Genomic DNA, 144179 nt, shown 5'->3' on the forward strand with positions numbered 1-144179 from the left:
TATCTTTAAACAAACAATTAAGCAAAAATAAATAAATAAATAAAGATTACATGGACAACTTGATTCAAATAGACATTTAAGTTGTACCTGAATAGACACAATATGGAAACCAAGACATATCACCCAATACTGAAAATCCTTATTGACCTAAGTATAGCATATCAGCTATGATTCGACTTAACAATAAGGCATTTATCAAGCATGATGAAAGCCTTATTGTTTAGCTGAAATGAAGCTGTATGCTACACCGGTATAAGGAAGAAGGTTTTCTATATTGGATGCTGTAAACTTACTCTGTAGTTTGCATTATGGACTAAGACTGGATTGGTGAATCCGAATCCTTCTTAAATTGTGGAAATTAATAAAAAAAAAAGATTAAAATTTTTACTGCTGCCTGTGGGATAAAGCTCAACCATAATGAACAGAAATGTGCTAATTTTGGATGTTGAAACAGTTGTCTCTTTGTGTATTTTATGAGTACTACGGATGTATACCTCAAGCCTTTCAGCTATAACCTTATAAAACAGTATAAAATTTTGTGGGTATCTTGATGCCAAGAAACCATTAAAATTACATAGGGTGTGGTGTGACTGTGAGCTGCAACAAGACAAGAATCTTGGCTCCGGTAGACACTCTTACAATGTCTTTGCCAGAAAGGATAAGATTACCTTGGTTGTGGATTTCCATTCAACTTCAAAATAATGTATTAAACTAAAATATGATATTACTTCAAAGCAATCTATTAAATCTACATACAGAAAATTCCCAGACATAACAATTAACAGCAGGAAATGTTCTCAAAGCAAAAAAATTGGATGAGGATACACCTTCCCTAAATCTAAAATAATAGAAAATTCTAAAGAATCTACAGAAATAATTTTAAGGACAAGTTGTACACTTACATATCTACAATATCTATTATCTATCTATCTATCTATCTATCTATCTATCTATCTATCTATCATTACATATATGCAGTATCTATCTATCTATCATTACATATATACAGTATCTATCTATTAGAGATGAGCGAACAGTGTTCTATCGAACTCATGTTCGATCGGATATTAGGCTGTTCGGCATGTTCGAATCGAATCGAACACCGCGTGGTAAAGTGCGCCACTACTGGATTCCCCTCCCACCTTCCCTGGCGCCTTTTTTGCTCCAATAACAGCGCAGGGTAGGTGGGACAGGAACTACGACACCGGTGACGTTGAAAAAAGTAGGCAAAACCCATTGGCTGCCGAAAACATGTGACCTCTAATTTAAAAGAACAGCGCCGCCCAGGTTCGCGTCATTCTGAGCTTGCAATTCACCGAGGACGGAGGTTTCCGTCCAGCTAGCTAGGGCTTAGATTCTGGGTAGGCAGGGACAGGCTAGGATAGGAAGGAGAAGACAACCAACAGCTCTTATAAGAGCTAAATTCCAGGGAGAAGCTTGTCAGTGTAACGTGGCACTGACGGGCTCAATCGCCGCAACCCAGCTTTCCCAGGATACTGAATGGAACACACTGACAGTTTATTCCCGTATACCCCATATATACACCCCAAATCACCGTTCCAACGGTGTGCCCCCCCACCTTCACCTCAGAAATACCCTGCAAGTCCCCTAGCAATAGAATTGGGGCTATATACACCCACAATTTTTGCTACTGGTATATAGTGCCATTGTCTGACTGGGAATTCAAAGAATATATTGGGGTTACGTGCACCCACAATTTTTACTACTGGTATACAGTGCCAGTTTCTGACTGGGAATTCAAAGAATATATTGGGGTTATAAATACCCTCATTTCTTGCTACTGCCATATAGTGCCAGTTTCTGACTGGTAATTCAAAGAATATATTGGGGTTACGTGCACCCACAATTTTTACTACTGGTATACAGTGCCAGTTTCTGACTGGGAATTCAAAGAATATATTGGGGTTACAAATACCCTCATTTCTTGCTACTGCCATATAGTGCCAGTTTCTGACTGGTAATTCAAAGAATATATTGGGGTTACGTGCACCCACAATTTTTACTACTGGTATACAGTGCCAGTTTCTGACTGGGAATTCAAAGAATATGTTGGGGTTACAAATACCCTCATTTCTTGCTACTGCCATATAGTGCCAGTTTCTGACTGGTAATTCAAAGAATATATTGGGGTTACGTGCACCCACAATTTTTACTACTGGTATACAGTGCCATTGTCTGACTGGGAATTCAAAGAATATATTGGGGTTATAAATACCCTCATTTCTTGCTACTGCCATATAGTGCCAGTTTCTGACTGGTAATTCAAAGAATATATTGGGGTTACGTGCACCCACAATTTTTACTACTGGTATACAGTGCCATTGTCTGACTGGGAATTCAAAGAATATATTGGGAATACAAATACCCTCATTTCTTGCTACTGCCATATAGTGCCAGTTTCTGACTGGGAATTCAAAGAATATATTGGGGTTACGTGCACCCACAATTTTTACTACTGGTATACAGTGCCATTGTCTGACTGGGAATTCAAAGAATATATTGGGGTTATAAATACCCTCATTTCTTGCTACTGGTATATAGTGCCATTGTCTGACTGGGAATTCAAAGAATATATTGGGGTTACGTGCACCCACAATTTTTACTACTGGTATACAGTGCCAGTTTCTGACTGGGAATTCAAAGAATATATTGGGGTTACAAATACCCTCATTTCTTGCTACTGCCATATAGTGCCAGTTTCTGACTGGTAATTCAAAGAATATATTGGAGTTACGTGCACCCACAATTTTTACTACTGGTATACAGTGCCATTGTCTGACTGGGAATTCAAAGAATATATTGGGGTTATAAATACCCTCATTTCTTGCTACTGCCATATAGTGCCAGTTTCTGACTGGGAATTCAAAGAATATATTGGGGTTACGTGCACCCACAATTTTTACTACTGGTATATAGTGCCATTGTCTGACTGGGAATTCAAAGAATATATTGGGGTTATAAATACCCTCATTTCTTGCTACTGCCATATAGTGCCAGTTTCTGACTGGTAATTCAAAGAATATATTGGGGTTACGTGCACCCACAATTTTTACTACTGGTATACAGTGCCATTGTCTGACTGGGAATTCAAAGAATATATTGGGGTTACAAATACCCTCATTTCTTGCTACTGCCATATAGTGCCAGTTTCTGACTGGGAATTCAAAGAATATATTGGGGTTACGTGCACCCACAATTTTTACTACTGGTATACAGTGCCATTGTCTGACTGGGAATTCAAAGAATATATTGGGGTTATAAATACCCTCATTTCTTGCTACTGCCATATAGTGCCAGTTTCTGACTGGGAATTCAAAGAATATATTGGGGTTACGTGCACCCACAATTTTTACTACTGGTATACAGTGCCATTGTCTGACTGGGAATTCAAAGAATATATTGGGGTTACAAATACCCTCATTTCTTGCTACTGCCATATAGTGCCAGTTTCTGACTGGTAATTCAAAGAATATATTGGGGTTACGTGCACCCACAATTTTTACTACTGGTATACAGTGCCAGTTTCTGACTGGGAATTCAAAGAATATATTGGGGTTACAAATACCCTCATTTCTTGCTACTGCCATATAGTGCCAGTTTCTGACTGGTAATTCAAAGAATATATTGGAGTTACGTGCACCCACAATTTTTACTACTGGTATACAGTGCCATTGTCTGACTGGGAATTCAAAGAATATATTGGGGTTATAAATACCCTCATTTCTTGCTACTGCCATATAGTGCCAGTTTCTGACTGGGAATTCAAAGAATATATTGGGGTTACGTGCACCCACAATTTTTACTACTGGTATATAGTGCCATTGTCTGACTGGGAATTCAAAGAATATATTGGGGTTATAAATACCCTCATTTCTTGCTACTGCCATATAGTGCCAGTTTCTGACTGGTAATTCAAAGAATATATTGGGGTTACGTGCACCCACAATTTTTACTACTGGTATACAGTGCCATTGTCTGACTGGGAATTCAAAGAATATATTGGGGTTACAAATACCCTCATTTCTTGCTACTGCCATATAGTGCCAGTTTCTGACTGGGAATTCAAAGAATATATTGGGGTTACGTGCACCCACAATTTTTACTACTGGTATACAGTGCCATTGTCTGACTGGGAATTCAAAGAATATATTGGGGTTATAAATACCCTCATTTCTTGCTACTGCCATATAGTGCCAGTTTCTGACTGGGAATTCAAAGAATATATTGGGGTTACGTGCACCCACAATTTTTACTACTGGTATACAGTGCCATTGTCTGACTGGGAATTCAAAGAATATATTGGGGTTACAAATACCCTCATTTCTTGCTACTGCCATATAGTGCCAGTTTCTGACTGGTAATTCAAAGAATATATTGGGGTTACGTGCACCCACAATTTTTACTACTGGTATACAGTGCCAGTTTCTGACTGGGAATTCAAAGAATATATTGGGGTTACAAATACCCTCATTTCTTGCTACTGCCATATAGTGCCAGTTTCTGACTGGTAATTCAAAGAATATATTGGGGTTACGTGCACCCACAATTTTTACTACTGGTATACAGTGCCATTGTCTGACTGGGAATTCAAAGAATATATTGGGAATACAAATACCCTCATTTCTTGCTACTGCCATATAGTGCCAGTTTCTGACTGGGAATTCAAAGAATATATTGGGGTTACGTGCACCCACAATTTTTACTACTGGTATACAGTGCCATTGTCTGACTGGGAATTCAAAGAATATATTGGGGTTATAAATACCCTCATTTCTTGCTACTGGTATATAGTGCCATTGTCTGACTGGGAATTCAAAGAATATATTGGGGTTACGTGCACCCACAATTTTTACTACTGGTATATAGTGCCATTGTCTGACTGGGAATTCAAAGAATATATTGGGGTTACGTGCACCCACAATTTTTACTACTGGTATACAGTGCCAGTTTCTGACTGGGAATTCAAAGAATATATTGGGGTTACAAATACCCTCATTTCTTGCTACTGCCATATAGTGCCAGTTTCTGACTGGTAATTCAAAGAATATATTGGGGTTACGTGCACCCACAATTTTTACTACTGGTATACAGTGCCATTGTCTGACTGGGAATTCAAAGAATATATTGGGGTTATAAATACCCTCATTTCTTGCTACTGGTATATAGTGCCATTGTCTGACTGGGAATTCAAAGAATATATTGGGGTTACGTGCACCCACAATTTTTACTACTGGTATACAGTGCCATTGTCTGACTGGGAATTCAAAGAATATATTGGGGTTACGTGCACCCACAATTTTTACTACTGGTATATAGTGCCATTGTCTGACTGGGAATTCAAAGAATATATTGGGGTTACGTGCACCCACAATTTTTGCTACTGGTATATAGTGCCAATTTCTAACTGGGAATTCAAAATGCGCAAGGCTCCCGGAAAGGGACGTGGACGAGGCCGTGGGCGAGGTCGGGGGAATGGTTCTGGGGAGCAAGGTAGCAGTGAAGCCACGGGGCGTCCCGTGCCTACTCCTGTGGGGCAGCAAGCATTGCGCCACTCCACAGTGCCAGGGTTGCTTGCCACATTAACTAAACTGCAGGGTACAAACCTTAGTAGGCCCGAGAACCAGGAACAGGTCTTGCAATGGCTGTCAGAGAACGCTTACAGCACATTGTCCAGCAGCCAGTCAGACTCTGCCTCCTCTCCTCCTATTACCCAACAGTCTTGTCCTCCTTCCTCCCAAAATTCCCAAGCTTCACAGAACAATAACCCCAACTGTCCCTGCTCCCCAGAGCTTTTCTCCGCTCCTTTCATTGTCCCTCAACCTGCCTCTCCACGTCACGATTCCACGAACCTAACAGAGGAGCATCTGTGTCCAGATGCTCAAACACTAGAGTCTCCTCCATCTCCGTTCGATTTGGTGGTGGATGACCAGCAACCCACCCTCATCGACGATGATGTGACGCAGTTGCCGTCAGGGCATCCAGTTGACCGGCGCATTGTGCGGGAGGAGGAGATGAGACAGGAGTTGGAAGGCTTGCGTGAGGGATGCCCTCCTCGATGAGACGGCAATATGGTTTGAGCCGCTGCACCTGGGCCCAGGCATGGTCGTTTGTGATAACGGCCGGAACCTGGTAGCAGCTCTGGAGCTTGCCGGACTCCAACATGTTCCATGCCTGGCCCACGTCTTCAACCTAGTGGTGCAACGTTTCCTAAAGAGCTACCCCAATGTTCCAGAGCTACTGGTGAAAGTGCGGCGCATGTGCGCCCACTTTCGCAAGTCGACAGTAGCCGCTGCTAGCTTAAAATCTCTCCAGCAACGCCTGCATGTGCCACAACACCGGCTTTTGTGCGACGTCCCCACACGCTGGAACTCAACGTTTCAGATGTTGAATAGAGTGGTTGAGCAGCAGAGACCTTTGATGGAATACCAGCTACAAAACCCTAGGGTGCCACAAAGTCAGCTGCCTCAGTTTCACATCCATGAGTGGCCATGGATGAGAGACCTTTGTGACATCCTACGGGTCTTTGAGGAGTCCACAAGGAGGGTGAGCTCTGAGGATGCGATGGTGAGCCTTACAATCCCGCTCTTGTGTGTTCTGAGAGAATCCCTGATTGACATCAGGGATAACTCAGATCACACAGAGGAGTTAGGGATAGCATCCGATCCGTCACAGCTGGAGAGTAGGTCCACACATCTGTCCGCTTCACTGCGTTTAATGGAGGAGGAGGAGGAGGAGGAGGAGGAGGAAGAAGAGTTGTCCGATGATGTGATGGTGATACAGGAGGCTTCCGGGCAACTTCGAATCGTCCCATTGTTGCAGCGCGGATGGGTAGACATGGAGGATGAGGAGGAAATGGAGATTGAACTTTCCGGTGGGGCCAGAGGAGTCATGCCAACTAACACTGTGGCAGACATGGCTGAGTTCATGTTGGGGTGCTTTACAACCGACAAGCGTATTGTCAAAATCATGGAGGACAACCAGTACTGGATCTTTGCTATCCTTGACCCCCGGTATAAAAACAACATCTCGTCTTTTATTCCGGTAGAGGGGAGGGCCAATCGCATCAATGCTTGCCACAGGCAATTGGTGCAGAATATGATGGAGATGTTTCCAGCATGTGACGTTGGCGGCAGGGAGGGCAGTTCCTCCAGTAGGCAACCAAGTTCTCACCGGTCCACACAAACGAGGGGCACACTGTCTAAGGTCTGGGACACCTTGATGGCACCCCCTCGCCAAAGTGCCGCCACGGAGGGTCCTAGTGTCACCAGGCGTGAGAAGTATAGGCGCATGTTGCGGGAATACCTTTCCGACCACAGCCCTGTCCTCTCCGACCCCTCTGCGCCCTACACGTATTGGGTGTCGAAGTTGGACCTGTGGCTTGAACTTGCCCTATATGCCTTGGAGGTGCTGTCCTGTCCTGCCGCCAGCGTCCTATCTGAGAGGGTGTTCAGTGCAGCCGGTGGCATCATCACTGACAAGCGCACCCGTCTGTCAGCTGAGAGTGCCGACCGGCTCACTTTGATAAAAATGAACCACCACTGGATAGAGCCTTCATTTTTGGGCCCACCTGTGTAAAGCACCCCAACATGAAACTCCATGTCTGTACTCAACCTCTCCAATTCCTCCGCATCCTCATACTCATCCACCATAAGCGTTGCACAATTCTGCTAATACTAGGCTCCCTCCACCCTGATTTCCCCCAACTCTGCTGGTTAGAGGCTCCCTCCACCCTGCTTTCCCACAACTCTGCTGGTTAGAGGCTCCCTCCACCCTGATTTCCACCAACTCTGCTGGTTAGAGGCTCCCTCCACCATGAATTGGTCCAAACTGGGCTGTTTAGCGGCTCCCTCCACCATGAATTGGTCCAAACTGGGGTTTTTAGAGGCTCCCTCCACCATGAATTGGTCCAAACTGGGCTGTTTAGAGGCTCCCTCCACCATGAATTGGTCCAAACTGGGGTTTTTAGAGGCTCCCTCCACCATGAATTGGTCCAAACTGGGCTGGTTAGAGGCTCCCTCCACCATGAATTTGCCCAAACTGGCCTGTTTAGAGGCTCCCTCCACCATGAATTTGCCCAAACTGGCCTGTTTAGAGGCTCCCTCCACCATGAATTGGTCCAAACTGGGGTTTTTAGAGGCTCTCTCCACCATGAATTGGTCCAAACTGGGCTGTTTAGAGGCTCCCTCCATCATGAATTGGTCCAAACTAGGGTTTTTAGAGGCTCCCTCCACCATGAATTGGTCCAAACTGGGGTTTTTAGAGGCTCCCTCCACCATGAATTGGTCCAAACTGGGGTTTTTAGAGGCTCCCTCCACCATGAATTTGCCCAAACTGGCCTGTTTAGAGGCTCCCTCCACCATGAATTTGCCCAAACTGGGCTGTTTAGAGGCTCCCTCCACCATGAATTGGTCCAAACTGGGGTTTTTAGAGGCTCCCTCCACCATGAATTGGTCCAAACTGGGGGTTTTTAGAGGCTCCCTCCACCATGAATTTGCCCAAACTGGGCTGTTTAGAGGCTCCCTCCACCATGAATTGGTCCAAACTGGGGTTTTTAGAGGCTCCCTCCACCATGAATTGGTTCAAACTGGGGTTTTTAGAGGCTCCCTCCACCATGAATTGGTCCAAACTGGGGTTTTTAGAGGCTCCCTCCACCATGAATTTGCCCAAACTGAGCTGTTTAGAGGCTCCCTCCACCATGAATTGGTCCAAACTGGGGTTTTTAGAGGCTCCCTCCACCATGAATTGGTCCAAACTGGGGGTTTTTAGAGGCTCCCTCCACCATGAATTTGCCCAAACTGGGCTGTTTAGAGGCTCCCTCCACCATGAATTGGTCCAAACTGGGGTTTTTAGAGGCTCCCTCCACCATGAATTTGCCCAAACTGGCCTGTTTAGAGGCTCCCTCCACCATGAATTTGCCCAAACTGGCCTGTTTAGAGGCTCCCTCCACCATGAATTGGTCCAATCTGGGGTTTTTAGAGGCTCTCTCCACCATGAATTGGTCCAAACTGGGCTGTTTAGAGGCTCCCTCCATCATGAATTGGTCCAAACTGGGGTTTTTAGAGGCTCCCTCCACCATGAATTGGTCCAAACTGGGGTTTTTAGAGGCTCCCTCCACCATGAATTTGCCCAAACTGGGCTGTTTAGAGGCTCCCTCCACCATGAATTTGCCCAAACTGGGCTGTTTAGAGGCTCCCTCCACCATGAATTGGTCCAAACTGGGGTTTTTAGAGGCTCCCTCCACCATGAATTGGTCCAAACTGGGGTTTTTAGAGGCTCCCTCCACCATGAATTGGTCCAAACTGGGGTTTTTAGAGGCTCCCTCCACCATGAAGTGGTCCAAACTGGGCTGTTTAGAGGCTCCCACCACCATGAATTGGTCCAAACTGGGGTTTTTAGAGGCTCCCTCCACCATGAATTGGTCCAAACTGGGGTTTTTAGAGGCTTCCTCCACCATGAATTGGTCCAAACTGGGCTGTTTAGAGGCTCCCTCCACCATGAATTGGTCCAAACTGGGGTTTTTAGAGGCTCCCTCCACCATGAATTGGTCCAAACTGGGCTGTTTAGAGGCTCCCTCCACCATGAATTGGTCCAAACTGGGTTTTTTAGAGGCTCCCTCCACCATGAATTGGTCCAAACTGGGGTTTTTAGAGGCTCCCTCCACCATGAATTGGTCCAAACTGGGGTTTTTAGAGGCTCCCTCCACCATGAATTTGCCCAAACTCTGCTGGTTAGAGGCTCAATCCACCCTGATTTTCAAAACAAATGTTGGTGCCAACCTCAACTTACTACAAGGGCCAAATTCACTGCTGGTGACAAGCTCTCCTCACTGCAAGTGCCAAATACACATGTTTCAAGGTGTTTTCCTACTGTCAGAGAGGTGGTATTGAGTGTGTAAAGTGTGTAGTTGTTAGGCTGTGATGTTGGGGTAATAGAGGGTCTTTGGTGTGTTAGATGCCCCCAGACATGCTTCCCCTGCTGTCCCAGTGTCATTCCAGAGGTGTTGGTATCATTTCCTGGGGTGTCATAGTGGACTTGGTGACCCTCCAGACACGGATTTGGGTTTCCCCCTTAACGAGTATCTGTTCCCCATAGACTATAATGGGGTTCGAAACCCGTTCGAACACACGAACATTGAGCGGCTGTTTGAATCGAATTTCGAACCTCGAACATTTTAGTGTTCGCTCATCTCTACTATCTATCTATCTATCTCCTATCTATCTATCTATCTATCTATCTATCTATCTATCTATCTATCTCCTATCTATCTATCTATCTATCTATCTATCTATCTATCTATCTCCTATCTATCTATCTATCTATCTATCTATCTATCTATCTATCTCACAATTTAAAAAACATTAGAGAATAATCTTGACTATGGCTTTGCTCTCATGTGACTTTGAAATTCTGAATATATTTCCTGTGTTGAAATCTGTGTCAAATCTGACACTTGTGAAGAGGCATAAGAAACTTTACATTATAGTTCAGTGATTTATGATCCAATAAAATAAATTTATTTTCATAGTAAGGAAGCTACCAAGATTTTTCTCTCGTAAATGTTCCATGCATGTCTTATACGGTTAGTTGCAAATTAATAACAGGCTTGATGTGCACAAGGCCTAAGGCCCCATGAATGGAAAACGGTCCATGTAGGTAGTATGTCCTGGACCAAATTTGGCCGTGTGCACATAAGTCACCGAATCATAAAACTGTCAGCTTGGTACAATTGGAAATGAGCCGTTCTGGATCTCACAGCATTTTAACAGACTATGATGCAGTAAGTTCTATGCACATGGCCAAATTCAGTCCAGGACTTCCGGCCAACACATGGACAGTTGTCTACAGATGGGATTCACTCATATGCATGGGGCCTTAAGCAACTTAAAGAGGAACCTTCATGTTCTTTAACACCAGCCATGTTACATACCAATGGAAAGCTTACACTGCACTGAATTCAACTTTGCCGGTATCTCCCATGATTGTAGAGATATCCGTGCTCTTAGCTTCGTTGCCAATATCACTGCACTGTCAGAGTGGCCAGCCATACAATTCAGGGTTATTGTTGGGCGGTGAGGAATACTCCTCTGACGGTAGACTTCTATGGTCTTGTACTGTCAGAGGGGCATACCTCACCACCCACCGATTACGCTGGGCAGCACATCTGAAAGTGTAGGGATATCAGTATCAAAACTAACAGTACCAATGTTTCTGAAACTGGGGCAGCTTATAACATGGATGATGTTTGAGGACATGAAAGGTCCTCTTTAAAACACTGACCTCCTGTGGTTCTACTAAAGCAAGCCAGAACCGTACAATGAGCTAAGCTATGATTATTACTATTAATAATTAGTATTACTAATAAGCATTATAAGTAGAAAGAACCTCAGCACTCCATGAGTATAATGTGATTCAGTGATGTAATATTAATAATCCACAGGTAATATAAAACTTTCAAACATTACACAGAGAATACAGACATGACGTTATGCCGTGTTGGGCCCTTATCTGACTATGTGTAATCTAAATAGATAACAGTGATAAGCAAGCATGTGTCACACAAAACAATGATATCACAGGAAAGAGGAAATATATCCATATGTCAAGGTCTCATATTTTCTGGATCCGACCAGGAGGAGATTCATAGAATGTAGCCGAATTTACAGCCCACCAGAGAAACATTCTACCCACCATCCATACAAAACATGGGCATTCATTTATAGTGGCAGCGTCCACTGGAGGATTCTCAGGTCAACAGCAGCTATGTAGATTTATAGTTGTCACAGTGTTTTTTTTTTTTTCTATGCAACATCCCAAGGACATTTCCTTCAGTGTGTCTGCTAAAAGACAATCTAGAAACCTGGCTTGAAACAATTTCCTAGAATAATGGTGTTTAGTAAGTGTTATGCTTCCTGCGGTGAATGAGCCATAATCACAAAAATGTACAAGGCTGGTAAAAGTCAGACAGCCAAAAGGCAACCATGGATTCTGCTGTGGTCATGCACATATATGACACATTAAAAGCTCATGTACACATCACAGAACGTATACAGTGACATATGGGGTACGACTTTATACTACAGGGACATAGAGTACTCTATGTGCAGCCATACTAAGTGGTGGCCTTACAATGACATCCAATGGAACATTCTGCATGTTAAGACTCATTTGCATAAGGAATAAAAAAGAAAATTCTCAGGAATGGCCATGCGGTTCAGCCAAAGAAAGGTAGGAGAAGAATAGCCTTTCTAAAGGCTATTCCATCGTGGTCTTTGTAGAAAAAGGGATCCTATTGATAGAATCCCTTTAAGGAAGTCAGAATATGGCAATGTATATTAGGCCTTATATCCAGAACATCATATAACTAGGAATGAGATCATAACATTCAGCAAGAAAATCTACTTTAGATCTCCATGTTATCTATCACAAGGTAAAACTAGATGACTATTTCATGTGTAACATCTGTTGGCACTCCATCCAAAACAGATTAGAATCTGCTTTCAATGAGTAACTTTATAAATATATTGTATTATCTTGAATTGTAGCCTGAGATCTAGCCCAGAACTGAAATCACAACTTTTCAGACTTCAAAGCAGAATTCATACATTATTTTTTGTTGGCTAAAATGGGTTCTCCAGCCTATTACAAGTGTTGGCCCTTCCGCAGAAGTCATTCAGGCCAACATACGAGGACTGTTCCACGGTTTTCCAAAATATAGTGCTCTTGGTCATTTCTGTTATTGTTTTCTGGCACTTTTCTAGCTAAAAAACCATCAGAAATGTAGGATAGACAAGTTATGATCAGTGTGACCATGAAGCCAACCCACTTTTTAAAACATTTTTCTGTTAGAAAAAGTGAAGAGGAGATCCATAAATTTTGGGGAACAACTATCAACACCGGCTATTTCTTGAAAACTCCTGTATTGGTGGAGGATTCTTTAAATATGTAAGGATTAGAGATGAGCAAGTAGTGAAATATTTGAGATTTGATATTCATTTCGAGTAGAGCCTCAATATTCGACTACAAGAGCTTTAACTGCACAGCGCTTGCACTTGCGCTGATATTCCGTTTGGGGGGTCCTCCTGCGCACTCCTTCTGGACAGGAGGAAAGCTCTAATGTGAACTTACTCGTCCTGCAGAACCAGCATTGATTGGCCGAATGCTGTACAGTGTATAGCACAGTGGATCTGCAGCAGGCTCTTCTTTGCTAGTCGGCAGAGCTGGCAGCTTTCAGTTATGCGGGAGCTGACTTTTTCTCATAGGAACGCATTGACCAGTGTTGATTGGCCGAATGCTATACAGTGTACAGCATTCGGCCAATCAACGCTGATTCTGCCGGAGGCTCGTCTGTGTGGAGGCGGAGTCTAAGATCGGATCACAGCAGTCTGAATTGTTGTCTGATCTTAGACTCCGCCTCATCACAGACAAGCAGAACCAACGTTGATTGGACGAATACTGTACATTGAGCATTCAGCCAATCAACGCTGGTCAATGCATTCCAATGAGAAAAAGTCTGCTCCCGCATACCTGAAAGCTGCCAGCTCTCCCGACTAGCAAAGAAGAGCCTGCTGCAGATCCAGCGTTTATTTGCTGAATGCTATATACTGTACAGCATTCGGCCAATCAATGCTGGTTCTGTATCGAATCTTTACTGCGAATAGGAGTAGTATTTGAATGGGTATGAGTATTTTGAATACCGTAGTATTCTATTGAATACCTACTCGATTGAATACTACTCGCTCATCTCTAACGAGGATGAGTCCTCTGGCAGTCCTTGAGCGTACACTGAAACCTACACCAGATTGTAGCGGCAGTATAGTTCAGTCAAAATTTATGCCAGAAAACTGGCCTGTCATCATTTTCACAAAGAGTCTAGTTAATAGATTATATAGTTACATATTTACGCACTGAATTATATTTTTCTTTCTACATCGTTTTCAATGTTCTATCCAGAAATATTCGGATACTATGAATGAAAAGCTCGGGCGGCCTTTATACACCAGGGGCCACTTTATTAGACTCCTGCCCTTTTACCATTGCACTTCCCCAAAGTTTCCCTTAGATCAGTTAAGTGCGAATCCATTAGAATGGGGAAACTGGGCGAATTCTGAATGGGGCATGGTAACGGATGCTAGACTAGTCATGGTTAGGAAAATCCCACAAGTGATAATCTTATGGGATTTTTCTTGAGCAATGAAGTTGACTATAATGAGAATGCTACTATGTAAGGTGCATTCACACGGAGGAAAATGGTGAGGGATTTGGTGTGGAATTTCAGCGCTGAAAAAAAAAGCCTCCCTTTGACTTCAATGGTTCCTTTTTCTGTCGATGAGAGGCTTTTTTTCAGCGCTGAAATTCCACACCAAATTTAGCGCCATTTTCCTCTGTGTGGATGCACCCTAAGAAAAACATCTTGCAATGTAAGCAAGCCACTGATGACAGGGGTCAGAGAATGATAGGACCCTCCAGGACCTTTACGCTAACCCTTCACATCACATAATGATGGCCGGCATTGTCTGGATGAACAATCCCACATCTAATACACTGTCCAGATCAAGGGGGGCAGTTTAGAAAAACTGACAAACACTCAGGGGAATCTGACTGAACATGCCATACACTTTTATTTTCTGCCGACCGATGGCCAGTAATTTCCAACACTTCAAATATGTGTTGGTTTTTGTCAGACAAGTGTGCAGATGTAACATAGTACTAGCTATACAAAGCCCTGATATCACTAGATAAAAAAATAGAAATTTGAGCTTTATACGCGACAGTTCATACTACATATAAAAAACACATTCCCGACTGAGTTTTTAACTAGCGATATCTCTAGTTGTTTTACAGACATTGTTGTAATCAGCTTTCATAGGATACCAGGAGCATTTTTATAGGTGATATATAACCACAGATACGGCCATTTGATCTTCCACTTTGGCTCTGCATACTACATTGACTATATGTACAGAACTCTATTGGGAGGCTTTTTTTGGAGGTTGATTTTGAGGCAGATTCAGCGGCAATAAACTCTGTGTGCACTGACCCTTAATGACTCATTTTGGATGACTAAAGTGTACATGGCCATCTTCATAGAAAACAGGTGCTGGGCATCATATTGGGGCACACAGCATAAAGTGATGGCAAAGGCTCTCAGCTGAATTTATGGTTACAGGATTGCTGTAGTAAATTTGCAGTTCCAGTGACAAAAGTCACGTGCTCTACAATAGTTTCCATGAGCCATGTTCAGATGGAGCAGTATTGGCGCGGTACAATGGGGTATGTATACTATAGTATATGTATATTAGTAAGCTATGAGGGGAGGGGTACGATGATGCGGTTGTGTCTGAGCTCAGCGGCCCCTCCCTGCGGCATCACCCAGCTCGGAGAGGGTTAATAACCCGCGGTACCGGTAGTTCAGGAGGCGTGCTGGCTCTTACTCATGGAACGCATGCGCCTCCCATCTAAATAAACCGGGAGTGAAGAGGCTGCAGTGTGTGAGGGACCGGAGGCGGCTCCACAGCTCCTCCTCTGTGCACAGCATCACACCGGAACCAGCGCCAGGACAGCCTGCTCCAACTGCGGACACCGGCCGAGCAGGTAAACAGGGCACAGGCGGGATGGGCGGAGAGGCCGCGGGCTACGACAATGTATGGCGGGGAGGCGGAGGAGCGCGGGATCGGCACCATGGCTCATGCCCGGCTCTCATCTCTCTGACCAGAGGGATGCCGCCATGTGTGTGTCGGGAGCCGGGAGCTCACATGGCATGTGCCGGGCTGGGGGCGGTAGTCACTCGGAGGAGGGGGGGAGGGGTGTTGCTGCAGTAGCGCTTCATGTACATGATGGGGAAGGCAATTCCTGCGTTATGTCTGGACGGAACTTTAATGAGGTGCGGGGAGCAGGAAGTTACATGGAGGGTGCAGGGTGGACGTGCCAGCTGCTGCCAGTGCGGGCACATCCATGACCACCACCGGCACAGCACCTATGTAATGTAATTAGTAGAGCGACTAAGCATGGATGGGGCAGCACCTATATAATGCTGCTGTACTAGGCATGGAATGGGCAGCACCTATATAATGCTGCTGTACTAGGCATGGAATGGGCAGCACCTATATAATGCTGCTGTACTAGGCATGGAATGGGCAGCACCTATATAATGCTGCTGTACTAGGCATGGAAGGGGCAGCACCTATATAATGCTGCTGTACTAGGCATGGATGGGGCAGCACCTATATAATGCTGCTGTACTAGGCATGGAAGGGGCAGCACCTATATAATGCTGCTGAACTAGGCATGGAAGGGGTAGCACCTATATAATGCTGCTGTACTAGGCATGGAAGGGGTAGCACCTATATAATGCTGCTGTACTAGGCATGGAATGGGCAGCACCTATATAATGCTGCTGTACTAGGCATGGATGGGGCAGCACCTATATAATACTGCTGTACTAGGCATGGATGGGGCAGCACCTATATAATACTGCTGTACTAGGCATGGATGGGGCAGCACCTATATAATACTGCTGTACTAGGCATGGAAGGGGCAGCACCTATATAATACTGCTGTACTAGGCATGGAAGGGGCAGCACCTATAGAATGCTGCTGTACTAGGCATGGAAGGGGCAGCACCTATATAATGCTGCTGTACTAGGCATGGAAGGGGCAGCACCTATATAATACTGCTGTACTAGGCATGGAAGGGGCAGCACCTATATAATACTGCTGTACTAGGCATGGATGGGGCAGCACCTATATAATACTGCTGTACTAGGCATGGATGGGGCAGCACCTATATAATACTGCTGTACTAGGCATGGATGGGGCAGCACCTATATAATACTGCTGTACTAGGCATGGATGGGGCAGCACCTATATAATACTGCTGTACTAGGCATGGATGGGGCAGCACCTATATAATACTGCTGTACTAGGCATGGAAGGGGCAGCACCTATATAATATTGCTGTACTAGGCATGGAAGGGGCAGCACCTATAGAATGCTGCTGTACTAGGCATGGAATGGGCAGCACTATATGACATGGATAATACTGCCCTAGTGTACAGCACACAATTCTGTTGTATAGTGAAGTATGCAACATTGACAATGCTGCTGTGCAGGGGAAGATTATTTATACAATGCTGCAGTAAACTACTGTATACATTATATACAGTGATGCAGCATGATACAATCTAGTATACAGTGATGCTGTCCAATACAATGTAGTATATATTAACAGTGCTCTACAAAATCCAGCCTGCACTGCTTTGCATTACATGGACAGTGATGGTGACAGAGACAGAGCTTCACATTCCAAGGTCACGGGTCGATGACCCAAGTGCATGTCAGTGATGAAGCCTCTCCCTGCCAATAAACTCCTGGGCTATGAGTCACGTATAGTAAGATGACATCTATGTATGTAGAGCAATATGGTGCATGTGCCTGTAGGATGTAGAGAGGGGGCAGCTTGCTCACACACTGATTCTACTTGTCCCTTCATGGAAATGAGAGGCGTCTTTCCACGCCTGCTCTCCTCCCATGTCCTCACAATAGTCACATTCATCGTTCCTCAGCACAGGAGTGGTGGTCGGGGAGGGCTGGGTGTGTGCTCACACTTTGTTAGGTGTATTTTGGATTATAAGGAGGTGGAACATCAGTGACAAAACATAGCAGCCTGGACTGAGCAGTGCTATCAGAGTGTAGTGGAGCAGGGGAGAGGTGTAGCTAATACACACAGTGCATCATACTGGATGCCTGATTCCTCTTATCTATGTGATTACTTTTTAGGTATTACTCTGGTACTACCAACATCTTCAGTGTAACTGAGCTGCGGAGAAATAACGGCACATGGAAAAGAAGACAAAGTTATCGTCAGCCCTGGCTGAGCCAGAGAAATCCTCACTAACACCTCCGTCTGTTCAGGATGAAGGACTACAAATTGATGATGCCCAGACGGGCAGGCCCCTGGGTCCCACACCAAGTCAGAGCCGCTTCCAGGTAGATCCAGTCAGTGAAGCGGCTGCCAGGGATCAAGAGCCAGCTGCACCACCTGCTGATGCTGTCACCCATAGAGGGAGAGGGGGCTCAGGTGGAGAGGAAGCGAAAGGTCGATTTAGGGTAAACTTTGTGGACCCGGCCGATCCAGATGGAAGCTCTCCTGAAATGCCAAGTGGTGAAGGCGGAGGTGGAGTGAGCTTTCAGAATGGAGATACAGTGTTAAGTGAAGGTAGCCTCCAATCTGGTGGAACTGGTCATCACTACCATTATGATACTCATACCAATACTTATTACCTGCGGACCTTTGGCCATAACACCATTGATGCTGTGCCCAGGATTGATCACTATCGACATACGGCAGCAGACCTCGGGGAGAAGTTGCTGCGACCCAGCTTAGCAGAGCTGCACGATGAGTTTGATAAGGTAAGTCAGCCTTGTCCTCTAAATCACATTGATTCTGATGCTCTGAAACGAAGTGATCCATATAATATATCAGTTTACTCTCTCATGGACCCTCCTTCCAAAGATGATATAGTTTACATTTATTTTTTTTCTTATTTTTTTAAGTCCTGCCTGGGTACAGTTATCTTGTTCTTCAAAAATGGTGGTTGATCAAAACCATTTTTAGCTTTACATTTCCGTGACTAAAATAGTGGTGCTCTGCTTTAATGTTCATGCCATCTGTGCCATCACTTATGACCTAGGAGCCATGGCTACCTTGCTCCAGAGACTTGCCGAGCTGTTAATGAATTCCCACTTGGCCAGGCTGTTCTTAGGAAACCAATTCATGAATCCTTTTCTTGGCCACCGTACGATTATTTTTATACCTTTTAACAAGTAACTTATAATTGAGGTACATGTGTGCTATACACCATCATAATGATAGGGGGCGCAGGAGTTATAGTCACATTTGACTATTATCCCTATGGGGACCTAAATAATAACTATACAGTAAAGTGCCCACACTGGAGGGGGCTCTGCTGAGGAAATTCTACTAGGCCTAAAACTTGTGATGTTATGTGCTAATATTTTTAGGATATAGCGTATGTATGTACATAGGTGTGATGCATTTGTATACTAGCAATAGGTGAATGAGTATATTTTCCTCCAGTATTGAGCACAAGCAGGCTAACATCTGTCGGTGGCGGAGATATTAAGCCAGCTTTGTCGTGCAGATTGCTTGCCGCAGCCTGGATTATTTACACAAATAGGTGGCATACTATCACAGGCTCCAGACCAGCTTCATCCTCTTATCGAGTCAGGACTCAAGATCTTGGGTCTATTACTACAGATAAGATAAAAGCGTAAGGTCATAGAACACTGCAGGCTGGTCATTTCCGAGCAATGCATAATAATGTGTAGAATCACATACGTGTGCTGGAGGACAGGTTCTTTGGATGTAGGGCGCATTACATTTTTGCAGTGTTTTGCTTAGAATTGCAAAATATATAGGATCGTAGTTTGTTTACAAATCCACCCTAAGGACAGGTTCACATTCTGCAGATTGGTGAAATCTGCTGGGGGAATGTAAAGGTATTTATTTTACAGTTTATGGACCTGGACCAATGCTAAAGGCCACCACCGTGCCCTGTACTCCATTTTTATTTTCACTCCATGTGTCTATGTTGAAATGTATGTTTGCACAATAGTTGAATAAAAACCTAATTTTTACCTTTGTATAACACTATAAGTAATAATCTGCGTGTAGTCCCAAACTGGCACTGATCATGGAAGAAGCCCCAATGTCTGGGGTTCAGCATGCGCAGTTATGAAGTCATTACTGTTAGTAAAACGTCATGTATATGTCAAAAGCTATAAGAGAAATACTACGAGGAGGCACTTTGTCCCCCAGGACTCCACAGTATGGAGCGACAGGCCTATTGTCCCATCTCTGTGCCATATGGTGGAGAAAACCTTCATAATACATATTCAGCATGTCACAGTTAATTTCCTGTTGTAATAGTAAAGTCTTAGAGAAGGTATCCCATACCTTTAGGGTGCCCTATCTTTGCTCCATGTTGTCCAGATGTGTATTTGAGGGGTTTGTTGGGGGTTTCTAAAAAAAAAACAAAAAAAAAAAAACATGCAATAGGTTGTGTCTGGGATTGCAGCTCCAACTTCTTAATAAATCTGGTGAACCTTGCGAGGTCCCATGTAAAGGACTAATATAGATTTTTAGGTATGATTCATGCCAGTTAGTGAATTTATCAGGCTGGGGTGTCCCCAGACCATCTTCCATCTTGATCTTGCCACATACTTAAGATCAGTTAGAAAATGGAGGAGAAAGTGGGGCTTTTTTGCCGCAAACGGTTGTGCCAACCATATGCTACTTTTGCACCAGCAAATTGGTGTTTGTGTGGTTTCCCCCCCCCGCCCCCCTCTTAGGGCTAGAGGACATTTCACCTACCTCCAACTTCTCCAGTGGCAATCCACTGATTCCAACACAGTTGGAGGAATATGTTCTCTAGCCCTCACCATTCCTGAGCAATCTTGTTATGTTTGGTCACTGATGTGCTATTTAGGCTTTGTACTGTCTCTGACTGGAGATCAGAATAGTGCCCACTTTACGGCTCCTACCTGGCAATACGGAGCCTAAATAGCATAACTAGCTCCGAAACGAAGCACTTATTGTTCAATAATGGTGGGGGCTGGAGAGAAAAGTCCAACTGTGCTGGAATCAGTATTAACAGATACTAAGAGTTTGAATTGATGAAGTTTCTCTTTAATAGAAGGGGGGAAAAAAAGTGTCTTTTTAGCTGAAATTCACTACATAGGACATTCGCCTAAAGAGGTGTTTCAACCCCATAAATTCTTTACAAACAATGGACAGAGGTCTAAAACGACAAATGGTCTAAAGAGTTTTTCCAAGATTTAAATATTGATGGGGTCAAACGTGTCTTTTAAGCTGTGTTAACATAGCCACAGCTGAAAATGGGGACAATTTGCATGAGAAGTCCTGTAGGAAAAAGATTTACTTCTCTGTCACATGCACCAAAATGATTGACTGTAGGTGAAGCTCAAAGCTGTTGTGTGTGTTGTGTTTTTTTTTTTTGTTTTGTTTTTTGTTTTTTTGATACTGTATATTGGTCTGGTATTTGACACAGAGGCCGCGTCAGATTTCGGACCAAAAAATGGGTAGCTGCGACTAGATGCCGCTGTAGCGCACCGGCATCCAGTCGTGCACTCCGCTCCGGATTAGGCCCAAATGAATGGGCCTAGTAGGGACGGAGTGTCTTCAGGCGGACGTCCGGCTGCAGAATCTGCCTGAAGAAAGAGCATGTTGCTGCTTTTTTCCGGGAGCGGCAACAAACCACTCGCTAATTTCAATGGGAGGTGGTTTTTTTGAGCTGGATTCTGACACTGATTCCGCATTAAAATCTGGCCCAAAAACCCCGTGTGAACTCCGTCTTAGGGATCCAGTATAGGAATGTAGTTTTATAACCTGCAACTCCCAACATGCTGTAGCAGACTGCTGGTGAGCTACTATAAATTGGTATATAAAATAATGTCCTATGACAGGATAATCCTCTATAGATCCATATAGGACTCTCAGGTCTGTACAACGGTGCTGAACCATGGCTGTGTGCTTTAGGCTTTACTTAATAGATATTGTCTTCCATTATGTGTTAGGACAGCTTCAGACTTGCTATTACTCTTCTCCTATCTTTCTATACGTGCCGGCCTGTTGCTCATAGCTCTATAATGTGGCTCCTGAGCTTGTCTGACTGCCTCTTTGATATGCTCTTATTTACTCCTCCCCTGCCTGAGGTTGTATACAGTGAACTTGTCTTATTTGGCATGAAATGGAGCTATATTGCTTTATTTCTTAGGGCAAATACATGAAATCTCTGCGCCAACCCCAATTATTTGCCTCGGCTTTCTTAGTTATAACTTGTTTTGTTTCCAATAGGTGGTTTACTAGGTCTAATAGAAAGTACTTTGTCCTTGTCTCTTTATATTGATGGGATATACATATTCATCTCTATGGCCACACACTGTAACAAATAAGGCAGAAGTGAACTTATTTCCAGAGATATCACTTGTTGGAAACAGTCAGAATTAGGGTATTTATATGCGGCTGAATAATATGTATGATATAAATATCCCCCTCCCAGCTGTTTGTAACCAGTGATATCTCTGGAAGTAATATAGAGATATAACCTTAGTGTCATATGAAGGAAGAGCATTTCCTTTGTCAGTGTTATAATGTCTGAGATAACTGTATAAAGTTGTTCTTCCCCCTCCCATTATTTCCTGAACTATTTACACAGCCCTGTACTCCATACATAATTACCCAGAACAGCAGTCAATGCAGATGCAAAAATTGCAGGATTTCATAGAAAGGATCCAAAATCTGTTACTTAAGTATATTACAAGATGTATTAATGACACAAATACTGCCAGAAAGTCTAAAACTGTCTGAAAGTTTAGTTTGGCTTTAACATTGCTCATGTTGTGTGCTTGTGTAGACTTTTCTCTTCCATGACTTCTTTCCTTTTATTGTGTTTCTCATTACTATACAAATTCATCAGGAAGCCAAATACTACAAATGGGCATTTCCAGAGCCGGTGCCATGACCACTTAGCCTGTGAGCTTGTTGTGTTATTAGCCCTGTGGGCTGGCTGACCTGTCTTACTGACGAGACTTGCTATACTGGCTCTAGGTGTAGATCCCCCTCAGTTCTTTATAAGCCTTCTCCATCGGTACGGTTGCATATCTAACAAAACATGACTGTGCCGAATCTGTTGCAAGGATGATGTGACAGAGCAGATGGTAGATGGTGATGTTGCTGGGAAAGCGGTGGCTTCAGAAGGCCTTGAATTGTTTATGATCCATTCGTGGAAACAATCCTCATATATTATTAAGATGAACTAGAAATATTCTTTATTCTAGATGTAGGAGGCAGCACCTCAATGGCATAAGAGAAGCATCTAGAGGAACTTTGGATAATGATAGAATTAAAGGGACACTCCAGGTCAGGGCTGTGCAGGATTACCTCGTGGCCTGAAGTTCATATGCTGACCTGGAAGCGGTTTATCAGATCAGACTCTCTGAAATAAGAGGAAGATACTAAGTTTCCAGAGTTTGTAGAAATATGTAAATTTTTTATTTGATTGTAGTTATCTATGATAAAAGTGATGTGATCCACATCTCACATCTGTGTGCCATGACAATGCTTCGCCTTGTGTATGAGTATCACACCTTTTATTTGTGGTGATGCTGCAGATCTTATCATGTGTACCATACATGATGCACCAGCTATATGTTGATATACATTTTAGAAAAACATCACTCTGTGGTATAGGACATATACAACACTACATGACCGTGGTATCGCATATAGATGGCGGGCAGACCTTTATTCCGGAGCAAAATATGTTGCGTGCAATAGACAAAGACCGTGTGGCCCCTAACAGTGCCCATGGCACATAAAGATAAGGGTCGAAGGAGACTACAGATTTTGAGAGACTGGCCAACCATGTAACATAGCTATTGGACAGAGAATGGTTACTCCCATCTATTGCGGGGGTCCATTGCTTCCTCTAGTATGTTTGCACACATCCTATTAATATTATAAGTGTGAAAGTTTGTGTGTTTGTATGTTTGTTCCACAATCACACCGGAACGGCTGAATGGATTTCATAGAAATTTGACACACAGCTACATATTGGCCAGGAAGGAAAAATGGGCTACTTTAAAAGTGTCTCACTAACCCCAAAACGCCACCGCGAACCTCAAAAGTTGTCTTCTGCTCCGCTGTCGGCCCGGGCATGACGTTAGCGCAGGTAGTTACACGCCACTCCTATTGGTGCATGGTGATGTGTGGGCAGGATAGGGAGCCAGCACAGCAGCCCATAGGTTGGCACTGAATAGTGGGCGTGGGCAGCGCGCAGGGACCTTTCCTTAACATGGCAGCTGTCCGCATGGTTCTGAACGCCGCCGACATGCTGGCCGGCCGCACATTGCCTCAGGCTGGCGTAGCATGCAGCAGCGCACCTGGCCCAAACAAGCCCAGCCGCACGTACCCGCGAACTGTGCGGCCGGGAACACTCGGCACGGGAAGGACCGCACATGCTCGCTGAAGCTGCAGCCATGAGACACACAGCTCCCCAGCATCTTCATAGTGAGTGCTGTGGGGAACAGGGATCGGCGGGTTGCTTAAGGGTGGGAGGGGGTACAAAAGGTGATTTGGGGGAGGTGGTGGGGGTGAGGGGGGGGGGGTTTGGCACTAGAGGGCAGAAGGTAAGTAGGGGGAGGGGGTCCAGATTGCACATGTGGAAAGGGGGGGTGGTAACTGGGGTCACGGGTAGATGGTGGTGGGGGGAAGGGGTAGATATAGAGGTGACTGTGATCTCTAAAGGGGAGGGGGGTCGGGGGGCACGGGTGGGGGGAAAGGGGAGGGCCGGAGGTGCAGCAGCGGGGCCGTGGGGTCCCGGCCCACAATGCTGTGGGAGGGCCCAGCACCGGCCGCAAGGAAAGGGCCGTGGGGAGCCACGGGCCGCGCTGCAGTTGGTTTGCGCAAGGGTGAGGGGATAGCGGACGAAGTCGGGGGGTTATAGCTAGTAGCCTAATAGCATTATTGTTTACATCAAAATTATTGGACTCTCTTAAAATCAAAGAGGTTTGCTGGCGACTATTAAGTCTGCTCACTTTTATGTGAATAATACCGCTGAATTCTGTAGGAAATGAAGAGATTAGACAATATAGATGTGCAAGGACTATTACAGGGATTATTGGCTTTTTGTCATTGATATTGGGGTGTGAAATGCTGTAAAGCCTGTGCATTATTACTCTGCTGCTATCAGGGTGACCTGACTATTACTTCTACCTCCAATGCTTGTCATTAGTCTTTCAGATTTCCTTGAGATTAGGACAGGAATGTTTTTGAACAGTGTGAATGAGAAGTCTGGTTTCAGTCAAAGTGAGTCACTGGGGTAAGGAGTATTTGCTGTTAACTCTTTCATGTCTGTGGTATGACAGTAGAGTTTGGAGGTATGTCAAGTTGATATGAATCAGTATGGGGTAATGTAGTAGAAAACCATATACTAAGCAATATGGTGTCCACAAACGGAGCCCAATGTTCACATATCTCACAGCTTTCCATCAGAGTTACAGTAATATGAGGAGATCCTCAACATGGCATGCAAATGGATTGTGTACCGTGCCGTAAATCGGTAATATAAAGTGATCGCCTAGTCCTTTGTTCACCAGGACTAGGACTCCGTTCTCCCCAGGAGGAGGGGGATGGATCTGCAGTCACACGTGTATTGCTGCTCAATTTACCTCTGTGTGAGTTTGGTGCTTGGTTACGATGGTCCCATAAAGTTGAATGGAGTGGCAGTGTGCCTGTCCCACAGTTTTTCCACTCGGAGGAATAGGTGACACATAGGACCCCAATCCTGGTGATCATTGGGGTTCCAAATGGTCAAGATCAAGCAGTTATCAAATGTAGCCATATTTGCTTGTAGCTGTTAACGTTTTGTATTTTCTATAGAATTTGTTGCTTCGGCTACTAAAGCACTCACAGAATGCAGCAATATGGGGTAAAAGCAGTCTGTTTTGCTATGTTACCTGTGTAGGGTCAGACATTTCCATATGGGATGGGTGCAAAACTAGCAGAATGATGAGAGCCTTCAGTACAGTACATAAGATACTAGTGTGGCCTGATACACCAGGCAGGAGCCAATCTTGTAACATGCTGTGGTACCTAAGTAATACTACAGTACAGTTCAGTGCTCCATTAGGACTATTATACATATAAGTGATTTAGAGCTGGTCACCTCCTCATAGAGCCACAATATATACAATGATCATGGCACCAGGGGCACCTACTCCGAGGTTACTACTCCTGGCCTGCGCTTGCTTAGTGATACATTCCTAATTTTCTCTCGGCACTAGTGATGACATCTATTTCCTGACCTGCAGGCTCATGCATTTCTTCCTGTATGAGAGCCTGAGGAAGTATTCTGTCTTTCTGACACTTCAGACAAACACTATCGCTCACAGAATAGATCTGTTACCTTGTACAAAACCCGCGCTTTCTTCATGCAAGAAAAAAAGTGTACTAGGACTGTCTTGTATCCATTTGATATAAAGGGGTTCCAGAAATGATCTGCAAATGCATCCACTGTGCTAAATACTCACGGTTTCCTTTACACCCTTTGCTTGGCTTTATTTTACTTGCTGTCACTTGTATCTCTATTTACATGCAGTGAAGTCATTCACTTATAATAAATCACTCCCACCTCTGAGGTCACATGATGCTGTGATGTACTGTTTGTAAGCTCCCCCCCCCTTCCCCGTGAGCAGCAAACAAAGTGAGAGCAGGTAGATGAATCATGGGAAATGTAGTTTGTCCACCGATAAGTGATACAAGGAGCGGCAGGTAAAATAAAGCCAAGCACTGCTGTGGGTGTATTTGCAGATACTTTGTGGAAGCTGGGTAGCCCATTTAAAGACCCTGCCTCTGATGCTATTCAGTGGGGGTCCTGGCAGCCATTCCATATCATTACTGTGTCCAGTCTATAAAGTATTCTATTTTTATATACTGTCGTCTTGAAGCTTATTGGGTTACTTTCTACTGTGCTTGTTTCTGTACAAACCCCCATATTATCTGACCATGCAAATAGGGCAAAGCCACAATTGATGCAAAGTGCTAGATAGAAGATGCAAATCCATTCCTGATCTCTATGGCTCTTGCTGACGGTCATTTGTGATGTTTGACATGGTAGACATGACAACTGGTGCTGCTGTTTTCTCAGTTAACCACTGTAAGCGCACAGGCTCCAAATTCACCCCACATTGTCCTGCAAAGGCATAGTCTGTGCTGTAATGTTTTGCAGTTTTTCTAATGGAATATACAGTGTGTGTGTGTGTGTGTGTGTGTGTGTGTGTGTATATCTCACCCTGCGCCTGCCTAGAGTGTGGCTGCATGTGTTTACAGCTGCTGAAACTAAACTGATCTTTCTCTATCCCGTCCTTTTTTGTTCACTTTTTTCTATTACTATAAGGAATATTAGTATAAGAACTTACCATGGGCTGGAATTTGATGCAGAAACTCTTATAAAGAAATCCTTTTTGAGCCTTTTTGTCTGAAGCATGCCTCCACACAGACAAGGAAGACTGGTTTACACTAAGGAGACACTATTACACCTTAGAAGCATGCTGCAGGACAAGCTGGACAAGCATGCTCTTACCATCCCCCACGAACTAATAAGGAGACTTAGAAAACGCGGAAAATGAGCCGGCATACTGAGACGCGAAGGAAGAAAACGCAAAAAGCATGTGATCCCGTCCATCATTATGGGGAATGTGAGATCAATTGTGAATAAGATGGATGAACTGACAGCACTGACCAGACATCAACAGGAGTTTCGTGAGTGCAGTATGATGCTGTTTACAGAGACTTGGCTTACTGAAATCACTCCGGACATACTTGCCTCCGTGGAGGGCTTCAAACTTCTTTGGGCGGACAGAACACTGGAGAGCGGTAAGCGAATAGGCGGAGGAATTGCAATATTTGTCAATGAGAGATGGTGTAATCCAGGACATATTGTGGTTAAGAAACAATTGTGTGGAAAGGATATTGAACTGCTAGCCGTGGGCATGAGACCTTTTTACCTGCCAAGGGAACTATCACATGTTATCGTACTAGCTGCATATGTCCCCCCCTCTGCTAAAGCTGACGCTGCCTGTGAAGTCCTCCATGCTGTTGTGAGTGAGCTGCAATCATCTCACCCCCATGCTCTGCTCCTAGTGTCTGGAGACTTCAACCATGTCTCAGCATCCACTCTACCAGGCTTCACACAGTATGTAACCTGCCATACAAGAGACAACAAGACGCTGGACTTGCTCTTTGCCAATGTAAGGGATGCATATAACTCATCTGCCCTACCACCCCTAGGCAGATCAGATCACAACCTGGTACATCTGCGACCCACATACATTCCACTGGTGCGCAGAGAACCGGCGGTTACCCGTACCGTGAAGATTTGGTCAGAGGGAAGTGTCGAGTCTCTAAGGGACTGCTTTGATATAACTTTATGGGAAGTGTTTCAAGACTCATTTCCAGAGGACATTGAGGGACTCACACATTGCATAACGGACTACATTAATTTCTGTGTGGACAGCACGGTACCAACTAGGAAGATGAGGTGTTTCTCCAATAACAAACCATGGATTAACTCTGAGATTAAAACTCTCCTCAAGCAAAAAAAGAGAATTTTTAGGTCTGGGGACAAAGATGGCCTGGGGGCGGTTCAGAAACAGCTGAGACAATTGATCAGGGAAGGGAAAGCCAACTACAGACGGAAGATGGAGCTACAGATGGGGGAGGGTAGAATCTCTGAGGTGTGGGACAGCCTTAAGGCAATTTCAGGACACAAGGAAAAGACAAGGCACCGAACAGTAGGGGACAGGAAGTGGCTTAACGAGCTTAATCTATTCTTCAATAGATTCGACTCCAAGCAAATGCTCCCCCCACCAGCATGTCAGCTAACCGCCCTCCCCTCACACACCAAGACCCAACCCCCACCGACCTGCGGTCAACTGCAATCTGACTATCTGATCCTGCAGGAGTCTCAGGTGTGTAAGGAAATGAAGAATATTAGAGCGAACAAAGCGGGGGGACCTGATGGTATAAGCGCAAGAGTTCTTAAAATGTGCAGTGACCAGCTGTGTGGTATTATAACGCACATGTACAATATGAGCCTGAAGCTGGGGGTGGTACCTCAACTGTGGAAAACATCTTGCGTGGTACCAGTCCCAAAGAAACCCAACCCGATGGGCTACAATGACTACCGACCTGTAGCACTGACATCACACGTAATGAAGGTCCTAGAGAGACTGGTCCTGACACACCTACGCCCCCTAGTGAGCTCCGCTCTGGACCCCCTCCAGTTTGCCTACCGGCCAGGCATTGGGGTAGATGACGCCATCATCCACCTTCTTCATAGAGCTCTCTCTCACCTGGAGAAACCCGGGAACACTGTGAGAATAATGTTCTTTGATTTCTCCAGTGCGTTCAACACCATTCAGCCAGGGCTACTGAGGGAGAAGCTGAACTTTGGTGGTGTGGACCATCACCTGTCCAACTGGATCCTAGACTACCTGACAAACCGCCCTCAGTATGTGAGAGCCCAGGACTGTGTGTCTGACACTGTGATCTGTAGTACGGGGGCACCTCAAGGTACAGTTCTTGCCCCATTCCTCTTCACACTGTACACTGCTGACTTCAGGCACAACTCATCCAGCTGTTACTTACAGAAGTACTCCGATGACTCTGCTATAGTCGGCCTTATCACTGATGGCGATGATAGGGAATACAGAGACTTAAACCGGGATTTTGTTGAATGGTGCCAGCAGAACCAGCTCAGGATTAATGCTGGGAAGACCAAGGAGATGGTGGTGGACTTTAGTAAACGGAGAGGTGCTCCGACCCCGGTGGAGATCCAAGGAACATGTATTGAGATAGTCAGGACCTATAAGTACCTGGGCGTGCTCCTCAATAATAAACTAGACTGGGCTGATCACCTGGAGGCGCTGCACAGAAAGGGCCACAGCAGACTCTACCTGCTCAGGAGGCTGAGGGCCTTCGGAGTCCAGGGGACACTTAGGGCCTTCTTCAACTCTGTGGTTGCCTCAGCCATCTTTTTCGGTGTGGCCTGCTGGGGAAGCAGTATATCAACCAGGGACAGAAATAGACTTGACAGGCTGATCAGGAGGGCCAGCTCTGTCCTGGGGAGCCCCTTGGACCCAGTACAGGTGGTGGGTGACAGAAGGATACTGTCTGTGGTGACCTCCATGCGGGGGAACAAATCCCACCCCATGTATGGGACCCTGATGGGACTTGGCAGCACTGTAAGCGACCGTCTGCTTCACCCCAAGTGTGAGAAGGAGCGCTATCGCAGGTCCTTCCTTCCAACCGCGACCAGGCTGTATAATCTACATCAGACCAAACGAAGAGCTCTCCGCACAGAGAACTAATGATTATGAGGATGACCATGAGGTCTTCCTCTTTCTCTTCTGTTTTTCCTTAGCTGCCATGGACTCCTAGTATATCTTCTCTTCTCAGCTTATCTGTGTCTACGTCTGTAACATATTACTCTGTATTATCCTGTATCTGTATTACTATGCTGCTGTAACACGCTGAAATTTCCCCAAGGTGGGACTATTAAAGGATTATCTTATCATATATATATATATATATATATATATATATATATATATATATTTTATTTTAAAGGGTTTGACCCAGTGTACTTTGCCATCTGATCGCCACCCTGTGAGGCGACAGTCTGACACCCAGTGAACGTTGCGCATGGATCAAGCTATTTAGATTAAGACTCGTGCACAATACTTGTGTACCTATGCATGATGCAAAAGGGGGAGAAAAAAAAAACCCTAGCTCTACACTCTATCTTGCCTTTCCCTAATGTTTTTACTTCATGGAAGTTGAACCTCCACTTTAGGCTACTTGCAGACAACAGCCTGCTGCTCGCTTGCATCGGTCGTGCTTCTGCGGCCCCATTCATTCAATGAACAGGAACCGCAGAAGCACAACCACAAATCAGGAATAGGGCCTCTGTGGGCTCTTGCAGCCCGGACTGTCGGCCCGTGCATGGACCAGTGTAATTCACAGTCGTGTGCATGGGCTGACAGAAATGAATGGGTCAGTGTGCTATCTGGGAAAAACCTGGATGGCACTCTGAACTGTGACATGGTCATCTGCAAGGGGCTTTAAGATGTGGGTGATGTGGTAATAAAGTGGCATATTAATACTTGTGTATTAGCTGCAGTATAAGATCAGATTAACACTGATTGCAGTTGGACTTTCTGAGAAGGTTGGCTCTTCTGAAGAATCCTGTTATGTATACCCGGTGGACGCAGACATTTGCCAACTCATCTGGTTTTTGTATTTGAATTATTGATGTGTTTTATCAGCTCGGGAGACAAGGCTTTCAATGCACACTCTGGCTCCAAACTTTGCCTCGAAGGAGGACGAAAAAAAAAAATAGATTTAAAGGGGTGCCTGCCTTAAGCAACCCACTGGCAAATTCTCTGTTAAGACTTGGGTTGGAAGATATACTACATCACATTGAAGAGATCTCCCCAAAGTACTACTAGATGTGTGTTCCCCTAGGAATTCTGGGCTAATAAGTCTCCTTCATGGAAAAAGGATAAACCTTTCAGGTGAATGGACACTTTAAAAAAAAAAAAAAATAAAAAAATTATATATATTTTTTTTAATATGTTTACAGTATCTGTTTTGGATTACGGTATTGCTTTTTGTTCTTTGGTTAAAAATTATTTGAAGGATCTCTGCTTTCTTTTTCTTATAATAACTTTGTTCTTGCAACCTTCAAGTGTATTTCAAGCCCTGCGACTGGATTGTACTATTTACCCTTATTAGTCAGCAGGCCGACTGACCAGAAAAGCTCGGCCTCCTGATCACTTGTGCAGGTTTATTTAAGAGTTCAAGGCCAGTAGAAGACTTGGATTTACCTTAAGGCTAGTTTATTTTTCCACTTCACCTCTTGTAGGATATGATAAGATTGTTAGCGCAGCATTTCCTGTGCTGATATACGGTAAGTTTAAAAAAAAAAAAACCTTAAAAAGCCAAGTGCAGAGTATCAGTAGCAAAGTGAATGAATTGTCTGTAAAGGGGTTGTCCAGTTTTGGCAAATGTTTGTGTAATGAAAACTTGTCCAATTTTCCAATATACTTTCTATATCAAGTCCTCATGGTTTTCTAGATCTCTGCTTGCTGTCACTCATTCTGCTTATTTCCAGTGGATAAAAATCAGACCATGGTTATGTAATATACAGTGCATGGCCGTGGTATATACAGTCCATGGTCATGTGATACATACACAGGTGCACGACTTGTTAGGCAGATGTCTGATTACTGTGCACCTGTGTACTCATCACATGACCATGGCCTGATTTTTATCTATTGAAAGTAAGGCCCGGTTCACATTTGCGTTCGGGTCATTCCATTCCTCTCTCTGCATGAAAAATGCGGAGAGAAGTCCTACAAGCTGCACTTTTCTCTCCGCATTTTTTTAATTCTTTTCTTTTGTGCGGAAACTACATAGATTCCATCATAGTCGATGGGGTTCACGGGTTTCCTTTTATTTGGATTAGGTTTCCGTTCAGGGGTCCCCAAGCAGACTCCAAGAACGGAAACTCATGTGCAGATGTGAACTAGGCCTAAACATAATGAATGATGGCAAACAGAGATCTAGAAAACGGTGAGAAATCCATTTATGATTCTTATAGTTTACTATGAAACGTTAAAGGTGTGATTGTGGCCGGTAGATAGCCGTGGATCATCTGTCATTGTGTGGGGGTTTTTTTGTTTTGTTTTTTCCTCAGACCAAATACATCTGCGTCTGGACATGCCAGGTTTTGCATTAACCTTCATAGGAGCTGAGAATACGGTATATGCCGCTAACACATTTCACTTTCAACGACTTTCAGAACTTCCATCACAAATGGTACAGGTGTTACCTTGCCAAACATTATTTGGTCACAACTTAAAAGATCAACAAGTACTTTGCCCCTTTTTATGGCCGAGACGTTAGCACTGAATTTATCTGTTTGTTTAATGACTTAAATGTCATTACTAAGCACACAGAAGATATGACAGGCTGGGGTTTGATGTTATGACTACTATACGATAACCCAGGAAAGTGCCGAGTAACAAAACATTTCAATTGTGTATTATTTACTCTCTAATAGTTTAGCATTTGGAATATGGTGGCCATAAACTTCTGTTGGCCAAACCCTTACACACGCTGAGTAATAAGGAAAGGCTGCGTTTAGGTGCCAGAAATGGCAATCTTGCGTTTTCACACTTCTCGTACTTTAGTGAACAAAGTGACTTACGACAATCTTCCAGTAAATGACTGCTAAGTACCAGAGCTTTTCTAAAGGAAATTTCTTGTAAGTTCATGAACTCAAGCAGTTGTGTTTGGGTGTTTTAGACAATACAAAGCTTTAATACATGTATTTCATTAGTTAGTTCATTAGTAGTTCAGTAGTGTACTTGGCATTACATAAAGGACTTGTTAGATTTGTTTTTTTTTATGTATAAACATACATCAAATAAAATCCGACACTATCAGAAGCGAGCTGTGTAAGCTGCAAGAACCACAAGAGGAGGAACTCAACTCCTGTATTTTACATTTTTTGGCTGGATTAAGAACCGCTGGTAAGAAATTGAGACACTTGGTAAGTTCATATGGGTTTTTTGGTCCGGAACCTGAGGCGAAGGCTGCCTCAGGTTCCGGACCAAAAACTGGGTAGCCTCAACTGAAAGCCGGTGCACTTCATCGGCATCCAGCCGCGCACTCCACTCCAGGTTAGGCCCAAGGAATGGGCCTAGTCTGGAGGAGGGAGTGTCTTCAGGCCAAATCACGAGGCGAAACAGCCTGAAGAATGAGCATCTCGCTGATTTTTTTTTTTTTTTTTTTTTTTTTCCTTCCCCCGGGAGCTGGAAGAAACTGTTCCCAAAAAAAGACTTGAGCGGCTCCTATTGATTTCAATGGAAGCCGTCTTTTTGGTCAGGATTTTGAGGCAGATACGGCCTCAAAATCCTGACCAAAAACTCTGTGTAAACTTATCCTAAGGGTGAATTCACACTACGTAAACGGCAGCTTATTCTGAACGTAAAACACGTTCAGAATCATCGACGGATAAAGCAGTTCCCATTCATTTCTATTGGAGTCGGCATGCGAGCGCTCCCCATAGAAATGAATGGGCTGCTTTTTTCACTACGAGCACTCCCATTGAAGTGAATTGAAAGTGCCCGCGTGTACGGCTAGCTCTGCTCATGCCGAGCCGTACACGCGAGCACATCCCATTCACTTCAATAGGAGCGCTCGTAGTGAAAAATCAGCCCATTAATTTCTATGGGGAGCGCTCGTATGCCGGCTCCCATAGAAATGAATGGGAACTGCTTTATACGCCGCTGATTCTGAACTTGTTTTACGTTCAGAATAAGCTGCTGTTTACGTAGTGTGAATTTACCCTAAGGCTGAGGCCCCAAATTGTAGAAAGCAGCTTTTTTCTTTGCAGATTTTGCTGCCGTTTTTTTGAGCCAAAGCTGTGTTTCTATAAAAGGAATGGGAAATATATAGGAAGCTCTTATACTTCTCCCTTCTGCTCAATCCACTTCTGATTTTGACTCAAATTGCAACAAGATCTGCAAAAACCTCCCCAAAACCCTGCATTTCTGCAATGGGGGGGCCATAGCCTAAAATAGTGTGTAATTTGCAGTTGCATGCCTGCTTGTGCAAATTTTGCATTAATCTTCTGAAAAAATGGGCTATGGTGCTTCAGCTAGCATGCTGCACATATTGGCTCCTTGTGCTATGGTGTACTTTACTGCACCTCTCGTGACGTATCTGAGGCAGAACATCTGTCATCAACATTACATTTCAGTTCAGGTTTTTGCCAGGTTTCAGTGGAGGGTTACAGGAGGTCAGGATGCTGTGCAGTATTTGTGATGAACAAAGAGCTTTATGTGCAGAGACGTCAGGGGCTGTATGCTATCTTGTATATTACACTAGTGCTCTTGACCCACTTCATGTATTTCTTGTGCCTGCTGATAGGGTTGCTTATAATATTCTTATTAGCGTAGTGTCCACTTTCCCAATATATCAATGTTACGCTATATGTTTATTCACCCATTAAATTTGTTGCAAAAAATCTTACTAAAAGTATGTTTCACAGATAGAGAGATGGATGAATGGTGTTGTTCCTTCTACAAGGACATGGATTTCTGCAAGCCCTGTTGAGATGGATGAGAGTGTCTCAGAAATATGTGCAACAATGCTGCATGCACATCTATCTATTTATCTATCTATCTAATGGTGAATGCCAACAAATTATCAGACCACAAGTAAAACTGCTCAGTGTGGATTAAACTCTATATTCGTACAGATAGCACTGTTGTCCAGGCATGCTAACTGGCCTGGCCAGTCCAGCCAGTTGTCCTAATCCTAAAAATATACTTTATTACACCCATTATGTAGGAATGTACTGTATACACTAGATGTAATGACATCTATGCAGCTCAGAGCAGTAAATTGGATCTGCACCCTTTTTGAGGGGTAAAATGATGGAAGATTAGGTTTTTCAACATACTATAGAAATTGTAACTGTCCTTACCATTGGTGTATTTTATGTTTCAAGTCATGTGGGGGCCATTATATTACATTACTGAAGGACCCATTAAATAACGGTTTACAGACTCCAAACAGCCTTATTTTTTTTTTTTACCATTTATAAGTGATTGCTACTTTTGGGGTATTTGGGACTTATTGACAACAAAATCGCACAAAAATCATCAATGGAAATCAAATTTATTAACCAATGGAGGCCTGGATTTGGAGCCGCCGCCAAAATTAAAGTGGAAAAACACACTACAGGCTGATCACACTTTGATGTAATGTCCTTAATACATGTCACAATGAGGCTCAGTAGTGTGTGTGGCCTCCACGTGCCTGTATGACCTCCCTACAATGCCTGGGCATGCTCCTGATGAGGTTGTGGATGGTCTCCTGAGGGATCTCCTCCCAGACCTGGACTAAAGCATCTGACAACTCCTGGACAGTCTGTGGTGCAATGTGACATTGGTGGATGGAGCAAGACCTGATGTCCCAGATGTGCTCATTCAGATCTGGGGAACGGGGGGCCAGTCCATAGCTTCAATGCCTTCATCTTGCAGGAACTGCTGACACACTCCAGCCACATGAGGTCTGGTATTGTCCTGCATTAGGAGGAACCCAGGGCCAACTGTACCAGCATATGGTCTGAGGATCTCATCTCTGTACCTAATGGCAGTCAGGCTACCTCTGGTGAGCACATGGAGGGCTGTGCGGCCTTCCAAAGAAATGCCACTGGACACCATTACTGACTCACTGCCAAACCGGTCATGCTGAAGGATGTTGCAGGCAGCAGATCGCTCTCCATGGCATCTCCAGACTCTCACGTGTTAAGTGTGACCCTGCATTCATCTGTGAAGAGCACAGGGCACCAGTGGTGAAGTTGCCAATCCTGGTGTTCTGAGGCAAATGCCAAGCATCCTGCACGGTGTTAGGGTGTGAGCACAACCCCCATCTGTGGACGTCGGGCCCTCATACCATCCTCATGGAGTCGGTTTCTAACCGTTTGTGCAGACACATGCACATTTGAGGCCTGCTGGAGGTCATTTTTCAGTGCTCCTCCTGTTCCTCCTTGCACAAAGGTGGAGGTAGCGGTCCTGCTGCTGGGTTGTTGCCCTCCTATGGCCCCCTCCACATCTCCTGGTGTACTGGCCTGTCTCCTGGTAGCGCCTCCGGACACTACGCTGACAGATATGACAAACCTTCTTGCCACAGCTCGCATTGATGTGCCTTCCTGGATGAGCTGCACTACCTGAGCCACTTGTGTGGGTTGTAGAGTTTGTCTCATGCTACCATGACTGTGAAAGTGCAACCAACATTCAAAAGGGACTAAAACATCAGCCAGAAAGCATTGGTACTGAGATGTGGTCTCCACCTGCAGAACTCTCCTTTATTGAGTGTGTCTCGATAATTGCCAGTAATTTCCATCTTTTGTCTATTACATCTTCACAACAGCATGTGAAATTGTCAGTCAGTGTTGGTTGGAGTTACATTGTGTTGCTTAAAGGGGTTGGCCACTTTCAGACCAATATTGACAAACAAATGTACAATAAAAAGATATACAATTTTCCAATATCCTTTCTGTATCAATTCCTCACCGTTTCTAGATCTCTGCTTACTGTCACTCAATCTGTTACTTCTAGAGGATAAAACGTTGACCATGGTCATGTGATATACGGTCCATGGTCATGTGATGAGCACACAGGTGTCGCTCATTATAGTCACAGCACAGTAATCAGACATCTGCCTGGTAATCAGCTGTGCACCCGTGTGCTCATCACATGACCATGGTCAGAGCTTTATCCTCTAGAACAGGGGTAGGGAACCTTGGCTCTCCAGCTGCTGTGAAACTACAACTCCCAGCATGCTCCATTCACGTCAATGGGAGTTCCAAGAACAGCAGAGCAAGTAAGCATGCTGGGAATTGTAGTTTTGCAACAGCTGGAGAGCCGTACATTTCCTACCCCTGCTCTAGAAGTAACAGAATGAATAACGGCAAGCTGAAATCTAGAAAACCGAGAGGAATAGATACAGAAAGTATATTGGAAAATTGGAGAATCTTTTTATTGTACATTTGTTTGTCAATATTGGTCTGAAAGTGGCCAACCCCTTTAAGGCCGGGTTCAGACAGGGGTTTTTTTGGTACAGAATTTGATGCAGAGGCTGCCTCAGACTCCATACCAAAAAACGGCTAGCCGCACCTGGATGCCAGTGCAGTGCATCGGCATCCAGTCGCGACATTCTACTTCGGATTGGGGCCGAATGAATGGGCCTGGGAGGGAGGGAGGTGTCACGAGGCGGACGTCTGCGGCTGAATCGGCCACGGAATCCGCCTGAAGAAAGGGCATGTCACTTCTTTTTTCCGTGAGCGGGAACAGAAGAAGACCAGCTCCCAATGATTTCAGTGGGAGGTGGGGTTTTTTTTACGCGGATTCCATGTCAAAATCCTGACCAAAAAAAAACCTGTCGTTATTTTTTTTCTTTTCTTTCTGTTTTTGTGCAGCACTATCGGCTTACTCTGCGGACCACAGAAATCCCACCGTTTAATTCCAGGTAGATACATGTGCAGAGGTGGTCATGGGAAATTCTATGCTCCAAAAAGGATAAGAACAAGGTGTATGAATTATACAAGTACAGGACAAAAATGAGCAGGAACGTGAAAAGTTCTGTTATTTTAAGGCTTCTAGAAATCATTGGGTAACATACTGGGGGAAATTTGTCATTTAGAGGAATTTTAAAAGTCCAGTGTAGTTTGCGCCAAACTTGCCAAACGTTGCCTGATGTTTGATGCTAGGTTAACACTTGTGCCCGGCTTTCTGTTGCTTGGGTCCATTTTGGGCCCCGAACAATGGAGAACCGGACCGTTACACAAGGAGCCTCGTGGTCACATTGACTATAAAGGGGCCTTTTATTTCCCACCAATGAAACTGACCAACATTGATCAAAAATGCAAAATATAATTTCCATAAAAGGCACACCGTAACGCATGTAATGTTATCCTAAATGTCTGAGGTGTCTGACTAGGAAACACTTGTAATGTTTTCATTCATCTCAAGTAGTGTTTATTTGCTTTTAGGTGAGTAGTATTTTATTTTTTTTAATTTTCCTTCCCTTTCCTTGATATTGATAGGCAATACATAGGGCACTTGTGTACACTTACACCCAGTAGTATTGATGCTGTAGGAAATTAATCTAATACCTATGTAACACTGCCATAAGACTTCAAACCATCCAACTAATGTTCTAAGGCGCCCCCTTGTGCAACCAAAACCAGTGTGATTTCCCCAGGACTTCAGAAGCTTTTTTGTTTTTTGTGGCATTAGAACCATTGAGCTAGCTTGCATTCCCCACACACATCAGTGAGCCACGGTCCTCCCTTCTGGTTGTCCTTCCATGGACCACTTATGGTAAGGACCTGCCGCTTGTAGTTCTTGGAACCCGATACGCTTTAGATGTTCTCTGTCACTGTGATCCTTATTCTTGATCATTTTTCCTGCTTCCACCATGTCATCTTCAAGAACTGGCCACTGTATTGACAGGTACCATTGCAAGATAATTAATATTTCCTTCCCTTGTAGTTTTAGCCACTGTGTGTGTTTGGTAGTATGGTTTGCACACTAATGCTGCTGTTTTTGGAGACTGCTCCTGTCATTGTGTGAGACGCGAGTGAAGAACATGATCCGCCAGGTGTACAATGCTGAATGATCCTCTTTTCACTGTGGTCAGCAGTTGTGACTGGTAACATTGGGCAGGCCATTTTATTTGTAGCTGTGGGGAGTTGAGCTTTGCATTAATGCTGCGGATATTAATAGAGCATTGTTATCCAGGGGCAGATCAGATTCCTGTAAAACAATACTGTCTTCTGAAAGCTTAGTGTGCTATAGAGGGACCTGTAAAGAATCCAGCCATCTACATGGCAAAGATAGGAACTGTATACCTCCCAGTATACATGCTTTCTCCAGTATAATCTCATGTTCACATCAATGTATTAATATTATATTTCAGTGTTTGATTTATAGTTCTGTATCTTAGCCCGACTGCAGGTCTACTGTCCTGAACATAGGGCATCTCGCACCTGCATGAAGTTTTGGTGTTGTGGTGGGACCGGGATGCAGAGCTATAAAATGGATGCTCCAATACAATGCCAATATGCCTGGTTTTGTCACTGCCTCTAGCCTAGCAAGCGGACAGGGAAATGTCCATCAGAGTGGATGGGTTAGGCCTGGAGACCCTGACTTCTGGTATAACTCTCTACCCCTTGACTCCAGAAGTAGATGTTGGTATATTGAATTAAGTTGTGTGTTTTTTGTAAATGACCGTATCATAACGGTGTTATAACTGCAGCTTAGGACTCCCAATACTGCTCCAATTCTTACACTGTTTTGGTTCCCACTGGTCCCTTGCAACACAAAGATAATTCGTTTTCTGGCCAGACAAACCCTTTAAGCAGTATTCAGGATCCTTGTCACATGATTCACAAATTCTACAAAAAGATGCACAGAACTTTTTCACAAGTATGTTCGATCCCGTGCCGTAAAGCTTTTCTAATGGAGATGTGATATATTGGACTTGTAGTACAGTTCACACGCTGCTGTTTGGGTCCATACAGGAAAATATTGTATTTGAGTGTGAACATAGACCACATAAGTTTTCATTTCAGTTGCAAATATATTCTGACATAAGTGCAAATATATATATATATATATATATATATCAGTTATCACGTTATGTATAAAGTCCATGTGCTTTACGGATTCAGTGAGCCATATCCTAATATAGTTATCAGACAGGGAGATGTCTCCATAGTTGTGTACCAGTCCATGAGCAAAAACAAAATGGCTGACGTCCAAGTTTTGTTTCTCCAGACCGATAGGAAATGGCATGTTATCAGAACATGACACTGCAACTTCCCTATTGGATGACCCTTGCTGCCAGCATCCTTTACACTGGATCATGTGCACCTGGATACTCCCTGTGGATTCTCATGAAATCATTGCACTAATGGAAATGCTTTGTGAGAAATTGAGATGAAATCTATATTGTGATGAAACCCATATAGGCGTGTAGGTTAGTGAATAATTCACACATACTGGGTATCCTTCAGATTTTCCATCCAGATTTACGTGTAGGAAATCGGCAGGTTATTACAGAAGCAACAAAGTGGATGAGACCTTAACAAATGTTATATGTATGCTGCTAAAAAAAAACTGTGGAGCAGATATAGATCCTGCTGCGTGTCAGTTTGTACTGTAGATTTTCACCACCGATATGACCCTTTATAATGTGTAGGGGCTGAACTTGTGCTAAATTCACATTTAATACATGCGCACTTTGCTGCTGATGGGTCAATTGCAATATACTGACATTTTCTGATCTGTAGAGATCACTTTTCAACAGGCATCTTGTTATTCCAGGCAAGATTAAAATGAAAGGAAATGCCTGGCTTTAGACAGATAGCACAGGATCTACCACGGACAATAGGTGATGTATACAGCTCACCTATTGTCACAGCCTAGGACAGTCTCCTATAGAAGTCATCTCCAGACTTAGGCTGGTCTTACATGACAGTAAGTTTAGTCCGTAATTGTAGGTTCTCAATTGCGGACACATTGTATTCAGTGCGGCCTCTTACACCACCGGATATTTTATCTGTGGTGTGTTGTGCCGTGACCGGGGTCCGCACTGAATACCGCAGGTCTGAGAAGTCACGGACATCACAGCATGGCACAGACTGTCCCCTAGAACTCTATGGGCACATGCCGATGGACATGGACGTCTGCAGAATGACTTTTTGGAGTGAAATTTAATGTTGCTGATTAGCAAATGGCGAACCGCAAAAACCGCACACACACACACACACACACACACACACACACACACACACACACACACACACACACACACACACACACCATTCATTGTAAATACAGCAGCATTGTGTCCTTGTCATGAGGTTGATTGGAGCACAGTATTCTGCATTGTGTGCAGACACGCAAGCTGAATGTGACATAATAGTTTACAGGTTACAGGCACCAGGTCACCTAAACTAGGTAGTCTACTACTATTTGGGGAAAAATGCATTTTCTCACCTCCCAGGCTTCTAGAACTAATATTTATGTACATTGCTACTGGTTATATAGCGTGTAATGGTAATGAATAGTTTGTGGCTTATACGACTTTAATGTCTGAGAGCAGTGACATAAGTGAAGATGGTTTGTACAAGCCTTATGGAGGTGGCGTATAGCGCTTTTATAAAACTTCACCTTTATTTCTATTTACTAAAATGCCACAAAGGACTTCAAAAATAGTCGACATTAAAAAAATGTGTCAGTGGTCAGACTGTTATTAAGAAGGTAGAAATACTGGGGAACCAAACCTATCGTGTCACAATCTACCTCCCGACAAGAAAAACTGGTAAATTGCTGCTGCTTGGTTGCCCACCAATGTATAGGGTGTAATGCCTCTTTTGGGGTTCGGGGCTTTGGTCCGACTACCCCTAGACTTGGTCAGAACAGAGTGCCACCCTGTACAAGCCACAGGATAGGTGGTAAGTGTCTGACCACTGGGTGCCCCACTACCTCCCACTTTTTCCTGCCCAGTGAATAAAGCATTGGTAGATTAACTGAGATGATCAAAGGCCTGACTGCAGCTCCATTGATGCTAGAGTACATGGGACCCTGGTACCCATTGGCTGGATCCCTAATAGTCAGACACTTATCACCTATGCTGTCTTGAGAACACCTTTGGGCCTAACTGTGCTGTGTAATGTGTGATACGAGCAGGATCTAGTATAACAAAGCACCCTAAATAAACCATTTTCTGGCGTTTAGGAGCTTATAGCATTCTCGTACAATTGGGTTAATAAAGCAAAGCAGAGATCCAAATGTAACCTTCCTGTTTCTGTGGTACCCTCTTGCCATAGCCCTCCTCATGTCTATTGTCATAGGTTCACATTCCTTCTGACACACATAAGCCCGCCAGTGACATCAGTGTTTTATGTTGTTCACTTTTTTTTTTTTTTTTTTCTTTTTTCCACTTCTGAATTTTGGAAGTTTTGATAAATTTCCCTATGAAAAGTTCTGTATGTGTAAAAGTTGTGCCTCGCTGAGCTTTTATTTATTACATATTCTTTTCAATACTGTACCTGTGGTATACCCACAATAGCTGATCCTCTTGTGATTTTTTTTTTTTTTTTCCGAATCCGACTTGGATCATATTGTATTATGCTGATCTAAAAATCAGAACTGCGCTATTCCATCAGAAAATTCTCAATGCCAACAGTGTGTAACAAGTGACATGTCCATTCAATAAAGTAAACCACTTCACCGAGAACATGGAGAGAGAAAAAAAAAATGTTGCTATCTAAAACTTAACTTTTAATTAATATATCATGTGACAGAAATAACAAGTTAGACTATTCCTATCTGTAGTGTGTGTGTGTGTGTTAGGCAATCAAGCAAAAACGGCTGAACGGAGATGGATATAGATAGATTTATTTTCTACTTCTGGAAGCATTCTTACTGTAAATCTTCTGCATGATAAGTAACAAGAGCAGGCATTTATCTGTGGCTTTTAGGGTGTGAGGAAATCCCCCACAGATGCAGGGAGGACATATAGACTTCATGCAGATGAAACGCCCAGGACCCCAGCATTATACTAACCAATGAGCTGCCATACTTCTTTATGGATTCCTATAGCTACCACGAGGTGGCTAGAACACTAGTGAAGTCCAGCGCTGTAAACTGGTTGCCTTATGCTCTCAATCTTAGTGACCAGCACTCGCTTATTGGGAAAGCTGTCTCTTCCTGGAGGGTAATATGGTTATACTAACTATAGCAGGATGTCTGTGATTGTTCGCTGCCTGTTTGCTGTTTTATGTGTTTTTTTTAATATATAAGCTAATTTTGTTTCTACAAACATAGGGGGCTCTGTGTGAATGATCCTTGAGAAGTTTCTGGTCTGGCTGTGATAATTATACAACTGTTTGCGTTGAGGTTTAGGATACACATCGCATGGTTATTATACCTTTCTGCTGGATACAGCTGCTTTTCTCAGCCATGTCACCGTCAATCTCCCAGGCAGGCAAAGTAAATAACGCTAGTTTTGCTGGAGGATATGTATTTCATTTCAGATTTCTTTTCATACAACAGTGTTTTAATGGGAAACTTATTTTCTGTAGCCTGTCTCCATTATTTTCAATGTGAACAACTGACGCTATACTTCCTACATAAAGGGTAATAGAAAGCACACCATAGTAAGATACAGTACATGGTTTTTGAACGCTGAGGCCTCTTCCTTATAGGATTTGTCCACATGCAAATTGAATTTCAAAAAAGCCCTGAAGTGTTGTGCTGTGATACAGACCTTCCTAAATCTTCCCGTTGCCAACCCTTTTACCGCAGGTCAAGGGCCTCTGCTTCCCATAGGTTGGCTGTGTAAACAATAGATGGCAGTAATGATCCCTTCCTTTTGGGTCTGAGATGATGGTTATCGCATGATTCACACATCTGATGGCTTCCCCAGCTACTTGCTCTTCTACATAGTCTCCCAACTTGTTCATCTCTTGCACATATAGTAAAGATTCTGTTGCCTGTATTTGTGCATGTGCTGTCAGCCATTGTTTGCTGGGTAGCCACTGGTGGTGGGCAACTGGGGGACGTGATCACATAGGTAAATTGTATGAGCCTTTAGGATGTTCCAGTAGGACTCGAACCACCTCCCAATTTGATGGCTTGTTTTTTTAAGTTCCAAATGTTAGGTGACAATAGCAAATATGCAAACATATTGGCCATTTGGCTTGTAACCTTCATTGGACCCTTCTGCTGGTAAAATGGGATGCAGGTGGATCTGTAGCATAGAATATGTTCCCACAGTGAATACATAAACACTTTAGGAGGATTGTGTGGGCAGTTCAGGTCCCTACAATGATCTCTGTGGACTAGACGTCTGTTTGCAGATTATTCGTAGAATCGCACGTGTCCGCTCACAAGTGCATGTACTAAGAATATAACACATTCAGGGAACACGAGCAATGACAGCCATGAATACTGAATGGCAGTAGTAATGCCAGAGGAAGAATTAGGAGATATTCTCTAGAATTTAGGTCAAGTTTCTTGCTAATCAGGTTATTTAGGGTCTTACTAGGAATACACCGCAAACTCTTAATTCTTATAGCGTCATGAATTCTGGAAATACTTTATGTACTGACCATCAGCAGACCAAGTTATTAAAGAGGACCCATCACCTGTTCTGACGTATCTATTTTTAGTATATTAAAAAAAATAACATAAAATTGACGAGTAAATTCTGTACCATGTTTCTATAATGTCTCCTAAAAATGATTGAATGTATTGAATACTGTGTATAACCATTGGGGCTCCATGGCCCTGTAATGTGGGAAATGGTAGCACTTTGCCTTGTTTGCAGTTGTGATAATCCGTGTAAGTAACACTGATATTAATAATGGAGGAATTGTACAGTCCAGAGTATGAGGAAACTTCAGGATTGTCATGTCATAGAGCATACAAGGTCTTGTCAGAAGTGGTTACAGAGCAGGAAATATATTGTACAATAGTTAGGGATCTTACATATGTGGTTTTGCAGTATTACTATACCTTAGCTTGGCTCTGCACGATATTGGTTTCCCGACATCTATAAATGTTTGTGCACTCGGAGCTTAAACTGTTCTCATGACAAGGCATGTGCGGTTACTATAATGGAAAGATGAGGTTATAAAGGGAGTCTAACACCACTAATATCTCTTCTGAACCACTTCATTGCAGTTCTGGGGGTGGTGAGAACCATAGTGAACATAGGGTTTTTGTTTTTATTTGTTTGTTTGTTTTTGGCCTACAACAGCATATAAGTGGTTTTGAGGAGATTTTTGTAGTGGTTGGCTGCAGTTACATCTTGCCACAAATTGCTTTGCCGTGACGATGGTAGTCCATATAATGAAGATTGCTATACAGCTGTTGTTGCCAGGACCTGTGATGGGACACATAGATGAACTGAGTCATCCCTTCCTCCAAAGAATGACTGATGAAATCTTTCCAAAGAACCTTTCATTATACAATAAAGAATCCATTTAACCTTTGTCTTGTGTGCTAATAATGTCTGTCACAGATTTCATTGCCTGACTGCTAATAGATGTTTTGGCTCCTGGAGTACTAAGCTGTCTAAGTGTGCGTCCGTGCAGGATCCTAATCTAAGGCTAGGAATTTGAGTTTGTCTTGTGCTTCACGCTCCTCCTACAATTCTGATCCGGTGCATCCCAGGGTAGAAAGACAAGGCTTTGCTCAGAGACTAACCTCAGCCACTTATCAGCCAGAGCTTAGCACCATGGATTCTGTGACTCTGCAGGAAGAATCAGCAGGGTGCTTCTCTACCCCCCCCCCCACCCCCACCCCCCAAAAAAAAATAAATAAAAAAAAAACGTCACTGCCTCCCATTGTAAATAATTAGAGGCAGTTTGAAGCTGAAACTCGAAGTTAGTTTTGAGACTGAATCTCCTCAAAAGCGTCTGTGCCTTCAGTTGTGTGAACCTTACCTTATATACCTGTATTATAGATTTCAGAAGAATTGGTTTTCCTCACCGGTTACTTCACTAGAACATCGATTTGATAGACGATAAAGTTTTCTATTGTTCTGTATATAAAGTACTAATAGGGTTGCATAGCATTGTTCTAGCCAAACATGTAAGATAATCTTTACGGTTAATATGCATTGTGAAACTTGTAATAACATAGGCTGGGATTAATAGTGACGGGAGTGGTTACACGGGGCCGCCAGCTGTTTGACCTCGGCTATTTTTGGCCTGGTGACTGATCAGATAAGTATGATGACACTTGTTTCACACCATTATTGTCTAGGGTGTTGTTGAATAAGCAATATCCCATCAACTACTAATAATACATGTCTGGACATTTCATGCCAACGTATCTCATACCCTTCAGTCTTTGTGCATTTGAATGATGCCATCATTACAAGCATTTAAAGCTATTTGGGCTTTATTACTATTGGTTGGCTCACTCAGCGTCATGCCAAAATTTGCAATTTTGTATGACTTTTTCTGGTGCAATAATTGTATTGCTTCATAGTTTTGCATCAGAACTATATACAAAACCATAAAGGTATTAAAAAATAATTATATATATATTATATAAAACTATATACCACTTATAAACTTTTATGTGGAAGGACTATCTAAAGAGGATCATCTATAGTTACCTTTTGTGCACAAGTTTAGGGAAGGATCTGAAGCATTTCTTTTACTTCTATTTCAATACCATTTTGTTTTATTTTTACAGGAACCTTTTGAAGATGGTTTTGCTAATGGAGAAGAAGGAACACCAACAGGAGATGCTGTCACCAATCATGTCGCTGATAGCAAAGGTGTGGTGAAATTTGGCTGGATAAAAGGAGTATTGGTGAGTATATATCTTGGATCTTTTAAGCCATATTTTGCTTAAGGTGCTGATACAATTTAAAGGGGTATTCCCGCGTTGCATACTCGCCAGTCTTCACTGCTGTAAAATCTTCTTTGTTCCTGGTTTCTTGCGTCATTTGGTGGGCGGAGTTTCACATGCAACCTGCCGTTTAGCTCCACCCCCAAATTAACATGTAGCTCCGCCCAACATATAGCGTGATCCTATGGGGCGGCTGAAGGGCCTGTGAGGTCATCAAAGATTCTCAAGCAGCACTATATGCACAATATTGGACTATGAAGTACAGGCAGGAGCAACTCCATTCTGTGTTACATATAGAGACTGCCTGTCTCTGCCGTAATGGACACAATTGAATTAGCTAGCCTGATAACTGGGAGAACAGAAGACGAGTTCAGAAATTAAAGCAGCTCCTCTCCCCTATCTGATAGCAGGAAGCTAGGTCAGGTGGTGTCAGGATAGTGGACAAACAAAGCAGTTTTGCTGGAGCAATATATTTAGGAAAAGTCTTACATCCACATTAACAAGCAGTATAGATGGGATCCTTGTGATGGGACAACCCCTTTAAGTGGTGGTCTCTTGTCTTGCTCAAAGCAATTCATCCAACCATGCATGCGTTGTCCGTGAGGAGAGGGAGTAAAGCAAAGTGCTCGCTGTTAAAATTCCAAAGAAGGCAGAAAAGCATGAAAGAAAAAAGGTATATAGTAGATAAGGTTAGTTGAAGACTTGGATCTATCAAGTTCAACTTATAACCCTACAGTGGAGCTTTAGAGGAATGCAAAAACCTTATGAGTCTGATACCAACTTTCCCATATGGGGGAAAAAAATCTTTCCAAATCCATCAAGCAGTATAAAACCCCTGAGTCCACCATCACTATATCTTGTGACAGTGAGTTCCATAGGCTCGCTGCTCTTACAATAAAGCATCCCCGTCTGTGATGCTGGTGAAATGTTCTTTCCTCTAGACCTAGAGGATGTCCCCTTGTCACGGTCACCAGTATAGAAATAAAAAATCACGAGTCCTTGTGCTGTCCTTTTTATGTATTTATATATTGTGATCTCCCCGCAGACATCTTTCCTCTATACCCCAAATCTGTGTCTATTCCTCTTTGTCTTGGTCGCCCCCTTCTCTCTAGTTCAGTTATGTACTTCTGGTATACTGGGGCTCTCAATAGTAGCGTGCCACTTTCCTAGAGTTGCTGTCACTTTGCCCAGGATCCAGTTATTAGAATAATCCAACGTTGGTGGCATATCCTATGGATTAAAGTTCATCACCTGTTCACTGGTTAAAATTGCTGAGAGCCCTGCTGATCACGAAATCCCTTCTCCCTCTGCATGAATGTAGCTGCGATCCAGCTGGCATGGTGCGCCATATATTATTGTACTGCCAATGACTCTTATCTCCTATACTGTGGAGCCGCAGTCTGGCTGAGAAATCCAGCCCACGAGAGTTTTATTATATCCCTGGCTGTACTGACTTACAATATACTAGAGAAGAAACAAAGTCTATCCCGTCTGAATCTGATCAAAATGACAAAACTCCTTGTATATTTGAGAGAAACAGAGAGAAAAACTGCTGTGATTATTTGTAGAGAAAAGTGTTAAATATAAATCCTGGCTGCTAAAATTCATTGTTAAAGATAAAAATGAGTATGGCTTCTAATCTTAGCTGGGATTGACTTGATCCTGCAGTTACAACTGGTATTGTGGAGATACAGCTGTTTCCCAGTTGCTGTGACGGGAAATCTTCCCGTAGCCTCTGTGCTCGGGGAACAAAAGCTTACAAGGGAGAGGAGCCGGTCATGAGACATCACTTCTCTGCAGCAAGGCATGCTGGGAAAGTTAAGGCAATAAATAAATGACACTTCCTATGCAATGCAACAAGGAGAGAGAGAATACGGCCCATAATCTTATACCGCAGCGGTTTCTGACATCTAAGTGATATGCTATAGGACACAAACGCTTGTTCTTGTCTCATTCATTATAGAGAAGATCTGCAACAAAGTGGGAAGTTGCAAAACTCCAGAAACCTGTTTTAACATTGTATCATATAATGTGACCATATTCATTTGATATTTCATCCTGAAGAGTCTCTGCCTTTGCAGTTCAGTTTTATGGAATTTTATTATAACTGTCCAGTAAGCCATTGTACAATATTGATGCCAGGAAAAAAAAACATTTAATATACATACCTGCAAAAGCTTGTGACCTATATGTTTAAAGGGCTTTTCTGTTTCATTTGCCAACACGTAGGGAGGCTTAAAATAAACAGTGTTTACTTAACTCTCCATTTGGTCTGGGATCCAGTGAGGAGTCTCCATTTGGGTCTCCGGTTTTTATTTACCTTCACATGTTCACATGCATGTCAGTCAAAGAGTGGCTGAAAGCTATTGCTGTATTTGCCTGGAGGACTTTGGATCTAAATGGAGACTTTCTGCTGGATCCTGAGCTAAACCGACAGGTAGATACTATTTATTTTAATCCCCCTATGTGTTTAAAAAAAAAAAAAAAAAAAAAAATGTGTATGTGACCACCCTTTTAACCCTTTCTGCTTTGCAGTGCACTATTACGTCCCACTAATCTGTAATATTACGGCACTTTCATGTTGCGGGCACAAGAGCAGTGCCTGCAGTGTGACTTTTGGGTATCAGCTGACTAGCTGTCAAATGCGGAAAATACTCCGATTTCGACAGCTAAACTCCTCAGGTGCCATAATCAATAGTGATCACAGCATCTGGGTGGTTTAGGGGCAAAATTGCCACCCCTCGGATTCCCCAAGCAATGGCATCTTGGCTGCCTTTCCTGTTTTTTTTTTTTTTTTTTTTTTTTTTTTTTATGTCCGCTTATGAGACAAGAAAAAGGTTAAAAGAAAAAAAAAATATCTTAGCCTACTTTTACATCAAAATTCCAATTTAAACCATGAACTGCTGAGAAAAACCTGGAAAACATGTTAGAGGATAATTATGGGTTGAGTATATTGTGCGCATATGTTCCTCTGAGGTTTATTCACTCTTGTTTTATGAATGTTTTTCTTACCCAGGTACGATGCATGCTGAATATATGGGGTGTGATGCTGTTCATCCGCTTGTCTTGGATTGTCGGCCATGCTGGAATCGGTAAGTTTTCAGCCTTCTCTTGAACATTTCATTTGTTTCCTATAAAGGAGAGCTTCCTCCTTCAGATGAAACATTTTTTTTGTCTAATAGTAAGACATAAAAGCATGTCACAGCATGAGATTCGCTTTAGTGGAGCAGAAAATACAGAGTCAGATATCAATATGTTGTGAAATTCCAGACAAGAAAGAGAGATGTAAAAGTAATTTTCATTTAAGTGTCAAGGAGGAGGCAGCTTTTGATGTTTTCCTTAGAGCTTGGAGAGCGCCTTCATAATATTACAGATACTTAATTCACATACCGTGAACTATATTTTTGCTTCTTTTCAGCTTGAGGTAGACAGATTTCATAATATGCCTAAAATTTGTCTCTGCTGCCAAGATGAGTGAACACAAATGCTTTTTACATAATAGTATGGTCTGGTTTGGTGGAAGATGATAATCATCTGCCAGAGATATACTGTGGACTTCAGGAGCCAATAAAAAAAAAAAAAAAAAAAAATTATAAAATTTTATTTTAGTGGTCCGAAAAGAAGGAAAAAAAAAACTAAAAAAAACCCCCTAAACTTTGATTTAAAAAATAACCACTTAACGTTAGTGACGGGAACTCTTTAGATGCCTGGTTACCTGGCAGAGAGCCATCATGTAAAAGAGGCTCCTACTGTGGGAGACCAGGCCAAGGTACTGCTCTGCTATGATAGGTTAGTCTTTGGTACAGCAACTTGTTCATCAAAGCAACCCTACAGCCCAAACCTAAAATTTGACTGAGACCTTCTTTCCTCCCATGCTGCCTGCATTTTAGTCCAATGTCCTATTCTTTTCAAGATGTCCACCACATTCTTAGGATATGTTCACATAGAGGAAATTGATCAGATTGAAAATATCTGCTCCCGAAATTAGAAACAGATTTTAGATGTGGTTCTGAAAATATGGAAAAATTGTTATAAAATACCCCCCCCCCCCCAATATGGTTAATCCATTCTACATTTATGTGACTATAATCTTCATCTTCCACCATCCTTTACCTTATAACCTTGCTTCTACGCTCAGTCTAAAGGTTTCTGTTTCCCTTCTATTCCCAGGTTTAAGTGTTTTGGTCATTGCCATGGCTACTGTGGTGACGACTATCACTGGATTGTCTACTTCGGCCATTGCAACGAACGGTTTTGTGAGAGGAGGTAAGGATGTTTATGACCTTGAAGTCGTCTTGTGCTTTGTCTCCAAAGGGCAGGATATTTTTTGTTTGGGGTCATTTGATTGTCAGCAGTGTCATAGTCCTCAACCATATCAGCTTTTAGCATGGTCCTCTGTTACCGATGTGCATCGTCCTGTTATATAACGTTTTAGAGGAGATGGTATTGGATACCAGTTTGAGTAAATGGTATGTCTTGTGGTAAGTGCCAGATTTGGAAATGTCTCACGTCAGTTACTGTATCATCCTTTGGACACTTTGTCCCTTTTAATGCTATCAGTGCTTGTCCTGCTGAAGTCAGGACGGCCTCATACATTATACATGTGCGTCTTCAGAATCGCTAGGCTCAGCAGTAAGACTTCCTGCATTCTGAAAAGCACTTACTCTGAATACAGTAATATAGACCTTACTTTCTCCTAACATCGTGACTGCATTATACATAAACCTGCAAGAAATTAATGTTAAAGACCTGCGTGTCCCCCCCCCCCCCCATCCTTCCTTATTGAAAGATAATGGGACCAATCTACTAATGATGATGCAATAGAAATTCTGGCATAATTTGTGACAAATTGTTGTATATGTCTTACACTACATCAGATAATTGTTTTAGAAACACTTAGTGCTTTACTTGAGAAGAGAGCGTGGATTGGCAGAAAAAGGTTATGGCTTAAAGGGAATCTCTCACCAGAACCCAGCATGTCAATCCGGTCCTGCAGATAGTAGATGATCCAAATCAAAGTTTTCCCCTTGTGATCACCATTTCTGTCAATATACAAATTAAATATTTTCCACAATGAGGACATGGCAACACACGAATGCCAAAGAGCTCATTTGCATATTGAAAAAATGGCAAATAGAGCTTTAAAGGAATTCTATCGTTAGAATCCCTTTCTCTCCAAAGACCACATCGGAGTAACCTTTCTAAAGTCTATTCTTCTCCTACCTTTTTTTTCTGATCCGTGATGCTGTTCCTGAGAGTTTTTTTTTTTCCCCTTTATGCAAATGAGTCTTTAGAAAGCAGAGGGGGCGTCCTCTGTGCTTACCAAAGATGCTCCAGCGATGCCTCTGTCTTCTGCAGACTCCTCTCCGCCACGTCATCATCAGGCAGTGTCGATTGCGTGTGTCAGTTCAATCATTTTCCTGTGGCCCAATGGATGCTCGTGTAAGAGGCCACAGGAAAATGGCTCAACAAAGAAGCGCATTCGGCTCTGCTGGCTGACACAGCGAAGAGGCATCGCTAGAGCGTCTTCGGTTAGCACAGAGGATGTCCCCTGTGCTTTCTGAAGATTCATTTGGAACCAGGAATAAAAAAAGAAAACTCTTAGGAACGTTGGTACAGATTAGGAGAAGGATAGCCTTCATAAGGTGGTCTTTGTAGAAAATGGGCTTTTAATGATAGAATTCCCCTCCCCCCCTTTTTTTTTTATATATATATATATATATATATATATATATATATATATATATATATATATATATATATATATATAATATATTTAAAGTAAATAGCAGGTATTCATCACCATAGACACTGACTTGGATATCATTTTTGAGCTCCTGGATGGACGGTCCTTCTGACACACTTTTATGAGATCGGATCTTGTATTTTTTTGCGTACATATCACATTCATTCATATGCTAAATGTTGTTTCTGTGATACTGTCTGCCACATACCGTAGTTTATTATCCACTCCTATGAAACAATTCATTTCCCCATGTTCCCAGTAATTGTGACATAACCACATGCGATTTTTTTGTGGACACCAAGAGCTGGACTTGACAACCACTACTTCCAGCAATTGAAGTTGGTGCCAGAACAAGCCTTTGTGCAAAGCTGTTTATTTTCTGGAGAGTAAAGTCTGAATCATGTGTAAATCTTGGCTCTATGTGCTCAGAGAGGAGCGTGGCTGACATTAGAAAATGTCACTTCTACTTGGAGATAATTCCACATTTTTGCATTGATGCTTATATGATCCTCTTCTACCACATTATGTATTGTTTACCCTCTGATCACCAATAATTTCTTGTGACTTTTGCAAGTCATTTTAAGCAAGTGTTTCTTCCTTTTTTGGCTTCTCTACTGCCCGAAATGTTTCTTATGAAGAGCTTGTGTGTTAGAAGAGCAAACATTGGAAGATTCCAACCACAAGATTTAATAATAGTTATACATTTAGTACAGTAGTCCACAGTTTTTGGAGACTATAACACTCAGCATGTCTTTACAGCCACAATAATGATCAGTCTAGTCCCTCAAAACTGTATATCAATGTGCCGTATATCAGGCTGCCTCTGTTACACGACAAATAAATGACTAGTTGTGCTGTGAGGTGACATAGTGTACATGTCAGTTTCGGAGGGCCAGTAGTGTAGTCAGTTGTGTTCCTTACAAAGGCCACAGACTGTTGGCGTACTGTTGACCATTCATCTTCTTTCAGCGGCAGTCGGGGTTTACGACTTGGGTCACTGTAGAAAGTCTGTAAACTCTGGATCGCGCCAGCCTATAGTTTTCACTAGGCCATCATGGAATTCAGCAGCACGATTTGCAAATGTTTTGTTGAATCCTTACTTTACATTAGTCTTTCTGGTCAAGAGCCTGAGAATCTATAGCGGGATAATCTAGAAGTAATGTAAATGAACAAACATACACAAAGGTCGCTCTACCTATTGTAGACATAATTGAACTAATATGAGCATGAAAAAGTTTTGGTCTGCCCAGGTGACGCTCTGGACTGTTATTCAGAGCCAGTAACACTCGAAAGGAATAAAAGGATTTTTCACCAGCATGCCGTATCAAAATTAACCCTTACTGAATCATATTAAAGACTGATACAAGCATGGATCCAAAGAATTAGCGGTCAAGCTTACACGTTTCTCATAGCTTTTTTTTTTTTTCTCAAATTTTCTTGAGTACTTTACCAGATGTTTCGCCTTTAAATTTCCCTGCAGTCAGTTATGTAGCTGGGTTTATCTACAGATGGAAACCACAAGAAGCAGATTACACAATTGTAGTACAAACATTCCTCTCCCTAAAAATACTATACTTCACAGCACTGACCTTGCTCATGACTAACCAGTGTGCGCAATGAGATCTATAGCACAAAAATAAAAGTACATCTTCACTCAATACCATGAGAAGGGAAGTTATATGGTGACTTGTACTTTTTTTTTGTGCATGTGTAGCTGACCATACAACTTCCTTGTACACTTGAAGACATACATTACTACCGTTCTCCTAACATTTCGGTGATCAAGCCCTTCTTTTTATATTTCTGTTGAAATTGAATATACGGTATATACCGTAATACGTTGTGTGTGTGGTGATAGTGTGAGATTTAAAATTATTTATATATATATATATATATATATGTATGTATGTGTATATTTATATTATTTACTATAATGGAGTCCATGTGCTGTCCGCTCGAGTCATGCAGACAGGAAAGTAGATCATGAAATACTTTTCTGTCCGCATGTTCCGTGCGGATACCGGTGGAAAGCACACGGACTCTATTATAGTCTAAGGCAGGGGTAGGGAACCTTTGGCTCTCCAGCTGCTGTGAAACTACAACTCCCATCATGCTCCATTCACTTCCATGGGAGTTCCCAGAACAGCAGAGCCAGTATGCATGCTGGGAGTTGTAGTTTTGCAACAGCTGGAGAGCCGTACGTTCCCTACCCCTGGTTTAAGGCATCCATGTGCTTTCATAAGCTCACGACTTGCCAATGCGTTGGGTATTCTGGTTGGGGAAGAGGGGGGGGGGGTCCCGAGGCAGACTTCCCGAACAGATTACCAAATGCAGATGTTAACCAGGTCTGAGGTATTATGTTTATGTAAACCAATCATCCAAATTGGTCACACTGGTTTCTGTGGGGGCAGTCTCTGTCTGTTGTATGTCATGCGGTGTTTCCACCCACTTGGCTATTCTACCATAATTTCCTTAAACCGTAAAATTTCATCTATCTTTGGAAGAGCTGAATAAACAAAAACTCGAAATGCTCAGGGTTGATGTAAATCATTGGGTTTTTCGGATCCTATGTAATATTCATTCTTCTGTATAGGTCTACTGCTTTACTTAACAGCTTCTTTATCATAACAGTCGTCTTTGTTTTTTTAGGAGGGGCGTACTACTTAATCTCCAGAAGTTTGGGACCAGAATTTGGAGGTGCAATTGGCCTAATCTTTGCATTTGCCAATGCTGTAGCAGTTGCCATGTATGTGGTGGGCTTTGCGGAGACTGTTGTGGAGCTATTAACGGTATATAACATATCTTTATCTGTAACCTTTGTGTGGTACTTTCTGACACTCTTGAGGTTTGTCCAATATAATTTATTATGTATCTAATGGTCAGTGCATAGGCAATCCTATTTTTGTCTGGGGGAATTATTTTAGAAATAACGTGATCTAGGAAGCTTGCTTGTGGGTTGTGGTGTTTTTTTGTTTTTTTTTTATACTTTAAGTCTGAGGATAGCAGGTACCCCAGAGATGCCAAGGACGAAAATGATGACATTATGACTAGAGACCTATCGAGGACAGCCAGTGGGTTTTTCTGAGAGATGCTCCTCTCATAATAGGCAGATTATATTAAAGAGGCTATGCTATTAAGCTTATTTATACTCTATCCAGAAATGCCAGAATGGTGGGGATTGACCACTGAGACCTACCTACCTTTCCTGAGATCACGGAGTGGATAACCCTCGCTGTGCACTCGGCCTGATTGCCATCGGGCTGAATCTAGGCGTCTCACTAGGTGACCGGCGCTCCCATTCACTTCAGTGTCAGCGCTGGAGATGACGGAAGTAAAGTACTCTAGCAAGCTATCCCCAGGGCTCGCATTGAAGTGATTGGTTTGTCCAACCACCAAATGACATGACTACATTCAGCCTGGCTATGGCCAAGCTAAATGCACAGGGGGAAAAATGTTTCCTATTCTCAATGTAGAGAGGATAAATACTTTTTGTAGCATAAACCCTCTAAGGTTTTCCCTGGTTATAACACGAATGCTACTGGTAAGTGAACCTGCCAGGTGATTTCTGGTTCCATATCTGAGAGCAGGATATGATGGAGGAGAAGCTGAACTTTGAAATATGTACCGTAGGGTGATATGAACAGAATTTTGGATTGAAAAACAGAATACATTTTGACAGAATTCTAAGGAATGACAGTAAGGGTCCTGCTTACCCTGACAATACAGTAAGTGACAGCTTACTAGTATGTACATAAAAGGCTGTCAACCATCCTGTATAGGCTGGGTAAGCAGGACTCTCATTGCCTTTCCCTGAGTCTTGTCGGGCTTTATTCTGCTATTCATTGCAAAATCTTAATCCAAGAGAGATAAAATTCTATATATCCCAGACCTATACTTATCTTCCTCTATTATATTCTGCTCTCTGACAGTAGGAACTGCCCGTCAGGTTCACGTTAAATGGTACCCTATTTTTCCCTTGATATATTAAAATGAGCAGCAGCATTTGTCTGTCACAGTACCTTATTGTACTAAATCTACTCTCTTGCTTTGCTTATAGTATGCTAAACAATAAGTGGCCAAAATTATGACTTTATTTAGTTTGGCTTCATTGAGTGGCCTTTTCCAAATCCAAGACTTAGTCAGGTTTTCCTGCACCTCTTTCTAGAAACACAACAAGTGCCAGGCATGGGGAAAGTGTGCTAGAAGAAGTTTCTGAGCACAGTGCAATGGTGTTGTCATCGGCTTCAGTCTCTGGCCGCGCTCCAGGAATGTGCCTTAATAGGAATGCTTTACAAATATCTCTTCAGTACACCTAGAAATGCACTGCCGTTTCTTCTCTTAGGAACGCTATAAGGGTGCTTATGGTCAATGCACAGAGACCATTTTCTCTACTCTAAGAAGACTACAGTGTAATCTAGTGGGCTGGTGCAGCAATTGACTTGCTTGAAATGAAGTGCACTTTATGGAAAATTAACATTTTTCCTGTGTATGTATAATGTATTATATAATATTCCTGTTAATAGTATGTTACTCTGTTATGTAGGAAAACGGTGCTCTGATGGTGGATGAAATAAATGACATCCGAATCATAGGTGCAATCACAGTTGTCATACTGCTGGGTATCTCTGTAGCAGGAATGGAATGGGAAGCAAAGGTAAGTTAATGAACGCTAAATCAGACTGCATGACGTATACCTCCAGCATATATAGAATAGTGGCATTAATCTGCCATTAGCCAAACTTATACTGGTCACAATGGATACCATTGACATTCATGCTGGAAGCTTTCCTGGTAAATATTGTAAATGTTCTCGTATACAAATGAAACTCTTAAGCTACCTATGTAAAGTGGTTGTAACTTGATTTAGTTCTAGTACAGTATTCCTATATTTGTTCTGGTGGTCTGTTCTGGTATATATGATTTAGTTTAATTGTTATGTTTTCACAGGCCCAGATCGTGCTGTTGGTGATTTTATTATTGGCGATATGCGACTTCTTTATAGGTTCCGTCATTCCTATGGAGGACAAAAAGTCCAAGGGATTCTTTGGTTATAAAGGTATGTATTAGCTTTCATTTTACTTCAGGTGACTTTTCAGGATAAGCTGCCCTTTGTGTGTACGAGGGGGTGTAGTAGGGGTTCACTATTTTGGGTCATTATATTCCTGTAAATATTCAGTATTTAGCCGTTTTCTCCTCTGTACAAAAGCTGTATCTGTAGTTTCCATTCCTTTCTGAACTGGTGGGCGCAGACCACCTGCCATATACTGTACACAGTGAATAGAGGAGAATCTGCTCTTTAACTGTGTCTTGCTGATTCAGAAGCAGCCCAAGAGTCATGCAGGGCATGTACACAGAAGTACTGACCTATAATGATTTAAAGAACGTGCTTTGGTTGTGATAGGCTTCCTTCTCCTATCTCCTGCGCTTCCTGCTCACTCCTTCCCCTCTCCTATACATAGACGGACATGAGTCATCTGAGTTATGTAACATGCAGTCCGCCTGGAGACTATAGAGCAGTGATTTTCAGAGTGAAAGTCACTTTATCAGAGCGCGGTGTAGTATAGAAACAGCGTGGAAAGAGGCATTTCTCTCTGATCTAATATATTACAAAGTTGCTTATAGCCTGTACTATTAATTCATACAAACTTTGTTGAAACACAAGTTTTCTGATCTACTGGCCTTAAACACTGTACATTTGGTTTTGTGTTTTTCCCATAGAATGCCATCTATGCAGCCAAACATGTAGTGGCTCTTCACCTAATGGACTTTGTAGTTATTAAACCCAAGTAACTGAGCGTGCTTCATGTTGGGGCAGTTCACATCACATTTTCATCATCCTTTGACCAGGTCAGATTTACAAATGCAAAAAACACATACTGAAAAAGGATGCAGTGGATGGCTATTTTACTCACTATTAAGATAATGAAAAGAAAAATTGATCTGCTGACTGTGTATAAACACAGGACTAACTGTTTTCAGTATCTTTTTTTTTTTTTTTGCCTCTGTAAAACTGATCAGTTAAACAGATGAACAAAGTATGGTGTGAATGGCCCCTTAGATGGGAATACATTTTCAGAGGTTAGGTATATTGTGCTCACCATCCGGTGGTGGTGGGTAAATCTGCAAGGCAAGACTCTTAAAGGCTACTTCACATAAACTATTCTTTCACACAGGTGAAATCTTCAGTGAAAACTTTGGGCCAGATTTCAGGGATGGAGAAACCTTCTTTAGTATCTTTGCTATTTTCTTCCCTGCTGCGACTGGTATCTTAGCAGGAGCAAATATCTCAGGTGACCTTGCGGTGAGTATATAGAAGTAGAGGTTAAAGAGGTAGAGCTCTATAGAAGTAGAGGCCAAAGGTTATACGATCTGTTGTACATGGTATACATGTGGTATTAACCTGTGTCTCTGTTTTTGTACTCTCCAGGACCCTCAACTAGCTATACCTAAAGGCACGTTGTTAGCCATTCTTATAACAACTATAGTCTACACCGGCGTTGCTGTGTCTGTGGGTAAGAAGCATAAAATTAGATATTCACAAAGTGAATGAACTATTTTGTTAAGTCTAGTTTAGAAATGATATACAATAGATTTCAGTCACCCAGAATGTTTTCCTGTAGCTAGGTTTATGCACAAGTGATAGCGGTGCCATTGATCTGTACTGTTTGGGCATATTCCACAAGCACATGTATTAATGCTTTGTTTATACTACCCCTAGATATCTGGCGACTGCAGTAAAAAATACAGTTACCAAATTGGCAGTCAAATGCTCTTGTGGCCTTACTCCAGTTTTTCCTTCATACACATGACTTGTTTTTGTTTTCTCCACTAGGCTCATGTGTTGTGCGAGATGCATCCGGGAATATTAATGACACCCTTTCCTATGCTGTGACCAACTGCACAGATGCTGCTTGTAAATTAGATTATAACTTTTCATACTGTAAACCGGATTGTAAATATGGACTTATGAACAGCTTCCAGGTATTACAATGTGTACTTTATCTGTTATTTATTAGGAGTATGTCCCCCCAAACCAAGCTATCTATACTCTTGTCACTTGAGGATATGTGCAAAGCCACTACACAGCAGTTACCCCATATAGCTGGCATAATCCATAGGGGCTCATCTTGACCACAGGCCATCGCGGGTTCGTTACAAAGTTACAGCAAAATGTGATTTGCCATATACACCGCTTTTATTTTTACTCTTTGTATAGGATATAGCAGAAAGTTTTGGTAACCATTTAATAAAAACTTGTGATGGTCCACGTGACAGCTGTCACATATTTAATCTGCAATGGGCTTTTCCTATGTACACAGTTATTGCGTATATAATAGAAGTAAAGACTTGAAGGGTTTTGTTTGTTTTTGTCAGTAGAAAACAGGTTTACCAAAAGTTGCTGAAAATCCCACCTTTCATATGACTTCAGAATCACAGGCTTTAACATGTTCGTTATATCTGTTTGCCCCCACTAACACAGTACACCAGAGAAGAGGGGTACAGATTTCAGCTAGCTGTAGGGAATCATGGAACTAAAGTAGATTTCAGTACAGTATTTCACAGAAACGAGCCAACGTTTGTTAATAAACTGTATGTTATATATATTAAGGTCACAGACGCTACCAGAAAATTAAAAGCCAAAATTTGGGCATTGGCCTGATCCTATATAGATAGTTTCTGAATGTGTTTTGCGCTGAAGCATGTTAACAGTTTCTCCTCCCTTTCCAGGTTATGAGCATGGTGTCTGGATTTGCACCTCTTATTACAGCAGGGATTTTCTCTGCCACCCTTTCATCTGCACTTGCCTCATTAGTGAGTGCACCAAAGGTTTTCCAGGTAAGATCTGTATACTAGCTTGCATACAATTGGGGAAGTGTCATGTGTTCTGTATACAGCCACCTATTTTGCCATGCAATCGTCCATTAATTTCTTTTTTGAAATGCACATTTTCCCTAATAAATGGCACTTCAAATTGTTCCTGCTAGTAGTAAAATCAGACTTACTTCCTTTAAAAAGCGACCTCTAGTCCTAGACCACTAGTCGTCCCCCCCCTACACACACACTCACTCACTCACTCACTCACTCACTCACTCAGGCTCAGACTAAGTTAAAATCAAGCAAGAGGCAGTGCTCACTTATGCTTAGTTGTCTCCCATTGGTCTCTACTACTATTGCTTCTATATCCCATCTGAACACGCAGTGAATGGCTCTCAGCTACTCGCTGGCCATAGCAGTGACCCACCTCAGCCTGTGATTGGAAATGCATCATCTCATCCAATGTGGTGAGAAGGACCAGGAGGTGTAGACCAGAGGAGGATTTGGGGAGCACTGGAATGGGAATGGTGGGAAATCTATGATCACGTCTTGTATTGTTTCTTTTAACCTATTCCCTCTGTTTGTTTTTTTTTTGTTTTTTTTTCTTTCTCTGATCTTAATCAGTCTTTATGTAGCAAGGGTTTGTGCTTTTGCAAGTACTGTGTAATCTCTTCTTGGAAATTGATAAATATGAAAATGTTTCTAAAACTGTTCTGTATATTATAAAATGTCCTTGTTTTGTCAAACTGTATCTTTTACTTTGTACATGCAGATTATGTATCTTCCTAAATAAAATCTTCTTCTTCTTCTCCCAAGGCCCTATGCAAGGACAATATTTATCCTGGTCTTCAGATGTTTGCTAAAGGATATGGCAAAAACAACGAGCCACTTCGAGGATATCTGCTTACTTTCTTAATTGCATTGGGATTCATCTTAATTGGTTGGTGTGTTTTTTGTTCGTTCTTTTAGAGGGGAGGGGGGGTTAGGATTTTATCAGGGATATAACAGTCTGTCATGTATGAATATATGTATAAGCTTCTGGCTCCAGCAACTGTTGAGAACGGCTTATTGTTGGGGTTCAGGGTGTTGCAAAACACCATCACCAATCTGATAGTGATGACCTATCCTAAATAAAGTTCTTCAATATCATCAGGTTGGGGGAAAAAAACAATATTAAATATGTAATGCAAGTGCCAACTTTAGCTTTAATGAGGACACAAATTAAGCCTGTCTGAATGAAGTTTGTTGAGACTGGAACATCAAAGCCTGAATTCATAGGTGGAGGTCTAAGTTAGATTAAAACTTACTATAATTCTACATATTACCAAGATTAGGTCGTGGGGAGACATGGAGCTATGGTTTAGCTGTAGGTCTATATATGCCACTATGTGGCTTCAAAACTACTAGAGCATGTTTTACACATGTAATGTGTACTATATGTACTCTGACTATATTTGCTCAAACACCATCTGAAGTGTTCACTTCTTTCCATTTTCAGCTGAACTGAATGTGATTGCTCCTATCATTTCCAACTTCTTCCTGGCATCGTACGCCTTAATAAACTTCTCAGTGTTTCATGCTTCACTTGCGAAGTCTCCAGGTAAGGCTCACTTATGTTTCTCTTTTTTTTTTATAAATGTTTTACACATCTATGAAAACCAGTTGTGTCCAACAAATCAACTTCATAAATTTAGTGAATCAAGAATGAAACTTGGCTCAGAATGGTGTAAAAACTTTGAACTTTTTTTATTTCCCTTACAATTCCCTGTCGCTGTAGGTCTGAAGGTTTTCGGTGCCCCCACTGTCTCTGTATTTCCTATTGCAGTGATGACATCCCGACCCAGATATGCCCCCCCCCTCCCCTGAAGCCAGTCACAGACCACCGCACAATGCACTGCACCGGCATTGTCGCAGCTACCAGTTTTGTTTTTTTTTGTTTTGTCTTTTTTGGTCCGCCTCAGGTTCCAGACCAAAAGAACCCTGTGTTAACTTACCCTAACTTTAATTTCCATCAGGAAATACCATAAATGTCTTGTAGATGCAGGTCCCACCTCTGGGATCAATACCGATCTGTACTTCAAGAACATGGTTGAAGACCCTGTAGATTAATAGTAGACAGTGGATATGTTAAATGTCTAAGATTGGGAGAACTCTTTCAAGTTGTATTCATGAGCTCTTACATGGCTGTTTTATAAATGTTTGTTTTCTGTCTTCCTGGCAGGTTGGCGTCCAGCCTTCAAGTACTACAATATGTGGGTGTCTCTTCTGGGAGCCCTCCTGTGCTGTGGGGTCATGTTTGTTATTAACTGGCAAGCTGCTCTCTTAACCTATGTCATAGTCATTGGATTGTATATATATGTTACATACAAGAAGCCTGGTAAGTCTAGCTCTATTTTCACAGAATGTACTGAATTGTATATTAGACACTATCTGGTATATTGACACGTTTGTTGAATTGCTGACTAGCGTTAGATAGTCTTACATGTGGGTTATTTGAAATGGGAAGCAATCTAATAACGGCAGCGTTGTCCTAAGGCCTTATTCACACATCCGCTTTATAAACATGTAATTTCTGTGTTAATCACTGACCTCATGCTCTCCCATTCATTTTAGTGGGCACATGCAGGCAGCACTGAACCCAAAAAGAAGCCGGATCACGTGCTGTTAGCATGGGCATTGTACATTACTAAAAACAGACCTGTGAATAAGCCCAAAGTCTGCTGATTTTGACTTTGTCCCTGTCATAGTAGTTTTGGTGCATGGCTGATTTCAAGCCCAACATTGGCTTCTAGCACATTAAAATAAAGCAAATGTGGCCCTTGTATTGGACAATGGTTTTCTTCCTATTTATAAAGATGGTGCGGTGAAAGGCAGTGAATTGGGTTCTCTGAATAGATACGGCTGCATATTGACCATGAGCATTTGGAAGAAGCATTCCTGTGGCTGGATTAGATAGGATCTCATGTATAATGGGCTGAACAATACAGCGGATTTAACTCCAAGGTCGCAGTGGTCCATGTTGAGCTGTGAAATTATTTTCAGAGAATCACACCCATCTGCTATTTTCAATCTATGGAAAATGTGATGATATCAGATGCATCATGGCACGTAGAAAATATTAATGCACTCATTTATAGATGCAATGTGCAGTTAATTTGTGGCCATTTTCTACAATATCCTATTGGGCTATGTGCAGAAAATATGCAGCTGGTGCCTGGTAACAAATGTCTTTGTAATGGGAGGGAGGCGGCAGCACATTCTCTAACTGAACACTTTTGTGGCAAGCGTCCCTCCAGCCCTGTGGAATATCAGAGTGAAGTGCGGTTTACAGGAAGTTCCATTAGTTCCTGTTCTTTTTCGGACTGGATCGTTCCTGCAATGTTTTCTTACTCGCTAGGGAAAAAAATACTAGATATCCTGTCATGGTCTAAAATACTAGAAATAAAAATTGTTAGCATGCACTGGCTTCACACAGTGTTTTAACCAGCTTCTATTTCCATGCCTCATTTCCTGAATGGCCCTCATACTCTGTATGAATGTGATTTGTATTGACATTGGGTCACCACAATCCAGAACAGATGTATAAATCTAATTTACCCGTCGTCACAATATTGGGTGGGTCATTGTTGCATGCCATTCTACACAATTGAGTTCTTACAAATTTGGATACTTCTCTGTTAGAATTACCAAGACTTGCGTGAAACTTTCATGAAGAAGATGGAAAAAAAAAGGAATTTAAAGCCTTAGTGTAGTAACAGAGGAAACCTTTACTTGCATCACAGATACAGTGTGGTGTGTGATGTGATTGCAGCCACTTTCCTGTCTTGTACATAAGAGTACATCACATCCTGACTGTGTGACCAGAGTCTAATAAGTATCCCATACATTCGTATGTCCTGTATATAGAGGTTTGGGTAGGCCAAGTGTTTGTGTGTTCAGTGGAGCCAGTCAATCACACACCAAATGACATGGAGACTTCACCCCTTTATAGCCAAGACCATTATAGGAAGATTACTCATAGTTTTGGGCTAGTTGTGGTAGGGCTTGGAAAAGTAGGGTGTAATGTGAAACAATTTTGTTTTGTTAAATTGCAAAAGCATATTCATTGTATACTGAAGAGTTATAGTGTGCTGTAATTCCTTGTAAAGAATACAAGTCTCTGCTCCGGACATGTCTGTTTTAGTAAATACCTGTAGAAGCGTCAAATTCTTATTGAATTGTTCCTCTATTATTCCTTATTTTATAAATTGACTTGACAACTGGTTGTTGCCATTCTTTGTCAATTGTCTGATACTGTCAGCACTGCTTTAATGGGGTGTAGGGACCCACCGTCCCAAAACTGGTAGCACACAGTTCTGTTATTCCTTCTTAAAATTTAGAAATGAACTGAGGGATAGCACAAGGCCGAGTTCTAAGAAAAGATGCTCCAGACTTCTTTCTTTACGGAATACAGTCATTTACTAAAACATCTTACAAGAGAGAAGCATCTTATTTTAGTCTTAGGATGTGATGCATCAACCTTTACTTCCAGTGAACATAAGGTTTATTATGGAGTCATGGCTGATATGTATATAGCCCTGTCTCCACCTTTCTGGGGTGGTCAGGAGTTAGAGATTTCTAAACACAACTATACTATTTATCACTAGAACGTCTGGTGGTCAGAAGAAGGATATTAATGTTCTCATCTTGGCTGAGTTTCTTTGAGATGGGAATATCCCTTTCCAATTTTTTTTTTTCTTGGGCATGTGATGCTCTTATCTGTGCATGGCTTGTAATTGTAATGCAGCATTTGCCATTACCCACATATTATCCAGTGTTAAATCTTTGCTCCTAGTAATTCTTTAGTGTGGTTCTATATAAAAGCTTGTAACAAATTACTTTCTTTTTCCAGATGTAAACTGGGGGTCTTCAACACAAGCCTTGACTTATCTGAATGCTCTGCAGCACACCATTCGGCTGGCCGGTGTAGAAGACCATGTGAAAAACTTCAGGTACTGTTAGAAGAATAATCTGTTTTCCTACAACTGTTTAAGAAGCAATTTTATTTTCTATGTAACTAGAACAAATAAGTCTCAATGTGCTTGTCACTTTCACCAACCTTCTTCAATGGTCCTCTATATAAGAAATTTTTAAAAACTTATTCCTCCCCCCCCCCCCCCCCCAAAAAAAAAGTCTCTGCCTAGTAAACACTTTTACAAGGTCATAGCATATTGGTCTGCAATTCTGTAGAGGCTCCAACCTGCAGGCTCAGCTACATTTTTCCCACTGATGTAAGAGGGGGCAACATGGACTGTGTAAAGCTACTGTCGTAGACTTATGGGTTTTGTAACTCTGCAAATAACTTAAAGCAGTTTTCTTAGTAAAGCCAATACCATAGAATTGGGAATAACTTACAGATCAGTGAGGGTTTACCTGTTCAGATGAGAACTGGGTATTTTCATCCCCTGTTCTGAATGGAGTGGTGGTTGGGCAGCATGTGCCCTTCATTTATTTCAATGGGAGCGCCGGAGATGGCCAAGCGCTTTACTTCGGCCATGACTGACACTCCCATCGGAATAAGTGGAACAGTGCACATGTCTGATCGGAATGAAATTAAAATTAGTATTTTTCTTCATTACAATATTTTACATAAGAGATTCTGAATAATTATTGTTAATATATATTCTGGCATCTTGTTCTTTTCCTGTAGGCCTCAGTGTCTTGTTCTAATTGGTGCTCCAAATTCACGTCCAGCTCTCCTTCACTTAGTGCACGCCTTTACAAAAAATGTTGGTTTGATGATCTGTGGTCATGTACACATGGTAAGCTTTTTTTTTTTTTTTTTTTATGGGAAGAATTGTTTTAAATGCAGTGCTATTCTACAATTCAAAAACTCTGGCATGGAAGCGTTACTTGACAGACCCCATTAAAAGTCCTTTTAAGACAGAACAGGAACAGGATTATGGTTTAAGTTTAGAATGGGAAGTATAACACAGATGTGAACCGAGCCTAAATTGGTGGTTTTTCAGTTAGCAAATGTAGCAGACCTGCAGGTGCGATTGTAAGTGATATTTGTATGTTACTGCAAAAAGAAGAGAATGTGGATGAGGCAGCAGTGTGACTGCACCTTCTTTTCTTGGTGTGGGTCTCTAGGAGAGCATAGAGGTTGTCTACTTTCAGACCAATATTTAGAGCCCACTGTTATTGTTGTTGGTATAATAATTAAAAAAACAAAAAAAAAAAAAACTACAAATTTCCAATATAATGTTTGTATCACTTCCTCATAGTTTTCTAGATCTGTTTGCTGTTATTCATTCTGCTTGCTCCCAGTGGATAAAAATCAGAACATGGTCACGTGATATACGGTCCATGGTCATGTGATGTACACACAGGTGCACGTCTGGTTACCAGGCAGATGTCTGATTACTGTTCTGTGACTGTAAGCCCCCATTCACACGGGGCAAGAGGGGGTGGATTTTGGTGTGGAATTCATGTCATAATCCGCACCCTCACAATGGTGGTCTATGGAGACCGCTAGAAACAAGCTGCCCTTTCTTCAGGCGGAATCCGTAGCTGATTCAGCCGTGGCGTCTGCTTCGCGGCAGCACGCTCTGGACTAGACCCATTCATTTGGGCCTAATCTGGAGCAGAAAGCCGCGACAGAATATGCACACGCGGAATTGCGTGTGAACTTAGCCTAACGAGCCGTGCACCTGTGTGTGCATCACATGACCATGGACTGATCTCTATACACTGAATGTAAGCAGAATGAATATGAGCAAGCAGAGATCTAGAGACTGAGGAATTGATACACAAAGTATTTTGGAAAATTGGACAACTTTTTAGTCTATAAATAATAACCTTGGTCTCTCAAAGTGGACAGCCCCTTGATTGTTTGTAGGTGCTGGATGGTTTTGGTGATTGAATTATGATACCTCTGCCACATGTCTCTGAATGTGGTGAACATTGACCTTAGTCTGTGTGGTGCTGTCAGAGCTGGTTAGCTTGACCTAACGCTCCATTGTTTGCTGAGATGTTCAATTGAAGCTGTTGGCACCCCAGCGGCTTCACTTATAGATTGCATCTACTGAGAAGGTTTTCATGAATGTATCTGCAGGCATATATCACTCTTTAAATGTATTGTAATACAAATGTAGCAGGTTGATTACTTATAAAGTGCATTTTATATTATAGGGTCCTCGAAGGCAAGCTATGAAAGAGTTACTTACAGACCAGGCTAGATATCAGAGGTGGCTTATTAAAAACAAAACCAAAGCCTTTTATTCACCTGTACATGCTGAAGACTTGCGGGACGGAGCTCAGTATCTTATGCAGGTAATGCCTCCATCTTCATAGATTTATGCTTGTTTAGTGCAAAATTCTGGAAATAAAGTTATTCATTATATAGTAAAGAAGACATTTGCGTTAAAGGGTTGTTCCAGTACTTAGCTATTGAAGACCTATTGTCTTCAAACAGCAGATCGGTGGTAGTGCCAGGTTTCTGACCCCCACCGATCTGATATGGACTGCCTATTCTGGCACAAAACACTTCCAAAACACCAGTACAAACTGAATGGCATATTGCATTTTATTTTTTCTTATAGGCTGCAGGCCTAGGGAGAATGAGACCAAATACTCTTGTGCTTGGCTTCAAGAATAATTGGATTCAGTCAGATATGAAAGATGTTGACACTTACATTAACTTATTACAGTAAGTATGGGAAGCTGACTTTATTTATATGAATATACACACATACAACGTGTATCGGCACTGATATTTTCTTTAACTCCCTCTGCAGTCCTACGGTATGTTTCCTCTGCTCTGTTTTCTGTGTCTTACGATTCTGAAGCTCTGTATCTCTACTCTAAGCATGTCTTTTCTGCACAACTCCCTGTAGTGTATAACACATCTTAGAATTCTGCTCTGATAAAATAAACACAAGCAAACCATTCAGATTAAAACAACAAATAACTATCAATGGCCTCGGCCACATTGAAGACTGTCAGCTACATGATTACAGGGAGCCACTGTGAGAAAATATTTACTTACTTTTGGTTGCATCAGGGTTTCACAACTTCTCTTGATGCCTGATCTATAGCACAGTGCACAGCTTTGTTTCCAACCTGGACATCAGCTTAATGTACATTCTAGATTTTGTTTGTTTATATTGTCCAAATAAATAATTGTTGTGTACTGGGTTTAATGTTTTATCCATAATATTTAGCGCTAACCAATAAAATGTTGACGAGACCGGTGATACTAAAGTGAAAATCATCCTGACCAGCCAGTTTTTCACAGCAGGCTCATATTTTGTGTACTGCACACAGACCTAAAGTTTTCTGCCATTAATCACCTGTAAGCAAAATAAAACGGTGGGCTCATTTGTCAATTTTTGGAATTTTTTTTATTTTTTTTCTTAGAAAGAAGCAGACCAGTGGTCAGCACAATGCACCAAAAATTTTTTCAGCCTGTGCCCCCTATGCCATATTTAGAAGTTAAAAAAGACAGACAAAATAGTGCAGCATGTAGCGCTATTTTATCCAGTAAACTGGTATACGCTTCTTTCAACCATATTTTACACAAGACTGCTACAAAAATCTACCCTATTTTATTAATGAGTAAATTTATTCCTGATTCTTAACCCTGCCCATGTAGTCTCATCTAGTCCCGTTTGTGCCCCCACACAGTAACAGAGCAGATTCTTGTGTAAAACATAGTATAATGCCTCCCACTAAACGTAATGGCTCCCTGAGGCCCTTCCAAACAGTAAAATACCAAAAATTAAATAATCCTCACCTTTCCCCATTTCACCAGAGCATGTCTCTTGCACTCTGGTGTCAGTAGCTTGAAGCAGCATGTATGTTGTCATTACTACATTGCCCTTGTCTGCCTTCAAGCTGCCAATAGCAAGATATTTTCCAACTCTTCTGGAAGTCCAAGAGGTCTCCTCATTTTTCAAGAGCCTCCTGTAAAATTCAGTGGAATTGACAAGTGTATTTTAAAGCAGTTTGATAAAGTTTAAAGGAGTCATGAGTATGTTGTCAGTGCTCGAGGTCTCACCTGTCCTGAATTGCTTCAGTACAGCCTTAGATGAGGGTAATATTAACCTTCATTCCGATCTAGATGGATAAATCTGTTACAACCCCTTCAATTTTCTGTAATAATTGTTACACCTCAATTCTATAACTAGGAGGCAAATATGGTCAAGGTAAGATATCCTAAAATGCCACTGACAAAGGAAACTCGTGCGTTGTACTTCCTCTACACCATGTTAAACTTTTAAACTTTTTCCTTTCTTTATTCTAGTGATGCTTTTGACTTCCAGTATGGCTGTGTAGTGATTCGTCTAAGAGAAGGCCTAGATATTTCACATCTCCAAGGCCAAGGTACGTAAGCTTAATATGTGATACACAAAGGCTACAATTCTGTACAGTGGAAGGTACAATGTTCAATGGCATCAAGACTTACCGTTTGTACAGAAATTATCTTCATGAAATTAGCAGATGGGAAGTTCTTATCTTTTAAAGAGGACCTGGCACCTCTCCTGTCATGTCTGTTTTAAAAAATCATCCACATGAGAGAATTCTGGAGCAACTTTATATGGTTACACATGCAAATGGCATCGAAGGAAAATGTCATTAAAAATAGTTGACTGTCAGCTCTTGACAATAGTTTTGCACCAGTTATGTATCTGTTTTACCTGTCCGTTAGAAAAACTGATTGACCATTGGTGTGTATGTAAGTATGTGTGTTTATTTAAAAAAAAATCCATTGACTTGTAATTGGCCTTACCATCCATGAAGATAAGGAAAAATACGGCTGTAAATAAATAAATAAATAAATAAAAAATGGAGATATGTATATTTTCCCCCTCCCCCCTTCCTCATTGTCTCTCATTGCTCAAAAAATGGATTTGTTATGGATGCTAAGAAAATGTTCGTTTTTCACTTTCGTTTGCATAGGGCCTTTGTGTCAAACTGTGCCACCGTTATGAGACATACATACATACATAGTCGTACATACATACAGTCGTACATAGAGTTATACAGATGTACATACATACAGAGTCATACAGACATACAGTCATACATTTACAACTAGAGAATACCGTATTTCACAAGAACTACAAGTATTGACTAGAATATAAATATAAGATGTTCTCTGTAATAGATCCCTTCAGTGTAACTGATGTGCATGAACATAACATACATGTATTGTCTGAGTGAATATGCAATTTAGTGTTTAATCTCTATAAAATAACTTGTAGTAATGTGTAAAAACACGCAAAGCGCAAAATACAAGGAGAGTAAAGCAGTAAATGTATTGAATGTTATACATTGTTTTAGCTTGTAGTCCTGTATCATTGTGTTTTGCTCACAGCTGAAGCCCACCCTGCCCCTGCTATTTGTGTCTGCTGGAAAGTACTTAATAAACTAATAGGGACAAATAAAACCTTCCATTGACTTGAATGACATGACGTGTAGTGACAAGAATATCCTGAAGGTCATGAGGATGCCAGAGGAAGGTGTGACAGGACATGCTATTATTGCAGGGTTTCACCCCTCCCTTTTGGCAAAGGACCATGTAACTGCTGTTGTATGATAGGAAACTGAGACCAGCAGAGCCGAGAGGTCCTCGTTACATGGGCTGGGTGAAGTTGGTTGACAATAACTTTGCTGACTGATAGCACAAATTGTAAATGTTGCCTTCTGTCTCATGAGCAGTGTGGATTTTTAGACAATGGAAGGAATGTATGACGTAGCACAGATGTTCACCAACCCTTTCACTGCCGCATGTGCTGGCGTGTTTGTTCATAAGTGTTGATATGTTGAAGCTTTGTGCATCTTACTAGTACTTATAAAACTGATAGCGACCTTCAGTTATAAGTATTCTGATACCAAAAATGTTGTGAGTAAAAGCAAGTGTCATAAATCACATGTTCTGAATGTATTGCACGCTCACATTTACTGATGCCCACTAATATAGAGGCAGCATACACTTGGAGGAGACAGAAGATATGCCACGTGCTACAGAATGTAGAACAGCTTTGTGGTACGTTTTAAAGTATACCTCCATGAATGAATAGTACATGTGAATATAAGAATCTTTGCAATTTATCTTAAGGAGATCTGTTTCCTTCCCCCGCTTATTGGGCCACTCTTCTCTTCCTCCTCTTCACTCAGGCCGTGTGATTACATAGTATTTCTCTCCATACTCACCCCAACACACCCAGATGTCTTTCGAGAAGGAATGGGAATGAGAGTGTTAATAATTGATTTGTTACTTAATTCTGTGCAGTGGTAGACCCTTATCTTGTTAGAAGGGTTCCCTCACACAGAGTAGCAGAGTGCAATGTGTCTTTTCTAGCAGCCTTATCCTTCCCTTCCCCTCTACAAAGATTAATATGGCAAAAGCAAGTTGGGAAGGACACCTATTTCTTATAAGATAGATATAGATATAGATATATATATATATATATATATATATATATATATAGATATATATATAGATAGATAGATATATATAATTACATAGTTTCTTCTATTTATATGTACTATTCATTTCCGAAAAAAACCCCTTCTATATTTGGAGGTATGCTTAAAGTCAGGATTCTAGCATAATTTGGATAATAAATCTGCTCCAATATCATAAGGATAGCTGAAGTTTTAGCCTATGAAGTGCCCTGGACAGACCCGTGTCTGAGCCATGATAGAGCAGCTGCCACTCACATTTAGATGGGCCACAACGTACTTCCTCTAGTGACTACTACAGTGGATATGACTAACCGGTCATGACTTCCCCAGAAACCAGTCGCTAGGGGTGTCTGGAACAAGACCTGGAACGATCAGCTGTTTGTCTCAGTGGTGAATCTTGAAAGGGCTTATTTATGATGCGAGAATAACTTGGCAAATTACTCTCCCTTTTTGTGTATATGTGTTCTTAAGAAGCATAAACCCTCAGGGTTAGTTCACAAGGGAAATCTATGGAGTTGAGTCAGAGTAAAAAATTAAATGTCCCTGATCACACGTCACACATAACAGGATATGAGGGATTTGTTTACTTGTAAAGTTGCCGTTTTCTGGGTTTTTTTTTTTTTTTTTTTTGATGAAATGGCATTTCCACTATGGCAGATTCAGAACGCCCAGCATGTTGGTTAGCTTAGTGGGGGGTTTTCACTACCCCACCAACTCCCGGCTTTGGCATCTGTTAATCGGCTATGCTGCACTGACTTTTTCTCTAGCCCCCACTGTTCCTGAGCTATCAATACAACTTGTTTTGGAGCCAGATGTTACTTATGCTCTGAACTGTCAGGTGGGCAGTGTCTGAAAGGGGCCATGATTCAGAGCTCAAAATTACACCCTTCCTAGCCTGCTCCTGCCTGACAGTATAGAGCCTAAATGGCATATGAGGCACCAGAATTAACACAACTTATTGCTTGGGAATGGTGGGGGCTAGGGAAAAAATTCCAACTATGCTATAATCCGTAGGCCAACACCTATTAAATTATGCAAAGTGTTGCCATTGTCAGGGGTGTGAAAGGTCCTCTTTAGGCTATAGATTTTATTGAGAAGCTGCCTCTTTTAATTCTATATCATGGCCTTGTGGCATTTTCCCTTTTATTCCTGGCAAATGGTTCTCTGCTGGGAATTCTTTGCGAGCAGCTGCCTCTGTGACTTATTTATAGATGAATGAAATACCACAGGAAAGACTAGTTTCCGGCAAGAATAGCTATTGTGTTTGTGTTGTGAAAAAAAAACTGCACTGACTGTTTTATGGGTCTAATATAATGTAGAAAACATGTACCGCTAAGTTTTTCCCTATCACTATCATTGTCTGATCTGGACCGTGCCTGTTTTTCCTGGAAGACCTCTATTAATGATTCATTTATTATTCTACAACATATTTGTTTCTAAGACTGGCCCTATTCCACAGGGAACAAATTGTGGGATTACGTGTTCCAGGATTTCTACACTGCTCAAATTATCCATTTTATCGTAAAAACCGCTCTGTAGTTTTGTTAATAGATAATGGACCAGCGGGAAACTAGACGTAACCTAAGTGTTTTTGTACTGAAGCATTGTCAACCAAGGATACATGTTATTGGCAGTAATTCTCCTTTAGTATCAGCACTAGTTTCATATGGTGTTGCTTTATTTACTTATCCCTTCTATGCTATTGTAGGGGAAGTAAAGCTGTGAATTTCTTCAATGGCTGGAAAATCCATTTTCATAACTCTTGTGTGGAACGTTTAAAGAAATTTCTGCGCGAAGTAAATTTATAATGGCTTACAATGTTACCCACTCTGCTAATACTTAATGGTCCCCTACTGGTCTCTGTAGTCGCTTCTTCGACACAGACATCCTGACACGGACATGAGGTCAACCCTTGGGCCAGTGATTGGCTGCAGCAGTCACATGTCTATGTCTGGATGTCATTGCAGGACCAGGAAGTATTTTGGTAGGGGTAATGGAATGGTCCTGCTCAATCTTTGAAAGCTATCGCTATGCACAAGAATTGGAATCTGTGTCTACTGGACTTGTGAATGAGTATTAATATGTCTTGTCTGCTGGTGTGACAGGTTCTTTTTTTTTTTAAGTCCTCAGATAATGGACTGTGTTTTAGGTATTTATGAATACAGACCGATAAATCATTCTCTGATGGTTTACTTGTCCATACAGTAGTAGAATTTCATGCAGGTTTCTAGTGTGTACCTTCCATGGGAAGTAGTTGGTTGATGTTGGCATGAGATCTCTGCAGTGTAATCCCTTCTTGAGAGAGATACAAATATATAGATAGATACAGAATCTCTCTCTAGATAGAGAGATAGAGAATGTACATCTCTCTTTAGCTAGCTCTCTATATTTCTCTATCGCGCTCTCTCTCTCTCTCTCTCTCTCTCTCTCTCTCTTTTCTGTCTCTTCTTCACAAAGTGCCGAACATTGCTTCCTCTTGCAAATCTATGCGAAAGAAGTTTCACTTTATCTGTCAAGACTAGGAACCTATACTTTTCACAATTCATGAAATAACGTAATGGGAGTGGAACTTTCCTCTGGTTCTTTGCTCAGCTTTTTAGGGTAGGTGAGCACGCCGTGCAGACCAGGAACAGTAATGTGCCCATTTTACCTCCAGACGTTTCATGCGGCGGTCTGCTCTGGCCCGGAAGCATTTTTTAATTGAAATCTTAATTATGTAAATCTCTCTTAGCTTGTCTGAGCGGAAATCAAAAGATCAATATTATTTGGTCAATAGCTGCCTAAGTCTATGGATGTCAGAGTGGCTTCAGAACCCAATGGCCCAGATTTTCCAAATTCATTCCAAGTTGGGAATTTGCTGATCTCTTCCTGTATGTGTTGTGGTAGTGGTGTGTCAGTATGTGTGAAGGAACGCTCAAAAGGATATTTACCAGTAAAGTATGTGGAGTCTGTGAAGTAAATGGTGTAGGTTAGTTGTAATATTTAACATCAGTCGGGGTCACTGGACTTTTTTTCTGGTATTGACAAAATCTCTCTTCTGTAAGCTAATGATGTCGTGTTTCATGTTTTTTCCAGAGGAATTGTTGTCATCACAAGAAAAGTCTCCAGGCACCAAAGATGTGGTAGTAAACGTAGACTATAGTAAAAAGGCAGAGGCAGAATCTTCGAAGCCTTTCTCCAGTGACACAAGTCCGATGATGAGAAAAGGTATGGGCAGAATCTAAATGCTGGGACATCTGAAAATTTAGAGAGTACCAAAGTAGTATTGTAAGCTGTAGTGACACACAAAATGGCATGTTTTATGCAAGGTGGAGAAGGTTTTATGATTACACTAGTCCACAGGTGCTATTAAACTGAATTAGAAATGCTTGAGGATATCCAAAGTATTAGGATTCCGTGAGCAGGGCAGTCCTGTATGAAAATTGACCAGTATGACCAGCCGCAAAAGTATTGTATAGGATCGAACATAAAATAGTTTAAAAAAAAAAAAAAAAAAAAAAAAGCTTTAAAAAAAATTAAATCTTCTAAATCCCTCCTTTCCCTAGAATACATATAAAAGTAGGAAATTGCTTTGAAACACATACTCATTGTGTCTGAAATTGCCTGGCCTACTGAATATAGGGTATCTGTAGTGTTCCTGTTCTGTCGGGAAGGGGTTAATAGGAGCACTGCAGATACCCTATATTCAGCCAGGCTGAATTCCAAGTGGGGGGGGGGGGGGGGGACAGTCCTCAAGCTCAGGGAAGGGGCAGACAGACAACCAAAACACCCCCTCCCCTTTCCCAGCACCCAGCAACTACTGCACCCAAAAACTCCGACCATTTTAATTTTTGAAGTTTTCCAGTAGCTGCTGCATTTCCCCCCCTAGGCTTATACTCGAGTCAGTAAGTTTTCCCAGTTTTTTGTGGTAAAATTAGGGGCCTCGGCTTATATTCGGGTCGGCTTATATTCGGGTCGGCTTATATTCGGGTATATACGGTTTTGTCTGTCACTGTTTTGTGTCAGGTTTAGTTTTGTTACTCCAGTACTATGACGTAGGTGTCTTTTATATTTGGTAATTTATTTTCCATCATTTCATGTTGGTAATCTGAGGTTTTTTTTGGCTGTCTTATATCATAATTTTCCATTGGCTCTTGCAATAAATAACATTGCCTTTCATGTTTCTTCCTAAATAATATCCAGATGAGGAAGATGATGGAAAGACACATCCTACACAACCTCTGTTGAAAAAAGGCAGGCATTATCATTTTTTGTTACATCCTTTTATTTTGTCTTTGGTTCCTTTTCGGCTTCCTTCTTTTTTGTTCTGTCTTGTTTCTTTCATCCTTCCTCTCATTTCCTGGCTGTGGAAGTCAGGAAATTTTGTCTAAAATGAAAATTAAAGATTTTTTTTCCATGAATGTGAGGATAGCTTACACAATCTCAAGATTGAAGGTCCAAAGTTCCTTTTTGGGTGTCTCCGTTACCTTGTAGACATGGGCATATTTCTCAATATGCCCACAATTTTCTGTCTACGTGTGCGTCCAGCTCAGTGCCTTGGGATTCGTAGTTTTAGACTGTGTAAAGTTCAATACTACTGCTAAATATGCCCCATTGAAAGGAGCGGCCATGCATGTGCCTATCTACCGATGCTGAAGAAACAAGATTTGAATGTCATTTGTGGAAAAAAAAACTTTTAAAGTAGAGAGAACTAGATCTCTAGAAATTAGTGATAGTCCTTAGCCATAGCGATCTCTTGCCTTTTTAATGTTTCCTTCTTTTTTCAGGTTCTAGTTTTCTTCCTATCTTTACAATTGCTGTGACTTTCAAAATGAGAACACTTCTCCTCAAACTTTCCCATGTTATTGTCTTGCTTGCAGTATAATTGACACAAAGTTGAACTTAATATCTTTTATATATTCGTACTTGTTGGAACTAGATTTTAAATTCTTCACATTTATTTCTTTGTGTAAAGACTGAATATGCATACAGCTATGAAGGCTTTGTAAGTGGTCTTGTATTAGTACCAATCTATTCCACAGCCCTGTATAAAGGCTCACCATTCACATCAACCCCTGACTTTTTTGGGGGCCCCCTTTGGTGCTCACAATCTTAATTCCAAATTAATTTGTAATTTGGAATCCCTAGGGTAGCACATACACTCTATGTTTATGTTCTCATTGGTCGTAGTTGAACTCATGATCCTTGCACCATAAGACAACAATGCTAACTAACCACTGAGCCGCAATACTGCCCATCTGTAATGGAGGTTTATGATCCTGGATATTGTCAGACACAAACATATTTGTATATTGATTTCTCCCAAAAGAGAGGCTGACGCTCTACAGGTTGTGTGCTGTATTTACACAACCTATGGATAGGTGCATAGCTGTATCAGAAAGAAGGCTGCCTTCAGAAGCTGTGTTCACATGGTGTGTTTTTGCAGATAGTGTTTTTTTTTAAAAAAGCCACGTGTTACTTTAAAAAAAAAAAAAAAAAGTTTTTCAAAAAACACTTACTTTTTAAATGAACATGCATACCTTATTTATGGCCAAAACAGTGTGAACACAGTTTAAAGCAGACAAACCTTTCAACCATAAAAGTGTAACTAAAGGGTCAAATATATGTGATTTGTTGAGCAGAAGGTTTATTTGTAAATTATACCCCAACTAACTAGATTTCCCTGTAGTAACTAAATCAGTCTTTCATGTTATCCTAAAAATCTTTCTTATAGATTCCAAAGGTCAAGGCGTTGCTCTGAACTCTGCAGACCAGAGACTTCTGGATGCCAGCCTGCAATTCCAGAAGAAGCAAGGCAAAAGCACAATTGATGTGTGGTGGCTCTTTGATGATGGAGGTAGGGCTACTCATGTAGACTGACCAGATGACCATGCTTTACAGTCTTCCTTATAGCATCCATCTAAACATGGCCTACTTTGCAAGTGAAAACTTATTTTTACTTTAGAGTGGTCCTATAATATTATGGTCAGATTCAACAAAGAGGTTTCCTTTAACATGATTATTTAGAATTATAATATCCTATGTATTAGAATATGGTTCATGCACCTGCCTTAATGTAATTAGATGCATTGTATATACTGGATCCGTATACTGTAACTGTTAATTTCCCCTTGAAACACATTGCTGGCCAGCTGGGTCTTTAATGCTCAGCAGTCTTTGTACATCTTGGCCTTGAAACAAATGTTCAAAGACTGTCCAGCAGGGAAGTTATCTGCTGCTGATCCCTAATGCCTCAAATACAGCTGCTGTGCAGTTTTGACCTTATTCGCAATGTTACTCCCTGAGGATAAATTCAGCTGAGTTTTCAGATCGATTGAAGCTGGAGTCTTTCTGTGCTCCCCAGCATAGGCTATGAGGTCTGTGCATAAAATTGATTTTTGTTTTATGCAACCTCTTCGGTCAGTGCCGGGAATTGAATGAAGTCGAGTCATGTCAGTTTTATAATTCTATTAGGGAAATGTTGTTATACTTTCAGATTACAGTCAGTCAGATTATCATTAGCATTTTGTATACATGCCACAGGTCCATGTAAAAGGCTTGACCTTGATGGCCCATAAATATAGGTCATACAATACCGTATTACTGTATAGGATGACTAGATTTGTTGAAGCGGTAATAAATACTGTCTATACTTTGAGAACAATTCTAGATCTCAATTTTAGACTACTGTAACACCGACCACATTTTACAGAATCACAATACTGTGAAAGCATGGAACCTTAACCAAAAGAGGGCAGTGTGACCGTCATAGTATAAGTGATGTTGATCTCTTAATGTGGTTGCATAGGTCATACACTTCATTTTACGGTTTTAAAATTGGGAACAGATGCCAATAAGAATTGGAAGATAACTTTCCTTTGTTTTTCTCCTTTTTTGGATTTTTGGCATATGCACACCATCACTGATCTGTGTTTTACCTAGTCTATGCCTGCAGTACATTTAGACTTATTACTGCCCTGTAACACAAGGTTATCAGTTTTTAGTAACACTTGCATTATTCTTCTGTTTAGGTTTGACACTGTTAATTCCATACTTGCTGACTACCAAAAAGAAGTGGAATGACTGCAAAATCAGAGTGTTTATTGGTGGAAAAATTAACAGGATAGATCATGACCGCAGAGCGTAAGTTTGATAATTTCGGTAAATGCTGTACATGCTCTTAATGTCTAGTCTAGAAATGAATGCTGAAGTAAACAAGGCTTATAGTTGCCTTGTTAATTCGCTGCATTGCCCTGTTGCAGATAGTCATGTAGAAATCCTGCAGAATCACTGCAGTTAATCTCCTATTGATCTGCTCTATCTGTCTGATGACTGTCAGTATGGAAAGGGGCTTAACAATCATTTGTCCAACTTCGGACCGGACAGGGCGAGTCTGCTACTCCAGACAGTTGTCTTACAGCCAGGACAATGAGGAGGACATAGGAGATGGTGACTTGATTGAACTCCTAAGACAGAGAAGATTTCATTTTATACTGTATTACTTGGTTTCCATTGTATTGTGAGACAATCAAGGGAATGGAGGAGATGAAAGGAAGTGCTGGGATTTTGTATTTATTTTATTTATGTATTTGCATTTGTTTTGTTATATTGCATGGGCCTAACAGGAGGTTGCCTTCTTGGAGCTCCTTGTAATACAGCGTTTCATCTGCTGTGGCTGATATTCTGACTGTGTGCAGTTTCCCCAACAAAATTACACATGGGAGTCAGTAGATACCATGTTTAAGAGGAGCCCCCCTCCTAAATACATTCTGCTTCTGATGCTGTTGATAACGCATTGCGTCCATTTACAATTGGAGACTGTTTATACCCTATTGTATAAACCATAGTGGGATACTTTGTATACCCAGGGTCACATGCTCGGAGGAGATTTTGTAAGGCTTCTGGATAACCTCAGCAACATAATCCAATTTGTCCCTTCCCCAAATATCACTGTTTATGATGATTAGATTGATCCATTACATTATAATTCTTTCTTGAGAAGTGTGGGAAAAGCTTCTGTTCAAAGAGTTGTCCTTCCAGCTTAAAGCATGTATAAATCCATTTATCATCAGAAGATCTGCTGAGGGGGATGACAAAAGAATTAAGTAATAAACCCTAAGCCACCAAAACAACTTGTACCATGACATTATGATCTGTACACATGAACTTATAATACTTTATTTCTGAGAAAACACAGAGGAAATGTCTGTGAAATGTGGGTATTAAGAGCAAAGCAGAGTCCTGGTGTGAAAACCCGCGCTTGTCTAGTGGTGGGTACACAACTTTGTTGTTAGAACTTGCTTTGTTCTTATAAACTGACGGCATTCGCTCCAGGGAACATTACTAAATGTAGCAAATTTGTGGCAGATAAGTTGATGAGATGATTCCATTGTCTTACATCTGTCATGGTGTCTTTTCAGGATGGCAACGTTACTCAGCAAGTTCAGAATTGACTTCTCTGACATCATGGTGCTTGGTGATATCAACACAAAGCCAAAGAAAGAAAAGTATGTTCAGTTTTTGGTTTATGACGTGTGTGTGGGTGCCGGAACGTGTGTGTACTTGTAATGTATCTGTCTGCTTTATAATGTTCTTCTTATTATTGTGAGAACATAAAATCACCTCCTTTGCCCTAAAAGCAATGGGATATTCTTGGAAATACGATTTTGTACACTTTAGGGAAATTGTAATGTGGGTGTTTACTTCTGTACTGCAGGCTGTTACTTGCTAAAAGCTTAGCTGAGCTTGTAAAGCTGTTCAGCAGCTGGAATGCACATTGTGTGTGCTGTAGATTGTTCTTTTTTTTTCTTTTTTTTTTTTTCTGTACTTTATCCCTTCACTCTTATATTTTTCATATTCTTTTAGAATTTATTGTAGGGAACTAGTTTTTAACATTTAACAAAGCATGGACCTGTAGCTTCACCCTTTCATGCCTAGGACTGCAATATTTTCGTCTCTTAATATGGTCCTTCATGCTTCCACTCACTTAGGGGGCGTTCACACTACTGTCGGTGTCCGACATGTTGTGTCCGCTCCTAGTGTCCGCTCAAAATCTGTCATGGACATTAGGAGCGGACACTAGCTGTGACCGTGACACCTGTCATTCATCTCAATGGGCATCGGGTGCGCTCTTTTGCACTCCGTGCCCGTCCTTCCCTGTCTGCAAGTGAAGATGTCCGACTTCTCAAGCGGACAGAAAAACCCAGCATGCAGGGTTCTTCTGTCCGCTTGAGAAGTCGGACATCTTCACTTGCGGACAGGAAAGGACGGGCACGGAGTGCAAAAGAGCGCACCTGATAGCCATTGAGATGAATGACAGGTGTCACGGTCACAGCTAGTGTCCGCTCCTAATGTCCGTGACAGATTTTGAGCGGACACTACATGTCGGACACCGACGGTAGTGTGAACGCTCCCTAAGACTTGTTTACCTAATACATGTGTTTTTCTCTCTGGATAATAGCCCCTCCATGCGTGGCGTTCCTGGTGAGCTTGTGATAGGCTTGTGTAGGTAGATCTGCAGGGAAAGGACAGCAGTGCAAACCAATGAGACAGGAGGCATGTCATAGACTACCTCAGACTCCCTGCAGGATCTGTGACTAAGCTGTACTGACAGACCACAGCTCTGCCTTTAATGGATCTCAGCTAAAAAGTAGTCTCAGAGCAAGGCATGAGGAAACTAAGGTAACAGGTAATCCTCCCCATAGGTGCTGACTTGCATATCATTTTTAGTTCCTGACTAGTCATTTTAAGAAGGACCTGTCACCAGCTTTGAAAAGCCAAATGACACACATCTGATAGACACTGAGCATTTTGGGGTTTTGTTCAAGTTTTTTCAGCTATTCCAAAGATATAAGACCTTTTAGTGTTGAGGCAAATTAGGGTATAGTAGTTAGTGGTTTATATTGGGGTGTTCCCGGTGCTGTATATTACATAGAATTATTACTATGAGTTTGTGAAGGTATGTGCGTATAGTTATACGCAAATAACTAAACATACTGCTCAATTTTTTAACTTGTCTGCGTCGGATTTTGAGCCACAACACACAAACTTTTATGCAAAATATTACATTTGCACAATGGCATTGAGATGGATAACTCCCAGATTGCATTTTTACAATATACAAGATGACTGTTTTCAGTATATTTTTATAGGGTACAATATTCTTTGTAGGTTTTATTTATAGAAGTGAGAAAATTGTGCAGAAGCCCCTGGCAGTTAAAGGGGGTCTGTCCACGTAAATGTGTATCGGACTAATGACTGACCTTGTAGAGCAGACTATACATTGTCCAAAAAGGTCTTTCTTCTGCATTGCAGCTCATTTTTCATGAAAATCAAGGGCGTTTCTTCTACTGGATCGTCACTCCCCGGTCTAGATAATCGCCCCTTACTGTCACCCAGCTCCGTCCACCATGGCTCGAGTGACCTCTTCCACGTTCTCTGCAGTTAGGTACAGAGCAAAACCCTAGAGAAGAAACTCCTCTAAAGCTCTTTTCAGCTAATTTGCATAAGAATAAGAAGCATGAAAGGCTGATTTTCATGAACATGAAGCTGCCACACAGGATAAGAAAGGCGTCTTATGGAAAGTGAATTAGTAGCCGTACAAGGCACTGGCATTAGTTCTCTCTAGAGATGAGCGAGTACTATTATAGCACGCACCCATAGGAATGAATGGAAGCGGCCGGCATTCAGGGGGTTAAGCAGCCGGCCGTCGGCAAAGTCTGTCTCTACGTCCATTCATTCCTATGGGTGCGTGCTATTCGAAATTGGAGTTTCAAATAGTACTCGCTCATCTCTAGTTATCTCCTTTAAAAAGTTTCTATCATATTACAAAAGCTAAAGCACTTAGTAGCAGTGGGATTCTAGCGCCATCATAGTATGTCATAGGCTTTCACGTTATTAAATGGAAAAGATTTAGCTAAACTATCCAAAGTGTGTGTTGTAATGTATTCCATAATCTTGTTAGCTTTAGATGTAAGACGCTTCTAAAGAAGAAGAAAAAACACTTCAAAGCTGAAAGTGGCACCTTTCATTTATTATTGTAAAGAAGTGAGGAGCCTGCCAAGTGTCTTGACTGCTCGGAGTGGTGTTTATGAGCTCCGTTTATTATCTGGCGTTGTTTTGTCATGATCACTTGTGGCAAATCCTAGATTTGGCTCCCATTTCAGCTTATCACACCCCCTCATATTGCTTTTCCATCACCTTTTTAGCTTGAAAAACCTCAATTGGATTTGTCAGTTTGTAGAACAGATCTGTATGGGAAGGATCTCATTCCCATAGATTTCAGCAAATTAAGTGTTCCTTTTCACCTTTTAATTATGGAATCGTGATTTGCACATTTTTATGGAGGTGGTTTTATTGAAGATAAAGCTGTGACGTCCATGTTTGAGTTGTAAGCGACATTGACTGGTGTTTTTCCACTACTGCTGTATAATGAATTTGGATTGCAGTTAGCTGGCATTCCCATTCCCTCAGACTTTGCAGGAAAGTAAGATTAGGCTTTATTTCTCTGTGGGATATAAATGCATATCTGCGAGAACATCGTGGTCTGTATTATGTTTATTTCTTATCGTCTTTTTCCCTCTTCTGCTTATGCATAGGCACCAAGTATTTTCCGTACTGGGCGACTTGTGTTGTGAATGTCCGTCCACTGTGGCATGTTCTAAATGAATTGCGCCGCCTTTTGTATTTTCTGCTTCTTTATTTTTTTTTCTCATAACTTTCTCTTTGAAAACATAATAAAAAAATTCAGTTAACAGTTTATGGTTTTGTTTTTTCTCCTGTTGCTTTCAGTGTGGCCGCTTTTGAGGAAATGATTGAACCGTTTAGGCTGCATGAAGATGAAAAGGAACAGGATGTAGCGGACAAAATGAAAGAGGAAGAACCGTGGAGGATAACTGATAATGAGCTAGAGCTTTATAAGACAAAGGTATCTGTTATTTCTTTAAGGAACTATTAAAGGAGTTCTCTTTATAAAGACCGCCCCTGTCCATATGAGCAAGAACAGAGAGAGTCTCCTCCATGCATTACCTGGCTAATTGGTCTAGTACAGTATATCTAACATGCTCCATTACAAAGTAGATTACTTGAGCTATTACTGATTTTGATGGGCACCCTGGCAACTACAGTGTTAATTCTTGTTTTTTTTTTTTTTTTTTTTTTTTTTTCCCCCTAGATAGTTAAATGTGGCTGTTTATGTGAAAAGGGCCCACACTGTCGATATGGAGTTCTTGGTATCATTGTAACGGTTATGGTGTAACATTGTCCGAAACAGCAAAAAATTTTTTATTGAAAGCACAATTGACATATTTTTAAATAAATTTTTTGCATAAAACAAAATTGTGTTTTTTTTTTTTTTACCCAAATATGTTTTGGACTATTTTCTCTATAATTAGTATCGACGATCTGGGCCCTTTTCACGTAAACAGCCACAAATAATAGTCTCTAGGTGCCAAGATTCCCTCCCAGTCTGGTTCTAGACTGAAACCCCTATTCTAAAAAGGGTTTGGCAAACTTAAGACTGGCTTTCCAAGTGCATATTATATATGCAATATTTAAGGAGTTGTACCACGCTAAACACAGCTCTGACCTGCAAGCTAACAAGGTCCAGCAGACTCCTATTTGTAAATGTTATGATCCATGTGAAGAACATTCTACATGCTGAACAATTGGCAGAAACACAGCACACATGAAGTAGAATGTAAACTCAATGGCCTGGTTTGTCTACCTTTTATATTGACCATTGGGTGCACATCCATCTCATGAAATAATATTTTTGATATCAGACGGAAGGCACTGTTACAGAGAGGACATGTCCCACTGTTCAGTTGCAGGGAATAAACTTGTAACACACTAGGTATAGTCTGTCCATCTATTATAAGCCATCTTCTGGTCTATTAACAAATCTGAGCAATCTCCATGGTTGTATGGTCTTCAGTATAACTATTTCTCATTCTCTGCTTTGCATTAGACTCATCGTCAGATCCGGTTAAACGAATTATTGAAGGAGCACTCAAGCACGGCCAATGTTATTGTCATGTAAGTTCATGTAATAAGTGGACTGGTATGTGTTTACTACATAGAAGTTGTCACCTTGTGCATACCTTGGACTCTTGTTTTTGCATTTTCCTTCATAGACATATATGTGAAATATTTGGCATTTGTGAAATGCAAGACTTGAACTACTTGTACAATGTATAGTATAGCTCTAGAGAAAAAGGAAACTTAAGAAGTGCTAATCTTTGCTGTTTGTGATTTGCTTTTCTCCCTCAAGCACTTTGTTCATGCTATAGATTTCCCATCCCATACATAAAGCTTTACATTGCTAAGCCATATCCACCTCCCTCTGCATTATGTTCTCACCTGCCACAAAAGCGAGATGTGAATCTGACTTAGTTTAGTGAGCAATAGTGTAAAATGATTATATGAGTAGTACGTTTAGAGAATTAAAGGGATTATCTGGTTTCTACATCTGATGACCTATCCTTAGAGTAGGCCATCAATATTAGATCTGTTTAGATCAGCTGTACTGAGACATCTCCTGGGGGATCATTTCAGGGATCAGCACTGCTCACTCTCACTATACAAACTGTAGCCGTGGGTATAGATCCTGCAGTGCTGTCCCATATTAGATCTGCAGGAGTCTGACAACCGAAACCCTCACGACGGCATGGCTCACGGTAATGTTTAAACGCAGGGAGCTGCATTGCTCACTCGCTGTACAAATTATAGCGGCGGCTTTAAGTACTGCAGTCTTGTCCCGTAGAACAGCTGATCTGCGGAGGTTCTAGTTGTCACAATCCTATAGATCTATTTTTGGTAGCCTATTCAAAGAATAGGCCATAAATATTACGGATATTTAAAAGGTAGATAATCCCTGAAGTCTAGGCCATCCATATTAGATCAATGGAAATATGACTCTCGGCTGTGTCTGTTTTTATACCAGACACAGCTGATATTAAATAGAAAATATTCAGACAGCTGATCACCACTGATCTAATATTGCTGACTTATCCTAGGGTCAGTGCATTAGTGTTAGTAACCTATATATATATATTATTCTTAATTTTTTTTCCAATTTTTTTAAATGACAGGAGCCTTCCAGTTGCGAGAAAAGGTGCTGTATCCAGTGCACTCTACATGGCTTGGTTGGAGGCACTCTCTAAAGATCTCCCACCCATCCTGCTTGTCCGTGGAAATCACCAGAGCGTCCTTACTTTCTACTCCTAAACACTGCCAGCTGCAAAGCCCCAAAGAAATGGTACTTGAGTGGCTGGGATGCAGGCATCATCACATTCTCTAACCCCTTCCCCCCAGAACTTCTTTTTCTTGATTCCACAGACTTGAAAGCACACAAAGGAAAGTTACTTTTTCCACACTTGAGAATCGATTGCAGTTTTACTGCTTCTGTTACATTACTGGTGGATCCTGGCTTCATAAGGGAGATTCCTATGTATGGGACTCGAATACATGGAAGTTTATTTCTCTGCTACTTGAACAGCAGCAATAAAAGTGTGTTTGTTTTTATTTTGATCAGTGAAAGGATTCTAGATTTGTAAAAGCCTTTAGCCTTGAGGTGCCTTTTTGAAAATTAACCAAACTTCATCCATACCCCCCTTTTTTATAAACTTGTATAGAATGTACAATCTGCCTTTCAGCTAGGACTTTAGATCAAAACCTTTAGTTTCTAGTTTCTTCCATCTTGACGATAACTTATGCTGCTTCTCCGTCTTCCACCAAGCTATTCATACTTCTATTACGTCATAAATGTTATTATTTTTTTATATTTTTCTTTTGAATGTCTGTTAGAAATAAATGCACAGGGTTTGAACAAGACAGCTATTCCACAAATAAAGATTAAGTGACCATATTGGTGTATTGGAACAAATGAACAGGTTATATGGACCTTATTATACATGTCCTATGGTTGTAGTAGTGTCAAAAGCATTAAAGGTGGGTATTACACATCCTGGTATAACACTACATTATATTAAGCCGAATTTCTTTTACTACAAGTAATACACAGTGTGTCACCTTGGTGATTCTCTGCATAGTGGTTTTGGGGTTTTTTTTGTTTGTTTTTTTTGGGGGGGTTCTCTGGGGAATTTTAGTGCACTTGTTACTGGGTCATCAAGTTAGTTTATCTCTTCATTGGCATTCACTTGGTAAGATGTATTCATTCCTAGCATCCGTACACAAGGGAAGTGGCCATATTATGGCCATACCCACAATGCAGCTTGACCAACAATATTGAGCAGTTGTTACTATCGTCTTACTAGTCCTAATAAAAGAATAGACTGGTTTCCTACATGGAAATAATTCTGCCCCAAGTTGTGTATATATAATTTTCACTGCAACCTCTAAATTGTTTGCTTTTTTTTTTCACCTTTTTCGTATTCGTATTGAATTGGAGGGATGCAAATTTTTCATTTGTTGTATTATTCCTGGTCAGAGGAGGGTGATATACAGCCATTTTTAATGCTTGGTTGACTATTGATTGTGCACTCTATTGCAGGAATACCTAGTACATTTCTTCAGCTGTGTTTCCATGTATATATGTGGATATTACAGGTTATGCCCAGAATCCTTGATGCAAAGGCTCATGTGCAATAACATTACTTGCAGGGGTAAAAAGTAATGGGACTTGTCTAGAAACTGAGCGCTTTTTTGTCGAAAGATGCCTTACTCAATCTGCATTACTACCTTATGGCCCATAGGCTTGTATTACAAGTACTTATAGAAGACTCTTTTATGTCCAATTATGTCTTGGATTGTTTTTTCCTTAATAGAATGTCTCAATATGTTTTAGGCCAACCCTCCTAACTTCACATTAACTTTAGCTTTGCATTCTGCAATATTTTGGACTGTAGTTTGACCCGTTATGTATATTGGACAGTAACTTCTAAGAGGACCTAGTAGGAGGATTGCTAAAACAGTTTATGAAGAGGATTAGTCCATGACTATGAGAACTCTGAAGACGATAACCTATGGAGAGAAGGTTCATCAGAACATGACACTTTAAGTGCATTCCTAGCTTTTCTAGTTATAAAGTATTTTGGTTCTATTTTTGATGTTATACTGCACAAAACTCTGTAGAATTAATATAAAATCAGTGCTGAGCTTAGTACTAGGGTTCTTTTAAGGAACTTCAGCTTAGTACCCTAAAATCCATTGAGCAGAGCACAGGATATGGATATGCTGACTTTATTAATGTATTATCCTGCAATTTGGTGTCCAGGAGCATGAAACTAGGGCGGACAAAATATATGTACGTTAATGTATGCATACACATCCTGTGCTCGGCTCAGTTAACTAGATTTGTACTATGCCTGGAAGTGATGGCGATATCTAAGTGCATGTATCAGTTAACCAGATGTCTGCCAGTTTCATTGGATAACATATGCATCGGATGGATTTGAGCCCTAATTATTGAAATGGAAGTATCCCTGGTGTCAGGTTATTTTAGGAGCTGGGCAAATGGTAAGCATGTTTGTTCTTTTATCTGTAGAAAGCGCCTCAGTCATCACATTTCTCTAACATCAACCCCCACCCCCACAAATGATTGTACTTCATTGGTAGAAAGCCTGTAGGGGATGTTCATGAAGATTTGCTGTATTGGTGTTGCAGGTTTTATGTGTAATATGATTATTTTTGAACACGTATAATACCTTCTGATATGTTTTACCTGGGAAACAAGAATTGTCACGTGTAACTAATGTAGTGAACTATACAGAGTAGTATTGGTGTCTTGTATTCAGAGCATGTACGAGTCCTTACTGTATGTACTGATCCGTTGTATCGCTGCTTGGTTTAACATCCCACAGCTATATTTGTACAGAGCTGGTTTCGAAATAGTACCCTGACATACATGAAACTGTCAGAGAACCTGTTAGAACAATTATGGACTTGACCATTTTGCAGTAACTTGGAATGGGGGTAGGTGAATATATTCCCTTATTACACTTCTCGGAACAGTTGAAATTTATATATGTGGGGAAACCCCTTTAATCATTACTATAAACAGAGAAGTTCCTAAATGTGTCTAAATGCTCGACAGATGATGCCACCCTAGATGAAATGTCCAGCTCTGTAAAGCATCTTTGTGTTGATGCTTACAGAGTTTGCAGTGGGTGAATTTAGTATGTAAATGAGTCCCCCCTCCCTTTCTTGCCCTTACTCACAGCTTCCTTCTTGCCATTCTATTACCGTGTGTAAGATAGAGCTGTTACTTCTCACATTCAAATCTGCTAGTGACACATTATTCTTTGGTTCACCTACTCACTGTACAGAGCACAGATTGCTCCCCAGCATGTGAAACGTGATTTCTAAGCTAGAGGAGGGAATATGGGAGAGCCAGGGGACAGTGGAGATTAGAAACATGTGAAGTCCTGTACTAGGGGAAGGGAGATGTCTAGGGGCATCACAGCAGAGGCATTGTCATGTGACTGCCTGTGAGACTGGCATATAGAGGCTTTCTAGCTGCACACAATACATTATAAAAATGATACATCATACAGTCAAACCTAATCTTTAGAAACCATAAAGCATCCATTTACTCCAAAAGCATAAATGTATTTGAGACCCATTGATGAATATTGTATCAGGGTTAACATCAGGTAACTGAGAGGGTTATTATACTGGCTCTTCTCTCCACAGGCAATCCCTTTAATATCACCCCCTAAATGAATTTGTGCACTATAGACATTTTTCTGGTTTGAGTAAAACTACCTGAAGTAGTAGAACTACTGTATGTGTATGAGTTAGAACTTTAACAGGACCTTCAGTACAGGCCCTGGGCATTTTATTGCATTCATTATGGATTCGTATGTCTTTTTATAGAATTCATAATTATAATCATATATAATTATAGTATTCCCTTAAAGACCCTATGTATATAGATTTCCTAACTGTATATTAAGTGACAGTTGTATTAATGTAAATTTTAACATTCAGAACATGATTGGTGATTTCTTTGTTTAAATGGCCATTATGTCCCAACACTTGCCCATAGTCATGCCACACTTGCCAACTATAGTGCAGATATGGTCTTTTTTTTACTACCTACATTTTCAGATTTCCAGAACTAATAACCTGCTTAAGCATATGTCGGTGGAGAACCGGTAGTACAAGTTTTACATTGCCTGCCAAATCTTACTTCATGGACAAATGATCCATGAGTTGAACATCAAAGCATATTTTGCTTGTAGAAGTACAATGTAGACATTTGTGGAACTTGGATTTCAGAAATGTATGTATTACCTACTAGATTTAGAGTTCCCATTCACCTACCTTCATTCCATGGAGCCCATCTCTGCAGTTAGTCAGTCTGGTATGGGGTGATATTGACTACATCTTTTATGCCAAGAGGTGATGTTAAATGAACTGCTGACTTGTTAGTGCTGCTATCTTGTGTTTGTGACCAGGTACTATTGCCGTATAATTTTAACTGTATTCTGGAAAGGTTGCTGACAGCGGGAGGATTTAATACACGTTTTCTGGCAGTCTAGTAAGTACAATTCACAGATAAGCTCTCGCTGACCCTTTCTGGGACATATTTGTGTGACGCTGCATTGCAGTGCTCTCTATTGATGTTCTTGTGTGTATTCCGGATAAGTGCTGGTATTATTTAAAGAAGAAACCAAATTCAGTTTGTGTGTACATATTGAGATAAGATACTACTTATATATGAGCAGTTGTCTAAAGATGCAAACTTTGGGGCTTGGGTCGGTCAAATATATGCTTATAATTACTCGGTGCACTTTCACAAAGTACAATTTTCTTGGACACCTTAACATTTTAAAATACACCTCTTTGATAACCTTCAGTAGCGTTGCATATGTTCCATAATGTACCTTTGTGTTAACATAATACAATTAACACTGCATCTTTCTAGTACCAAGATTGTTATATATGCATTTTGCCTAATTTAATGACATCTAAATATCCTAGTAAGTGTAACAGCTTATTATTTATGATTTATATTTAACGCTGTGCTCTTTTATGTTTGAGATTTTTAGAACTTTCCTTAATTGCGTTTTTAAAACTTATTTTTATATGCATTCCGGACATTGGACAGTAATAAAAATGTTGAAATAATGAAATTCAACAAAACGGTGTTTTCTGGTTATTCCTACAGAATGTGTTTAGAATGTGCCTAAATGATATGGGTAAACCTGTGGGTACTATGGTCTTCAATGTGATCAGCTAAAAAAAAATAGTCAAGACAGACATACTTTATAGTACATAATATGCCATTTGTAAGGATGATGAAGGAATCCCTGATCACATTGCCATGGTACTAGGGAATAAGTACTTGGTATATATAGTTCTGTCCTTAAATCAAGTCTGGTACCAAGATATGCTATATTATTTTCATTAGAATAGATCGCTATACATAAGGCACCGTGTTATGGACACCTGGGCTGTACTGTATAACCTCCAATGAGCACCAGGTACTCATCATTGTATATACCTCTGGACACCAGATTGAATATATACAATGCTGGGTACCTTATGCAGCATTACAGAAGAGAACAGGTAATGCAGGCCAGACAGCAAAGCAGTTACAAATGGTGTCTGAAGGGCTGGGCAACTTATTGATGCAAATAGTATGTAGTACACCATGTTCAGGTCTTTGTAATCTGTAGACGTCCTATATGGTGCATTGTTAATCTCTGTATTGTGGTCTTGCTCTCCCATAAACGATGCTGCTAAAGGAAAATCATAATCCACATATAATATGGGAGAAATCAAGTAGGGTCCCACAGAACCCAGCTCTGGATTATGTCCATGTACAACTCTGACACACATGTAGGCCATATAATGTGCTTGAAACCTTAGTCATCAACCAACATTATGTAAGATGTTTTCACGGAAACTTATTTTCATCATATAGGAAGAAAAATTGCAGTACAAGTACAGCAGTGGTAAGAGATAAAATCAAATACGTAATACCATGAAAAAGAGAAACTACAGATAAGTGTATTTAGTTTTAAATATCTTGAGTATAGGTCCGTATATATAGCAATATAATACAAGAATAGAAGATGCTTTGTCTCACAATTGTCTGATGGCAAGTCATGAAACTTAGTCACTGAGGACCTGGCTTCAGCAACCACCACTTGTCTTCTAAAAGGGTCGCTATTTACCATTGATGAAAAAGTGAATTAAATCATCAGATGAAATTATTTCAGGGTTTTGTTTTTTGTTTTTTTCCCCTCAGTGCTTCTTTGCAGTTTCACCTCATATAAAAATTTGAAGAAAAGGCTTAACCCCTTCCCAACATCCACTGTACTGGTACAGCAGATGCCAGGTGTTAACATGGCGGCCGCTCGGGAGCTGGGCGGCTGCCATAGACGCCAGGTGTCTTGTGTTTTATACAGTAAGCACCCAGTGCTAATGCCCATTACCGGTGCCCGCACCAATCATGGGCATTAATCCCTTTTGGCGCCTCAGTCAAAGCTGAACAAAGCGCCATTTTCTTGGTGCTGACATTTTGTCTTCGGCTGGGATTGCATTGTCACGACAGGGAGCATTGTGAAAATAATAAAAATTCAAATCTCCCCCCCCCCCCCTCTAGAACACATATAAAACTACTTAATTTCTGTGAAACCCATACATGTTAGATATCCTTGTGTGTGAAAATGCCCGCTCTACAAATCTATAAAAATATTTTTCCCATACGCTAAACGCCATAGCCGGGGAAAAAAGTCAAAGGTGCCAAACTGCCGTCTTTTCACTGTTTTTCCTCTGATAAAAACTTGAATAAAAAGTAATCAAAGCAAAAGCAATTCCCCAAAATGGAATAACTGAAAAGTACACCCCGCCCTGCAAAGAAAGACGCCCTATACATCCCCGTACATGGAAGTATAAAAAAAAAGTTACGGTTGTTAGATTATGGTGACTGTTAGAAAAAAAAATTGGGGGCACAGTTTTGGCTTTTTATTAAGGGGTTAAAATGTAATTTAAAACCATATCAATTTGGTATCCCCGGAATTGTACTGAAACAGAATACAGATGACATGTCACTTTGGCTGCACAGTGAACGCCGTAAAAACGAAGCAAACATTAAAGGGGCTTGATCATTGGGATAAGTAGTTTTTAACTAAACACATCCTTGCATAGGCTTTAGAACTGTTATTCCACACCTTTAGTATGTAGATTGCCTGAGTGGTTTCTGAATAAGTCTGTTTTTATTCATATGCTAATGAGCTTCCAGCCAGAACAGGAATTTCTCATCAGCACTTGTCCTTGCTATTATCTCCTATGTGTGTGTGCAAGCAGGAAGTCATCAGCAGCAGCCTGTGCATAGGAAAAAATAGCAAAGGAGGTGCACAATGCACCGTGCACCAGTCTAATTAGTATATGAATAAAAACTGACTTATTCATAAACCACTGAGGCAATCTACATACTAAAGGTAGGTGTGGAATAGCCTTTCTAAAGCCTATGCAAGGATGTGATTAGTTAGAAATGATTTTTCCCAATGATAGAGCCCCTTTAAGACCTCACGTGGATCTGAGAGTGGAGACATAAAAATGATATGGGGTCTGGGAGGGGGGAGTCTCAAATGAAGAAAAAAAAAAAAAATGACGTCAGTGTGAAGGAGTTAACCCCTTCCCGACATGCGCCGTAATAGTACGGCGCATGTCGGGTCTGTAACTATGGCGACCGCCATAGCCGCCGGGTGTCTACTTTAAGCAGTAGACAACCGGCTCTAATGCCTCCGATCGGTCCCCGGAGGCGCCATTTTCCCGGCGGCGCATGGGCGCCGCCATTTTGGCCGGGATCGCCGGCTCCTGGAGCATGCTCCAGGGCTGACGTCCCGTTGCCATGACAGCCGGGAGCCTTGTACAGGCTCCCAGGCTTGTCTGCAAATCCTCTCTTTTGCAGGCTGGTCTATGCAGCCTGCAAAAGAAAGGATGCTTTTTTGCAATGCATTAGCATTGTAATGCATTGCATTAGTGATCAGACCCCCTGGGGTTCAACACCCCTAGGGGGTCTAATAAATGCAAAAAAAAAAAGTTATAAATATAAAAAGAATTAAAAGTTCAAATCACACCCCTTTCCCTAGAACACATATAAAAGTAGTTAATAACTGTGAAACATATACCGTATTTTTCGGACTATAAGACGCACTTTTTTTCCCCAAAATTTTGGGGGAAAAGAAGGGTGCGTCTTATAGTCTGAATGTGGCGCCTGGCATCCGCTGTAATAGAGAGACGGAAGCCGGCAAGTGATAGACGCCGGGGCCTGAGACATCGCTGCGCTCCTCTGCCCTGCATGAAGCCAGCAGCGGGAGGAGTGATGCTATTCCGCTCCTCCGTCCCCCCGCCGCTGGCTTCATGCAGGGCAGAGGATCGTAGCGATGTCTTAGGCCCCGGCGTCTATCCCTCGCCGGCATCCGCCTCTCTAGTACAGCGGATGCCGGGTCAGTATCCGTGGCCCCTTCTCCCCCGGGGTCGGTCCCCACCGGCCCCGTACCTGTGAAGTTGCAGGCCGGCTCCTGCGCGGCGATATCGCAGGAGCCGACCTGTTCGGGTGACAGCCGGGAGCCTAATGAGGCTCCCAGGCCTGTCACTGCTATATATTAGTATTGCGGCTGGGTCTATGACCAGCCGTAATACTAATATACAGAATGTCCCATAGACGGCAATACAGTTGTATTGCCGTCTATGGGACTTGCGATCAAGTGACCGCAGGTTCAAGCCCCCGGGGGGGGGGAATAAAATAGTGTAAAAAAAAAAAAAAAAAACTTTAAAAATATATAATAAAAATATGAACTAAATAAAAGTTCTAAATCACCTCCTGTTTTTTTTTTTCAATACAAGGTGATCTAAGAAATAGACATTCCCCAAAATGGTATAACTAAAAAGTACATCTGGCCCCGCAAAAAAAAAACACTCTATGCATCCCCGTACAGCTGCAGGGTCACCTGTCAATGTGGCCTTGCAGCTGTTGCAAAACTACAACTCCCATATATTAAATATTTTACCAGTTTTTGCTTCAAAATTTTTTTTCCCTATTTTCCTCCTCTAAAACCTAGTCCGTCTTATAGTCCGAAAAATACGGTACATGTTCGGTATCCCCGCGTCCGAAATCGCCCGCTCTACAAATCTATAAAAATATTTTTCCTGTTTGGTAAACGCCGTAGCGGGAAAAATAGTCGAAAATGCCAAACCGCCATTTTTTCACTGTTTTGATTCTGATAAAAATTTGAATAAAAAGTGATCAAAGCAATAACATTTCCCGAAAATGGTAGAACTAAAAAGAACACCCGGCCCCGCAAAAAAATACGCCCTATGCATCCCCGTACACTTACGTATAAAAAAAAAGTTACGGCCGTCGGAACATGGCGACTTTTAGAAAAAAAAAATTTTAACACAGTTTTGGAATTTTTTTTAGGGGTCAAAATGTAAATAAAACCATATAAATTTGGTATCCCTGGAACCGTACCGAAACACAGAATATAGCCCGTAAGAAAGTCGCAGAAATGCATTTTTTCTTCAAATCCACCCCATTCTGAATTTTTTTTCCTGCTTCCCAGTACATTATATAGAATAATTAATGGTAGCATCATGAAGAAAAATTTGTTCCGCAAAAATTAAGACCTCATATGGCTCTGGGAGCGGAGAAATAAAAAAGTTATGGGGTTTAGAAGGAGGGGAGTCAAAAACGAAAATCAAAAAATGCCATCGGCGGGTAGGGGTTAAAGTAACAGATATTCCCCCCCCCAAATGGTATAATAAAAAAATATACATACCAAGCTTGCAAAAAAAAAAAAAAAAAAAAAAAAGGAGTTGTATGTATCCAAGCACATGGAAATTTTAAAAGAAAAAGTTACAGGTGTCAGAATCTGGTGACTTCGCAAAAAAAAAAAAAAAAATTCTTAAAGTTTTTATGAGGTTAAAAAGTAAATGAAACTATATAAATTTGATATCCCTGAAATTCTACCAACACAGAAATTTTAGAACAATTTCTCCAATTCTACATTTGTTTGTTTATTTATAAACCGCTTCTTAGTACATTGTAACTAGTACCATTAGTACATAATAAGTTGTATCATTATGAAGAACAATTTGTTCCACAAACATGAACCCATCATATGACTATAAACAGAAAAGTAAAGTTATAGGGTTTGGACATCAGCGAGTCGATAATGAAAATCAACAAATGCCACCAAAGGGAAGGGATTAATGTTTGTTTTCGTGTGGACAGACTCTCTTTAAGGCTAAGGCCTCATGTTGAGGAAATAATGCATTTTGTTGCAGTTTTTTCAGCCAACATTGAAATCAAAGTTTTTTCCGGGAGCCGAGTTTCGCCTCGGAATTCAGTCTGAAGACACTCCCTCCTTCCGACTATGCCCATTCATTGGGCCTAATCCAGAGTGGAGTGCATGGCTCGATGCCTCCGCCTCAGGTTCCAGTCCAAAAAAACCCTTCTGAACTTACCCTTAGAGCTTCTCAAGTCCTGCTTATAGGGAGTGGTCCCAAATGAATATATGCTCAAAACCCTAGTCCAACCTATACAAATTATATTAATGGTATGTGTCTTTAATTCTAATACTAATATTATTTTTCTGCCTGAAAAAACCATTAAAAAATTTTTTTTGTTTTGTTTAATGCCTAAAATTACACTTCTATAGGCCAAATAGGCCAATTAGCCTTGTGATCATAAAACATACAGGTAGGTACCAATTACAGGCAGGCATTAACTTTTAACTAATTGCTCACTATCACCGTCTATTCATATTACACTGCCTATACTTGTACTATGTCACAATAAATATTATGCCAAGTGTGATTTTACTTCAATTTCATTCATAGAAATTACAGCAGGTGAACTAGGAAAGGCTAAAACATAAGTTTTAATATGTAAATATGAATAAAAATGCTTTTGGTAATATCGCACCCATTCAAGTATCGATACAAGAGACAGATATATCCACCACTAAACTGAATAAATGCATTTACCATCAGACTCTAAGGGTAGGTTCACATGGGGTTTTTTGGTCCGGAATTTGAGGCATCTCGCTTCTTTTTTCCTGGAGACGGAAGAAATGGCTCCTGGAAAAAAAGACCTGAACGGATCCCATTGATTTCAATGGGAGCTGTCTTTTTGGTCAGGATTTTGAGGCGGATACATGTGACCTTACCCTTAGTCCTGGGCAACTAATATCCCCAAGCGCTGAGGCAAAAACAGTCCTGGGGTGTGCTACGCTCTCTCAACTGGAGCGTATCCAAGCCCTGGAGTTCTTGATGGTGGAGTTGGACTTGGTAAAAGTCCGAGGCCTGGATCCGCAACTGCCCAGACAGCAATGCAAACCCTGCGAACACCAAGTAGAGGAACCCAGAAGGACCCAGACACTAACCTTAGAGTGAAGTCCTAGACAGTGGATAGAGTCACACACTTCACTCCGGATTAGGCACAAAAGAATCGGCCTAGATGGGAGGGGGTATCTTCAGGTGGATGTCGCATGTCACTTCTCTTTTCTGAGAGCCGGAACAAACCACTCCCAGAATAAAGAACTGAACGGCTCTCATTGATTTAAATGGGAGCCGTCTTTTTGGTCAGGATTTTGAGGTGGATACGGCCTCAAAATCCGGAACAAAAAACCCTGTGTGAACCTACCCTAAGGGTGCATTCACACGGAGGAAAATGGTGAGGAATTTGGTGTGGGAAATTCCACTAGTGGGAAAAAAAAGCTAGTAGAACCCATTGAAATCAATGGGAGGCTTTTTTTTTTTCAACATGGAAAATTCCACACCAAATTCCTCACCATTTTCCTACGTGTGAATGCACCCTAACACACTCCTGGACAACAAAACTGCAGCCCAATAACCATCACACCTACTGGTCAATAATTGTGTGAGTTTGAGGTACAACACCGAACGAGGAGGGTATAATGTTTGGATTTCCCTAATGTATACACATATACCACTCCATTCTCTCAATCAGACCTCTGTCAGAAGATAATAGAAGTAGCTCAATAAAATATACTCCAAAATAAAGTGTCAACATCAAAATAGATAATGTGTTATTTCCATCATCAGCATAGGATAGGTATCCCACTATTATCTTGGGATTTGAGTCTAATCTCCTCAGAGATATATTGCTCTAATAAGTGTTAAATGTCTATGACACTGGGGCATATAGCAATCAAAATGTAGTATACAGGTAAACAGTGAGGGTTTAGATATATCACCCCCACGGCTGACTCTTAAGGTACAGCTGGCAAGTTGAACTCTGCCTAACTGGAGTTAAACCAGGCTGCTTGTTGAACTACTCCAAGTTACCTGTCGCACTACTAATAAAAGGCTGCTTGCTGGACCGTTCCAAGCTGCCTGCAAAACTGATCCCCCCCCCCCCCCAATCTATCACTATCAGGGTTCATCGGGAGCAGAGAGGTAAGTATGATGACACTAACATTCCCATGCACAAACATCACATAGCATAGGGTTTACTATTAGTACCAGTGTCCACCACCAGTGCCTGGATATCGCAGTTTTCTTATCTGTACTATGTGAACTGTTTGTGTATGTGGGATGTTAGGGTCATCATATTTATCACTGTGACAAATGTATTTTACTTTCAGCTTTAAAGGGAGTCTGTCATTGCCCCCAGCTACTTTAAACTGCTCCCATAGTACTGTAGATGCTGCTAGCGGTATTAAAAAACCCATACCTTTCTTAAGTTTCAGAGCCCCAGGGATGCGTAGAAAAAGCACTTATTCAAATGAGGATTTTGGAGCAGAGGGAGAGTTTTCTTCAGGCACTGAGCACTGCTGCATCATCCTGCATTCAGCTCTTCCCCCTGCGCAGTGAGAGGATCAATTGACACAGGGAGGATCAATTCCCACTGCCCAGGGGGGATGAGCTGAATCAGGATGGGTTTGTTTAATAATGATGCAGCAGTGTTCAGCTATAGAAGAAAACGCCCCCCTGTGCTCCAACTTCCTCATTTGAATAAAGAATAAAAGTGCTTTTTTCCTATGCATTCCTGGGGCTCTGAAACTTAAGAAAGGTATGGTTTTCATTCTGCTAACAGCCTCTACAGCACTATGGGAGTGGTTTAAAGTATCTGGAGGGCAGTGATGGACTCCCTTTAAGTTGGCCATGCAGACTGCAGATATGGGAGATTATTGTATTTTGGGCATGTGTTTGTAAAGCTAACACACACCCACAAAGTGCCTGTCATTTACTTTTTTCAGCATTTCATTTGCATTGAATTACTTTAGTCTGTTAATTTTCCAAATGTCTGGGCTATTTGAACACTTGCTGGAAGTTTTATGGTTGTGTGCGGGTGGGTCTCATTAATAATGATGCGCGTGCCACTTCATAACTCTGGTGCCCACACCAAGCCCCTACGCAAGAAAGTCATATGGGCAGTGCAAAAACAGTCATAAAGTTTTGTGCACAATCATTTTATTGTATAAATAAAGTGATTCTTTTTTTCTGTATCTACTGTCACCGTAATGCCTCTACCTTGGAGCTTTTGTATTTGTATATCATATTATCCATGTTGCTGTAACACACTGAATTTCCCCATGGTGGGATTATTAAAGGATTATCTCTTATCTTAAATATAGTGCAAATTTTGCACTTTTGATAACTGGTGCACAAGCCATAATTAATCTGCCCATTTGATTCTGCAGAGTGACTTTTATGTACTATACTCCTGCGCTCTGTAACGTTGTATGGTCTGGGACTGGAGGAGTTGCGATTCCTAAACGCTTCTACTTTCCAATAATATCATTCACAGCTGATCATGGAATATCTGAGTGAAGACATTTGACAAAGTGATTTTTTTACAATGGTGACATCCTATTACAGCGCCCTACTGGAGTCCAGTGAGCTACTTAGGAGCCATTTCTTTCACAAATGTTGATCAAGGCAGATTACATGGCTATGTGCTGGATTTCATACACTAAGGACAATGGGACTGAAAAACCCTTAGAATTGTGTCACAGTATTTGTCCATATAAGTAGAGATGAGTGAACAGTAAAATGTTCGATCTTCGATATTCGTTTTGAATAGTCGCTCAATATTCGACTATTCGATCGAATATCGAACCCCATTATAGTCTATGGGAGAAAATGCTTCGCTACAGGGGATCCTACCATTCGACTCAGGAGAGTCACCAAGTCCACTATCACACCCCAGGAAGTGATGCCAACACCCTGGAAAGCAACTGGGACAGCAGGGGAAGCATGTCTGGGGGCATCAAGTACCTTTATTATGTCGGGATCCCCTGTTAGCTCGCGATATGCCAGAGCTGATTTTTTCGCATAGGAATGCATTGACCAGCGTTCATTGGCCAGTCTACGGGATTTGGCCAATCAACGCTGGTTCTGCCTGAGGAGGCGGACTCTAAAATCGGTCCACAGCAGTTTCTATTCTGGTCCGGTTTTAGACTCCGCCTCCTCAGGCAGAACCAGCGTTGATTGGCTGAATCCCGTAGACTGGCCAATCAACGCTGGTCAATGCATTTCTATAGCGAGATATAGCAGAGCTGGCCATGCGGTTAGCCCGGCTACTCCGGACAGACCCAACCATCCCTACAGCTACTCCTCCTGTACTAACACGACTAGCTCAGCTTGGCTATTGCTTAGTACTACTAACACGCTCATCTCGGCTATTCCTTAGTGTAATAGCTCAGCTGAACGTGTTCGTAGTACTAAGGAATAGCCAAGCTGAGCGTGTTAGTACTACAAACCCCAAACCTTCCCGGTGTCCGCTTACCTGCAGCTCCCTGTTCTTGGTCCACTTCGGTTCCTGGTCTGGGTTTCAGAGCGCCCTGCCCCCCTCTCCCCGACTAGTATTATAGAGAATGCGGGGCTTATGAGAGTGTGGGCGGGTACTGGGCGGGGAGTCTAACACACTCAGCTTGGCTATTCCTTAGTACTACTAACACACTCAGCTGATCTATTACACTAAGGAATAGCCGAGCTGAGCGTGTTAGTAGTACTAAGGAATAGCCAGCTGAGTGTGTAGGAGAGCTGGCAGATATGCAGCAGACTAACACACTCAGCTTGGCTATTCCTTAGTACTACTAACACGCTCAGCTGGGTATTACACTAAGGAATAGCCAAGCTGAGCGTTTTAGTAGTACTAAGGAATAGCCAAGCTGAGCTAGTCGTGTTAGTACAGGAGGAGTAGCTGGAGGGATGGTTGGGTGTAGTGTAGCCGGGCTAACCGCACGGGCTCTGCTATATCTCGCTATAGGAATGCATTGACCAGCGTTGATTGGCCAGTGTACGGCCATAGGCCAATCAATGCTGGTCAATGCATTCCTATGGGGAAAAAGTCAGCTTGCGCATATCGCAAGCTGACAGGGATCCCAACAAGATAGAGCCCCAAAGAGCTGGGTGAGTAACATTCCCCCCTAAATAAAGGTTATCCCTAGCTAACCCTGCCTGTAGATCTGTCCCTGTCTCACATTCATATAGTTCACAGTCCCAAATTAGTCGAATGGTAAATCCACCATTCATCTAAATTGGAGGTTATCTGTTTCCGGCCGCCAATTACTTTTTCCGATTTTTTTTTCACTGCCTCCGTTGTCGTAGTTCCTGTCCCACCTCCCCTGCACAGGTATTGGTGCAAAAAACGCACCAGGGAAGGTGGGAGGGGAATCGAATTTTTAGTGAGTTTGCCACCTGGTGTTCGATTGGAATCAAACACCTCGAACGGCCTGTTATTCGATCGAATATCAATTCGATCGAACACCGTTCTCTCATCTCTACATATAAGTAGTGTATATGGATAAATATGTCCTAAAATGTGTTTCAGAATGTATTGTTAAATCTTAAAAAAAACATATAATCTTCATTCACTTAACTGCTGTTCACTCTCCGACATCTAAGAACATTAAATTCTTGAGCGGTATTGTCAGAATTGACAGCATCAGAAGAAATATACATAAGAGAATGACAAATGAAAGTGCTATGGAGGGAGATTGAGCTCCGTATGTATGTTACATAACCATGCAGTCTTTAATAATACAGGTGTCCTCAAATGCCTGCTATGGGAGACTGCAGCAAAGATATACAAGCAAAAAGCAAAACTAAAATAACTCTTAGACTGACCTCGCTAAAGGTTCATTTATTCTACCATTACTGCACATTATTTATTAAAGGGATCTTTATTACCTATTTTATGTTTTCTAATTAATTAACCCCTAGAAGACACAGACATTTTTAATATTTGTGCTTTTGTTTTTTACTCCTTACATTACAGTAACCATAACTTTCAAATTTTTCTGTCTACATGTTGTACTTCCAAATTTATGATTTTGTACAATGTACTGGGAAGCAGGAAAAAAAATTCAGACTGAGGTGGAATTGATAAAAAACCTGCCGTTTTGTTTTTACGGCTTACACTCTGTGGTAAAAATGCTATGTTAGCTTAATTCTACAAGTCACTACGATCACGGCAATACCAAATTTATACAGTTTTTTTAAAAAAATGATTTAATAATTTTACAAAGTCTAAATTTTTACGAAAAAAATTCTGTGAATCATCATATTCTGACCCTGGTAACTTTTTTAATATTTCAGTGAAAGGTGTCTTTTTTTGCAGGACAATATGTAGTTTTTATTGGTACCACGGTGGGGAATGAATGTTGTTCTGATCACTTTTTATTCCATTTTTTTTTAGGGAGGTAATTTGGCGGGAAAAAAACCACACCAAATCAGCCAATTTGATTCTTTTTTCTGCTACGTTAAGTATTGCACAAATATTTTTATATTTTAATAGTTTTGGTGTTTTCGGACTTGGGGATGCCTAATGTGTTTGTTTACGTTTACTTAATTATATTTACATGTGATCTAGGGAAAGGGGTGGGTGATTAAATTTTTTTTAAAAACCTTTTTTTTCTTTTTTTTAGTCCTCTTCCCCTAGGGGGCTTCAATATCAACTGTGCCATAGAGTGCAAAAATATTGTATTGCAGTCTATGGCAGATCTCCTATGTAACTATTGAAGCCTGCTGCAGGCAGTTACAGTCCTATGAAAAAGTTTGGGCACCCCTATTAATCTTAATCATTTTTAGTTCTAAATATTTTGGTGTTTGCAACAGCCATTTCAGTTTGATATATCTAATACCTGAAGGACACAGTAATATTTCAGGATTGAAATGAGGTTTATTGTACTAACACAAAATGTGCAATATGCATAAAACCAAAATTTGATGGGAGTTACGGGGATATTGAGGGTCATTGCGAGACTGTTTTATAGGGAGTTATCCTGAATTAACCCTTTATCCACAGCACTCCTGCCTGCGGCTAGACCTGGTAAGACCGTTTCTGTTTATAACATCTAATAGACGGTTGGGCTCTGCCACATGGGTGAGAAAGAATAATACTCATGTATTGAGTCCGTATGCTTGACTATCTGTTTGTCTTTAAAATGAGGACAAAAATATTTTTTAAGGGATCAATCTATGTTTTTATATAGAAAGAAATAAATGTTATGTTTTAATATTGGGCATCAGTGCTTTTGCTTATATATAACAATATCTGGTGCAATTGTGTGTCCTTCAACTACCTGGATAGGCACAACATAGCTCCATGACATGATGTGATTAGGAAGACAGAGTCTCAGTCAAACACACCTATAGAGGCGCTCCCTTTAACATCATGCCGACCTTCTCAGAGGCCTTTGTTTGCAATGATGTTGGGATTATACCAGATACAGTCTTCTCAGCCACGGACAGCTGTTTCGATGTATTTGCATCTCATCACCTTGGCGCAGAGAGGACTGATGTTGAGGGGATATCGTCACTCCATAAGGAGAGAATCACCATTAAGGTGTGTGGAGTCTCATTAAGCCATCAGCGCCCTCTATTGGTGTGCATACTTGAGGCACTGACATCCTACTTACATCATGGAAGTCAGATTTGCATATTCTTCCCATGTTCCTTTGCACAGTGGAGCGCTCATGGCTTAATAAGACTCCACACACCTTAATGGTGGTTCTCTCCTTATGGAGTGACGATATCCCCTCATCTCAATATGTAATATATGTACTACTTGTAATGCAAATGAAAAAGTAATATCAAAATGTTAAAAAAAAAAATCTTCCTAACAACAATATGTTAAAAATCATAATATTTCCCTATAAAATCAATGAGATAGTTGTTTTTTAGGTACTAAAACTGATGCTGGACACGCGCAGCGTGAAGCCGGGCAGCCCACTGTAACAAATGTTTTACAGAACTGCAGGACACAGCAGACCTTTGACAAATGCCAGACTTGCAAATGTGCCAGTCCAGGCCTGCTGACTCCACAACAAGTTAAGAGGACCTTAAAAAAAAAAATATTTTAGAACTGTAATGTTTTTTGTTTTCACAGAGTCGCACTGAAGAATTGCTGCGTAACACTATGTACTATTAAACATTTTCATACACACCAGGAACTAACCAAGTTGTTTGCCCATTTTGACACTATACAAATATAGAGATGACTTTCTTCTCACACCTGTGAAAACAATAACTGCTTGTAAGGATTCATCTTGTTAGATTTCAGCTTTCTTGGCCACAGAACTGTAACCTATAGTATACTGGAGCAACTGTATACATGCTATAACCAGTAATAGCAGGGAAGTATCTAGCATTTCTCTGAGTTAAAGGGAGAGTGAAAACACAGATGGCACAGACTGGCATGAGTTGGGCCCATCATTGTTTGTCTTTGCCTTGAATATGTTACCAATATTCCCAATTTTACCTCCTTTCAGGTAGTGGTAGAGTCCGTAGAGTTCAGGAAATTTTGTACAGAAACTCCAATGAAATAAAATTGGAACTTTTATACACAAGAGGGGATGTCCTGTAGGCACTCCAGACTAATAGTTCAGAAATGCCCAAATTTCCATGGAGTCAATGGTACTAGTATCATATTGTTTGGTAGAGGAATCATTGGTACACTTTTGTGACCAGTTTTGTAGATATGCAAAGAAAAAATGTCACCTTATAGAAATGATAAAGACATACTGCAATATAGAGGTAATACCATGTAATATTTCTGCACATGGATAATAAAACCATGATGTTGGCCAAGGGGTAATGACAAAAGTAAGGTAACACTTTCACTGAGTTTCTGCTGATCTAGTTATAGACTTAAAGTTTTAAAATGGGGATGCTGCCTGAATTCATTGTCTTCTTCTGTTAACCATAGCTGCATTCAAGGAAATGTGCAGCCATCACTTCTTTATATCAAAAGGACTTTATAGGCAAGGACATTGCTGCTTGTAAGAGTATCCCTTAATCAACCATTTCTTGGATCATCAAGAACTTCAAGAAGAGCTTCAAAGACTTCAATTTCAGTGAAGAAGACTTCATGGCACCTGAAGAAAGTCTAGCAAGTGCTTGGACTGTCTTCTAAAGAGGATTCAGCTACGGGATCAGTTCAACATCAATACAGAGCTTGCTGTGGAATGGCAGCAGACAGATGTCAGTGCATCTGCACGCACAGTGAGGCGAAGGCTTTTGAAGGCTAGCCTGGTGTTAGGAAAGGCAGCTAAGATGCCACTCTCCAAGAAATACGTCAAGGACAGATTAACATTCTGCAGGTAGTACAGGGATTGGCCTGCAGAGGACTGGAGTAATTTCTCTGATGAAGCTCCCTTCATACTGTTTGGGACATCTGGAAGAAGGATTATCTGGAAAAGAAAAGGTGAAGCATAACTCCTGTGACATGCCAATAGTACAGTATCCCGAGACCATTTCACTTACTCACAATTTTATCTAAAAGCATGGCCATGAATAAAGAATGACACGTAAAAACCTTCAAGAAAACCTTCAAAAGTAGTTTAACAATTAACAATGCTTTTTCCATCATGATGGAGCACCATATCACAAGGCAAAAGTCATAACTAACTGGCTCAGTGAGCAAAACTGAAATTTGAAATTTGGTTCATGACCAGGAAATTCCCCAGTTTTCAATCTGAGAATCAGTAGTTAATCCTCAAAAAGTGGATGGAGAAACAAAAATACAGAAACTGTAATATTTTTCAAGCAGTGATTAGTATAGAATGGGTCATCAGTCAGGATTTGGTCCAGAAATGGATAGCCAGCGTGCCAAGGCAGAAGTCTTGATAAATAAGAATCAACATGAACATGATGTTACTTGTATGAGATTATCCACACTTGGTGATAAGAACATAGGTAATGATGCAGATTAAATGGCAAAGTTTTGGTCTAAATAGGACCTTCTTCCAGCCTGATCTTTGTAGATAAACCATAAAAATTACATAAGGAAAGATTATTACAACATAAGATGTGTGGGTAAATACAATGCTCAGTGTGCTGAGATTTTAATCTCACTAGTTATTGGGTTGGAGAACCCTATCACCGGCACCACTAATATAGCAGAGTGTGATACCATTGACATTCACATTGACAGGTTTTTTTTTTGTCACAATTGTGTGCAGACTTTACTGTAACAATGATAAAGCTTAATGTAATGCATACAATTATGTCACAGTAAATATAACCAGTGATGTCATCAAAAATGATGGCAAATGCAACCTCCAAGCTGCCCCTGCATAAGTCTTAACAAGCAGAATCTCCATGTGATGCAGAGAGTTACTCTCCCCAATCATTCAATCTGGGGCAAACAGTATCTGTGGAAGACCACTATATTACTTATCATATCATGAGTGTTACCTAATATCACTTTTGCAACAGTAAGAGCTTAGTCTTGTGAAATATTACTCTATGTGTGAATGTCATTTTATTTAAGTGGATTTTTTTTTAGCTAAAATGCTTAAATCTATATTCTGTGTTTTAACTAGTTTCAGTGACTTTTGTATTTAAAATATTCTATATTTAAGAGTTTAAAGGGCTTTCCCAAAGGATAAGTATTAGGGAATTGCCAGTTAAGCAATTCCCCAGTGCTGCTGCTGAAATCTGGGAAGAAGGGAAAGACAGACAGTAAGTCCTAAACTCAACCCAGCCCCTGTCCCTACCTACTTGCCTCACTGTCCTAATGACAGGGACAACTGGGCGACAGTCCCTTTTCTAGGTAAGTGTACACAGAACAGGACAAGACAAGACAACACAGAAGAGGAGTCAGCAAGACGAGGTCAAACCAGAGAGACAAACAGTACAAAATCACAATCCAAAAGAGAAGTCACAAGAAAAGCCAAAGGTCAGAAGTCGGTAAATACAATACAATACAATACAATAAAATAGCAAGAGAAGCACTTAGCAAGGACACAATAGCCAGCAAACATGACCTGTTTATAGGAAGTCCAGAACCCGCCCCAGGCTTTATTGGTAGATAGGCTGTCAATCACAAAACACACAATAGTTAACCCTAATAGTGACCACAAAATGGCCATACTCCAGGAGCAGGTAATCATGAGCGGATTGCCTCCTGCACCAAAGAATACGGTCTGAGGATGGCGCAGATGTTTAAACAGGTACGGATGTAACAATAGGGATAAGTGTGTAATCGCTATGGGTCTAACCACTGGGACAACTAGCTATCATGAAACCATATGTGAATAGAGTGGTAGTGTGTATATGCCACAACTGCTCCTATCACTTCTATGGGTATGATGGAGCACTGTACTGTGCTATTTTTGTCAGTCCTATACAGTGAATAGAGCAGTGGAAGATTTGCGGCCCCTCCATTCTTGATATCACTGGTGGTCCCAGCAGTCGGACACTCGGCAATCATTAGTCTTGTGGATAGGGAATAAGTGTTGTTACTGAGAACGCCCTTTATTTCAAATCATTAAGTGGTGATGGAAAATATAAATCAAATGACTTAAGTGTACTAAATGCTAAAGATGAAGAATTCTGAAGCACATGAAGAATATGTTAGAAGTGGGCATGTGGAGCCAGTTCAGGGTACAGCTCATAATACTTGCTTTGTCTTCTAGTGGCAACCAATGACATTTATCTGATTTCCACATCTGCTGGTTTGTAGGATGAAGTAATGTTATATCTGACACTACAGTGAACCAGCCACAAGCTATTTAAATAGCAAAACAACTAAGAAGTGGGTAAATGTCCCATTAATGTGCATGTATGCATGCCTGATCATCAGTAATGACTGTGTTCTTTTTAAGCAGCACATGGGGGAGGAAGAGATGGCAGAATCTGGGTCAGAGTCTGAACTATTAAAGCATGCAGAAAACAAGACCTACATGAGCAAATATCTATCTATCTATCTATCTATCTATCTATCTATCTATCTATCTACAACAGCAGCATCCCAGTATACAAATCACTAGTGAAAAAATGCATCGTGAAGGACTGGAGAAAAGTAGTATCCTATTCACCCATGCAACACCAGTCCAGCTCAATGCTGCCTTTACTTATCTATTTATATTCACTGTATTGTTGTTGTTATTATCACTATTATTATTATTATTATTATTATTATTATTATTTATATAGCACTATTAATTCCATGGTGCTTTACATTTGAGGGTTTGCATACACTATACAAACAAATATAATACTAACAATGACTGACTGGCACAGTGGGGTAGAGGACCCTGCTCACGAGGGCTTACAATCTATGAGGGAAGAGGGATAGAGGCAGAAGGTGAGGGGAGAGGCTGTTCAGGTGAGTCTTCAGGGCCTTCTTGAAGCCTGTAATTGTGGGGGTCAGTCTTATGTGTCTTGATAGGGAGTTCCAGAGTATGGGGGATGCATGGGAGAAATCTTGGAGACAGTTGTGTGAGGAGCGGATGTGAGTAGAGCGGAGTAGGAAGTCTTTGGAGGATCTGAGGTTACGTGTGGGCAGGTAACGCCCATGCTTGGAGGTGACAAAGCACACATCTCTGACAGTCTTTACTAGCCTGTCTATTGTAAAGTTTGGTGGAGGAAGGATAATGCTATGGGGTTGTTTTTTTAAGGGTTGGTGTAAGCTCCTTAGTTCCAGTGAAGGGAAATGTTCATGCTTCAGCATACCAAGACATTTTGTGTCAATTGTTTGCTCCCAATTTTGTGGGAATTGTTTGGGTAAGGTCCTTTTCTGTTCCTTCATGACATGTTCACACAGAGCCCTGACCTCCCCACCATTAAACACCTTTGGGGTGAACTAAAATGGAGACTGAGAGCCCGACTACACATTCAACACCAGTGCCTGATCTTACAAATGTTCTTCAGTGTGAAATGGCAAAAAATTGCCACAGATAATCTTAAAAATCTTGAAGGAAACCTGTTTTAGTGCAAAGAGGGAACCAACTCCATATTAATGCCTATGGATTTAAAAATGGATGGATGTCATAAAAACTCCTGCAGGGGTCTCAGTGCATTTGCCCATTTTGGGTATATCTATCTATCTATCTATCTATCTATCTATCTATCTATCTATCTATCTAGTATATTTAGAATCACTCCTAAGTAAAGTTGATAACACCCATTTATGACTTGTTGTGTGTTGCCACTGTAAGCTTTAGAAATTATTTATAGTTGCCAATTCTCTTAGGAAAGCTCCCAAATAGATAGATGGAGGCAAATCTCCCAGGCCACTGTGTAGCAGTCACTTTATATCTGACTTGCTGACTTTATATGCTGGTCACGTCCCAAAAGGGGGGCACATTAAGAAAGGGTCATAGCCTTGCATAAGGAGTGAGGTTTCCCTCATAAATTTCCGCAATGTACAGTATGCGCTGTTCTCCCTTGCAACCCCAGCCAAATGTTCTTATGTATGAAATTATTACAAGCACTGCTGTCATACAGTCAGATAACATCTCGCAGTTAAAGCAGAAATGCACTGAACAAAGCCTTTGAGCTGTTTTACTAGTTTGTTATGACCTTTAGATTTGTATTTTTTTCCCTCTATCAAAGAAATGAAGAAAAGACGGAGTGGTCTGAAAAACATTAACTGCATACATAATACCACTATATAGTGCTCTAAAAAAAGGCCATGCTCTTTCCTAGAGTAGTATTATTATTACCCTAGTGCATCAGGGCCAAACGTATGCCTAAAGGAGATAAAGTCAGTGGGTAACTAGGAATACATGTGTGGCTTATATGTTGAATGTGCATCACAGATCTGTTCAGTAGTCTGAAATAGTCATCATGGGACCGCAGTGGTCACAGTGGCATGTTCTTAGTACCCTCAGAAAACTGCTGATGACTAGTTAGATGTAGTTTAGAACTGAACTGGATTGAAATGTTACAGAGGACTGTTTCTGGTGATCCTGTCCAGCATACATATTACTTTACTGTAACCCAGCCCCCATTCGTGAGATAGGGACGTCAAACACTCAACAACCTGGTATAAATGGCCAATGTAATAGGTCATCAATATTTTACCATAGTAAACCCCTTAACAAATCCATGATACTGCCTTTTTCTGTCCTCACATCATTGTAGGAGCCTTAGCAACTCTATTGTATAAAATTTACGCAGTGCAACAGTGGTGTAACTCCTTGACCCCGATACAAAATCTGTAATAATCTCCTACCTTGTATCATTTAGAATACCAATAATTTTAATGTTGCAGACAGACCTTTGGGACCTGCTCAGGGCTACCGCTGCACCTCCTATAGCTGTGATCCTGGGTCAGAACTTGTAGAGACTTTCTAAAATTGGAGGTTCACTTTAAGCATCTAAGGAATGTGAGTAGGTGAGGATTCTGTTAGACCTTGGGCATTCAGTGATGAACTTTACTATGGAAGAAAACATAGTTCTTGTTGGTACAGGGAGAGCCTTGCGTACTTTCAGCAAGTGATAATAATGAGGGAGGAAGGTTACCGCAATGGAAAATGAGACTTCCCGTGATATGCCTGATTTGTACTTGGTGGATAAGAAGTTTGTACTTGGTGGAATGTGTGATAAGAACTTTCTTCCTACAACAGACAAGCTTTAGTCTAGACTTACAAATGAATGCCAGTCACTAGAAACAGCGCGACGTCTGCTACATAGCAGCCCAAAGAAAAGTAAAGATGCAAGTAAAGTGCCAAGATTAACCCCTTGCTTTATAACGTCTTATCTAAAATGTAAAGTATTTCTTCTGCTGATTGAACCTACAATCACATTCCCACAGGGAAAACTCAGGTACAAAGTTTAAGGAATTCCCTGATTTCCACTCATTTCTTATAGGAAGGCATATCCCGTGCTGCAGAAGGATCCTCATGCTCATACAACTTTATAAGCTGTTGGTCAACAGCTTTTCCTCTTACAGCCCTATACACATGCATGCTCAGCTGTGTCCCCTTTGTGGGGAGAGGAGAAAAATGTTGGCAAACACTTCTGACTTTGGCTTATTTCCCATGAGAACAATCACGCATGTTGAAATTAAAGGGATCCTGTCATTGGATACCCTTTTTCATCGCTAACATGTAGGAACAGCCTTAAGAAAGGCTATTCTTCTGCTACCTTTAGATGTCTTCTCCGCGCCGCCGTTCAGTAGAAATCCTGGTTTTCTTCGGTGTGCAAATGAGTTCTCTCACAGCACTAGGGGCGTCCCCAATGCTGCGAGAGAACTCTCCAGCGACGCCTCTATCTTCTTTTTGAACGCCCTCTCCTTGTGTCTTCTTCCGATCTGGGTTTCAATCTTTTAGGCCTCAGGCACAGCCAACTGCACATGCCCGGGCCGCAAGAAAATGGCCGCTTACACAGTAAGTTGGCTCTGCCCAAGACCTAGAAGATTGAAACCCAGGACAGACAAAGACAACAGGGAGAGAGCGTTCCAGAAGAAGACAGACGTGTCGCTGGAAAGTTCTCTCGCAGCATTGGGGACACCCCCATTGCTGTTTGAGCACTGTGGACCGCCCCAGTGTTGTGAGACAACTCATTTGCATACCAAAGAAAACCGGGATTTCTACCGAACGGCGGAGCAGAGAAGAATAGCCTTTCTTAAGGCTATTCCTACGTGTTAGGGAGAAAAAAAGGGTATCCAATGATAGGATCCCCTTAAACATGTCCAATCTTTCCTCCCCCAACATCATACATTGGGGCAGAATTGGGAGACCTACATGAACATAACATGTCTTATGTATCTGGGTGGCCCACAAGATGTCATATGATGTACCATGGGGGGAACTCATCATTTGGCATAGAGAGGTGATATTCAGGTGCACAAGCTCCGGTTCCCTGATAGAGATAGGTCATTTTTTTTTAAAAAAAAACAAAACTTTAATTTATTTTTTAAAAGATTCTATTTAAAAAAATAACAATACAAACAAACACTGTACAACAAATGGAGCAAGGCTAACCTCCTCATCTCCAAGTAATAAGATAGACAGTAAGGCATAAGTTGTAAACAATATGCAATAACAGTCAGAAAACAAGGAAAGGGGGAATCCTTGGTCAGAAGCCGTGTAAAATACATTATGTATCCCTGGGGGTTAAGATGAACTACAATGTGTCCGCAGTGTTATCAAGGCTTGCAGTCAGAAATTCAAGACTATGAGCATCCTTCTTTCTAGGGAGAAGTTCAGGACTCAAGTTGGGGGTTAGAGTCCTACAATGTTTAGCAATATGTGTCTTTGCTGCCGTAAAAATTAAAAAAAAGCAGGGGTAGACGCCTTCTTACCTATGTGTCTGGAGGAGAGAGGTATATAAGTGGGTCCTGAGGGACTCCCTGAATAAAGAGAGCATCTGTCAGCGTCTTAACCTCCCTCCAGATGCTCAAGAAATACAGTATAGAGAGCCTGTTGCAGAGCGACATCACCAGCACTCTGAAGGTATTGATGGGTTTGTGAACCGAGAGCAAGACAGGTGGTTTAGGCTCCGCAACCAGAAATGAACGCACACGTGGTGGTCAAGTTCAAGAATAATGTATTTACTACAAGTTATTAAAGGCAAGTTAGAGTTAAAATAACAGGAAGAAGGACAAGAAAAATACACAGTATACAACAATTCAAGGTAGATTTTGCAATGGTTTTGACTTTTACTATGTCCATTTGTACTATGTCCGCAGTATGGACACTGAATGAACAATATGCCCCAAACAATCCCTAACAGACCCTGACTTCACATTTGGGTGCGCCCCACTTTATCCCAGTGGTCTAGGTGGACCGCTTACAGTCCGTAGAAACGCCCAGTGGTGCCCAAAGTCATTCCTTTCTTTTAGAGCAAAGCGTCCTCTCCTCACGGTTATCATGATATCTGAAGTACTGAAGTCCTCCTCAGCAGGCCGGGAAACCAAATGGATGCAATGGAATCCAACAGCAGATATCACTCAGTACACTGACAGTCCTTCAGACTCCATACACTGAGTGGGGATGGAAGCCGGGGGTTTGCAGTTACTGTCCGGTACTTTAACAGCAATGCGAGTCTCTAGTTGTGGTAGCAATATACTCAGTCACAATGGCGATGTACTCAGCCACAATGGTTCATGGATTAACCACTGACCACAGTTCTGGTAATGTGGTAATGCTCGGTCTCTATCTTCAGCTTAGCTGCCCAGGAAAGTCCTCTGAGATCTCCACACTCTCTCAATACAACACATACACCTGTATTTTCCTCCTGCCAAGATGGCTGCTGCTCCCTGTTTCGTCACTGGGACATCATATGGGGCACGTCACTCCAGCATTATATCACAATTACAATGGCTGCTGTTTTAAAGGACCAGAAACACATTCAACTTCAAGAGTTTTAACACACAAATGAAGCCTGGGACATCATTGGGCTGTATCTTACAGATTTAAGGAGTGGAGAAGAGCAGGGGTTTGATATCAATAGGTCAGTAGCTTGTATTGGTTTTCCTTAAAGATTACACACATAGTATGGGACCATACTATCTGCCACTTCCATTCAGATATGGGTCTACCTGTTGCCTCCTTGGACATGTATCAGTCATTGGGGGGTGTACTGCCCTCAGGGGAGGATAGAATCTGATAAATGGACGAAATGAGACCCCTAGTGGAGGTGCCAGCCCGGCAGGTCTTATAAAATGTAGTAGGGAAGGAAACCTTTAGGAATCCATACAGTGAATGGACAGAATGAACTACCTGCTAATAGTGAAGCCATTCTGATGTAGGGAGACTCAAGGCAGTTGGGTCATTTATAAGACTGGCATGCACCATACCAGTCTCAATAAATTTGCCTCAATATGCTCAAAGCTGAGGGCTACATATCGCTGAAGTTTAAATTGAAAAATGTCATTAAATGGAAAAATGAAACTAATTCATGTGGAGAAATTGCATGTACAAACTGTAAAATATTTGCTATAAATCTTGTCTATTTCCTCCTGTTCCTTCAGGCTAAGACAACCATATCAGTGATCTTAGAGTTTACATTTAACTCTTTTCTTTTTTTTGCTATACTAGTCAGTTAATGCTACTAATGGCTACAAATCTTCCAAACAACCACTTACACCAGTCATCCAGTAATACTGGTCATTCCAGTATGGCCACTGCACAGATAAGGGGCCCAGGGACATGCAATAATAAACGTAAACTTTAAGCTACAAGTAAAGGTGATGTTCTCATCCAGGTTGTCAGCACTAAGTAAAAGGTATATTTCCAAAGAAAACACTTCACAAAAGCAAACATTTATCTGTGAGATTAGAGTCAGTTGACAACTATGACATCTATAAAACATCTACTACTTGCAGGCACGAAATAAGGATTACAGCGACATCTAGTGGCCAATATTTATATCTGCACTCTTTAATTTGGGGCTGCATTTCAACCAAAGGAGTTAGGGATCTGGTCAGGAATAATGGTGTCCTTGAGTCTGAGAAATACAGGCAGATACTCATTTGTCATACAATACCATCAGGAAGGCATCTGACTGGCTCCGTATAACTTCTGCAGCAGGAAAATAACCCCAAACATACAGTCATTGTTATTTTTATCTTTAATGAATAGCATACCTCCCAACTTTCAAATGACAGAAAGAGGGACACAATATGAAAATTTAGCTCCACCCACTTCTAAATTGACCCCACCCCTTCTGATCCATTTCTCTTTGTGCTCCCTACACAGTAATCCTAATATTATTTGCCCCCACATTATAATGTTCTCCTCAAATTGACCCTACAGTATAAAGTCTCTCTCCTGGTACACCTACAGTTTAATGTCCCCCTCCACAGCCTCCATAGTTTAATGTCCCTCTCCAGCTGCCCCAGTTTAGTGTCCCTCTTTAGTTGCCCCCTGTTTAATGTCCCTGTCCAGCTGCCCTCACGGTTTAATGTCCCCCTCCATCTGCTCCATAGTTTTAATGTCCCCCTTCAGCTGCCCAGCTTAAACTGAGTAGAAGGAAAAGCAGCAATGACGGTGCTTCACAGGTCAAAAGTGAAGTAGCTGAAGTTTATTCAAAGAACTGAGGGCAACTGGAGGGGGACATTAAACTGTGTCAGCTGGAGGGAAACATTAAACCGTGGGGGCAGCTGGAGGGGGACATCGAACTGGCGACAACTAAATGGGGAAATTAAGTTGTGGGGATGACTGGTGGTGGATATTAAACTGGGGCAACTGGAGGGGGACATTAAACTGTGGGAGAAACTGTAGGGGGGCATTAAACTGTGGGGGCATTAATGTCCTTCATCAGTTGCCCCCAGTTAAATGTCCTCCTCCAGATTCCCCCAGTTTAATGCGCCCTCCATCTTCCCCCTGTTAAATGCCCCTCCATCTGCCCCCACAGTTTAATACACCCTTTATCTGTCCCCAAAGTTTAATGTTACCCTCATATGCCCTTCAGTTTAATGTCCCTCTTCATATGCCCCCTAGTTTAATGTCCCCCTCATATGCCCCCCAAGTTTATTGTCCCCATCTATCTGCCCCCACACTTTAATGCCCCCACATATGCACCCCAGTTTAATGTCCCCAAAGTTTAATGTCCTCCTCTATCTGCCCCCAAAAGTTTAATGTCCTCATATGCCCCCAGTTTAATTTCCCTCATTATATGCATTCCCAGTTTAATTCCCCCCTCATATACCTCCCCAAAATATTGTTCCCCCCTCTATATGCCCCCAAATAAACACTGATCCTTACTAGAGATGAGCGAACAGTGTTCTATCGAACTCATGTTCGATCGGATATTAGGCTGTTCGGCATGTTCGAATCGAATCGAACACCGCGTGGTAAAGTGCGCCATTACTCGATTCCCCTCCCACCTTCCCTGGCGCCTTTTTTGCTCCAATAACAGCGCAGGGTAGGTGGGACAGGAACTACAACACCGGTGACGTTGAGAAAAGTAGGCAAAACCCATTGGCTGCCGAAAACATGTGACCTCTAATTTAAAAGAACAGCGCCGCCCAGGTTCGCGTCATTCTGAGCTTGCAATTCATCGAGGACGGAGGTTTCCGTCCAGCTAGCTAGGGCTTAGATTCTGGGTAGGCAGGGACAGGCTAGGATAGGAAGGAGAAGACAACCACAACAGCTCTTGTAAGAGCTAAATTCCAGGGAGAAGCTTGTCAGTGTAACGTGGCACTGACGGGCTCAATCGCCGCAACCCAGCTTTCCCAGGATCCTGAATGGAATACACTGTCAGTGTATTCCCGTATACCCGATATATACCCCCGATACCCGTTCCAACGGTGTGCCCCCCCACCTTCACCCCAGAAATACCCTGCAAGTCCCCTAGCAATAGAATTGGGGCTATATACACCCACTATTTTTGCTACTGCCATATAGTGCCATTGTCTGACTGGGAATTCAAAGAATATATTGGGGTTACGTGCACCCACAATTTTTACTACTGGTATACAGTGCCAGTTTCTGACTGGGAATTCAAAGAATATATTGGGGTTATAAATACCCTCATTTCTTGCTACTGCCATATAGTGCCAGTTTCTGACTGGTAATTCAAAGAATATATTGGGGTTATAAATACCCTCATTTCTTGCTACTGGTATATAGTGCCATTGTCTGACTGGGAATTCAAAGAATATATTGGGGTTACGTGCACCCACAATTTTTATTACTGGTATACAGTGCCAGTTTCTGACTGGGAATTCAAAGAATATATTGGGGTTACAAATACCCTCATTTCTTGCTACTGCCATATAGTGCCAGTTTCTGACTGGTAATTCAAAGAATATATTGGGGTTACGTGCACCCACAATTTTTACTACTAGTATACAGTGCCATTGTCTGACTGGGAATTCAAAGAATATATTGGGGTTATAAATACCCTCATTTCTTGCTACTGCCATATAGTGCCAGTTTCTGACTGGGAATTCAAAGAATATATTGGGGTTACGTGCACCCACAATTTTTACTACTGGTATACAGTGCCATTGTCTGACTGGGAATTCAAAGAATATATTGGGGTTATAAATACCCTCATTTCTTGCTACTGGTATATAGTGCCATTGTCTGACTGGGAATTCAAAGAATATATTGGGGTTACGTGCACCCACAATTTTTACTACTGGTATACAGTGCCAGTTTCTGACTGGGAATTCAAAGAATATATTGGGGTTACAAATACCCTCATTTCTTGCTACTGCCATATAGTGCCAGTTTCTGACTGGTAATTCAAAGAATATATTGGGGTTACGTGCACCCACAATTTTTACTACTGGTATACAGTGCCAGTTTCTGACTGGGAATTCAAAGAATATATTGGGGTTACAAATACCCTCATTTCTTGCTACTGCCATATAGTGCCAGTTTCTGACTGGTAATTCAAAGAATATATTGGGGTTACGTGCACCCACAATTTTTACTACTGGTATACAGTGCCATTGTCTGACTGGGAATTCAAAGAATATATTGGGGTTATAAATACCCTCATTTCTTGCTACTGGTATATAGTGCCATTGTCTGACTGGGAATTCAAAGAATATATTGGGGTTACGTGCACCCACAATTTTTACTACTGGTATACAGTGCCAGTTTCTGACTGGGAATTCAAAGAATATATTGGGGTTATAAATACCCTCATTTCTTGCTACTGGTATATAGTGCCATTGTCTGACTGGGAATTCAAAGAATATATTGGGGTTACGTGCACCCACAATTTTTACTACTGGTATACAGTGCCAGTTTCTGACTGGGAATTCAAAGAATATATTGGGGTTACAAATACCCTCATTTCTTGCTACTGCCATATAGTGCCAGTTTCTGACTGGTAATTCAAAGAATATATTGGGGTTATAAATACCCTCATTTCTTGCTACTGGTATATAGTGCCATTGTCTGACTGGGAATTCAAAGAATATATTGGGGTTACGTGCACCCACAAATTTTACTACTGGTATACAGTGCCAGTTTCTGACTGGGAATTCAAAGAATATATTGGGGTTACAAATACCCTCATTTCTTGCTACTGCCATATAGTGCCAGTTTCTGACTGGTAATTCAAAGAATATATTGGGGTTACATGCACCCACAATTTTTACTACTGGTATACAGTGCCAGTTTCTGACTGGGAATTCAAAGAATATATTGGGGTTACAAATACCCTCATTTCTTGCTACTGCCATATAGTGCCAGTTTCTGACTGGTAATTCAAAGAATATATTGGGGTTATAAATACCCTCATTTCTTGCTACTGCCATATAGTGCCAGTTTCTGACTGGGAATTCAAAGAATATATTGGGGTTACAAATACCCTCATTTCTTGCTACTGCCATATAGTGCCAGTTTCTGACTGGTAATTCAAAGAATATATTGGGGTTACGTGCACCCACAATTTTTACTACTGGTATACAGTGCCATTGTCTGACTGGGAATTCAAAGAATATATTGGGGTTATAAATACCCTCATTTCTTGCTACTGCCATATAGTGCCAGTTTCTGACTGGGAATTCAAAGAATATATTGGGGTTATAAATACCCTCATTTCTTGCTACTGGTATATAGTGCCATTGTCTGACTGGGGATTCAAAGAATATATTGGGGTTACGTGCACCCACAATTTTTACTACTGGTATACAGTGCCAGTTTCTGACTGGGAATTCAAAGAATATATTGGGGTTACAAATACCCTCATTTCTTGCTACTGCCATATAGTGCCAGTTTCTGACTGGTAATTCAAAGAATATATTGGGGTTACGTGCACCCACAATTTTTACTACTGGTATACAGTGCCATTGTCTGACTGGGAATTCAAAGAATATATTGGGGTTATAAATACCCTCATTTCTTGCTACTGCCATATAGTGCCAGTTTCTGACTGGTAATTCAAAGAATATATTGGGGTTACGTGCACCCACAATTTTTACTACTGGTATACAGTGCCAGTTTCTGACTGGGAATTCAAAGAATATATTGGGGTTATAAATACCCTCATTTCTTGCTACTGGTATATAGTGCCATTGTCTGACTGGGAATTCAAAGAATATATTGGGGTTACGTGCACCCACAATTTTTATTACTGGTATACAGTGCCAGTTTCTGACTGGGAATTCAAAGAATATATTGGGGTTACAAATACCCTCATTTCTTGCTACTGCCATATAGTGCCAGTTTCTGACTGGTAATTCAAAGAATATATTGGGGTTACGTGCACCCACAATTTTTACTACTAGTATACAGTGCCATTGTCTGACTGGGAATTCAAAGAATATATTGGGGTTATAAATACCCTCATTTCTTGCTACTGCCATATAGTGCCAGTTTCTGACTGGGAATTCAAAGAATATATTGGGGTTACGTGCACCCACAATTTTTACTACTGGTATACAGTGCCATTGTCTGACTGGGAATTCAAAGAATATATTGGGGTTATAAATACCCTCATTTCTTGCTACTGGTATATAGTGCCATTGTCTGACTGGGAATTCAAAGAATATATTGGGGTTACGTGCACCCACAATTTTTACTACTGGTATACAGTGCCAGTTTCTGACTGGGAATTCAAAGAATATATTGGGGTTACAAATACCCTCATTTCTTGCTACTGCCATATAGTGCCAGTTTCTGACTGGTAATTCAAAGAATATATTGGGGTTACGTGCACCCACAATTTTTACTACTGGTATACAGTGCCAGTTTCTGACTGGGAATTCAAAGAATATATTGGGGTTACAAATACCCTCATTTCTTGCTACTGCCATATAGTGCCAGTTTCTGACTGGTAATTCAAAGAATATATTGGGGTTACGTGCACCCACAATTTTTACTACTGGTATAAAGTGCCATTGTCTGACTGGGAATTCAAAGAATATATTGGGGTTATAAATACCCTCATTTCTTGCTACTGGTATATAGTGCCATTGTCTGACTGGGAATTCAAAGAATATATTGGGGTTACGTGCACCCACAATTTTTACTACTGGTATACAGTGCCAGTTTCTGACTGGGAATTCAAAGAATATATTGGGGTTATAAATACCCTCATTTCTTGCTACTGGTATATAGTGCCATTGTCTGACTGGGAATTCAAAGAATATATTGGGGTTACGTGCACCCACAATTTTTACTACTGGTATACAGTGCCAGTTTCTGACTGGGAATTCAAAGAATATATTGGGGTTACAAATACCCTCATTTCTTGCTACTGCCATATAGTGCCAGTTTCTGACTGGTAATTCAAAGAATATATTGGGGTTATAAATACCCTCATTTCTTGCTACTGGTATATAGTGCCATTGTCTGACTGGGAATTCAAAGAATATATTGGGGTTACGTGCACCCACAAATTTTACTACTGGTATACAGTGCCAGTTTCTGACTGGGAATTCAAAGAATATATTGGGGTTACAAATACCCTCATTTCTTGCTACTGCCATATAGTGCCAGTTTCTGACTGGTAATTCAAAGAATATATTGGGGTTACATGCACCCACAATTTTTACTACTGGTATACAGTGCCAGTTTCTGACTGGGAATTCAAAGAATATATTGGGGTTACAAATACCCTCATTTCTTGCTACTGCCATATAGTGCCAGTTTCTGACTGGTAATTCAAAGAATATATTGGGGTTATAAATACCCTCATTTCTTGCTACTGCCATATAGTGCCAGTTTCTGACTGGGAATTCAAAGAATATATTGGGGTTACAAATACCCTCATTTCTTGCTACTGCCATATAGTGCCAGTTTCTGACTGGTAATTCAAAGAATATATTGGGGTTACGTGCACCCACAATTTTTACTACTGGTATACAGTGCCATTGTCTGACTGGGAATTCAAAGAATATATTGGGGTTATAAATACCCTCATTTCTTGCTACTGCCATATAGTGCCAGTTTCTGACTGGGAATTCAAAGAATATATTGGGGTTATAAATACCCTCATTTCTTGCTACTGGTATATAGTGCCATTGTCTGACTGGGGATTCAAAGAATATATTGGGGTTACGTGCACCCACAATTTTTACTACTGGTATACAGTGCCAGTTTCTGACTGGGAATTCAAAGAATATATTGGGGTTACAAATACCCTCATTTCTTGCTACTGCCATATAGTGCCAGTTTCTGACTGGTAATTCAAAGAATATATTGGGGTTACGTGCACCCACAATTTTTACTACTGGTATACAGTGCCATTGTCTGACTGGGAATTCAAAGAATATATTGGGGTAATAAATACCCTCATTTCTTGCTACTGCCATATAGTGCCAGTTTCTGACTGGTAATTCAAAAAATATATTGGGGTTATAAATACCCTCATTTCTTGCTACTGGTATATAGTGCCATTGTCTGACTGGGAATTCAAAGAATATATTGGGGTTACGTGCACCCACAATTTTTGCTACTGGTATATAGTGCCAATTTCTAACTGGGAATTCAAAATGCGCAAGGCTCCCGGAAAGGGACGTGGACGAGGCCGTGGGCGAGGTCGGGGGAATGGTTCTGGGGAGCAAGGTAGCAGTGAAGCCACAGGGCGTCCCGTGCCTACTCCTGTGGGGCAGCAAGCATTGCGCCACTCCACAGTGCCAGGGTTGCTTGCCACATTAACTAAACTGCAGGGTACAAACCTTAGTAGGCCCGAGAACCAGGAACAGGTCTTGCAATGGCTGTCAGAGAACGCTTACAGCACATTGTCCAGCAGCCAGTCAGACTCTGCCTCCTCTCCTCCTATTACCCAACAGTCTTGTCCTCCTTCCTCCCAATATTCCCAAGCTTCACAGAACAATAACCCCAACTGTCCCTGCTCCCCAGAGCTGTTCTCCGCTCCTTTCATTGTCCCTCAACCTGCCTCTCCACGTCACGATTCCACGAACCTAACAGAGGAGCATCTGTGTCCAGATGCTCAAACACTAGAGTCTCCTCCATCTCCGTTCGATTTGGTGGTGGATGACCAGCAACCCACCCTCATCGACGATGATGTGACGCAGTTGCCGTCAGGGCATCCAGTTGACCGGCGCATTGTGCGGGAGGAGGAGATGAGACAGGAGTTGGAAGAGGAAGTGGTGGATGATGAGGACACTGACCCGACCTGGACAGGGGGGATGTCAAGCGGGGAAAGTAGTGTGGATGTTGAGGCAAGTGCAGCACCAAAAAGGGTAGCTAGAGGCAGAGGCAGAGGTCAGCAGCTTAGGCGAAGCCAGGCCACACCCGGAATCTCCCAAGATGTTCCAGTTCGTACCCAGCCCCGAAAAACTCCCACCTCGAGGGCACGTTTCTCGAAGGTGTGGAGTTTTTTCAAGGAATGCGCCGAGGACAGATATAGTGTTGTCTGCACAATTTGCCTCTCGAAATTGATTAGGGGCTCTGAGAAGAGCAACCTGTCCACCACTTCAATGCGCCGTCATTTGGAATCCAAGCACTGGAATCAGTGGCAGGCAGCAACGGCAGGACAAAGGCCGCCTGCCGTTCACGCCACTGCCACTGCCTCTGCCACTGCCTCTGCCTCTGCCACTGCCACTGCTGACTGTGCTGGCGATGCACTCCAGAGGACGAGCCAGGACACCACTTCATCTGCCTCCGCCACTTTGTTGACTTCTCCCTCATCCTCCCCTGTTCCTGTCTTATCTCCTTCTCCTGCACCATCAAAGGCACCATCAGGCGCTTCTTTACAACAACCCACCATCTCTCAGACATTGGAGCGGCGGCAGAAATACACTGCTAACCACCCACACGCGCAAGCCTTGAACGCCAACATCGCTAAACTGCTGGCCCAGGAGATGTTGGCGTTCCGGCTTGTTGAAACTCCCGCCTTCCTGGACCTGATGGCAACTGCGGCACCTCGCTATGCCGTCCCTAGCCGTCACTACTTCTCCCGGTGTGCCGTCCCCGCCTTGCACCAGCACGTGTCACTCAACATCAGGCGGGCCCTTAGTTCCGCGCTTTGCACAAAGGTCCACTTGACCACCGACGCGTGGACAAGTGCATGCGGACAGGGACGCTGCATTTCACTGACGGCACACTGGGTGAATGTAGTTGAGGCTGGGACTGCTTCCCAAACTGGCCCGGTGTACCTCGTCTCCCCGCCTAACATTCCTGGCAGGGACACGAGAAGAACACCCCCCTCCTCCTCCTCCTCTACCGCCTCCTCCTCCGCCACCGCCTCCTCCTCCGCCACCGCCTCCTCCTCCGCTGTTAGATTGACCCCAGCTACGAGTTGGAAACGTTGCAGCACTGGCGTTGGTAGACGTCAGCAGGCTGTGCTGAAGCTGATCAGCTTGGGGGACAGACAGCACACTGCCTCCGAGGTGAGGGATGCCCTCCTTGATGAGACGGCAATATGGTTTGAGCCGCTGCACCTGGGCCCAGGCATGGTCGTTTGTGATAACGGCCGGAACCTGGTAGCAGCTCTGGAGCTTGCCGGACTCCAACATGTTCCATGCCTGGCCCACGTCTTCAACCTAGTGGTGCAACGTTTCCTAAAGAGCTACCCCAATGTTCCAGAGCTACTGGTGAAAGTGCGGCGCATGTGCGCCCACTTTCGCAAGTCGACAGTAGCCGCTGCTAGCTTAAAATCTCTCCAGCAATGCCTGCATGTGCCACAACACCGGCTTTTGTGCGACGTCCCCACACGCTGGAACTCAACGTTTCAGATGTTGAATAGAGTGGTTGAGCAGCAGAGACCTTTGATGGAATACCAGCTACAAAACCCTAGGGTGCCACAAAGTCAGCTGCCTCAGTTTCTCATCCATGAGTGGCCATGGATGAGAGACCTTTGTGACATCCTACGGGTGTTTGAGGAGTCCACAAGGAGGGTGAGCTCTGAGGATGCGATGGTGAGCCTTACAATCCCGCTCTTGTGTGTTCTGAGAGAATCCCTGATTGACATCAGGGATAACTCAGATCACACAGAGGAGTCAGGGATAGCATCCGATCCGTCACAGCTGGAGAGTAGGTCCACACATCTGTCCGCTTCATCGCGTTTAATGGAGGAGGAGGAGGAGGAGGAGGAGGAGGAAGAAGAGTTGTCCGATGATGTGATGGTGATACAGGAGGCTTCCGGGCAACTTCGAATCGTCCCATTGTTGCAGCGCGGATGGGTAGACATGGAGGATGAGGAGGAAATGGAGATTGAACTTTCCGGTGGGGCCAGAGGAGTCATGCCAACTAACACTGTGGCAGACATGGCTGAGTTCATGTTGGGGTGCTTTACAACCGACAAGCGTATTGTCAAAATCATGGAGGACAACCAGTACTGGATCTTTGCTATCCTTGACCCCCGGTATAAAAACAACATCTCGTCTTTTATTCCGGTAGAGGGGAGGGCCAATCGCATCAATGCTTGCCACAGGCAATTGGTGCAGAATATGATGGAGATGTTTCCAGCATGTGACGTTGGCGGCAGGGAGGACAGTTCCTCCAGTAGGCGACCAAGTTCTCACCGGTCCACACAAACGAGGGGCACACTGTCTAAGGTCTGGGACACCTTGATGGCACCCCCTCGCCAAAGTGCCGCCACAGAGGGTCCTAGTGTCACCAGGCGTGAGAAGTATAGGCGCATGTTGCGGGAATACCTTTCCGACCACAGCCCTGTCCTCTCCGACCCCTCTGCGCCCTACACGTATTGGGTGTCGAAGTTGGACCTGTGGCTTGAACTTGCCCTATATGCCTTGGAGGTGCTGTCCTGTCCTGCCGCCAGCGTCCTATCTGAGAGGGTGTTCAGTGCAGCCGGTGGCATCATCACTGACAAGCGCACCCGTCTGTCAGCTGAGAGTGCCGACCGGCTCACTTTGATAAAAATGAACCACCACTGGATAGAGCCTTCATTTTTGTGCCCACCTGTGTAAAGCACCCCAACATGAAACTCCATGTCTGTACTCAACCTCTCCAATTCCTCCGCATCCTCATACTCATCCACCATAAGCGTTGCACAATTCTGCTAATACTAGGCTCCCTCCAACATGATTTCCCCCAACTCTGCTGGTTAGAGGCTCCCTCCACCCTGATTTCCACCAACTCTGCTGGTTAGAGGCTCCCTCCACCCTGCTTTCCCACAACTCTGCTGGTTAGAGGCTCCCTCCACCATGAATTTGCCCAAACTGGGCTGGTTAGAGGCTCCCTCCACCATGAATTGGTCCAAACTGGGGTTTTTAGAGGCTCCCTCCACCATGAATTTGCCAAAACTGGGCTGTTTAGAGGCTCCCTCCACCATGAATTGGTCCAAATTGGGGTTTTTAGAGGCTCCCTCCACCATGAATTGGTCCAAACTGGGGTTTTTAGAGGCTCCCTCCACCATGAATTGGTCCAAACTGGGGTTTTTAGAGGCTCCCTCCACCATGAATTGGTCCAAATTGGGGTTTTTAGAGGCTCCCTCCACCATGAATTGGTCCAAACTGGGTTTTTTAGAGGCTCCCTCCACCATGAATTGGTCCAAACTGGGGTTTTTAGAGGCTCCCTCCACCATGAATTGGTCCAAACTGGGGTTTTTAGAGGCTCCCTCCACCATGAATTGGTCCAAACTGGGGTTTTTAGAGGCTCCCTCCACCATGAATTGGTCCAAATTGGGGTTTTTAGAGGCTCCCTCCACCATGAATTGGTCCAAACTGGGTTTTTTAGAGGCTCCCTCCACCATGAATTGGTCCAAACTGGGGTTTTTAGAGGCTCCCTCCACCATGAATTGGTCCAAACTGGGGTTTTTAGAGGCTCCCTCCACCATGAATTGGTCCAAACTGGGGTTTTTAGAGGCTCCCTCCACCATGAATTTGCCAAAACTGGGCTGTTTAGAGGCTCCCTCCACCATGAATTGGTCCAAACTGGGCTGGTTAGAGGCTCCCTCCACCATGAATTGGTCCAAACTGGGTTTTTTAGAGGCTCCCTCCACCATGAATTGGTCCAAACTGGGGTTTTTAGAGGCTCCCTCCACCATGAATTGGTCCAAACTGGGGTTTTTAGAGGCTCCCTCCACCATGAATTGGTCCAAACTGGGGTTTTTAGAGGCTCCCTCCACCATGAATTTGCCCAAACTGGGCTGTTTAGAGGCTCCCTCCACCATGAATTGGTCCAAACTGGGTTTTTTAGAGGCTCCCTCCACCATGAATTGGTCCAAACTGGGGTTTTTAGAGGCTCCCTCCACCATGAATTGGTCCAAACTGGGGTTTTTAGAGGCTCCCTCCACCATGAATTTGCCCAAACTGGGCTGTTTAGAGGCTCCCTCCATCATGAATTGGTCCAAATTGGGGTTTTTAGAGGCTCCCTCCACCATGAATTGGTCCAAACTGGGGTTTTTAAAGGCTCCCTCCACCATGAATTGGTCCAAACTGGGTTTTTTAGAGGCTCCCTCCACCATGAATTGGTCCAAACTGGGGTTTTTAGAGGCTCCCTCCACCATGAATTAGTCCAAACTGGGGTTTTTAGAGGCTCCCTCCACCATGAATTTGCCCAAACTCTGCTGGTTAGAGGCTCAATCCACCCTGATTTTCAAAACAAATGTTGGTGCCAACCTCAACTTACTACAAGGGCCAAATTCACTGCTGGTGACAAGCTCTCCTCACTCCAAGTGCCAAATACACATGTTTCAAGGTGTTTTCCTACTGTCAGAGAGGTGGTATTGAGTGTGTAAAGTGTGTAGTTGTTAGGCTGTGATGTTGGGGTAATAGAGGGTCTTTGGTGTGTTAGATGCCCCCAGACATGCTTCCCCTGCTGTCCCAGTGTCATTCCAGAGGTGTTGGCATCATTTCCTGTGGTGTCATAGTGGACTTGGTGACCCTCCAGACACGGATTTGGGTTTCCCCCTTAACGAGTATATGTTCCCCATAGACTATAATGGGGTTCGAAACCCGTTCGAACACACGAACAGTGAGCGGCTGTTCGATTCGAATTTCGAACCTCGAACATTTTAGTGTTCGCTCATCTCTAATCCTTACCTCTCTTTGCTCCCCTGCTTCTCTGTCTCAGTCCCATAGTGTCTGTCTCCATCTCTGTTCCACAGTGTTGATGGAGCTGAAGGTGCAATGTGAGCCGGAGCACATATGGGAGCAGTGGTAAGGTAGTAGCTATGCTCACTCCTACTTCACCACTGTATTCACCTCCTCCGGATGAAGACGAGTTGAATCCGGGACATACCTCCCACCGACTGGCACTGCGGGACAGGACCCCGAGTCTGGGACTGTCCTGCAGAATCCTGGACGCTTTGGGGGGGGGGGGGTATGACATATAGTACAGCATCCAAAAGCAAAACCTCCAGTCCAGATGGCTACTCCTCTGAATATTACAAGGCAATGGAAAAGTGGACAATTTACTCTGGACGAGTCTAGAGCTATATTGCTACCAAAACCATAGAATGACTCTCTATTGGTTCAATCATATAGGCCAATATCATTGCTCTTTCAACTAAGTGGAAGGTGAACGATTCTAACCTGACATACAGGGCAATATTTTATTCCTTTGAGTTTTTGTCCTCAGCAAGGTTTGTTGAAATATGACTGAAAGTGTGTCAAAAGTCTTACCTCACTCTCTTTAAAGGGTACAAAACGGGCCTTTACTTGCCTTTGCTTTGCTTTAAAGGAGTTATCCATTTTTTATATTGATAGTCTACCTTAGGATAGGCCATAAATACAGTCCTATGAAAAAGTTTGGGCACCCCTATTAATCTTAATCATTTTTAGTTCTAAATATTTTGGTGTTTATAACAGCCATTTCAGTTTGATATATCTAATAACTGATGGACACAGTAATATTTCAGGATTGAAATGAGGTTTATTGTACTAACAGAAAATGTGCAATATGCATTAAACCAAAATTTGACCGGTGCAAAAGTATGGGCACCTCAACAGAAAAGTGACATTAATATTTAGTAGATCCTCCTTTTGCAAAGATAACAGCCTCTAGTCGCTTCCTGTAGCTTTTAATCAGTTCCTGGATCCTGGATGAAGGTATTTTGGACCATTTCTTTCTACAAAACAATTCAAGTTCAGTTAAGTTTGATGGTCGCCGAACATGGACAGCCCGCTCTCAAATGATCTGAAAACTAATACTGGAATGGTGGGTATGGGGGGAGGTGATTTGGGGTATAATAGTCTTTGGGGTCTCATCTTCCTCTTAGTTGGCGGCAGGTGGACACCTATTGGGCAGCAATCTCCACAGTGGACTCCTCTTCACCCAGTAGTGTGTAGAATTTCCTCTTCTCATCATCCAATCAGATTAATGCAAGTCGGAAGAGCTTTATTGTTGCCAGAGGGAATGGTTGATATGGCGGGCAGGGCGTTGGGATATGTGGGAGTGGGTAATTGTGTGTGTGTGGGGGGGGGGCAGAAATGTCTGGGGGTGAATGGGTGATTAGAGGGTATAACAGTCTATAGGGTTTCATCTTCCCCTCATTCGGTGGCAGCTGGACACATATTGGGCAGCGATCTCCACAGTGGCCTCTTCTTCTCCCAGTAGGTTGGAGAGTTTCCTCTTCTCGTCTGCAGATATGAAGTCTGGGATGTGGGCAGAGAGTCTTTGGTAGTAGACGGCCCTCACAGCTGAGCATTTGGTGCAGTGTAGCAAGAAGTGTGCCTCGTCTTCTAGGGCCCCCTGGTCACAGTGTTGGCACAGTCTGTTTTCCCGTGGCTTATACGTCTGCCTGTGTTGTCCTGTCTTCATCTCCAGGCTGTGGGCGCTCAGCCTGTACCGGCTCAGGGTCTGTCTGTGTTTGGGGTGGGGTATTTTCTACAGGTAGGTGGCCATGGCTTTGCAGTTACGGGTACACGGTGAGTTTCTTGGAGTTATTTAATGCGCTTCTCCATTCCTCCATTCTTATTGAACAAACCATCACCAGTTTTGGCTTCCGGGACCATAGTTATGCTGATGACACCCAGCTATATACTTCATCCCATGACATCACCCCTGCACTACTACAGAACAACAGTGACTGTCTCTCTGCTGTCTCTAACATTGTCTTCTCTTTATCTGAATTTGAATATTTCAAAAACTGAACTTCTTGTATTCCCTCCATGCACTATCCGACCTAACACTGATATCTCCATTTCTTTCTATGGTCTTACTATTACACCAAGGCAGAAAGCCCGCTGTCATGGGGTTGTATTTGACTGAAATCTCAACTTCACCCCACATATTTAGATGCTTGTACTTTCTTCTTGCTTGCACCTGAAAAACATCTCCAGAATATGCCCGTTTCTGACATCAAAACCCCTTATTGTTGCTCTGATTCTCTCTGGTCTTCACTATTGCAATTCTCTTCTAATTTGGGCTTCCTCTTACTAAACTCTCCCTTCTACAATTTGACCTAAAAGCAGCTCTGAGACTTATCTATCTGTCAAACTGCTACACAGATGCATCTACCTTGTGACAATTGCTGTACTGGTTGCCCATCCACCACAGAATGCTATTACTGTAAAAGTGACCTAATAATGTCCCCATAGGTAACAGCCCTACTTGAACATAAGTAATTGTATTACTTATGCAGGTGATTACCTGATGGAGGTAGGGCTCTTTTATAATAATAGTACCCCATCACAGGTAACATTCCCCTTCCTCATAAGTAATACTATTGCTTATATGAGGGGATATTTCCTGTGAGGGGTTATATTACTGTTATAGCGCCCCCCCGTACAGGTAATAGTCTCAACCAACATATATTGCTCTCCACGATAATACATGGGATTGTTATCCATTGTGGCACTATTATCTCATATGGGTGGACTATTATCTGTGGTGGAGCTATTATGGTTTATTTACATGCCTTGAATCTTCCTCAAATTGCTTTCAATTTAAGGGGGAGAGTAAAGTAGGATTCTGAAAAAAACAAGTGTCCTACTCAATCTTGCAAGAATCCGCGGCTCAAGCCATTCCTTTGATTAGACCTAGAGATGGGCGAATCGGTTTGGACAAAGCCAGGTTCGACCCCAATATTCCAGATTGTTAAGTTTTTTACATATCCAAACAAATAGAGATTAAACTAAAATGGCTGCTGCATTATACTTTGGGGTCTCTTCAGACCTCAGCGTATAATAAGTGGAGGCTCAGGGAAGGTGTAACAAATAAAAATATATATATATATATATATACTCACCTTCTGTTACCTCTTTTGGGCCTCTGCGGCGTCCAGCAATCTCCTGGTGACGTCCAACAGTCTTATGTGACGTCATCGGCCCAGGCACAGCACTGAGGCCTGTGATTGGTGACATGGGCACGCTAAGCATCATGGTGCGAATTTACCCGTACACTTCCTGCACACTGCCATAATGCATGTTGAGTTTCTAGACTGTATTTTAGCTGTAAATCCCGTTGGTTTTTATGACCCAGACGTAAATGGTTATTCCAGTTAAGTTTTATGGATGTTCCAGGATAGGTCATCAATAAAACATCAGTTTACTTTACACGTCTTCACTCTACAAGACATATTAAAGACTTTTTCTTATGATGATTAAGGGGGTATCACATGAGTATTCTGAGCAGGGCGCCATCCTATCTAAGGCCGGCTCGGGGTTAAGTAACCTCCTTTTACCCAGTCCTTTCCATAATATTTGCTATACACTGAAAGCATCTTCTACGTTGAGAATACAAATCCTGTATATAATAAATTCACACAGGAAAACTTGTGTAAATGTAACAACTCAGCCCTCTATTTATATCCAAGTTAAACTGCAACCATCTTCAATGTTCACAGTCAAGAAGTGTGAAGTGGCCCAGCCTAGGAAATATGCATTTCTGGCAGCTGGAAGCTTGCATATGTTTTAATGTTCATGGTGAAAACAAAGTGCTGATTTAAGATGAGAAAAAAATGTTGAGATGACGCAGGAACAGATGTGGTTAACATATTAGAAATTGTCCAGAGAGAGCTGAGGTAATGGAGAAGATTGATTGTGTTACCTCTATGGCTGCTGGAAGGCCTAACATACTTCCCAAGACACAATGTGCTAAGTCTCTTTTAAATGTATTTCCTATATGAACCTGTGACTTTTTATTACTGAAAGATTCTTTTTCTCGTTGGAGAATTTAAGACAATTTTCAAAAAGAAGGAATGGTGACTATTTAAGGACTTTAGTTTTGAAGTGTATGTCCAACTTTAAGTGCTATTGTACAGCGAATGAGACGGGTATTCCAGAACCCAACCATATTTATACAGTACTTATGAGCTATAGTGTGGACAGAGCTGTAGCTTTGCATCTATTACTTGAACATAAGTAGAATTGCTTCTCACCCGTCCATAGCAGCACCTTCTGACACCAAGAAGCAGGCCAGACAGCTGATCGATGCGGGGTACAGGTGCCGAATCCCCACTGATCAGATACTGGTGGGCTATAATGTGGATAAGTATAATATATAAACTTTTTGGGCCTGGAAAAGCCTTTTCATTTATGAAAAATGTTAGACAATATTAGTAACAGAGAACTAAATGATCCTGAGTCTTTCTTTTCTTCTTAGTTGCGATGACTCCTAGTATATTTTCTATCTGCTATTCTGAGCTTGTATGTGTTATATATTACTGTATTATCCATGCTGCTATAACACACTGAATTTCCCCATGGTGGGACTATTAAAGGATTATCTTATCTAAATCTGCCCCAAAGTGTATAAGTTTAAGACAATGAAACATTACACTAAACAGTCTCTTGAATTGCACCAGATTTATTCATAAATCTGTGACTGTCCAGTCTAACATTAAACCACTTATTAGTTGACCTAAAAGTTCTTGGCACATTTGTGGCCCATGGAGGTGCAGCTTAGGACACAATCTTTTCCTATGAGGCCACATTTATTATTATTTCTTTTTAGAGCACCAGTAATTTTATCATGCTTTACATTGGAATACCGCAACACTGATGTCCCAAAAGTGTAAAACGTAAGTTTTACTTCAATGGTTAAAAAGTTCCATCGTACCCAAATAGCACAGAAAAATATACCAAAAAGCCATACGTATCTGCCCTATATGATGTCACATCACCTATGATCACCATGTAAAATTGTCATCAACTAGGGTAACATGGGTACAATACTAGCCCATCATATGTCTCATAGATTCAACAAATGTTTCATAAATTTGGGAGGATCTAACTGGAAAGTTAATTGGTCCACAGAGTCATATGTTGGGGGTATGGTCCATCAAAGCAGGATCTCACATTCCCTATAAAGCCCTGGACAAGTACTTGCTCCACCCCTCAAAGTTGACTCCTGTCCTTACACAGACAGCAAGCACAGGATTATGGATTTTAGCTATATATATTTTTTTTTTAAAATGTAGATTGTGAGCCCCACATAGAGCTCACAATGTACATTTTTCCCTATCAGTATGTCTTTTTCTGGAATATGGGATGGAAATCCATGCAAACACGGGGAGAACATACAAACTCCTTGCAGATGGTTTTTTGCCCTTGGCGGGATTTGAACACCAGTACCCAGTGCTGCAAGGCTAACCACTGAGCCACCGTGTGGCCCCTAGCTATATTTTGTATATGTTATTTGGGTGGATGGAATAATTTAACTTAAGGACTTTAACATGTCATCCACTTTAAGGCATCCTGCACATGACCATAGTGGTTTTACTGTCCACTAAAATGGATCTGCAAAAGACTTGTAGGGTTCGTGCCATATATGAAAACAAAAATATTACACCCTTCACAATTTGGGGCCTTTGGATATGTCATGAACACACATCTGGGAAAAAAGCGTCTGTGTGTCTAACCCTATAGAAAGGCATGTGTCCTTTGATCTGAAACTGTGGTCGTGTGCAGGAGGCCTAAAGCTTCAGCCATAGGTTGCATTTTTTGTTGCAGATATTGCTGCAACTTATTGAACCAAAACCAGGTGTAAATTTAGCAGAAGGGAGAAGTATAAGAGCTGCCTTTATATTTCTCATTCCTTTTGATACAACTCTTACCTTTGGTTAAAAAAAAAATTGCAAAATGAGCAACAGAGAAATTAAGCTTTTCTGCAACCTACAGCTTCATCCAAAATGGGTTTTCCGGGACTTAAATATTTATGATTAGAGATGAGCGAACAGTGTTCTATCGAACACATGTTCAATCGGATATCACGCTGTTCGCGGTGTTTGATTCGAATCCAACACCGCATGGTAAAGTGAGCGAAAACTCGATTCCCCTCCCACCTTCCCTGGCGCTTTTTTTGCTCCAATAACAGCGCAGGGGAGGTGGGACAGGAACTACGATAACAGTGACCTTGAAAAAAAGTAGGAAAATGCCATTGGCTGCCGAAAACATGTGACCTCTGATTGATAAGAACAGCGCCGCCCAGCTTTGCGTCATTCTGAGCTTTCACTTGGTCACAGACGGAGGTCTGCGGCCATAGAGTTAGGAATCAGATTCTGGTAGGCAGGGATAGGATAGGAAGGAGAACAAAACCAACAGCTCTTTTAAGAGCTACATTCCAGTGTCTTGTCAGTGTCCATCACAGTAACGTGGCATGGACAGGCTGTATCTGCGCAACCCATCTTTCCACACTGTGAATGATCCTGAGTGGGATACACTGAAAGTATATTCCCATATACCCTATATACCCCCAATCCACGTTCCAACAGTGTGCACCCCCACCCACCCCTGAAACTAACTTGAATACCCTGTGTGTAATCCCCCAACAATAAAATTGGGGCTACATACACCCTCCATTTGTTGCTATTGGAATATAGTGCCAGTTACTGAGTGTTAATTCCCCAAATATATTGGGTCCTGCATACCATCCTCAATTGTTGCTATTGGCATATAGTGCCAGCTTCTGACTGTGAATTCCCCAAATATATTGGGGCCTTCATACCACCCTCAATTGTTGCTATTGTCATATAGTGCCAGTTTCTGACTGTGAATTCCCCAAACATATTGGGGCCTTCATACCACCCTCAATTCTTGCTATTGGCATATAGTGACAGTTTATGACTGTAAATTCCCCAAATATATTGGGGCCTTCATACCACCCTCAATTCTTGCTATTGGCATATAGTGACAGTTTATGACTGTAAATTCCCCAAATATATTGGGGCCTTCATACCACCCTCAATTGTTGCTATTGGCATATAGTGCCAGTTACTGAGTGTTAATTCCTCAAATATATTGGGGCCTGCATACCACCCTCAATTGTTGCTATTGGCATATAGTGCCAGTTTCTGACTGTGAATTCCCCAAATATATTGGGGCCTTCATACCACTTTCAATTGTTGCTATTGGCATATAGCGCCAGTTTCTGACTGTGAATTCCCCAAACATATTGGGGTCTTCATACCACCCTCAATTCTTGCTATTAGCATATAGTGCCAGTTTCTAACTGTAAATTCCTCAAATATATTGGGGCCTTCATACCACCCTCAATTCTTGCTATTGGCATATAGTGCCAGTTTCTGACTGTGAATTCCTAAAATATATTTGGTCCTGCATACCACCCTCAATTGTTGCTATTGGCATATAGTGCTAGTTTCTGAGTGTTAATTCCCCAAATATATTGGGGCCTGCATCCCCCCTTAACCCCTTCCCGACATGTGCCGTAAGAATGTCGCAGAAATGCATTTTTTCTTCAAATCCACCACATTCTGAATTTTTTTTCAGCTTCCCAGTACATTATATAGAATAATTGATGGTGGCATCATGACGAAAAATTTGTCCCGCAAAAATTAAGACCTCTTAGGGCTCTGGGAGCGGAGAAATAAAAAAGTTATGGGGTTTAGAAGGAGGGGAGTCAAAAACGAAAAACGAAAATCAAAAAATGCCATCGGCGGGAAGGGGTTAATTTGTTGATATTGGCATAAACACCCAGGTTCTGAGTGTTAATTCCACCAAATAAATTGGGGCCTACATACACCCTTAATTTCTTGGTATTGGCATATACACCCAGGTTCTGAGTGTGTTTAAGCAAGGAAAGCACATTAAAATGCGCAAGGCTCCCGGAAGGGGACGTGTACGAGGCCGTGGACGAGGTCGGGGGAATGCTTCTGGGGAGCAAGTTGGCGGTGAAGCCACAGGGCATCCCATGCCTACTCCTGTGGGGCAGCAAGCATTGCGCCGCTCCACAGTCCCAGGGTTGCCTGCCACATTAACTAGGCTGCAGGGTACAAACCTTACTAGGCCCAAGAACCAGGAACAGGTCTTGCTATGGCTGTCGGATAATGCTTACAGCACAGCCAGTCAGCCTCTACCTCCTCTCCTCCTCCTTCCTCCCAAAATTCCCAGAACAATAACCCCAACTTTCCCAGCTCCCTGGAGCTGTTCTCCGGTCCTTTCACTGTCCCTCAACCTGCCCCTCCATTTAGCGATTCCACGGAGCTACCAGACGTGTATCTGTGTCCAGATGCTCAAACACTGGAGCCTCCTCCATCTCCGGTAGATTTGGTGGCGGATGACCATCAACCCACCCTCATCGACGACGATGAGACACAGTTGCCGTCAGGGCAGCCAGTTGCCATGAGCGTTGTGCAGGAGGAGGAGGTGAGACAGGAGTTGGAAGAGGAGTTGGTGGACAATGAGGACACTGACCCGACCTGGACAGGGGGGATGTCAAGCGGGGAAAGTAGTGTGGATGTTGAGGCAGGTGCAGCACCAAAAAGGGTAGCTAGAGGCAGAGGCAGAGGTCAGCTGCTTCGGCGAAGCCAGGCCACACCCGGAATCTCCCAAGATGTTCCCTTTTGTACCCAGCCCAGAAAAACTCCCACCTCAAGGGCACGTTTCTCGAAGGTGTGGAGTTTTTTCAAGGAATGCGCCAAGGACAGATATAGTGTTGTTTGCACAATTTGCCTCTCGAAATTGAGTAGGGGCTCTGAGAAGAGCAACCTGTCCACCATTTCAATGCGCCGTCATTTGGAATCCAAGCACTGGAATCAGTGGCAGAGAGCAACGGCAGAACAAACGTCGCCCGCCGTTGATGCCACTGCCTCTCCCACTGCTCACAGTGCTGGAGATGCACTCCAGAGGACGAGCTAGGACACCACATCACCTGGCTCCGCCACTTTGTTGACTTCTCCCTCATCCTCCCCTGTTCCTGTCTTATCTCCTTCTCCTGCACCATCTCATGCACCATCAGGTGCTTCTTTCCACCAACCAACCATCTCTCAGACATTGGAGCACCGGCAGAAATACACCGCTAACCACCCACACGCGCAAGCCTTGAACACCAACATCGCTAAACTGCTAGCCCAGGAGATGTTGGCGTTCCGGCTTGTTGAAACTCCGGCCTTCCTGGACCTGATGGCAAGTGCGGCACCTCGCTATGCCGTCCCTAGTCGTCACTACTTCTCCCGGTGTGCGGTCCCCGCCTTGCACCAGCACGTGTCACTCAACATCAGGTGGGCCCTTGGTTCCACACTTTGCACAAAGGTCCACTTGACCACCAACGCGTGGACAAGTGCATGCGGACAGGGACGCTACATTTCACTGACGGCACACTGGGTGAATGTAGTTGAGGCTGGGACTGCTTCCCAAACTGGCCCGGTGTACCTCGTCTCCCCACCTAACATTCCTGGCAGGGACACGGGAACAACACCCTCTTCCTCCTCCACCGCCTCCTCCTCCTCCGCTGCTTTTAGATTGACCCCAGTAACGAGTTGGAAACGTTGCAGCACTGGCGTTAGTAGACGTCAGCAGGCCGTGCTGAAGCTGATCAGCTTGGGGGACAGAAAGCACACTGCCTCCGAGGTGAGGGATGCCCTCCTCGATGAGACGGCAATATGGTTTGAGCCGCTGCACCTGGGCCCAGGCATGGTCGTTTGTGATAACGGCCGGAACCTGGTAGCAGCTCTGGAGCTTGCCGGACTCCATGTTCCATGCCTGTCCCACGTCTTTAACCTAGTGGTGCAACATTTTTTAAACAGCTACCCAAATGTTCCGGAGCTACTGGTGAAGTGCGGCGCATGTGCGCCCACTTTCGCAAGTCGACAGTAGCCGCTGCTAGCTTAAAAACACTCCAGCAATGCCTGCATGTGCCACAACACCGGCTTTTGTGCGACGTCCCCACACGCTGGAACTCAACTTATCAGATGTTGAGTAGAGTAGTTGAGCAGCAGAGACCTTTGATGGAATACCAGATACAAAACCCTAGGGTGCCACAAAGTCAGCTGCCTCAGTTTCTCAGCCATGAGTGGCCATGGATGAGAGACCTTTGTGACATACTAAGGGTGTTTGAGGAGTCCACAAAGAGGGTGAGCTCTGAAGATGCGATGGTGAGCCTTACAATCCCGCTCTTGTATTTGTGCTGAGAGAATCCCTCATTGACATCAGGGATAACTCAGATCACACAGAGGAGTCAGGGATAGCATCAGATCCGTCACAGCTGAAGAGTAGGTCCACACATCTGTCCGCTTCACCGTGTTTAATGGAGGAAGAGGAGGAGGAGGAGGAAGACCTGTCCGATGATATGATGGTGATACAGGAGGCTTCCGGGCAACTTCGAATCGTCCCATTGTTGCAGCGCGGATGGGTAGAAAGGGAGGATGAGGAGGAAATGGAGATTGAACTTTCCGGTGGGGCCAGAGGAGTCATGCCAACTAACACTGTGGCACACATGGCTGACTTCATGTTGGGGTGCTTTACAACTGACAAGCGTATTGTCAAAATAATGGAGGACAACCAGTACTGGATCTTTGCTATCCTTGACCCCGGTATAAAAATAAATCTCACCTTTAATTCCGGTAGAGGGGAGGGCCAAACGCATCAATGCTTGCCACAAGCAATTGGTGCAGAATATGATGGAGATGTTTCCAGCATGTGACATTGGCGGCAGGGAGGGCAGTTCCTCCACTAGGCGACCAAGTGCTCACCGGTCCACACAAACAAGGGGCACAATGTCTAAGGTCTGGGACACCTTGATGGCACCCCCTTGCCAAAGTACCACCACTGAGGGTCCTAGTGTCACCAGGCGTGAGAAGTATAGGTGCATGTTGCGGGAATACCTTTCCGACCACATCCCTGTCCTCTCCGATCCCTCTGCGCCCTACACGTATTGGGTGTCGAAGTTGGACCTGTTGCTTGAACTTGCCCTATATGCCTTGGAGGTGCTGCCCTGTCCTGCCACCAGCGTCCTATCTGAGAGGGTGTTCAATGCAGCCGGTGGCATCATCACTGACAAGCGCAGCTGGCTGTCAGCTGAGAGTGCCGACCGGCTCACTTTGATAGAAATGAACCACCACTGGATAGAGCCTTCATTTTCATGCCCACCTGTGTAAAGCATCCCAACATGAAAGTCGATGTCTGTGCTCAACCTCTCCAATTCCTCCTCCGCATCCTCATACTCATCCACGATAAGCGTTGCACAATTCTGCTCCTACTAGGCTCCCTCCACCATGATTTCCCAAAACTCTGCTGGTCAGAGGCTCCCTCCACCATGAATTTCCCAAAACTCTGCTGGTCAGAGGCTCCCTCCACCATGAATTTCCCAAAACTCTGCTGGTCAGAGGCTCCCTCCACCATGAATTTCCCAAAACTCTGCTGGTCAGAGGCTCCCTCCACCATGAATTTCCCAAAACTCTGCTGGTCAGAGGCTCCCTCCACCATGAATTTCCCAAAACTCTGCTGGTCAGAGGCTCCCTCCACCATGAATTTCCCAAAACTCTGCTGGTCAGAGGCTCCCTCCACCATGAATTTCCCAAAACTCTGCTGGTCAGAGGCTCCCTCCACCATGAATTTCCCAAAACTCTGCTGGTCAGAGGCTCCCTCCACCATGAATTTCCCAAAACTCTGCTGGTCAGAGGCTCCCTCCACCACGAATTTCCCAAAACTCTGCTGGTCAGAGGCTCCCTCCACCATGAATTTCCCAAAACTCTGCTGGTCAGAGGCTCCCTCCACCATGAATTTCCCACAACTCTGCTGGTCACACATTCAGCTCTACTTCATCGGGCTAATAGAATGCATTGGCCAGCGCTGATTGGCCAGCGTACGGAACTCGACCAATCAGCGCTGGCTCTGCTGGAGGAGGCGGAGTCTAAGATCGCTCCACACCAGTCTCCATTCAGGTCCGACCTTAGACTCCGCCTCCTCCAGCAGAGCCAGCGCTGATTGGCCGAATTCCGTACTCTGGCCAATCAGTGCTGGCCAATGCATTCTATTGGCGTGATGAAGCAGTGCTGAATGTGTATGTTTAGCTCAACTACACTGGTGGAGTAGTTGAGCTAAGCACACAGATTCAGCTCTGCTTCAATCAGCGCTGGCCAATGCATTCTATTAGCTTGATGAAGCAGAGTGTGCACAAGGGTTCAAGCGCACCCTCGGCTCTGATGTAGCAGAGCCGAGGGTGCACAAGGGTTCAAGCGCACCCTCGGCTCTGATGTAGCAGAGCCGAGGCTGCACAAGGGTTCAAGCGCACCCTCGGCTCTGATGTAGCAGAGCCGAGGGTGCACAAGGGTTCAAGCGCACCCTCGGCTCTGATGTAGCAGAGCCGAGGGTGCACAAGGGTTCAAGCGCACCCTCGGCTCTGATGTAGCAGAGCCGAGGGTGCACAAGGGTTCAAGTGCATCCTCGTCTCTGCTACATCAGAGCCGAGGGTGCGCTTGAACCCTTGTGCAGCCTCGGCTCTGCTACATCAGAGCCGAGGGTGCGCTTGAACCCTTGTGCACACTCTGCTTCATCAAGCTAATAGAATGCATTGGCCAGCGCTGATTGGCCAATGCATTCTATTAGCCCGATGAAGTAGAGCTGAATGTGTGTGCTAAGCACACACATTCAGCACTGCTTCATCACGCCAATACAATGCATTAGCCAGTGCTGATTGGCCAGAGTACGGAATTCGGCCAATCAGCGCTGGCTCTGCTGGAGGAGGCGGAGTCTAAGGTCGGACCTGAATGGAGACTGGTGTGGAGCGATCTTAGACTCCGCCTCCTCCAGCAGAGCCAGCGCTGATTGGCCGAATTCCGTACTCTGGCCAATCAGCACTGGCTAATGCATTGTATTGGCGTGATGAAGCAGTGCTGAATGTGTGTGCTTAGCACACACATTCAGCTCTACTTCATCGGGCTAATAGAATGCATTGGCCAATCAGCGCTGGCCAATGCATTCTATTGGCTTGATGAAGCAGAGTGTGCACAAGGGTTCAAGCGCACCCTCGGCTCTGCTACATCAGAGCCGAGGGTGCACTTGAACCCTTGTGCACACTCTGCTTCATCACGCCAATAGAATGCATTGGCCAGCACTGATTGGCCAGAGTACGGAATTCGGCCAATCAGCGCTGGCCAATGCATCCCTATGGGAAAAAGTTTATCTCACAAAAATCACAATTACACACCCGATAGAGCCCCAAAAAGTTATTTTTAATAACATTCCCCCCTAAATAAAGGTTATCCCTAGCTATCCCTGCCTGTACAGCTATCCCTGTCTCATAGTCACAAAGTTCACATTCTCATATGACCCGGATTTGAAATCCACTATTCGTCTAAAATGGAGGTCACCTGATTTCGGCAGCCAATGACTTTTTCCAATTTTTTTCAATGCCCCCGGTGTCGTAGTTCCTGTCCCACCTCCCCTGCGCTGTTATTGGTGCAAAAAAGGCGCCAGGGAAGGTGGGAGGGGAATCAAATTTTGGCGCACTTTACCACGCGGTGTTCGATTCGATTCGAACATGGCGAACACCCTGATATCCGATCGAACATGTGTTCGATAGAACACTGTTCGCTCATCTCTAAAAATAACAGCATGACAATTATACCTACGGAAATGCTGGTGGTTTCCCTATAGGTGTAATGGAAGAGGAAACCTCTGCGGACTTTCTGTGTAAAGCACTATGGGAAAAATCTGTTTTTTTTTTCGCAGCGCTTTCTCGTTGCAGCCCACTACATGGAGCCTTAGCTTCACAGTAGTTTGCCCTATGTTGTTGTTCAATGTGTTTTTCACACTACATTTTCCCAGTCAAAGGGTTCAGATAACCAAATATAATAATTTCTGCTATACAAAAATCTGAATAATGAACATTCAGTATTTCTACTTGCTGTAGGTCTGTAACTTCAAATGAAAGTACCCTTAAGCAGGTATATATTGTATTATATTCTGCGTTCTTATAATCCAATAATAATTTTTATGTCACATTTTTGTAAGGAATATTGATATAGCATACTTGTAAAATATTTGCGCTGCCTCCTCTAGGTGGTGCTGATGGACAATTTAGTTTGAAATCCTTTTGTTTCATGGAGTTTATGATAAGTTTTATGTTTTTATTAAAGAGTTATTCCAGTTATTTTTTTTATATAATTTATTGATCTGTAAATTTTGAAATTATACAGTTTTGCAGATGCACAGTAAAATGGTACAGCCCATATGATGACCCCCTCTTATTCCATACCCCCCTCTATATCCCATATATAATGATCCCCCTCAATATAATAATCCTCCTTTTCTACATAATACTACATAATATAATGTATATGATGGCTACTATATATGACAATATATAATGGCCCCTCCAATTCTATATCCATGTATATAGTGTTCTCTGCTAATCTGTTCTCTGTGTGTTGATATTCTCATAGTGGTCACTACACTTTTATTTCTGAACCCATTGCTTACAAATCACTTTTTAAATGTCTCTCTAAGGTTGACGTCTCTGATGATGAAATGATGCTGTAGTAATACTATATGTGTTTTGCTCCTCAGAATATTACTAATGACTTGTCTCCTGGACAATTAACTAGGGGTCCCATGAGACTTGAGGGTCATGTGACTGATGCCTTGTTTAGTCCCATTCAGTTCTCTTACAGACCCATTTTACAGGGTTAAGAATAGACCGTACCATTTTTTTCTATGGCAAATCGTGGTTGAGATGGAAACGCTGGCTACAGGTTACAATCACCAGGACAGGACTTCCAGTAATAGTTTAGTGGCGCTCCTCTACGCTGCTTTGGTAACACCTATAGAGGTGAATGAGAGCTATGGAAACAGCTAAGCTACACTGTTTACATATCTCCAGTGATGGAGTTGTATTATGTTGTATTATGCTTTTCCATAACTACCTTTCACTTCTTTTGGAATTACAGTAATAGCACAAAGCAGAAGCATTGTTTTTGCAAGTCCCTCCATGGTGGTCGTGATGTGCAGTCAGCTACCAAACCAAATATTCTGACATGGTCACATTTTTATGCAAAGTGATGTGTGACTTTTTTTTTGTAGCTGTAATGACTTTTTTCCAAACCAGTAAGCAGAGTCCCAGGCATTTTGGTAAAGGAACTTTTAAAGGTCTGTCCCAGGAGGATGAATAGGATGTAATTATGACAATCAAACAATAATGGGAATGGGTTGCCAGTGCTGAAACAGGGAACATTTATAAGGTGAGATATGATTTGTGGTGTTTTTGTTCATAACATTTCTGGACTTTTATAACCCCTTTAAAAAAGCAGGAATACTCAGTATGAACGACATCCATACATGAAATCCTAAACCACTGTAGACTATTAGGGATATTACCTCTAAACCCTTCAAGTAGAAGCAACAAGTAGGCAGAAATTCACCACAATCCTATGTACATCAGGGAATACTGGAATAAAATTGTTCCAACACTAGTGGATTGCAATAGAATGTTATTATATTTAATTGCACAAGGATAAAATGCATCATAGAATAATGCATAGGATATAGTGCAAAAGCACATCCAAGGGCACGAGGGAATATCGCAGATTACCCTATGTATATAAACTCTGGGATGGACCAGCACAGTGAGCACAGGGTTGTCTGAGAAACTGATGAATAATTTATAGAAATAAATAGAAGACAGGGAACCAGAGGAACCACAGCAGAATGAATGAGATATTTTATCTACCCATAATGCATTTATTGTGAAATCTATTGTAAACCTGAAATGCAAACCAGGCTCTATAGCTATATAAAATAACATAGAAAACTATGTATGGTACATAAAGGACTGCCAATGATGAAACATACACACTTTGCTCATTACTAGAGATGAGCGAACACTAAAATGTTCGAGGTTCGAAATTCGATTCGAACAGCCGCTCAATGTTCGTGTGTTCGAATGGGTTTCGAACCCCATTATAGTCTATGGGGAACAGATACTCGTTAAGGGGGAAACCCAAATCCGTGTCTGGAGGGTCACCAAGTCCACTATGACACCCCAGGAAATGATGCCAACACCTCTGGAATGACACTGGGACAGCAGGGGAAGCATGTCTGGGGGCATCTAACACACCAAAGACCCTCTATTACCCCAACATCACAGCCTAACAACTACACACTTTACACACTCAATACCACATCTCTGACAGTAGGAAAACACCTTGAAACATGTGTATTTGGCACTTGCAGTGAGGAGAGCTTGTCACCAGCAGTGAATTTGGCCCTTGTAGTAAGTTGAGGTTGGCACCAACATTTGTTTTGAAAATCAGGGTGGATTGAGCCTCTAACCAGCAGAGTTTGGGCAAATTCATGGTGGAGGGAGCCTCTAAACACCCCAGTTTGGGCAAATTCATGGTGGAGGGAGCCTCTAAAAACCCCAGTTTGGACCAATTCATGGTGGAGGGAGCCTCTAACCAGCCCAGTGTGGGCAAATTCATGGTGGAGGGAGCCTCTAAAAAACCCAGTTTGGACCAATTCATGGTGGAGGGAGCCTCTAACCAGCCCAGTTTGGGCAAATTCATGGTGGAGGGAGCCTCTAACCAGCCCAGTTTGGGCAAATTCATGGTGGAGGGAGCCTCTAAAAAACCCAGTTTGGACCAATTCATGGTGGAGGGAGCCGCTAAACAGCCCAGTTTGGGCAAATTCATGGTGGAGGGAGCCTCTAACCAGCCCAGTTTGGACCAATTAATGGTGGAGGGAGCCTCTAACCAGCCCAGTTTGGACCAATTAATGGTGGAGGGAGCCTCTAACCAGCCCAGTTTGGACCAATTAATGGTGGAGGGAGCCTCTAACCAGCCCAGTTTGGACCAATTAATGGTGGAGGGAGCCTCTAACCACCCCAGTTTGGACCAATTCATGGTGGAGGGAGCCTCTAAACAGCCAAGTTTGGACCAATTCATGGTGGAGGGAGCCTCTAAAAACCCCAGTTTGGACCAATTCATGGTGGAGGGAGCCTCTAACCAGCCCAGTTTGGGCAAATTCATGGTGGAGGGAGCCTCTAAACAGCCCAGTTTGGGCAAATTCATGGTGGAGGGAGCCTCTAACCAGCCCAGTTTGGACCAATTAATGGTGGAGGGAGCCGCTAAACAGCCCAGTTTGGGCAAATTCATGGTGGAGGGAGCCTCTAAACAGCCCAGTTTGGACCAATTCATGGTGGAGGGAGCCTCTAAACAGCCCAGTTTGGGCAAATTCATGGTGGAGGGAGCCTCTAAAAAACCCAGTTTGGACCAATTCATGGTGGAGGGAGCCTCTAACCAGCCCAGTTTGGACCAATTAATGGTGGAGGGAGCCTCTAAACAGCCAAGTTTGGACCAATTCATGGTGGAGGGAGCCTCTAAAAACCCCAGTTTGGACCAATTC

The 144179-nt window shown here is 42.3% G+C and overlaps 1 protein-coding gene across 3 annotated transcripts; it reads left to right on the forward strand.

Moving 5' to 3' along the window:
• Positions 1–15427: 15427 nt before the first annotated feature.
• SLC12A2 (solute carrier family 12 member 2) lies at positions 15428–86486 on the forward strand. Of its 3 annotated transcripts, XM_075272276.1 has the most exons (28): positions 15428–15612; positions 17797–18429; positions 46483–46602; positions 49658–49733; positions 50812–50907; positions 55037–55176; positions 56931–57041; positions 57335–57443; positions 58561–58688; positions 58815–58899; positions 59220–59368; positions 60116–60223; positions 61019–61142; positions 61701–61802; positions 62424–62579; positions 65094–65193; positions 65892–66003; positions 67376–67516; positions 67786–67892; positions 69489–69568; positions 74732–74863; positions 75839–75889; positions 77370–77492; positions 78667–78778; positions 80056–80142; positions 83426–83561; positions 84603–84670; positions 85726–86486. In XM_075272276.1, the coding sequence occupies exons 2-28, from the start codon at positions 17857–17859 to the stop codon at positions 85859–85861; spliced, it is 3462 nt and encodes a 1153-aa protein (XP_075128377.1). In that variant the 5' UTR covers positions 15428–15612; positions 17797–17856; the 3' UTR covers positions 85862–86486. The 3 variants fall into 3 exon arrangements, with proteins under 3 accessions (XP_075128377.1, XP_075128376.1, XP_075128379.1); XM_075272275.1 differs by lacking the exon at positions 15428–15612 and having other exon boundaries at positions 17257–18429; XM_075272278.1 differs by lacking the exons at positions 15428–15612; positions 75839–75889 and having other exon boundaries at positions 17257–18429.
• Positions 86487–144179: the final 57693 nt, after the last annotated feature.

The sequence above is a fragment of the Leptodactylus fuscus genome, chromosome 1 (assembly GCF_031893055.1).
Source record: "Leptodactylus fuscus isolate aLepFus1 chromosome 1, aLepFus1.hap2, whole genome shotgun sequence".
NCBI lineage: Eukaryota > Metazoa > Chordata > Amphibia > Anura > Leptodactylidae > Leptodactylus > Leptodactylus fuscus.

What these genes read in the sequence shown, in the direction of transcription:
- SLC12A2 (XM_075272276.1), top strand. Translation starts at nt 17,857, where the DNA reads ATGGAAAAGAAGACAAAGTTATCGTCAGCCCTGGCTGAGCCAGAGAAA. An exon ending in TGCACGATGAGTTTGATAAG is followed by an intron (nt 18,430 to 46,482) that starts GTAAGTCAGCCT and finishes TTATTTTTACAG; the next exon opens with GAACCTTTTGAAGATGGTTT. An exon ending in GCTGGATAAAAGGAGTATTG is followed by an intron (nt 46,603 to 49,657) that starts GTGAGTATATAT and finishes TTTCTTACCCAG; the next exon opens with GTACGATGCATGCTGAATAT.